The 144,179-nt window shown below is 39.8% G+C and overlaps 6 protein-coding genes and 1 long non-coding RNA gene across 12 annotated transcripts; 4 read left to right on the forward strand and 3 right to left on the reverse strand.

Moving 5' to 3' along the window:
• Positions 1-26,781: 26,781 nt before the first annotated feature.
• On the reverse strand, positions 26,782-39,200 carry LOC135617515 (uncharacterized). The gene is made up of 3 exons (XR_010488773.1): positions 39,051-39,200; positions 29,301-29,663; positions 26,782-27,204 (listed from the first exon to the last, which is right to left on the reverse strand). It is a non-coding gene; the product is annotated as an uncharacterized LOC135617515 (long non-coding RNA).
• Positions 39,201-40,844: 1,644 nt separating this feature from the next.
• LOC135617516 (uncharacterized) lies at positions 40,845-83,700 on the forward strand. Of its 3 annotated transcripts, none has more exons than XM_065117837.1 (18): positions 40,845-41,043; positions 41,256-41,412; positions 44,127-44,268; positions 48,775-48,926; positions 63,269-63,352; positions 63,433-63,495; positions 70,036-70,167; positions 70,259-70,486; positions 71,574-71,690; positions 72,176-72,225; positions 73,164-73,326; positions 73,404-73,526; positions 76,577-76,705; positions 76,779-76,877; positions 80,354-80,443; positions 80,562-80,646; positions 83,140-83,270; positions 83,367-83,700. In XM_065117837.1, the coding sequence occupies exons 2-18, from the start codon at positions 41,296-41,298 to the stop codon at positions 83,493-83,495; spliced, it is 2,034 nt and encodes a 677-aa protein (XP_064973909.1). In that variant the 5' UTR covers positions 40,845-41,043; positions 41,256-41,295; the 3' UTR covers positions 83,496-83,700. The 3 variants fall into 3 exon arrangements, with proteins under 3 accessions (XP_064973909.1, XP_064973910.1, XP_064973911.1); XM_065117838.1 differs by having other exon boundaries at positions 40,903-41,043; positions 83,452-83,700; XM_065117839.1 differs by lacking the exons at positions 76,577-76,705; positions 76,779-76,877; positions 80,354-80,443; ... (1 more) ...; positions 83,140-83,270; positions 83,367-83,700 and adding an exon at positions 75,411-75,532 and having other exon boundaries at positions 40,903-41,043.
• A 1,406-nt stretch (positions 83,701-85,106) lies between these two features.
• On the forward strand, positions 85,107-88,828 carry LOC135617517 (heparanase-like protein 3). The gene is made up of 9 exons (XM_065117840.1): positions 85,107-85,706; positions 86,586-86,622; positions 86,757-86,940; positions 87,033-87,181; positions 87,320-87,553; positions 87,648-87,837; positions 87,927-88,052; positions 88,122-88,221; positions 88,299-88,828. Exons 1-9 carry the CDS (start codon positions 85,455-85,457, stop codon positions 88,674-88,676), a joined length of 1,650 nt encoding a protein of 549 aa, XP_064973912.1. The 5' UTR covers positions 85,107-85,454; the 3' UTR covers positions 88,677-88,828.
• On the reverse strand, positions 88,702-96,423 carry LOC135584220 (uncharacterized). 4 transcript variants are annotated; one of them, XM_065117844.1, is made up of 6 exons: positions 96,093-96,421; positions 95,866-95,990; positions 95,692-95,788; positions 95,496-95,605; positions 93,954-94,028; positions 88,702-88,740 (listed from the first exon to the last, which is right to left on the reverse strand). In XM_065117844.1, exons 1-6 carry the CDS (start codon positions 96,160-96,162, stop codon positions 88,717-88,719), a joined length of 501 nt encoding a protein of 166 aa, XP_064973916.1. In that variant the 5' UTR covers positions 96,163-96,421; the 3' UTR covers positions 88,702-88,716. The 4 variants fall into 4 exon arrangements, with proteins under 4 accessions (XP_064973916.1, XP_064973915.1, XP_064973913.1 ...); XM_065117843.1 differs by lacking the exon at positions 88,702-88,740 and adding an exon at positions 89,042-89,334 and having other exon boundaries at positions 96,093-96,420; XM_065117841.1 differs by lacking the exon at positions 88,702-88,740 and adding an exon at positions 89,596-90,347 and having other exon boundaries at positions 96,093-96,423.
• An 11,177-nt stretch (positions 96,424-107,600) lies between these two features.
• On the forward strand, positions 107,601-112,143 carry LOC103992116 (protein NUCLEAR FUSION DEFECTIVE 4). The gene is made up of 3 exons (XM_009411707.3): positions 107,601-108,034; positions 110,440-111,341; positions 111,424-112,143. Exons 1-3 carry the CDS (start codon positions 107,711-107,713, stop codon positions 111,908-111,910), a joined length of 1,713 nt encoding a protein of 570 aa, XP_009409982.2. The 5' UTR covers positions 107,601-107,710; the 3' UTR covers positions 111,911-112,143.
• Positions 112,144-112,843: 700 nt separating this feature from the next.
• LOC103992117 (protein SRC2-like) lies at positions 112,844-114,253 on the forward strand. The gene has a single exon (XM_009411709.3). It carries the CDS (start codon positions 113,006-113,008, stop codon positions 113,954-113,956), a length of 951 nt encoding a protein of 316 aa, XP_009409984.2. The 5' UTR covers positions 112,844-113,005; the 3' UTR covers positions 113,957-114,253.
• A 3,078-nt stretch (positions 114,254-117,331) lies between these two features.
• Positions 117,332-118,805, reverse strand: LOC103992118 (mediator of RNA polymerase II transcription subunit 4). Its single transcript, XM_009411711.3, has one exon. The coding sequence runs from the start codon at positions 118,771-118,773 to the stop codon at positions 117,508-117,510; it is 1,266 nt and encodes a 421-aa protein (XP_009409986.2). The 5' UTR covers positions 118,774-118,805; the 3' UTR covers positions 117,332-117,507.
• Positions 118,806-144,179: the final 25,374 nt, after the last annotated feature.

The following is a 144,179-nucleotide window of genomic DNA, read 5'->3' on the forward strand; positions in this document are numbered from 1 at the left end:
ATTGTCTGGATCCTGGGCCTCTGCCCCTACCAGCACAATCTCCGCTGCGCACCGCTTCCTTCATAGCAACTCGAATGGTAACACTGTGGCATATTCTTCAAGAGTACCCGCCTCTGCGTCCTCTTGCCCCGTGCTAAGGCCTTCTGAACCCAACTTCGCCTCCGCAAATTGAGTCGCCTTAGTTCCTCCATCAAATGCTTCTCCGAGATAAGGTGCATGTGCCCCGAAGCTCCCTTCGTCTTTGGCACCATGTAAGATGAGTCCACTCCGACAGAATGAATGGCCCATGGAACAACATGATCCTGCTCTTGCCTCTACAAGAGTTCATGTCCTTGACCTCTGTCCAAGGAAAGCACTGTGCCTCTGCTCCATGTTCCAACTTCTATGCTGGCCCCCTTCATGCGGCTTGGTTATTTCGCCAAGTTACACCCAAGTTGCTCCGCTCCTCGTTTTTGCATTGAGTCGATGGTGGCCCTCGCACCCACCATTCCACGGGTCAGCCCTCCCTTGAGTCCGATCTCCACATCGACTCCAAGTGTGCCTTCATTTAAGTTGCTTTAGGTCGCTCCCCCACTTGATCTCGCAATGCGTCCACCAATGCATTCTCTCGAGTGAGATCATGCGACAACTCCTCGCCGCTTGCTCAGTCCATCGAGCTTCGTGGAGTTGTTGTTTGTTGAGGTACTCCTCAACATGTGAGGTCCGTCTCACATGATTCTCCCTTTGGAGAGCCGGGACTTATCCCTCCTGGATAACTGTCCCATTGGAGCAACATCTCTCTTCGTTTCGGAGACCACCATCCCCTTGGACTACTCCGATCTGTTGAACAAACTGTGCAATGTTCTGCCTCCTGCAAACGCACTTGCTAGATTGCGATTCCACGTTAATACAGACCCCGTTGCACCACTCAGGGCCTAGCAACATGCTGAACTCGCTGCACACTTCAGCCTCCTACGGACGTATCCTTCGCTTGCCGAAGAGAAAGTTTTAATGCTCCATGGCGCCGAGTCTCGGTCGCCTTGGGATGGCCACGAACATTCCATCGTCCGCATACAAGCCCATGCATGAGTACCAAATTCTTCGAGTTAGCAATTCCCCTCACCTCTGTGAGCTTTGCATAACTCTTTTGGTCGTTGAGCAACTCATTCCACCTTGGATGGTCTCATTCTTGTCAAGCGCTTCGCTTGCCTAGAGCACCATCAAGTATAGTTGTCAACGTTGAGCCGTAGCTCAAACTCAGCCATCCCAACCTTTGTGCGCTCCACATTCTTCCAAGCTTGCCTGTTCTCGTGGTGCCTCTTGCGCGAAGGGTTGGCCATTCCTCTGAATGCCAATCTCATATGCCCGCTCCTCTAAGCGACTCCTTTTCCCTACATCTCCATGCCCGTTTTCCCCCAAACGGTCGCGCGTGTGCTGACTGCCCTCAACGCAGTCCCGCTAGGTCCCCCACGTTTGCATGCTAAGTGTTTCTATGAGTGCTTGTCCCGCTCTGATACCATATGACACGGACTTAGCTGATTTTGCCTAAGTCGTGCGGCACCCTTGCGTGTCCGTCCGCAAAGGTCAGCCTCCCCGAAGCCTCCCATTGTCCCTTAGGACCACCAAAAGAGAGAACGGGCAAGAGAGAACGCCTCAATCGGGATCCACAAGCAAACATCTCCGAAAAACACTTCATAGACAATGCAAATTACAAACAGACTTTACAAGCTCTGAATAGTGGCACAACAAAGGGTAAGATGGTCCATTACAGACCGAAAAGCTCTCGCACGTGTCCACATGACACAACATTTATTTACAAGCCTAAAGAGGCCACCAACCCAACTAAAATGGGACTATTAAGCCTTCGGCCGCCCCTTTACATTCTGTACAGGGCATGAACATGCCAACAGACACGGACAGATATAAGCATTACATCAAACACCTTGTTTAGAAGTTTGTCCGTGACAGCTTGTTGATAGTTGTTGATAATTGTTTCTTCATGCCGCAGGGCGTCTTCGGGCTCCTAACTGGCTTCAGTTCGGGGAAGCTTTCGCCACTTCACCAAGTACTCGATCTGCTCAGCTCCATTATGTCACGGCCTTAGCTGGAATTGCCTAAGGCGTGAGGCACCCTTGCGGCCAAAGACGCGAACTTAGCTTACGTTGCCTAAGTCGCGAGTCACCCTTGCGGCAAAGACGCGAACTTAGCTTGCGTTGCCTAAGTCGCGCTTCGCCCTTGCGATATTGCTCCGCAAGGATCAGCCCACTTGTAACCTCTCGTAGGTCCCAAAGGACCTGTAAAAGAGAAAGTTGATTAGTTCGAAAGAACGAGCAACGGACAAGTCTCGAAGTCTCGCGAAAAGGGGAAGCTTTACAAGCAATTCAGCGAGCACCTTGCGTGCACAAGAGAAAAGAGGGAGAGGGGGAAAACAAGGGCTTTAGAAGGTTGAACGAATAGCTGCAAGCCCACAAATAGCCACTCACCTGGTCCCGGGCGCTACAACAAGTTCCCGTAAAGGCCACGTGCGAACTTGCGAAAGAGAGTTCAACGCCCGGTATATATCTGAAGCCCCATCCAGCTCTGTGCCACCCGGGGGGTTCAAAGGGGTTGAGATGGCTGACGTTTTGGTGAGCGGAGGCAGATTCCAGAAATCAGCCCGTGGCACGCGAAAACGGAGCTGTTTTGGGCTATTTTGGGGCTGTTTTGCTCGGTTCGGTGAGCGGTCGCTTTGTAACGCTGTAGCTTGTTCGAACTTATATTTTTACAAGCAAAATGACCCAAAACCAAGAGAAAACATGCTGTCAAGTAACTGTACATGTAGGTGTGAGCGACAAACGGTTCGTTGAACGGAGTTGTTGTGAGTGCGCGATGACCGTTCGTGACATTCTCCCCCACTTAAACTGTTGACGCCCTCGTCGATGCTTGTTGGTAGTTGTTAATGATTTCTTCTTCATGTCACAGGGCATCTTCAGGCTCCCAACTGGCTTCAGTTCGAGGAAGCTTTCGCCACTTCACCAAGTACTCTGTCTGCTCAGCACCGTTGTGTAGCTTTATCTTGCGGTCCGCCAGAATGGTTTCAACTCGCTTCTCGTAGGAGGCTGTGATGGGAGGTAGCCGAGTTGGAACACTTCGGGAAGCATCTTGCGGATCCGAGTGGTAGGCTTTTAGGTTGCTGGCGTGAAGGACGTTGTGAATTTTGAACCACGCCGGCAGCTGCAACTTGTAAGAGACGTTACCTACCCTGCTGATAATTGGGAAGGGCCCTTCATACTTGCGCACCAATCCTTTGTGGACTTTGTTCTTAAAGAATTAGAGTGATGCTGGTTGGAGCTTTACCAACACCAAATCGTCAACTTTGAACTCTTGCGGTCGCCTTCCCAAGTCTACCCACTTCTTCATCCTTTTTGCCGCCTTCTCCAAGTAAGCCCGCGCAATATCTGCATTTCGATGCCACTCCTTTGCGAAATGGTAGGCTGACGGACTACTCCCAGTATACTCAATGGCCATGGTGTGTGGAGTCGACGGTTGTTGTCCAGTTATGATCTCGAAGGGGCTCTTGTTGGATGCAGAGCTCCGTTGCAAGTTGTAGGAGAATTGGGCAATGTCCAACAGCTTCACCCAATCTCGTTGGTTGGCACTCACGTAGTGCCGATGATATTGCTCCAGGAGCGAGTTTATCCTTTTAGTCTGGCCATCCGTCTGGAGGTGGAGGCTTATAGAGAAGTATAACTTTGACCCCAACAATTTGAATAGCTCGGTCCAAAATCGTCCCAGGAACCGAGCGTCTCGATCACTAATGATATTGTGCGGGACTCCCCAATACTTCACCACATCCTTCATCATCAGCTTGGCCGCCTCCTCTGTTGAACAGTGTAGGGGAGCAGCAATGAAAGTTGCATACTTTGAAAACCGATCGACCACCACGAGTATCGATCCAAGTCCCCCTATAAGTGGCAAGCTGGATATGAAATCCAAGGAAATGCTCTCCCACGGCCTTTCTGGTACGGGCAACGGCTCCAAAAGTCCCACCGACTTCCGTTGCTCCACCTTGTCTTGTTGGTAAGTAAGGCAAGTTCGAACATATTCCTCCACATCAGTCCCCATCTTCGACCAGTAGAAGGCCCTCTCCACGAGAGCCAACGTTCTGTGAATGCCTGGGTGTCCAGCCCAAAGGGAATCGTGACACTCTTTTAAGAGTTCACGCCTCAAATTGTCCACTCGGGGAACATAAACCCTATTCCCTTTTGTGTAAACGAGTCCCTCCTGGACCCAAAATCGTCGTGCCTTGCCTTCTTTGATGAGCTGCATCAGGATAACTGCCTGGGGGTCATATACAGTCCATCCCTGATTCTAGAAAGGAAGTTGGAGTGCAACTGACTTGCTTGACCTCCGCCCTCCAATTGGGCGGCATTCACACGCTCCACCTTCCGACTTAATGCATCGGCCACGACATTTGCCTTCCCAGGCTTATACTTCATTACCATATTAAATTCAACCAGGAAGTCCTGCCAACGCGCCTGCTTTGGGGAGAGCTTCTTCTGAGTTTGGAAATAGCTCAGAGCGATATTGTCCATCCTCAGCACAAATCGCGATCCAAGGAGATAGTGTCGCCAAACTCGTAGACAGTGGATCACTACTATCATCTCCTTCTCATGCACTGGATACCGCCGCTCGGTCTCGTTGAGTTTGCGGCACTCGTAGGCCACCGGATGACCCTCCTGCATGAGTACTCCCCCAATAGCAAAGTTCGAAGCATCTATATGGACTTCAAAAGGCTCCCCATAGTCTAGCAATTTGAGCACTGGTTCTTCCATAACAGCAGCCTTCAGATCTTGGAATGTTATTTCACATTTGTCAGACCACTTCCAAGGCTGCTCCTTCTTTAGCAACTCCGTCAGTGGGGTTGCACGCTTTGAATATCCCGCTATGAAGTGTCGATAATAATTGACGAAACCAAGGAAGGATCTCAACTCTGGCACCTTCTTTGGAGTTCGCCATTCCACAACCGCTTGCACCTTCGACTTATCCATCTGAATGGAGCCATCACCGATTCGATGTCCCAAGAATAATATCTCAGTTTGAGCAAAGTAGCATTTCTCCCTTTTCACGAATAAAGTGTTCTCCCTGAGAACCTTGAAAATCGTCCGAAGGTGCTTGACGTGCTCCTCGAGCGTTTGACTGTAGACGACGATATCGTCCAAGTAGACGACCACGAACTTATCTAAATACTCCTTGAATAGCTGATTCATGAGAGTACAGAATGTAGTCGGAGCGTTGGTGAAGCCGAAAGGCATCACCAAGAACTCAAACGCTCCATACCTGGTCACACAGGTAGTCTTCGCTTCGTCGCCTTCAGCAATGCGCACCTGCCAATACCCCGACCGAAGGTCGAGTTTTGAGAAATACTTAGCTTTGCCCAATTGGTCGAACAAGTCCGCAATGAGCGGGATGGGATACTTATTCTTCACTGTCACTTTGTTGAGGGCTTGGTAGTCGACGCATAATCGGAGGCTCCAATCTTGTTTCTTCTGGAAGAGAACTGGAGCTCCGAAAGGTGCTTTAGAGCTGCAGATGAGACCACCGCTTAGCAGTTCACCTAACTGCTTCCTGAGTTCTGCCAACTCTGGCGGGGGCATACGGTAGGGTGGTCTCGTTGGAGGCTTCACTCCTGGCTCCAGCTCGATGCTGTGATCCACGCCTCTGCGTGGTGGAAGAGTCTTCGACAACTCGGGTGGCATAACATCCTTGAACTCTTTCAGGACGTTCGCCACCACAGTAGGTTCTTGAATGGCCTTCTCGTTGAGTGGCTCTAGCTTCATAGCAGCCACGAATGTCAATTCGCCTTTTCGCACCCCGTTCTTCAGTTGTAATGTCGATATGTGTTGGGGCTCCTTGGTTCCTCTCCGAGAGACGGGAACCACGCAGGGGTCATCGCCTCCCATCATACATAGGGAGTTCAAGAACGGCATCGGCACCAACTTCGCCGCGTGCATAAACTCCATTCCAAGAATCACTTGGAAGTCATCTAGTGGCATGGCCATCATGTTGGTGTTCCCGCTCCATGTCCCGATTTTGATGGGAACTCCCTTCGCCAACCCGGAGATTCGCCTGGCCTCCGAGTTCACCGCCTTCATTCGGCTTGGGCTCTTCTCCAAGATCAACCCAAGTCGCTGTGCTTCTCGATCGGCTATGAAGTTGTGGGTAGCGCCCGTGTCTACCGTTGCACGGGTCGTTTGGCCATTTAGCTTGATGTCCACATACATCAGCTCACTACTTCCTGCTTTTTGTAACTTTATCTTTATGTTCTCCCCCACTTGACCCCGCATAGCATTCAACAAACGCATTGCTCCCATTCGGGGTCCTTGCGACTCCTCATCGCTGCTGGATTCAGAACTGCTCGAACTAAGAGCAACAGCTTTGCCCTTGTCTGATCGGGGGGGTGGATGGAAGCCGTCAAAGCATTGAGTGCCTGTTTTTGTGGGCACTCCCTCACCATGTGCGGTCCTCCGCACAAGAAACATCCTCCAGGTTTTGAGGCCTTGCCTTTCGGGTTCGGCCCTTTGTGGGAACTCTTCTTCTTTTGCTCGCCCCCGAGCTCCTTCCCTCGAGAATGTTTTGGAGGGTGATTACCTGAAGATTGTTTCCTTCTTGCTGGGTCTTCAGAGGAAACAAAGTCGGTGAGCCTTTCTACAGTAGCAATTGCTCCGACCACATCGGTAACATTCCTTCGATTTAGCTCTTGTTGAGCCCATGGTTTTAAACCATCGAGGAAGCTAAACAACGTGTCCTTCTCGGATATGTCCTGTATGTCCAGCATTAGTGCAGAAAATTGTTTCACATAGTCTCGGATGGTGGTACTCTGGCGGAGTTGTCTCAACTTCCTTCTTGCGACGAACTTTGTGTTCTCCGGTATGAACTGAGTTCTCAACTCCCGCTTCAAGTCCTCCCATGTGTCGACTCGACACCGACCTTGTTGGATCTCCTCCCAACGGGTTCGCCACCAAAGTTTCGCATCTCCGTTCAGATACATTGTTGCTATAGAAACTTTGGTATCTTCAGAATCGGGTCTCGTAGCTCAGAAGTATTGTTCCATGTCAAACAGAAAGTTCTCGAGCTCTTTGGCATCTCTAGCCCCTCCATATCCATGAGGCTCAGGTGCTCTCAAATTTTATGGCGGTGCAACGCGGGTGTTGCTTCCTCCCGCATTTTGTGTTCTTGTGAGCATGGCCACCTTTGCAGTGAGTTCCGCCACAACATCCTGTAAGTGTTGCATGGAGTCTTTGGTGTCATCAGACAGTCGGTCGACTAGGGCCTCGACCTTGTCGATCCTGAACTCTGCTTCCTCTTGCGAGCTTCTACCCCAACAAGCCTTTGTTGGCCATGGTAGAGTTCCTCCATGCTCGCTTCAAGAACATCCAGGCTGGTTTCCGCCGTCGTGAGTCTCTCCTTGTGACTCTTTTTCCCAGTTAGCGCTCCAGATTGTGCTTCCTCCGCTCGCGGAGAGTAGCCAACTTCTCGCTCATCATGTTCGCTGCTGCGCTCCTCATGAGCGGCTCCAACAGCATGAGAGCGAGTGTGCACATGCAGCCCACCTGCGGCTGCTTGGGGCAAGGGTCCGGCTTGCCCCGTTTTGCTTGATTCGCCACGATGCTTTGCCATGGCGAAGTTGTGAAGTTCGTTCACTGCTCGCTCGAAGTGCTTGCCCGCTCTGATACCACAATGTCACGGTCTTAGCTGGAATTGCCTAAGGCATGAGGCACCCTTGCGGCCAAAGACGCGAACTTAGCTTACGTTGCCTAAGTCGCGAGTCACCCTTGCAGCAAAGACGCGAACTTAGCTTGCGTTGCCTAAGTCGTGCTTCGCCTTTGCGATATTGCTCCGTAAGGATCAGCCCACTTGTAACCTCTCGTAGGTCCCGAAGGACCTGTAAAAGAGAAAGTTGATTAGTTCGAAAGAACGAGCAAAGGACAAGTCCCGAAGTCTCGCGAAAAGGGGAAGCTTTACAAGCAATTCAGCGAGCACCTTGCGTGCACAAGAGAAAAGAGGGAGAGGGGGAAAATAAGGGCTTTAGAAGGTTGAACAAACAGTTGCAAGCCCACAAACAACCGCTCACCTAGTCCCGGGCGCGACAACAAGTTCCCGTAAAGGCCACGTGCGAACTTGCGAAAGAGAGTTCAATGCTCGGTATATATCCGAAGCCCCATCCAGCCCTGTGCCACCCGGGGGGTTCAAAGGGGCTGAGATGGCTGACGTTTTGGTGAGCGGAGGCAGATTCCAGAAATCAGCCCGCGGCACGCGAAAACGGAGCTGTTTTGGGCTGTTTTGGGGCTGTTTTGCTCGGTTCGGTGAGCAGTCGCTTTGTAACGCTGCAGCTTGTTTGAACTTGCATTTTTACAAGCAAAATGACTCAAAACCAAGAGAAAACATGCTGTCAAGTAGCTGTACATGTAGGTATGAGCGACGAACGGTTCATTGAACGGAGTTGTTGCGAGTGCACGACGACCGTTCGTGACAATTGGGTAGCACTATAGCACGGTCCGTCCGGTAGCAGGCGGTTCGTATACCAGTATACCGTCGGACCGGTACGTACCGCCCGTACCGGACGGTATCATTCGAAATTGTATACCATACTTTTATTAAAGATCAAATTCTAATTTGATTGAATTCACCATTTCCTCTGAATGTGGCCATATTTCTCTGCTGTGCAGATGGACCGCACCATCCCCACCTCTGATTTGTGAGATTTCACAATCTCTAATATTTTCGAGTTCATTCCTGACGATAAGGTGACCGGAAGCAACATAAGGGTCACAGATGTTTGCTAGTTTTTAGCTCTCTATGTAGAGGTTATCAATATAAAGGTCCATAAGTGATATAGAGCTTACCACCATGTATCTTTTTTTTTTTTCTATCTTCTACTTGCTTTTTTGGCAAAGCCTCTTTCTTTGCTTTTTTTTTTTTTTTCATCGTCTTCTAGTTTATTGAAAAAGAACTTCAGCTGCCTTAATTTAAGGCTTGATGAACTTAATATGCAAATTATTTATTTGTATTGTACTGTTTATTAGTCTAGGACTCTTGATAGCTGTTTTTTAAATATAATGCTAATAAAAATTATCAGAAATCAGGGCCTAGTAAATATCATATAAAACCATTAAAGTTATCAAGTGGGACAACTGTTAAGGTGATAAGAAAAGTGTACAATGACTAGGGGCTTAATAAGCTCTGCAATCTTGCTGGACACTACACATTAGCCATGATAGTCTGATTAGCATATTATATAAACTTTAGATCATTAGACAAAATTAGAAGGCCATGATATGCTAAATCAGTAACATAATATTCTATTTAGCTAATATGCTTGGAGTAGTTTCTGAACCTTTTGTTTCAACTTTGCATGCGCTCTTGATTTGGAGTTTATAAGGTACATTTGCCTTCTTAACTGTAACTTATCACCATAGGGGCATATTTTTTTATGTAAACTATATACTTAAAAATTATTCTGAAAAATTTATGGAGGCAAAGAGGATTTCTTGGACCTTTTAGGAAAGATATTTGAATGCTCTTGCGATCCACAAAAAGGCTTCTGGTCGTGCATGCACATAAAAACAAATAAAGCTAGACCAAATGATATTAACACCTACATAAAGTTAAAGCTATATATATATATATATATATATATATATATATAATTCTGCTGTTTGCTGCAATAGGTGATGTGCAGCATTAATGATAACATCAAAGAAAAAATTCTTTAGAATGAAATTTTCAAAAAAGTGGACCTTCCAATATATGCAAATAGGATCACACGGACAAAGAAGCTTCAGCACAAGTGAAGGTGAAGGCTCGTTTCTGTATCTTTGCAACTACCCTTGAGGATTGATGAGATTAATCAGGAAATTTACCCAAGTCCCATATCGACCCCAATTGTATATATACTGTCTTTCTATAAAGTAATCATTTTTCTTAGATTTTTTATTTTCATTACCATTGATAAAATTTAGGAGTTGAAATGAGATGAGGTATCTAGTAATGGCATATTCTAGTAGGTAATTACTGCCCGGATATGTTCAAATAAACAGTAGAGGATTGTATACGTGTGTCTTATATTTGATTTTGCTTCTTTTCCTAGCAAATAATACGGTTTAATTGTTCTTGGTAATTCCAGCTATGAAGGTTTTGCATTAGTTTCATAATTATATTTTACTTTATTAAAATTATCAAGCTTTGTCATTACATCAAACAAATATTTAATTCCACTAGATTCTAAATGAGTTCCTAGGAGAATGCGATGAGAATAACTTTTGGACGAGTCTCTTATTGTTCGACACAAATAAAGACCAATCATTACATAGAGTAATGCGAGTCATCCAAAATATATTTGAAGATTTAGTTGCATTGTAGATGCAAATATATTCTTTATCACATTCTCCTTGGAACTCATTTAGAACCCAGTGGTATCAAATATTTGTCCGATGTAATGACAAAACCTGATAGTTCTAATCAAGAAAAATATAATTGTGAAACTAATGCAAAACCTTCCAGAATTACCAAGGATAATCAAATCATGTATGATTTGCCGGAAAAAAAAACAGAATTAAATATAATATACACCTCTGCGATCCTTCACTATTCTTTATTTGAATCTATCTGCCAGTAATTAAACCTACCTCATCTCATTTTAACTCCTAAATTTTCTCAATAGCATCGAAAATAAAGAAAACCTAAGAAAAATAATTATTTTATAAAAAGATAGTATATATACAATTGGGGCCAATATAGGACTTAGGTAAATTTTCTTGAATTGTACTGAAGCTTCTTTGCCGGTGTGATCCTATCTGCATACATTGGAAGGTTCATTATTTTGGCAATTTCATTCCGGAGAACTTCTTCTGTGATGTTATCATTAATGCTACACATGTTAGGAAAATCTATTATAGTAGAATAATTTTTTTCTCGTGTATCAAAATGGATTCCTCATCAAAATACCAACTTGTTACCAAAAGCAAATATTAACTAGAGCAGCATAAACAGTAGAATAATAAATCAATCACAAAGTGAGATACCGAATTTTTTATGTGAAAAACCCAATATGAAAAAACCTATGGGATCGTAGTCCACTTCAAACTTCGACTACCACCAATAATGTTAATATGTTTACAATAAGTCTTCTCCAAAATAATCAAAGGATCACAATAACATCAAGAACATATATCTTGGCTCAACAATAACATATCATCGTCACCATAGATAGATTTCATGAAAGGAAAATTTTAGGTCTCACTAAGTGAGTATAGCAGAAAAGCACCTTAGAGAGGATAAACTATAGATCGATACCGTTAAGATTATAGAGCTTATTGTAAGGATTCTTACATAAAATTTAAGCCAAAACTAATGAAGCTTAGCCACTTAATCATCTAGCAAAAGCCTCAAAATCTTAACTTTCTCTCTCCTTTTCTCTCTGTATTCCTTTTCTCAGTGCCGCCACTGTTTACTGCATGCACATGTTCGTTTCCCTCCTTACATCGGGCACGCCACTTTTTTTTTTTTTTAAATACATCAGATTTGGGCTCAATGCCCAAATCAATCGATCTAAGCTCACCTATAGGCTGGACCCAACAATTCTCCCCCTCCAGCTCATATGGTGGGTTGTACTAAGCTTGCTCTTCGCCTACATGCTTCAAGCTTCTCCTTAGGCAAAGGCTCTGTCAACATGTCTAATTAATTCTCATTGATAACATATTTTCCAAGTGTAATTCTTTTATCTCAAGCATATTACTAATCTAGTAATATCTTACATCAATATACTTGGATTTAGAATGGTATGTTGAATTCTTAGAGAAGTGAATGACACTCTGACTATCACAATAAACAGTATATCCTTTATGTTTTAAGCCCAATTCTTATAAAAACTTTTTCATCTATAAAGCTTCCTTGTATGCTTTAGTAATTGCTATATATTCTGCTTCTGTAGTTGATAGAGCAACACAGTTCTGCAACGTAGAATGCTAAAAAATTGCTCCCCTTATAAACGTTATCAAGAACTCCAAAGTGGACTTCCTGAATTAATATCACCTGCCATGTCTACATCTTTGTACCCCTATAGCACAGGTTCACCACTTCCAAAATATAAACACAACCTGGTAGTACCTCTTAGATATTTTAATATCTATTTCACTGCTGCTTAATGTTCCTTACTAGGATTAGAGAGAAATCGGTTGACTACTCCAATTGCATGAGCTTTATCTAGCCTAGTACAAACCATAGTATACATCAAACTGCCTACTACAGATGAATAAAGCATTCTAGATATTTCTTCTTTTTCTTTCTTACTTGTAGGACATTGTTTTGAACTAAGCTTGAAATAACCTGCAAGTGGAGAACAAACTGCTTTGGCTTTACTCATATTGAATCTTTCAAGAATCTTTTCAATATAGGTCTCCTGAGATAGCTAAATCTTTCCTTTCTTTCTATCACAAAGAATCTTCATGCCAAGTATTTGTTTTGTCGATCCTAAGTCTTTTATGATAAAATACTTAACTCTTTTTTAAGCTTCTCTATTTTACTAGTATCATGGCTAATAATCAGCATATAATTAGGAGAATGATAAAATCATCATCTAAAAAATTCTTTGTAAACACATAATGATCAAATATAATTTTATTGTACCCTTGGCTCACCATAAAGGAATTAAACTTCTTGTACCACTGTCTGGGTGCTTGTTTGAGTCCATATAAGTTTTTCCTAAGATTGCATACTAGATTTTCTTTTCCCTTGACTTTGAAACCTTCTGGTTGCTCCATGTAAATTTCTTCTTCTAAGTCATCATGAAGAAATATAGTTTTCACATTAAGTTGTTCAACTTCTATATTCAAGCGGGCAGCCAAACTAAGAACAACTCGGATAGAGGATATTTTCACCACAGGAGAAAATATTACTTTAAAGTCAATACCTTTCTTCTGATTGAATATTTTCACAACTAATCGTGCCTTATATCTTTGTTGTGAGCGATTATTTTTAGTCTTCAATTTGTAAACCTATTTATTTTTAGAGCTTTCTTCCCTTTAAGCAGCTTTACCAAATCATAAGTATGGTTTTCAAGCAAGAATCTCATCTCTTCTTGCATGGTCTTAGCCCACTCATTCTTGTACTCATATAGAATAGCTTCTTGGTAAGTTTTTGGCTCTCCCCCATTAGTAAGCATAATATACTCATGTGAAGAATATCTAGTAAATGGTTGTCACTCTCTTATGGATCTTCTCAATGGAATCTCAGCTGGTGATAGAGGTGCTTGTTCAATTGGTTCAACATCATCAACTGTAGGAGCATCATCATTGATATTCTCACCACAATCTTCTTATTTATCTCCCCCATAATCATCATTAACTATAAGTGGAGGGATTAGACCCAAATTTCAAAGAATATAAATAGAGGTTTTTGGCTTCTCAATATTGTTGCCATCATCAAATAATTGGTCTTCAAGAAATACAACATCTTTACTTCTAATAATCTTCTTGTTCAACGGATCTCATAATTTGTACCCAAACTCTTCATGACTATACCCCAAGAAAATACATACTTTTGCTTTATTATCAAGCTTGGACCTCTCATTTTTGGAAATATGAACAAATGCTTTACACCCAAAGACTCTTAAGTGATCATAAGATATATCTTTTCCTTTCCATACTCTTTCTGAAATATCATATTTCAGATAAACTGATGGAACAAGATTTATCAAGTCAACTGTAGTTCTCATAGCTTTCCCCCAAAATGACTTAGGTAACTTGGCATGAGAAAGCATACATCTAATCCTTTCTTCAATTGTTCTGTTCATCCTTTTTGTCACGCCGTTTTGCTGAGAAGTTTTAGGAACTGTTTTCTCAAACCTGATACCATAGAACCTACAATAATTCTTAAAGGGACCCCTGTACTTGCCACTATTATCTGCTCGAATACGCTTTGGCTTTCTACCAGTTTCTCTTTCAATATTGACATGAAACTTTTTGAAAATATCGAGTACCTAGTCTTTAGATTTTAAAGCAAAAGCTCAAACTTTTCTAGAATGGTAATCAATGAAAGTAACAAAATAAAGAGCACCTTCAAGAGTTCTAGTTTGTATAGTACAGATGTCAGTGTGAATCAAATCAATAATATTTAATCTTCTAGATAGAGGATAAGTATGAAAGGAAACTCTATATGTTTTTTCAACTAAGCAATAATTACAAGATTTAAGAGATGTATCTTGCAACTCCGGTAAGAACTGTTTTTAGCAAGAGTTTGAAGTCTCTTCTTACTGAAATGACCAAGTCTCTTATGCCAAATATCTATGCTTTCACCCTTTTGAATTGCATTAATCTCTCCTTTGTGTAGCTTAGCTTTTATGACAGAGAAAAAATTTAGCTTTTCCCTCTCGCTACAATTAGAGAACCTTTCGTGAGCTTCAATTTGTTTTTATCAAAATCGTGTGTAAATCCCTCATCATCAAATTTGCCCGTAGGTATCAAGTTAAGACGAACATTTAGAATATGTCGAACATCATTGAATATCAATTTGCTCATAGTACTAGTCTCTAAGCAAATATCTCCAATACCCACAATCTTAGATGTACCACTGTTTCTCATTCTAATATTGCCAAAATCACTAATAGTGCAAGATCTAAAAAAATTATCATAAGAAGTAACATGAAATAAAGTATCAGAGTCAATTACTCAATTATTGTCCTGAGCTACAAGACTAACACATCTGTCATTACAAACAATAATGATATCACATTCAGCAGCAACTGTATTGGTCTCTTTCTCATTTTTGTTCCTTTCATTCTGTTCTTACTTCCAAAACCAACATTATTTCTTCATGTGACCTAGCCTGTTGTAGTGAAAACACTTGATATCTCTTCTAGACTTGGAGCTTCCTCTATAACCATATGGATTTCTATTATAACTTCTGTCACCTCTTTCTTGTTTTTCAATAACAAGTGCATCGAAAGAAGATTCTCTCTGTTCTTTCCTTCTGGTATCTTCATTTAGCAAATTATCTTTAACCATATCTATAGTTAGAGTCCCCTCTGGCGTGGAGGTATAAATTGTTACCATATACGTTTCGTAACTTTCTGGTAAAGAACTTAGAAGTAACAATCCTTGTATCTCATCATCTATATTTATTTTTATAGCAACCAGCTTGTTTGTAAGACTCTGAAACAGGCTTATAAGCTCAATAATATTATCAACATCTTTATACTTCAAATTGATAAGTCTTCTGAAGAGAGAAATTCTATTTCCCACTGTCTTTTTAGCAAAGAGATTTTCGAACCTTTGCCAAATAATATCAACTATAGTGCCATCAGAAATATGCTCATGCAAAATTATATACATTTATCTTCTAATATATGCAATAGTTTTTCTATATTGAATCTCTCATTCCTCAACTTCCATAAGAGAAGGTTTTTCTTTAACTTTGATGTGCTTATACAAATCTTTGCAATAGAGCAAATCTTCCATCATATGCCTTCAAGTAAATAATTTGATGAGTTCAATTTAATCATATCGTCTGACTCTTCCATTTCAATTATACAAGAAAAACTAGCACCAAATAACCTAGAGCTCTGATACCAATTGTTGGAAAAAACTATTATAGCTGAATAATTCTTTTCCCTCTTTGTGTATCAAAATGAGTTTTTCATCAAAATACTAACTTGTTACCAAAAGCAAATATTAACCAGAGCAGTATAAACAATAAATCAATCACAAAGTAAGACACCGAATTTTTTACATAAAATACTCAATGCGGAAAAAACCATAGGACCGTAGTCCATTTCAAACTTCTACTATCACTAATAATGATAATAGGTTTACAATAAGTCTTCTCTAGAATAATCAGAGGATCACAATAACTTCAAGAATATATATTTTAGCTCAATAATAACATATCATCATCACCATAGATGGATTTCATGAAAGAAAAATTTTAGGTCTTACCAAATGGGTATAGCAGAAAAATACCTTAAAGAGGATAAACTGCAGATCGGTACTGTTAAGATTATAGAGCTTGTTGTAAAGATTCTTCGTATAAAATTTGAACCAAAACCGATGAATTTTAGCCGCTTGATCATAAAAGAGGATTTGATGTCAAAAGAATATCCTACGAATGCTTTTCTTGATCTACACAGGGGTGCTTGGTTAGAGAGACCTACGATCAAGGTTTAGTAGAGATAACTTAGTGCTCCAACTCCAAAAGCTACCTATCAGTCAGTCAATCCATTCATTCCATTCCGTCTTAGCGAGCGGCACGAGATAAGATATGAGAGAATGGGTTATGGTTATAAAGATGAGAAAGACGTTGTTGAAAGCAAATATTGATTCAAGGTTCACCTTGTTTTAGCAAAAACCTCAAAATCTTAACTTTCTCTCTCCTTTTCTCTATCTGTTCCTTTCTTAGCGCCGCCACTGTTAGCTGCCCTACTCACTCGTGCATGCTACTTTCTTTTTCTTTTTCTTTTTTTCTAAATACATCATATTTGGGCTCAATGCCCAAATTAATCAGTCCAAACCTACCTATTGCTTGGACCCAACAGCACATCACCTGTTGCAGCAGACAGTAGAATTTTATTTTTATATATAATATAATATTTAGCTTTCTATAAGTGTTAATATCATTTGGTATAGCTTTATCTCATTTTACGTGCATGCACGATCAGGAGTCTTCTTTGGATCCCAAGAGCATTCAACGATCTTTCCTGAAAGGCTCGGAAGTCCTCTTTGCCTATATAAGTTTCAAGAATGATTTTTAAGTGTACAACTTTAAAAACAAAATGCCTGTATAAGTTACTGTATAAGTTACAGGTAAGAAGGCAAACGTACGAGTGCACACAAAGTTGAAAAAAAAGCCTCAGTCATAAACTAATCCGAGCATGTTAGCTAAACTGAATATTATGTTACTGATTTAGCACACTATGGCTTTCTAATTTTATCTAATTATCTAAAATTTAAATACAATATGCTAATCAGACTCTATCATAACTAATGTTGCTGTGTTCAGCTACATCGCAGAGTTTATTGAGCACCTATTCATTGTACACTTTTCTCGTTACCCTAACAGTTGTCTCACTTGATAACTTTAATGGCTTTATGTGATATTTACCATACCCTAATTTCAGATCATTTTTATTAGCATTATATGCAAAAAAAAGCTACTTAGACTTATACACAAGGCTGTCCCACCCTATGAAAAAGGCTTTAATGATATTTAGGAATATGCCTAGGTAGATAGGTAATGTGGATGCAGTCTATTTAGTCTGTCCATGTAGTCAATTATGGAGCATTAGCTTAGATACTTCAAGCAGCACCCAAGACAAAAAGATAATGCGTGAAGTTTTCGACGATGTGAGATTTGTAAAAAGTCAGTGTATTTATGCTTACTCCAAGCAGACAAGCTATTTCTAAGATAGATGTGAGATTTATGCTTATACTCGAAGTCAGTGTATTGACACTGATGAAATTCTTCACAACATGCACAATGCCAATCGGTAAAAGGTGCATGCCCATGTATGACCATAACACAGCATATTCTATGCCGTTTGATCAAAAGACACCACGCAAATGGACGAAATCCCACTCCATTGGGACTTTCTGAACCCAAATTCCACTGGGAATCCTACTACCCCAAAAACCATTCAGTTACTAAATAAAAATAACCACGATAAAAGAAGGAACCTATGACTGGGAGCTGAGATGTGATATAGTGCAACGACACTCTATGTTACTGTCATGCGTACAGACCAATGTAAACCTCGAAAGACCACCTGTCACCCCCACTGAATTTTTGGTTTGATGGACATGGTCTACTACACAAGCAAATGTCATATGTGTGAACTGTCATTGCAGGATAGAAGGCCAACACCTACACCAACATGGGTAGGAAATGTTCTGCAGTCTGCACACTGTCCCATTCTTTGACTGATGATCAAGAGGAATTGAAATAGCATCGATTTCTCTTTTGTTTTATACTGAACTATGCAGCTGAGGGAAAACAATTAACTCACCCATTACCACCATCTAGAAGTCAACAGGAGGTATTTCTTCTTTTTTTTTTTTTTTTTTGTGCATTTACTAGCTAGTTTAGGACATAGTAAAATTTCTGTTGCAAGTCAGTTATTCATGGACCAAATAATTCTATGTTCAACCCAATTCAGACAACTTTCATATTGAATGTCTACTCAAAATGGCAAACATGGTCTCCTTGTTTGTGAAAATAACAATAGGCATGGATGCCATAGTGGAAAGAGACTCAGGAACTGTCATCGACATAGTAGTCTTAAAGTCAGGTTAAAGTCCACAAGAAAAAGGTCCACTATATTGTATAAGACTCCCCATTATTGTAAGATGTGGATAACTAGTAGAAAAGAGTTGCTTGCTGACTTATAAAGAGCATATTAAGTCTAACAAAGAAGTTCATGCCCCTCATCCATTTAGAATCAGAAGTACATTCAAGAAATGCTGAACTGCCAGTAAAATTAGGAAACAAACATTATTAAGCAGCAAGAGTGGAAAAATTTGAACTAGTAAAAATACAAATCTATTGTCTTAGCACATACCAAAATCTTCCCAAAATATAAGATAAATAATCAAAGTCATCACCTGCAAATGAAACACATGTCCAGTTCCTTTTGTCCTTGCTCAAAAAGGAGAAGCAACCGGCGGTTCTCACTGTCAATCTGCAAAAATCAGACAAAATATCTAACCAAGTAAACTTATAAATAAATAATCTAAAAAGTAACCAATAGTATGCTAAGCAGACAAAAATAAGTAAAAAAGAGACCATTAATTATGTAACTATTATTAATTTTAAAAATCTAAATTTATTAGTAGAAAATATTTCATTTAGATGTTATACTCACATGACATGTACCTTGTTATTATTATTTTTTGATTATATTGAGTTTTGATTGACGACGAATAGTTATCATTTGGATAATAAAGGTAAACTAATCTGATCAAGAACCAGACGGGGTGACGGTCTTGTTCTACCTTATCTTGGGCTCGGGTCGAACAAACCGATATCATGCATTTTAGCAACAAAATTTGGGCTTTGCACAGTCGTGTTGTCAGCAAGCGAGCAGCCGGAGGGCAAAGCGGCCAATCGACTAAGATCCTGCATTGCTCCATCATGTAGATTGGTTTGGCTGCAATGAGACAGGTGTGCCAATCAACCTTATGGGTATCTTTAATTTTCCTTCTTTCATTGCTTCCTTTCTGCTTGTTTTTCCCCTTCTTGCCGATGCACTTTTGTTCGATTTGTTTGTTTCTCTGTTGCCTTTCTTGTTGTTTAGTGGGTTTGTTGTGCTTGTCATCGCAAATTAACTGTTCCGTTAGCAGAATGATTTTGCTCTGTTATCAATCTGTTAGTTAAGTTCTCATTCTTGATAGGTGGTAACCCAGAACGGTGGATGTTTTATGATCTATTTCAGTGGCTTTAAATCTGTCGCCATTCCCTGAAGAAGATGAGCAACCTTTGGAGGAACATTTTGAGGGTGGAATCATACATGATGAAATCATGGAGTTTGCTGTTGCCACGATGCGTCGAGTATGTACCTTTCCTCTTTACTTCTATTGTGTCGTGTAGCTTCTTACTTGTTGCCAATTATTATGATTGTTGTAGTTGATTGTGATGTTCTGTCTTTGTTTCATTGTTGATGGTAGAATTGTTCTATTTGGTAGGGGTGATTGTTAGTTATCTTCTTTCCTTTGCTCATTGCCTAATTATATTGATATACATGCAAATTATATTGATTAGTTCAGTTCACAATCAAAGTCCAAATTGTATTGTTTTTTTTCTGGTGTAAAGCAGATGTTTTCTGTTGTCCTGCACATCAGTCTATTTTCGAACTTTTGAACTTGTAGGAAGTGCCTTTTCTTACTCAAGCTGGTTTGTCATTGAGTTTGGAAATTAGATTTCAGATTTAAGGTTTTTATTTTGTTGTTTTTAGTTTTTCTCAGCTAACTTATCTGTAGACCCAGTTAGTCAGTGTGGCAGTTGATATTATCTTAACATTTCATGTATCATTACAAGATTCTATTTTTTATGTTTCAGTTATGAATGTACAAGGATAGGTACCTAACATAGAATGATAAAAAAAAAGGAGACAAGGAATAAGGAATTTGAGATGGCACTCATCTATGCTGGCTCTAAAACTTCACACTTATCCATCATTTATGTGGTTGTTGGCTTTTGTCTAAAATTTTAACCTACTTTAGATCTTTGCATGTGGTGGGTGTGGATATGGGTATGTGGTCTCAACTTGAAGGTGTTGCAAGGTTTAAAAGGATAAGAGCAGGAAGTGTGAACAAAATGTGTTTATATGTGTCGATGCGTATCTTTATATGTGTGCATGTTGTTATCTTTCTTTAAACACAAAACAGTTGTACTTCCTTAGGAGAAGAAGATCTAAAATGAGAACTAGTCTTTGATTGTATATTTTTCTTCACTTCATGAAAAAAATATTAATAAAGTAGAAAGCTTTTAATCTTGATATTTGAATTTTCTATAAGAGAGAAAGCCGGTATAATGCTTAACATACGAAATATGGTTCAGGGTAGAGAGATTATAATTTAAAGTAGGATCCATAGCCATAAATATAAGGATTTCTATGAAACATTTGAGTTTATGCATGGTTCATGCTATTAAGCTCTAGATCTAACTTACTATACATTCTTTTCGTTTTGCTTTATCCCTTTGCATTTTTGGGTCATAATTTTGGGTAAATATCTCTATTGACATTCATTTTAATATCAACTAAACTTGGTAAATTTGTTCTGACATTCAAAACAACGCTGCCAATGCCCTTAATCGAGTTTCTACAATCCTATCGATAAGGAATATCAAGGTCATAAGATTTGAGCAATTAAAAAAAATATATATTCAATGTCCAGACTTTAGTCACATCCATCAAGAAGTCTGACTTCATTCTTAGGGATGGTTACCTTTTTTAATCCATTAGATTGTTTGTTCCTCATCCTCCCTTCGAGACTTCCATGTTTGGGAAATTCACACGGGTGGATCAGTAGGTCACATAGTCTAAGACAAGACCATTGCATTAACCGATGATAGGTTTTATTGGTCTTCCTGAGGGCGAGATATTGCTCGTGTTGCAGTGTCGCACTTGTCAAATTGGCAAAACTTGTAGGCACAATACTAACGTATATGCTACATTATTCATTCCACACTCCTTATGACAAGATAGGATTTTATATATTGTCCTTGGCTTCTCAAAACAGTCCATCGCCATGACTCTATTCCAATTGTTGTTGATTGATTTTCAAAAATGATCTACTTTATCATATGTAACAAGACGAACGATGCCTTATACATTGCTAAATTGTACTTTAAAGAAGTAGTTAAATTACATGGTTTATCTTTAACCACGGTTTCCGATAGACATGTGAAATTTGTTAGTTACTTTTGAAAAACATTTTAGAAACGAATATGACATTGAACTTCTCTTTAGCCCTTCACCCCTTAGAGAGATGATCAAACTAAGGTTGTTAACCATTCTTTGGAAAATCTTCTTAGATGTTTAGTTGGGAAGAAATTGAGAAACTAGGACTTAACCTTACCTAGAAGAGTTTGTATACAATGACTTAATCAACTGTTTAACCGAAAAAAGCTCATTTGAAGTTGTCCTTGGTTATACTCCTCATACACACATTGACTTTGCACCCCTTCTACTTGACTATCATGACCCAGATGCAATCCACTCCTTCCCTTAATATACTCCTGATTTACATGCTGAAATCTGACATAAAATTGCCTTAAACAATGAAAGTTACGAACTTGCTGCTAATGCATATCATAGAAGTCAAGAGTTTCAAGTTAGTAATTATGTCTTAGTTCGCGTTTGCCCTAAGAGATTCCCCAAAAACTCATTTAAGACATTGCATGCTCGAGCTATTCCTTTTCTCAGTATCCAAAAATTTGGATCTAATGCATTTATGCTCGATTTTCAATATGGAGGATTGAACTTCATATCATGATACTTTTGAGCCTTCTTTGTCCACGAGTATTCATGCACGTGACAAATCTCCCAAAGCACTTATTCTCCCACAACATAGGGATGATATAAAGGCCATTGTTGATGACTATTTTATTACGTCGACTACTAGCATCACTCAATACTTTTTATTCAAGTGGCGTGATATGACTTTGCACTAGACTTATTGAACTAGTATCTTGCATATCACTATCCAGGATCGAGTTTTTTTCTATTGGAGAAGAATAATGAAGAACCATATAGTTTATAAAAGGACTTTAGGAGAGTTTATTCTAGGCCATGAAATCAGCAAAAAGGTCTTTAATTAGTTGGCCTAGAAACTCTAAGAGTTGTGTGAAAAATTAAAAAGTCTTTTACTCTTTCTAGGTGATAACCTTGGGACTCCATTTTTGTATAAAGTGCACTCTTTTTTTTTTCAATGCTATAATAAATTATCTTCAAGTTGTTTAGCTATCTTAGAAGTCACATTTTGAGCTTCTAAAGTGCGTACAAGTTTCCTATGAGGTTACTCTTAGGAATCATTACCTATATTGATTGTAGTAAGGCCCCTAAACCCTTGCAGATAGTGAGGCTTGTGAATGGATCAAATACTTTATATTTGAATGAAAAAGTTACATCTTCTCTGCTCTTATAGTCTCTCACTCCTCTCTTGCTATCATGCTCCCTTATTTTCTCCCTACTTCTCTCTACTATGTTCTACACTATCCACATTTCTGGAATAGTTGACATGATTCATATTTTGTGGGACATTATGTTTCGAAGTGTCACTGACGTGAGCTAGTCTGCAATAAAGATGACCATTGTAACACCCCGCAGGTTTTAAAAGTGGAAGAGGTAAATAAAAATAACTAATGAAAAACATTCACACTGCACGCAGGTGACAGTATATCTTTACACAATCAAGCATGATATGACACGTAAAACACAAATATAACAAATGTAAATAAAGAAATGCAAATTATTATAACTGGTCCATAATGTGTAGATTATATGCAACAGACACAAGCTTGGAAGAGTTCGGAATATTATATCAAAGTAGATCCAGGCTATTGCTTCTTGGCTCTGCCTAAATTAATGTGCCGATTATGCATCAATTTGATTGCTCATTAATAAATTTGTGTGTGAACCAAAACAAAATAGGCAAATTAACATAGTTAATGCATGAAATGTTTGGTTTTGCCTAAGCAAGAATGATAATTATGCAAAGGTGTGTAGGCTAGAACCATGCAGATCTGGTGTAGATTTAGACTGCATCTACGTGATTTGATCTAGATCTACAAAGATTCGGCCAAGTTGTAGATATTGGCTAGAATTATGCAAAGAGAGTCTATTTTACGAACTATCATATATCTACTTGTTCATGCATAAATAAGTCTAATTTTGATAAGAGATGTAATTGCATGAAATAAATATTAATAACAACTTACCGTAATTGGAGAGAAAAATCTTCTTTCCCTGTGGAAGTTTTGAATGAGTGGGAGTTTTAAACTACGTGGTAGGCCCACCAACTGGTACAAAGGCAGTACCGACTAAATATCAGACTGTAAGCTTAATTCAAGTTGGTGCTGCAAGGTAAACACCATTCCACATAAATTTCTGGTTGGGCTGGCAGGCAATACATATCAGTCGGATTGGTGTTTAGGTTCTTGCTATAGTAGAATCCTTTGTATTGCCAAATCCTTTGTACTGAATGGTGCAGTAGAATTCCTAGTGGAATTTGGTTCAGAAAGTCCCAATGTAGTGAGATTTTGTCTTTTGATCAAATGGCATAGAATATGCTGTGTTCTGGTAATACACGGGCATGCACCTGTTACCAACTGCCATTGTGCATTCTGTGAAGAATTTCATCAGTGTAATAATGCATAATTCTAGTGATGTAAATCATTGATAAGTTTAAATGCTCCATTTTCAGTAAGATGCCAGTTAGAAGTATAATTGTATAGTAATTCATATTTATGTGGTACGGCATATTTCCAGAGTCCTACAAACTTGTGCTACCATTTTATACTACTTAGTTAAATAGTGATATAGAGCTTACCACCATGTATCTTTTTTTATCATCTTCTACTTGCTTTATTGGCAATGCCTCTTTCTTTGCAATTTTTTTGTTTTTCATTGTCTTCTAGGTTTATTGGAAAAGGATTTCATTTGCCTTAATTTAAGGCTTGGTGAACTTAATATGCAATTTGTTTATTTGTATTGTACTGTTGATGCCGTTGCTCCTTAGCAATCTATGTTGACCATCATAATTTATCTTAGAAATAGCTTGTCTGCTCGGGGAAAACTTCATTGGTGAAAACTTCATGCATTATCATTTTGTCTTCGGTGCTGTTTGAAGTATCTAGGCTAATGTGAATTGACTACATAGTCAGACTAAATAGACTGTATCCGTGTCACATATCTACCTAGACATATTCCTAAATATCGTTAAAGCCTTTTCACAAGGTAGTTGTTTTCTAAATATAATACTTGTAAAAATTATCAAAAATTTGGGCCCAATAAATATCACATAAAGCCGTTAAATTTATCCAAGTGGAATAACTGTTAGGGTGACGAAAAAAATATACAACTGAATAGATGCTCAATAAGCTCTGCGATGTAGCTGCGCACATTAGCCATGATAGAGTCTGATTAGTATATTGTATTTAAAATTTATATCAAATAGACAAAATTAGAAGGCCATAATGTGCTAAAATCAGCAACATAATATTCCATTTAGCTAATATGCTTGGATTAGTTTCTGGAGAAGCTTTTGTTTCAACTTTGCATGCACTCTTGATTTGGAAGGTACATTTGCCTTCTTAATTGTAACTTATCATTTTGTTGGCACTTTTTTTTTCTTAATCTGTAAACTTAAAAATCATTCTGAAAACTTGTGTAGGCGAAAATGAATTCCCAAGCCTTTCATAAAAGATAGTTGAATGCTCTTGGGATCCTGATCCACAAGAAGACTCCTGGTCGCGCATGCACATAAAATTAGATAAAGCTATACCAAATGATATTAACACTTATAGAAAGCTAAATATTATATTATATATATATATATATATATATATATATAATTCTGTTGTTGGCTGCAATAGGTGATGTACAGCATTAATGATAACATCACATAAGAAGTTCTCCGGAATGAAATTTTCAAAACAGTGGAGCTTCCAATGTATGCAGATAGGATCACAGGGGCAAAGAAGTTTCAGCACAAGTGAAGGTGAAAATTGGTTTCTGTAATTTTGCAGCTACCCATGACGATTGACAAGATTAATGAAGAAAATTTACCCAGTCCTATACCCACCCCAATTGTATATATACTGTCTTCCTATAAAGTAATATTTTTTCTTAGGTTTTCTTTATTTTCATTGCCATCGAGAAAATTTAGGAGTTAAAATGAGATGAGAGGTATCTAGTAATGGCATAAGCCATTAGGTTTAATTACCGTCCAGATATGTTCAAATAAACAGCAGTGGAGGGAGGAACGTAGAAGCGTGTCTTATATTTGATTCTGCTTTCTTTTCTTGGTAAATCATACATTGTTTGATTGTCGTTGGTAATATTGACTATGAAGGTTTTGTATTGGCTTCATAATTATATTTTACTTGATTAAAATTGTTTGGTTTTACCATTACATCAAAATGTTTAATTCTATTGGGTGGGTTCTAAATGAATTCTTGTGATGAGAATATACAGTGCAGCTAAATCTTCAAGTATGTTTTTGGATGATCCTTATTACTTACAGAATCGGTCTTTATTTGTGTCAAACAATAAGAGGCTCCCATTCCTTTTTTTTTCTCTCGATATATGATGATTCACCGGACATCATCTACCCACTATTATAGGTGGTTTATTCTCTTGTGGATGGTAAGAGAGAACATACGAACAAGAAAAACCCAAATGATAGATAGCCCCTGCATTCCCGGCTAAAGATCTCTACCTCGGAAGAAAGCACAGAGAAAAAACATGATATGAACAATAACTATGCTTTGCATGCAACATTTTCCTTGCAATGTTGAATGCCAACTTAGCAGTACTGGGTAGCTTTCTCATGTCAAACCAATCACCAATTCCCTTTCTCAACTCACAAGCTACTACTTACTACATAAAAGCCAAAATTAATCCGAATACTACTACCAAATAAATGCAAGAAAGGTGGTATTTCTTTTTGTCCCTTTTATTCATAAAGGTGTGTAGTAGTAATTGGAGACGTACCTATCCATATGATCTTCCATCACCAACCTATGTTAACCTTGTTGGATCTGCAATTAGCATCAAGCAATTCCTGCTAATTAATCAGGAGCCATACAGTAGTATCATCACATCATCATGATCACCTGATTCATACAAATCTGGAACTGAAGTTCTTCATATGGTAATCTTTTGTCGAAGAAGAGTCGAACGTTGTCGCGTGATACTAGAATAATAATTACGTTAATTAACGATTTTCATAACCTAAGACTAGTGGTCAAACTCATTCTTTCCCTGCAAAAAGCATTGCAGTATTCGATACCACAATGCCGCGCATCTATCTATATGGGGATGTCCGCCTCCATCGCCCCCCTCTTGCATTAAACTACAGTCAAAAGGCTCCCATCACGCCCCCATTGCCACCAAACACTCCACCTTCCTCTCTCTCTCTCTCTCTCTCTCTCTCTCTCTCTCTCTTAATCCTTATTAGCAGTAAGGTGCATCATGATCCGTATGGGTTCAATTTTAATGAACCATCCATTCATCCAGTTGATTATACTTTTGCTACAATAAATACAACTTAGAAAGGAGAATTAATCCACTCATATCATGAATTTAAAGTACTTAAAATAGAGAATTAAAACAAAAAAAATCTCGAGCGATAATCGCTCAGAAGTTCTGGCACCAGAAATATGAACAGATCACAACAAAACGCTTGTTGTTGGTTCTTTATTTTTTCTCCTCTCACCAATCCTAACAACACCCTTCTTTGCTAAGGGCAGGAGTTGATTCTGACAAAGATGAAGTTGGACGATAAAGTTGTTGATTTTATGATGGTTCTGTGTTGTAGAATTCTATCATAAGTTGGTTGAAAGTAGAGTAATCCTTACTTGTTGATCTCAGTTGTTGTTGGAGAAGGATCATCGAGGCTTTCTTCCCTTTCTCATCTTCTTCTTATACTGCTTGCTCTTGGCCAAAAAGTTGTCTTAGATTAGATAGCCAAGAAGCTGACACGATATGAACACAATGAAATTTTAAAAAAATTAGGATACATGCATGCCAAGTACACATGTGAAAGAAAAGATCATGAGAGAAATACTTACTAAGTTATATGATGTGCAAATGCAATTGATCGATAAAGGCAATGCATTATAACAATCTAGTGACAATGTAAACTATCATCCACTTTCACCCATCTAAACCCCTTGGTTAAAAGTTTTAGTGACTAGAAAAGATACACTTGTCACTAAATTATGGATTTTAGTGATGACTTATTTTTGTGACTAATGCATTTAAATTATGTTATTAAAAATAAATAAATTGATGAAATAATATATGCAACAATATTTGGTGATTAATGATTCTATCACTAAATGCCATGATAAAAAAGTTTCAATCATCACTCAGACTTTAGTGGCAAGAGTTTTAGTGACAACTACTTGGACACTAACACAAATTAAGATGAAAATAATGTTAGTAACAAACTGTCAACAAAAGTAACATTATTATCCTCTCAATATTTTTTTTTTGACAATCTATCAATTTTAATAATTTTAAAATTATACTAAAATTTCAATTTAAAAAAATCCACATCATTTTGTCCAAAAGTCAATATTAGACTTAGTACAACCACAAAATCTACATCATATCATAAAAAAAAAACTACATCATCTTTGCATCCTACATGAAAGATATAAAAATGAAATTTTACATCTTCATTCTTCAGCACATTCTTCTATGTTCTTTTTTTATCCTACATGTGGTCACAATTACACAATTATATAAAAACAAATCATTAGATTGACAATAGATAATATAAAATAGGATGCGAGCATTAGGCTGATAATAAAAAAATATAAAATAGGATGCCCAAGAATGAAAGTGATACACAACCTCCAAGATAAACACAATGGAACAAAAATAGACCGTGAGTTAAGTAACTTTGTGAGTTATAACCTACAAATAAGTCGAATCTATCTATATAAAATCAGAGTGGTATTACAGCTACAACTAAGACCCCGAAAGCGGGATCAAATATAGTATATGTTGTACAAAAAATTCATGTATCAAGAAACAAAATATGACCGTACCATTTACAGCTGCAATGCAACTGAAACAGCATAGAGTTGAAAATTATCTTTCTAATTGCAACAGAAACAAATAAAACTTGCATCATTTCCAGTTGCTGCTGCACCAGTCTTGAAATGAAATATTTGATTCATGTAACAGGAGAAAGATTTCCCATTCCTGACATTTTAAAAGTGAACAGTTATGGATCTTATTAAACTGCCTTCAATTGAGACCCTAAAGAAAGTGCCGAGGGTGATAACTAATTCCTGAATCTCCCTTAAGAGAGGTGAGTATTATTTGTATAATGGGGTCAGCTAAATGTCTTAGTTGCAGTGGCTTCTATTTGGGCCTCAGCTGCTACTAGAAAAGCTATTTCTTTTCTTTCAACCATTCCCTGTTTAGAAAACAATGAAGAAGTAACTTTAGTTTCATGACAGAAAAACTATATTACACTTAAGGAGAAATTGCAATGGAACTATCTAAGAGGCAAGACTTTTCCCTGAAAGACACCAACAAAGAAGTGAAGGAAAGATATACATGTACCAGGGCATTGAAGACAAGGGTCCAGATGTGAGAATAAACAAACTTTTGCTAGAGATAGAAAAATAGATATCACTCATAAGAAATTACTTTAAGAGAAAGATTTGTCGATGCTCTAAGTTTATCCCACTAGCATGTTGATAAGAGACTTCCATGTTTCTAATTTAAAATCCACAGTGTCAGCTGAAAGTAATTAAAAGTTAACCTAGACATCGTATAAAAATAGTCAAAAAGTGGCATGTTCTAGCATGATTTAACACAAATCTTGCTGTCTAACTGAACATTTAATGCTTGATAAAAAATTAAGAACGAAAGAAAATTAAATTGTCGACATGAGTTCCTTTTTCATTTTTTGGACTTTCCAACTTTTAAATTTTGTTAATTACTCATACGTGTGCTGATAGAAGAGCTCCTTCTCCTAAATAAGACTTTTTTTATAAACTTCTATGCCAACTAGAACTCTATGGAAGTGATTTATAATATTGTCAATTACCTTCCCAGGGTTGATTAGGCTGGCAGGAGGAGAGTCCCATGGGATGGCATCCACAACTCTTCCTTGTAAATATAGATGAATTGCCCAAAAGCTAAAGCTTGTTCATTAAGCTCAAGTCATTGTCATCTTTAGATAATGAAACATATGTGGAATGTGAATGATCAGAGATCTTTATGAAGAAACCATGGTCTGGCTAAAGCTCTGAGCCAGACAAAGCAGGCACAATGTTGATTACTTGAAGAAGCACTGACCAGTATTCTCTACATATTTTTATGTCAGTAGTTAAGTTCTTCAGAACCTCTATTAGTACCCCTGGAGTAAGAGATGTCATGTTCCTCCTCCCCTTCTAAGCATAAGATATGTCTGAAGCGACAACAACTGAGCACAGATCAGATAACCACATGAAACACATACTAAACAATATCAAGGAAATAAAAGTGAAAAATCATTTTTCAATTTAGAAAAATTTTAAACAATTATTTATTAAAAGGAAAAAAGAAAATGTTTTGTATAGGAAATTAATAGGAAGAAATAACTTGCATATAACTAGTTGCATTACACATCAATATGTAGTTAGAGCACTCCACATAAAATGCAAGAGTTTGCTTTTTTTTTAAATAATAATAATTAGAGCTTTATGATCCATTGTCAGACTTGCATCAGCCTTCCGAATATAATAAGTTCCAAACCAAAACAAATGTAAACAATCAAGGAATTTTGTTAAGGCCTACTGGATAAAGCATCAGGTTATGAATCATCAAGCACTACTTACAATTAAACACCATAGGATAAAAATATGTGCTGCACTTATTCTCCACACAGCAAAGTATTACTCCTCAAATACCAATTTTTAAGTCATCAAACACCAGTTACAAATCTGTCACAAGCACATCAAGGATCAACTTTTTGTGCTCACTGAACCACTTCCATCACAATGCTTCACTGTGCTTTGCTTTGAGGCAGTTGTCTATTATGGTTCCTCCTCTTTATATCATAGTGTACAAACTAAATCCATAAAAGATGAGCATCAGATTGATCAAGGCTATTTTAATACTGTACAGTTATATAAAGCTGGAAAGCATGGACAGGATGGTTTGCGTAGTGTATCGTGTCCAACATGTATTTTAATACTGTACAAATATATACAACTGGGAAGCACAAACATGATGGTAATACTGTACAAATATATACAACTGGGAAGCACAAACATGATGGTTTGGGTGGCATATTGTGTTCGACACGTGTAATGTACCGTGTCCAATAAGTTATCATGGACTTAGCTGAAATTGCCTAAGTCGTGAGGCACCTTTACGGTAAAGTCACGGATTTAGCTGGAGTTGCCTAAGTTATGAAGCACTATTGCGCCAACTTTTCGGACTTATGTGAGATTGTCTAAGCCATTAAGCACCGAGGTCCCATAGAACCTGTAAAAGGAGCAAGTTGATTAGCTCGAAAGCGAGCGATGGACAAGTCCTGACATCTCGCGAAAAGGGCAGCTTTACAAGCAATTCAGCAAACACTTGATGTACAAGAGAGAAAAGAGAGGAAGAAGAAAACAAGGACTTTAGAACGTAAAAGGAATAGTAGCAAGTCCACAAACGACTACTCATCGGGTATCAAGCATGATGGCAGGATCCTGTCAACTTAATATGCGAACTTGTGAAAACTGATCAACACCCGACACTACCCTAAAGCCCCATCCACCCCTGTGCCACCCAAGGGGTTCTGGGGGTCTGAGATGGTTGACGTTTCACACCGCACCATGGTTTGTAGAAAATAAGTCGCAACATGCAAAAACACAGCTATTTTGGGGCAGTTTTGCCTGGCATGATGAGCGATCGCACTATAGCATTGCGAACTATTCTTGCTTACTTTTTCCAAACAAAAACACATAAAACCAACGCAAAACTTACTGCTAAGCATCTATATAAGCACGCAAAAGCGACAAACGACTCGTTCAACGAAGATGTTACGGGTGCGCAACAAACGTTCGTGATATTCTCCCCCACATAAACTGTCAACACCCTCGTCGACACTTACTGGTAGGCTTTAATGATTGCTTCTTCGTGTCTTAGGGCATCTTTAGGCTCTCAACTGGTTTCTGTTCGAGGAAGCTTTCGCCACTTTACCAAGTATTCGGTTGCTTCGCTTTGTTAGGTAGCTTTGTCTTGCGATTCGCTAAAATGGTTTCAACTCGCATCTCCTAGGAGGCTCTGTTAGTTAGAACACTTCGGGAAGCATCTTGCGGATCTGAGTAGTAGGCTTTCAAGTTACTTACGAGGAAGACATTATGAATTTTAAGCCATGTTAACAGCTACAACTTGTAGGAGACATTGCCTACCCTGTTGATAATTAGGAAGGGTCCTTCATACTTGCACACTAATCTCTTGTATACTTTATGTCGAAAGAATTGGAGCGATGCTAGTTGGAGCTTCACCAACACTAAGTCAACAACTTTAAACTCCTATGGCCTTCTCAAGTCTGCCCACTTCTTTATCTTTTTGGTCACCTTCTCCAAGTAAGCTCGTGCAATATCTGCATTTCGGTGTCATTCCTTTGTAAAGTGATATGCTGACGAGCTACTTCCAGTAGAATCAATCGCCAAGGTGTGAGGAGTTGACGACAGTTGTCCCATAATGATCTCGAATGGGCTTTTGTTAGATGTAGAGCTCCGCTGCAAATTGTAGGAGAATTGGACTATGTCCAACTACTTTACACAATCTCTTTGGTTAGAACTCACGTAGTGCTGAAGATATTGCTCAATGAGCAAATTTAATTTTTCAATTTGACCATCCGTTTGGGGGTGGAGGCTTGTGTAGAAGTATAACTTGGACCATAGCAATTTGAATAGCTCGATCCAGAATTATCCAAAGAATCATGCATCTCGAACACTGATGATATTATGCGAAACTCCCTGATACTTCACCATATTCTTCATCATCAACTTGGCCGCCTCCTCTGCTGAACAGTGTAGGGGTGCAGCAATGAATGTTGCATACTTTGAAAACTGATTGACCACTACGAGTATCGATCTGAGTCTCTCTACTATCGACAAACTTAATATGAAGTCCAAGGAAATGCTCTCCCATGACCTTTTTGGTACAGGAAACGGCTCCAAAAATCTCACCAGCTTTCGCTACTCTATCTTATCTTGTTGGTAAGTAGGGCATGTTCGAAACTTCGAACATATTCCTTCACATCAGTCCCCATCTTTGGCCAATAAAAGACCCTCTCTACAAGAGCCAACGTTCGATGAATGCTCGAATGTTCAGCCCGAAGGAAATTGTGACACACTATCAAGAGTTCACGCCTCAAATTATCCGTTTGAGGAACATAAACTCTATTCCCTTTGGTGTAGATGAAACCCTCCTAGACCCAAAATCTTCGTATCTTTCCCTCTTTGATTATTTGCATTAAGGTTACTGCTTGAGGATCACTGCATAGTCCGTCTCTAATCTTCGAAAGGAAGTTGGAGTGCAAATGACTTGCTTGGCCTCCGCCTTCCAATTGCATGGCATTCACTAACTCCACTTTCCAGCTCAATGCATCGGCCATGACATTTGCTCTTCCGGGCTTATACTCCATTGCCATATCAAACTCAACTAGGAAGTCCTGCCATCGTGCTTGCTTTAGGGAGAGTTTCTTTTGAGTTTTGAAATAAATACAACGTTGTTCGTCCTTAGCATAAATCGTAATCTGAGAAGGTAGTGCCGCCAAACTCATAGACAGTGGACCACCGTTGTCATCTCCTTCTCGTGCACTGGATATTGCCACTCGGTCTCATTGAGCTTACAACTCTCGTAGGCCACCGGGTGACACTCTTGCATGAGTACTCCACCAATAGTTAAGTATAAAGCATCTGTATGGACTTCGAAGGGCTTCCTATAGTCCGACAATATGAGTACTGGTTCTTCCAACACAGCAACCTTTAATTCTTGGAATGCAGCTTCGCAATTATTAGTCCATCGCCAAGGCTGCTTCCTCTTCAGCAACTCCATTAGTAGAGCTACGCACTTCAAATACCAACTATGAAGCACCAATAATAGTTGACGAAATCGAGGAAGGATCTCAGCTCCAGTACCTTCTTTGGGGTTCGCAATTTCGCCATAGATTGCACCTTTGATTTGTCCATTCGAATGGAACTGTCACTGATTTGGTGCCCCAAGAATAAAATCTCCGTCTAACAAAGTAGCACTTCTCCCTTTTCACAAACAAAATATTCTCCCTAAGAACCTTGAAAATTGTTCGAAAGTGCTCAACATGCTTTTCAAGTGTTTGGCTGTAAACAACGATATCGTCTAAGTAGATGACCACAAATTTGTCCAACTACTCCTTGAAAAGTTGGTTCATGAGAGTGCAGAATATGGTCGGAGCATTGGTTAAGCCGAAAGGCATTACCAAGAACTCGAATGCTCTATACCCGATCACATAGGTAGTCTTCGCTTCGTCGCCTTCAGCGATGCGCACCTGCCATACCACGACCGAATGTCAAGTTTAGAGAAATATTTTGCTTGGCCCAGTTGGTCGAACAAGTTCGTGATGAGCGAGATGAGATACTTGTTCTTCACCGTCACATTATTTAGGGCTCGATATTCAACGCATAATCGGAGGTTCCCATCTTGTTTCTTTTGGAAGAGGATTGGAGCTCCATATGCTTCGGAACTGTAGATGAGACCACCGCTTAACAGTTCATTTAACTGCTTTTTGAGCTTTGTAAATCTGGAGGGGCCATGCAGTATGATAGTCTCGTTGGAGGCTTCACTCCCAGCTCCAACTTGATGTGATGATCCACACCTTTGCCTGGCGGTAGAGCTTTTGGCAACTTAGGTGACATGACATCTGTAAACTCTTTCAAAACGTTTGCCTCCACAGTAAGTTCATAAATGGTCTCCCCGTCAATTGACTCCAACTTTACAACGGTCACAAAAGTTAATTCACCTTTTCGTACCCCCTTCTTCAATTGTAAGATTGATATCCATTGTGGATCCTTAATTCTTCCTTGAGAAACATGAACCACATAGGGGTCATCACCTCCCAGTAGGCATAAGGAGTTTAGAAATAACATTGGCACCGATTTTGTCACATACATGAACTCCATTTCGAGAATCACTTGGAAGTCGTCCAGTGGCACCATCATCATGTTTTTGCTTTTGCTCCATGTCGCGATCTTGATGGGCACTGCCTTTGCCAACCCGAATATCCACTTAGCCTCCAAGTTCACTGCCTACATCCGACTTGGGTTCTTCTCCAAGTTTAGCCCAAGTCGCCTTACTTCTCGATCGGCGATGAAATTGTGGGTAGCGCCCATGTCCACCATTGCATGGGTTGTTCAGCCATTTAGCTTGATGTCCACATACATCAGCTCATTGCTCCCTGCCTTCTGTGGCTTCGTCTTCATGTTCTCCCCCACTTGATCCTGCAACATATTCAACAAACGCATTACTCCCATCCAAGGTTCTTGCGACTCCTCATCATTATTGTTGGATTTTGAACTACTCGAACTAAGACTGACGGCCTTGCCCTTGTCTCATTTGGGGGAATGGATTGAAGCTGTTAAAGCATTAAATGCTTGTTTTTGTGGGCACTCCCTCACCATGTGCGATCCTCCACACAAGAAGCATTCGTCAAGTTTGGGGGCTTTGCTTTTTGAGCTTGGTCCTTTGTGGGAACTCTTTTTCTTTTGTTTTTTCCCTGAACTCATTCCTTCGAGAATATTTAGGTGGGTGATTTCCTGAAGATTGTTACTTCCTCCCCAAGTTCTCCGAGGAAACAAAGTCAGGGAGCCTTTCTATTGTCCCTCGAGAATATTTAGGTGGGCGATCATATCGGTGACATTCATTCGATGCAGTTCCTATTGTGCCCACAGCTTCAAGCCATCGAGGAAGCTGAATAGCTTATCCTTCTCGGACATGTCCTGTATGTCTAACATCAATGCAGAAAATTGCTTCATATAGTCCCGAATGGAAGTATTTAGGTGGTGTTATCTCAGCTTCCTTCTTGCGATGAACTTCGTGTTCTCGAGTAGGAACCGGGTTCTCAACTCCCGCTTTAAGTCCTCCCATATGTCCATTCAACACTGACCTTGTTGGATCTCTTCCCAGCGTATTTGCCACCAAAGTTTTGCTTCTCATTTCGATACATGATTGCTATTGAAATTTTGGTATATTCAGAATCGGGCCTCGTAGCTCGGAAGTTTATTTTATGTCAAACAGGAAATTTTCGAGCTCTTTAGCATCCCTGGCACCCCCTAAGTAATGCGGCTCGGGTACCCTCAAGTTTTGTGGTGGAGTAACACGGGTGTTGTTCCCTCTCACATTAAGAGCCCTTATGAGCAATATCACCCTGGACGTGAGTTCCACCACGACTTCATGCAGAGGTTACACGGAGTCTTCGGTGTCTTCTGTTAGTCGATCGACTAGGGACTCAACCTAGTCGATCCGAGATTCAGCTTCTTTTTATGAGCTCTCTACCCCAAGAAGCCTTCGTTGGCCTTAGTAGAGTTCCTCCAAGTTCGCTTCAAGAACATCAAGGTGAGTTTCCACAGCTGCAAGTCTCCCCTTATGGCTTCTTTTCCCGGTTGGCGCTCCAAATTGTGCCTCCTCTGCTCGTGGAGAATAGCCAACTTCTTACTCGTCTTATTCGCTATCGCACTTCTCCTGAGCGGCTCCAATAGCATGAGAGCGAGTTTGCACTTGCATCCCACCTAAGCTGCTTGGGGCAATGGTCCGGTTTGCCCCATCTTGCTTGATTCGCCATGATGCTTCGTTATGGTGAGATTATGAAACTTTTTTGCTGTATGCTCGAGTTGCTTATCCACTCTGATACCACAATGTCACAGACTTAACTGAAATTGCCTAAGTTGTGAGGCACTCTTGCGGCAAAGTCATGGACTTAGTTGGAGTTGCCTAAGTCGTAAAACACCTTTGCATCAACTTCTCGGACTTAGCTGGGATTGCCTAAGTCATGAAGTGCCCTTGCGTTATTCGCCCGCAAAGGGTTAGCCTAGTTGCAACCTTGCTCAGGTCCCGTAGGACCTGTAAAAAGAGCAAGTTGATTAGTTCGAAAGCAAGCGACGGACAAGTCCCGACACCTCACGAAGAGGTAGCTCTATAAGCAATTCAACAAACACTTGGTGTGCAAGAGAAAAAAGAGAGGAAGGAGAAAACACAGACTTTAAAATACAAAATGAACAATCCAAAGTCCACAAACGACTACTCATAAGGTGTCAGGCATGTTGGCAAGTTCCCATCAACTTAACATGCGAACTTATGAAAACCAATCAATGCCCAACATTACTCCGAAGCCCCATCCACCCTTGTGCCACTCGGGGGATTCCAGGCAGGGTCTGCCGTACCGAACCATACCGCTCGGTACGGGCGGTACGTACCGGTCCGAGTGTACTGTAGCACTGTAGCAATGCTACAGTACTCGGCACACCTGGGTGTACCGCTCGGTATACCGTACCCGCGAAGCCTCTACCCCCGGCCGAAGTGCCTCGCAAACCACCACCACCACCCACCGGCCGTAGCTGCTCCGACTCCTAAGCAAACTAGAGATTTCACAACAAAGCAAACCCTTCTTCCTTGATGAAGCAAAGCCCTCGACCTTGAGCGCCCCACTTGCAACCCAACGATCATTGTGCGTTCTTAGGCTATCCAGCTCGAGCACCCCTCTGCCGTCATGTGCTATCATCATGCTATCGAGCCCTTCACCTAGAGTGCCCTACTTGCGACCTAGCAACCATCGCGCGCTTTCAGGCGCCCGCCCCGATTGCCCCTCTACTACTGCATGCCATTGAGCCCTTTGCCCCGAGTGCCTCACCTACATCCACCATTACCCAGCAGCCATCATGCAACAACTTCCATGGTGTCCGACGAATAATCTTCCTCAACGGCATCCAACAAAGCTTCTTCCTCAATGCATCGCAAGGTAAATTACTAACTTTGTTTAGATTTTATACCACTTTAAAACACCTATTTTGATTATTAACATACTATTAACCTTTTTTATTTTTTATTTTGTAGTTTTTTTAATCTGGGTTTTTTTACTACTTATTAAATTGTTAACCTATTTTATTTTATTTTATTTTTCAAATCTAACTTACTAAATTGTTAACATATTGTATCTTTTTATTTTTGTTAATCTGGTTTTTGTACTTCTTCTGATTAAATTGTTAAAATATAACAATTTGAGTAAACTGCAAAATGTGTGTGTGTGTGTATATATATATATATACACACATGTGTCCTCATTATGTCCGTATCATGTTTTTTTTTTTAAATGATATGTCGCCATGTCCATGTGCGTGCTTCGTATGTACAGATTTCTCACTCTTTTCCTATTGTATTATTTTATGTTCTATTCACCAAAGTCAACTAGTTTTGTTCCACAGATCTACAACTGAAAGAAAAATCATATTGATTTTCATTATGAAACAAATGGCCTTGATATATTTTTTGGGTCAAGCCTTCTGTTTTTCTTTTTTAAAGAAATGAAACCAAATAATTTAAGTCTCAAAACCTTGTCCTAAAGTTACAAAAGTGAGTTCGTTTTGCACCTATCAATATCTTTCGGTACTATTTAGACTAGTTCACAGAGACATCAAGCTAGAGCATAAATTTTGAAAGGCGTACCATTCTCCTATCATAATAATGTCTAAGATTGAAAATGGTCCATAGAGAATATTCAGCAGCTTTATACTTGGTACAGGAATGTACCACTGTTACAGATGTAAATATTTCATTTGGTAGATCTGGATGCAAACTCTTTTCCTTATTTGTGGGTGAATCATGATGGCCAATCGAACATCTGAACATACATTCAATTTCAACAGCCTTGATGTTGGTATCATATACAATTGGAAGAAAGTAGTGCTTTTCTGGGTCAAAGAAAATACTATCACAACTTCCCGAAAAAGTTGTTTGTGAAAAGGCACTTCACTGCACCGGGGAGAAGAAAAAAAAAAAAGCAGAGACATACACTACCACCTGAGTTTGAAATCCAACTGCAATAATGCATTTAGTCAAACATTTGGAGGGTGATCTGCAACCACAGATAATTGTTGAGAACCAAACATTGTTAAACCAAATATAGACCATTCAAGGTCTGACTCTCTTCTTTTCTTAATCCTTCTCTGCCCCGTTTGAGATTTATCTTAATAAACCATGTAGGTCATCCTGCCGACCATATAACCAAAATAAATGATAAATGGTTGCCAAAATGAGCATTTAGTGCCCTCATGAACAATCGGTGAAATGCTTAGACACTAAATCAAAGAAGCTAAGAAACAGCAAAGAGAATTCACGGCAAGGAGCATTTGAGCTTAAAAACACATTATAGCTTTACACGATTCACGTCAAACATAATTATCAAAACACGAAGATGCATAATTAAGAAGCAAAACAGAACCAAATAAGAATAACATCAACAGCCACTTGCGGAAGATAATAAAACAACCCATTGGTTCTGAATTGAATGCAGACATCTTTCCAATAAGGAGATTAATCCATCGACAAATCAACAGAAGCAAAATAACTAATCTGATCGTGAAGCAAATAAATTACTGCAAATTCCTGCACAACAACGCATGCATGGGCCACTACAACACATTAATAAGTTTTCTTCAGAAATCGCTTTAATACTGCATGTCTTGAGAGGGAAAACATAGTAAATAGCAAACAGGGCAATCACAATATATTAAACCGTCCAATTGTGAAAGGGCGAAGAGGGAACAGATGGAGAGAGGAGTACCATCGAAGGGGAGATGATGCTTGTCGGTCGTCGATTGCCAACATCAGCCATTGTCGATTGCCGATCACCAATCATCAACCACCGTCGATTACATTTCTTAGGAGAGAGTCGCTCGCCTTCGAATGTTCCCTCGTGAGATTTGATTCCTGCGTTAGGGTATTAGACCCAAGAACGAATCGTTAATAATTATATATTTAATATATAATTGTATATTTAATTATATATAATTTTAATATATAATTTATAATATATATTTAAATAAATCATAATCCACAAAATTTATATCTAATTATATTTTTAAATAAATAAATAATTCACTGAAAAATTAGTAACAACTCTTTTTAGTCGTAAATTTAAATATTTATAATAATATTTGTATAACTAATGGGATGTTTTGAAGCTACCACGTAGGATGATCGAGATGTACGGATATCAAGGGTGATTCTTAACTGATGAATTGGAGTTTATTTGGAATAAGCCACGTATATTTACAGATACCACTAATACGACGTCGAGCCATAGTTAACTGAGATGTTGTTTCCTTGTACTATAATTATTAATGTTTTCTACCTCATATAACAAATATTATGATGTCATATCATAAATTTAAGCTTAACGTTTCGACTAATAATATCATGTATGATCAAATGAATCAAATCAACGAAAAAAATCTATGCGTGAATGAAATTAGATGTAGTTCGTTACGTAGAACTATTACTGGACTATGACTGATGGGATTCATCGTTACGGATCAATTTGCTCGATAGATCATAATAATTTAACTTGTCATCTGAGTTTTTTTTTTTCACTTTATTTGATTAAATTAGACACTGACTGCATGCATTGGCACCGTATCTGATCGATTGCGTTGAGGTTTTGGATTTTATTTATTATTTTAGGTGCATATGAAGAATGTTTTGGTTTTTTATTATCATAAATAGCATTATTCAAGCATTATATGTGAGATAATGTTTTGTTCGATCAAGACAAAATATTTTTAACGGTGGTCCGTTTTCATATTTGTGCATAAAAAAAAAAGATATTCATGCTCTTTGGATTAGACGTTTCACCTAATTAGTGTTTTTTTTTTTTTATGTTTACGGTTATAAAAAATATACTTTTAGAATGAAATATGATCTTTTACCCAAACGCATTGATAGGCTTGTTAGGAATTGTTCGTTCATTTTGGGCGATAGGTATATCCGTACGATTTTATTCTTTTAAAACATGTGAATTCAAAAAATATTTTTGAAGATAAAAGAGACATAATGAACTTATAAGTCATTGATTTTCATACTTCTCAACTAATGTGGGACTAAATGATCTTATCACTATATTAAGAATCAAATTATGTAAGAAAAGTTTGATTATCGTATAAAACTTGTGTCATCGGCATGCTTGATATATTTGTTTGAGACTCGAGTCAATATTTATTTATATTAGATTGAAAAAAAAATAGTTTTGAAAGTTTCGACTTAAATGGTACTGCACCACCATTCATTATATAACACTTATCAATTTTAAAGGTTTAAATTGATTAGTAGAAAATATTTCACTATGCTCATGAGACATGCTTATTTGGTATATTATTATTATTTTATTATACTAAGTTTGATTGACCGTAAGTAATTATCATTTCGATAATAAACGTAACACATTCTTATACTTCGATTCATTGCGGGCCAGACCGGAACGGGCGACGGTCGTATTCGAACCTATATTGGGCCCGGGCCGATTTGGTTGGGGAGTTCGTTTTACTCATCTTTTAATGCCCGAACGAACCGGTATCGGGCCTTTTAGCGACAAAATTAGGGCTTTTCACGGTCGTCGTGTCTTCGGGCTCAGCGAGCGAGCGAGCGAGCGACCGGAGGGCAAAGCGTCTGATCGACCAAATTCTGCGATTGCTCGGTCCTGTAGATTCTTTTGCCTGCAAGGAGACAGGTGCTCCGATCGACCCACCCAGCCGGATTCTCCGTCGTCAGCTGCCTAACGGGTGTCTTTAACTTTCCTTCTTTCGTTGCTTCCTCTTTCTTGCTTCCTTTCTGCATGTTTTTCCTCTTCTTGCCGATGGGCTTTTGTTCAATTCGTTTGTTTCTCTGCTGCCTTTCTTGTTGTTTAGTGGGTTTTCTGTGCATGTCATCGCAAATTAACTGTTCCGTTAGCAGAATGATTTGCTCTGTTTAGCGAAGCTTTCATTCTTGATAGGCGATAACCCAGAAAGGTGGATGTTTTATGGTCTATTTCTATGGATTTAAATGCGTCGCCGTTGCCTGAAGAAGATGAGCAACCTTTTGAGGAACATTTTGAGGGTGAAATCATACATGAAGAAATCGTGGAGTCTGCCGTTGCCACAATGCGTCGGGTATGTACCTTTCCTCTTTACTTATATTGCGTCATGTAGCTTCTTACTTGCTGCCAATTATTATGATTGTTGTAGTTGATTGTGATGTTCTGTCTTTGTTCCTTTGTTGATGGTAGAATTGTTCTATTTTGGCAGGGGCGATTGTTAATTATCTTCTTTCCTTTGCTAATTGCCTAATTATACATATATACATGCAAATTATATTGTGTAGTTCAGTTCACAATCAAAGTCCAAATTGTATTGTTTTTTTTTCTGGTGTAAAGGAGATGTTTTCTGTTGTAATGCATATCTGTCTTTTTTCAAACTCTTTTAAACTTGTGGGAAGAGCCTTTTCTTACTCTAGCTGGTTTGTCATTGAGTTTGAAAATTAGATTTCAGATTTAAGTTTTTTTTCAAAGTTTTTCTCAGCTAACTTATCTGTAGATCCTGTTAGTATGGCAGTAGTTAGATTTGAGTTATTCTAAGAACTTTAGTTTTTGTAAACTAACTTATTTGTAGCTCCTGTTAGCCAGTGTGACAGTTGATATTATCTTAATATTTTATGTATCATTACAATATTTCTAACTTTTATGTATCAGTTAGGAATGTACAATGGTGGAATGTACAAGGATAGATACCTATCATGGAACAATAAAAAAAGGAGGCAAGGAATGAGGAATTTGAGAGGACACTCATCTATGCTGGCTCTAAAACTTCACACTTATCCATCGTTTATAGGGTTGTTGGCTTTTGTATAAAATTCCAACCTACTCTAGATTCTTTGCTTGCAGTGGCTGTGGATATGGGTATGTGGTCTCAGCTTGAAGATGTTGCAAGGTTTGAAAGGATAAGAGCAGGAGGTGTTTGCAAAATGTGTTTATATGTGTATATACATATCTTTATATGTGTGTATGTTATTTTCTTTTATTAGATGCAAAAGAGTTGTATTTCCTTAGGAGAAGAAGATCCAAAATGGGAAGTAATCTTTGATTGTATATTTTTGTTCATTTCATCAGCAAATATTGGTAAAGTAGAAAACTATAATCTTGATATTTAAATGTTCTGTTAGGGAGAAAGCCGGTATAATGCTTAACATACTAAATTTGGTTCAGGGTAGACAGATTATAATTTTAAATAGGCTCCATGGTTGTGAATATAAGGATTTCTATGAAGCATTTGGTTTTATGCATGGTTCGTGCTACTAAGCTCTATATCTAACTTACTATATTTTCTTATCGTTTTGCTTTATCTGTTTGCAATTGTTGGTCATTATTTTGGGTAAATATTCATGTTGGCATTCATTTTAAAGAAAACCCTCTCCTGTATTCTCAAGTCTCAACCGACCTCGCTCTTCCATTTTAATATTCACAAAAATATGAATAATATTTTATAATCTTTGAACTACTGATAAAAGCCCGTAACTTGACTTCAAAAGTTATCTTCCTTCATAAAAGGATAGAAAGTCAAGCAAAAAAAGAAAAAAGAGAGAAAAGGGCTAGTTTGGTAAGTGTTAAAGCCCGTCTAACATAATGCTGAATAAAGGCTTTTATATAAGCCACAAGAGTCTTCCTGTTAATGAATGGTTGTGTTCTTTTCTGAAGTTTGGATAATAGCTGTAGAATATCAGAATATCATATATGTGGTTTCTGTTTTCCTTAAAGGATGGTTCAAGGAAAGGTTCATGGGTTTTTTTCCTTAAGGGAGCTTCTGGTTGTAAAGCTGAATTTTTTTTAAACTATTTTCTAGATTTTTAGGAAAAAAAGTTCTTTATTTTCCAGATATTTTCTCCAGAAAATGAAAATAAAACTTTGCCTAAACCTGTTTTCTGCAATTTTTTTGTGGTCTCTTAAATAAAAGGAACTTTTGCTTGAATTCCAGACACTGAAAAGGAAAAGGGAAAAAGATTCCAATTCCTTTTCCTGAAGTCCTAAACAATCGAATTGGTTTTATGGAAGAGAAGTTCCAGTGGAATACTTTTCTCTATCCTTTTCTTTGCATCTAATTGAGCAATATGAGACTTGCCAAGCTTGATTAATTAGCAATAGGTCAAAGAAAGTTCTTTTAGTTGTAGTAAATAAAATAGTACACAAGATAACAGGAGAAAGAAGGAAAAAGAGGCTAAACTATAATAGTTGTTAGTATCTAACAGAAGCCACCATGCTAATGTTGTTGCAAAAATGTATTTTATGTGAGTAGTGTTACATGGATTCCCTTGTTGGTTTCTAGCATGTTTGTTGAACTGTTATGTAGACAATGCAGGACATACTTTTAGACTAGATGAGTATCCATGTGTAGGTTCAGTGTTCACTATGCTGTCATAGATATTTAACCTTAGTTTGCTACAATTTATTGAACGTCTAATATAATTTTCCAGCTGTAAGACCACTTTTTTGGTTGGGCTTACTGAAGATCTAACCTTTTAACTTAAAAGTGTCTTAAGCATAGTTTTTTTTCTTGCTTGCTTTGCCTAAGAACACTCTCTGGTGTCCTTTTGTACATATTGCTTTAATAAGTGCCTGAGCAGACAATTTAGTTTTAGGCAGGGTGGTGTAGGTCCTCTAGGATATATAAGTCTTTGGTGGTTCGACTTGATTTCTCATGGGTACACCTATTTATAGTTTTCTATGTGTCAAATTGGTTGGGTGCCTCCAGCTTTTGGCAGACTTGTTTCACAATTATCTGCTTGAAGGTTATAAAATTTTAATATGCTGATCTTATATTCTCTTACTGAACAGGAGCGTGAAGAAAGACGCCAGAAGTTGAAAAGAGAAAACCGAGAGGATGGACTGAATCGATATTCCCAATCAGTGAGAAATGATTATGTCACTCAGAGTAGAAACACCAGACGCTACGGAAGAGTGAAGGAGCCCCCTCAAGGTATCCTTTTATCCTTGTAGAAATTCTGTTTATATTTTGGCAGTGCTTTTGCTGTTCTTTGAGTTATCTACTCATAACTAGGAATAAATATGGAAATAAAATATGACCAAGATGAGAAAGTTAATTTTGTATTGGGAGCAAGATATGAGTTCAATTTTTAATAAAACAAAAAAAAGTTTAATGAGACTGAAATCTTAATTAAGCCAAGGCATGAATCTATTGCCAAAGGAAAGGTTGATTGAAGTACCTAGATAAATTAATTATGTATTTATAAAGTCTTGGATGTGGAATCTGAAATCTTGTGTGAGAAACATGTGGCTAAATTTAGTTTGAATCATTCTTCCTATGTAAAATTCAGTTGAGAAAATAAAGTTTATGAATTATGACAATGTTTTGGTCATTCTGATACAAAAATATTATGACCATTCACCATAGCATGATGTTTTCTAAAATTCTTTCTTTATGTCAGAACTAATCAGATGGTTAAATAGATAAAATTGTAATTGTTTTTGGAACAATATTTTTATGTTATTATTAGGATGTTCATTGTGTTCTTTTCAGCAACACACAAATTGCAAAAGAATTTTCTATTGAACCACTTTTATACATAATCTTTTTTAATCATATCATTTTAATTAGCTTGCTACCTGTGCATAGACGTGAATAGCAGAGTTCTAGGTGGTCTGTTTTACACATTGTCTTTACAAAATCACAACATAGATAAGAAGACCACATCAACTATTATATGTACAAAATCGATTAGCTTCAGAATTTGGTCTAAAAGTATGTTGTGAGCTTTATTTTTTAGATTCTTAACTAGCTGATCTTTGGAAATGTAGGAGACAATTACACATATTTACAAAATCACATAATAAGCAATGCCACGATGACTATTGTCATTAGAAAGTAATTTGAAGTTTCACTTTAGAGTTGAGGTCTAATAGTACATTATTTTTCTTACTTTTTTTTAGAGTCGGGTTTTTAAGTTAGGGGAAGCACCCCAGGAAGTTAGGATATGGCATAGCCAGTATGCTTGACTTAAGAGTCTAGATGTCATACTGCTTAAACGTTGTATTATAGGCATGTGCACGTTGTTCCTAGCTTGTTCCACTTTAATTGTTATTGAACAAAAAAAGTCGTGATGAACTCTTACTAAAAGTTGTTTCGGTCCAAGCAGAGTACCATTTCTTTTTATATCTATGGAGTTTTGAGAAGTTCAAACATCTTAGAGCTAACTATAGAGGTAAGCATTTGTCAAATGAATCACTCTATTAGTCAGTTGATGAAAAGGTGTTGGGGAGCTTGGCTGTGATGACGCAGATCGAACTTGACCAAGACAATGACCAGGAACAAAATATATTTGTCAAGGCAAGGGTGTGTTGTATGTTTGTCAAGGCAAGTGTATGTTGGTCATAACGGGGCTGCACGAAGGCCTTGTCAAGAGGGCTGCATAGTAGCCATTTCTACTGACAACAGAGCTGGCTTTGTCTTAATCAGGACAACAACTGGACTTATTTGGGAAGTTTGAGAAGGTTATGAACCTGAGTCAGGAGTCCTTTATGGGGTATGAAACAAAGGAAATCTGATCATATAGTAGCACCTAACTTGATTAGGGAACAAAGCAAATATCCTTTTGGAAGCTGTGCTTTTTAGGACTATAAGAAGACCCAAAGAGGAAGGGACAATTAAGTCATGTGGAGACTAGCTCTTTGGGTCAAAGCAAGCGGCTGCTAGCCCCCATTTTTACCCATGAGGATTATCTGAATGCTTAGTTCTGTTATAAGGGACCACTGATCCTTCTTCCCTTAACATTAGTATTGGGGTTTTGTTTAGGTGGATGAACAGGGAGGATAGCAACTTTTTGGCTAAGAAAATCCTAGAAATTGATGCATTAACATAGTTTTAGTAAAGGTTTTCAATTTCGGGTACTGGACCCATGCCTGTCAATGCCCCAACCAGAAGGTTCTAGTTGGTATCAGCATATACACACATGGTAGGCCAATATGTACCATGATACCAAGAAGAGGGAAGACTAAGAGGAAGAGAAGAAGGAAAAAAAGATGAGGAAGCGAGGCAACAGCGGCGGCATCACTTGGCGGAGTGATGGCGGCGGATAGTGGAGGAAAGGGGCCACCGTAGGTGACAGTGGGGCTGGGAGGCTGTAGAAAGATTAGCCAAATAGTCGTTTATCTATGACAACCTCTAATGCTCATGGTTGGATGTTTATTTTACTATTTCAACAGAGAAGCTAGTTTAGTTTAGTTGGTTTTATAATAAGTATCTCTTCAAGGCGCTACACTTTCACTTGAAAAGGAGTAGCTCCCTTAGGAGTCCTATTCATAACATGGACCCAATTGCTATACTGATAGATATGACCAATATTTTTGTATATGGATCTTTATTGCTCCTTGGTTTGTAGGATCCATGGATTAATTGTAGCGTAACCTTCTATGCAATGGAATACATGAAGGTTTGTATTATGGTGCATTATGGTGTCATGTGTGCTGGTAGGTAGGCGGCCTGAACATGTGACGAATTGTTGGGGGAGGGAGAGGAGGGGAGGAAAAAGGATGAGGAAGCATAGGAAGAAGATGGAGGAAGAATAAGAGGAGGTGGAAGAAGAAAAGGAAGCAGTAGTAGGCATACCGTGCGGGCGATGGAGGATGCGAACATGGGCATAGAGTAGAACACATGAGATAACTTAAGGTTTTAATTTAGATTTTATTTTTTATTTTTAAAATTTTAAAAGGGCTAGGCTTACTGATCGGTCCAGGCCTGTTATGAGACCTGAATCAGATGGTAAGCCCAGTTCACAATCTTTACTGTTCATTTTACTGGGCTTAATGCTCGGCAATCCATGTATGACACATGAATTGCCTGAAATTGAGCTGATCCATGTGCCGGTCGGCATTTGGACTAGTAAATATTGGCAGTACCATACCGAATTGGGTGAAATCTCATTCCTTGAAATAGGTCACATTCCAATGAAAGAAATATTCTGATGAAGTCCCATAAGTATCCTGTTGCTTCTTTGTCCAGCCTTCTATACACTTCTGCCTCACCTCTCTAAATTCCTGGTTATGGAGATGAGCAATTGTTCGTGGCTCTATAATTGATTATCTGGATGTGATATCAAACTCTCTTCCTTATCAATGCAGCAATCCTGCAGCAAGACTAGCACCTGTCATAGCCAAAGTCCATGACATCTCCCTTATTTTTGATGGTTTTCTTTAAGAGGTTAATAAGTACTTGGTCTGCTCTCTTAATGTTGCAAAGGTGATAGTTGTAGCTAGCAATATTCGTGGACATAACTATAGGTTTTCTTTGTCTTTCCTCTTCCTCTGCTTCTCGTTCCTCTCCAGTGGTATACCAACTAAAACAACCATCGACCTCCTCCAATCCTCCCCTCATCTTTTCTTCTTTATTATTTTTAGTTTGTGCTATAATTGGCCAATGTCAAACTAATTTAGACCATTATTTGATAATAAGGCTGAAGCTTGACTGAATTCAGATCAGGATTATACAAAATTGATATAGATCATGCATATTGTCTCAGATTCACTGATGTCATGAACTATGATCACTAGCTTAATTTAGAGAACAGCATGGAACTCTTACCTCCAGCAACTTGTCTAATTAATTCCTGCTTTGTTCTATTGTAACTTGTGTTTTAGTCGGCTGATGTATTTGAACAAAAATCTTGTACTTTAGTTGGAAACCATTTTCTTTTGTTAGCCATATTTTCCTGCAGAATTTTCATCTTCATCTTGTATTACATAAATGATGCATGATTTGTAGTCATCTTACATCAGAAGTGGTATGCTTCCACCATCAGATTGATAATTGATAATCAATTTGTTCATATTTCCTCATTACCTAGGCAATAGGTGGGTCAAATTTAAACTCATTTGTTTTTGGGTCATTTATTACAAAAAATTAATTCCTTTTACTGGTTTAACTGGATATTTTTGGATTGATTTGATTCTAGGTTTAGGCCTAATGATGAGCCAAATAGCTTAAACTCATAAATAATGCAAAAACAAGCTGCATTTACGAAACCATTTGTTTCATTTTAGCAATATAACCTAAATGCAATTTTAATTAAATTTGTTTCATGGATGTTGAGTTGACATGGTTGCTCTATTATGAGTTTTCGTTTCATTTTTAAATTGGGAATTTCATATCCAAGATTGTGACTTCCTCTGTATTCTAGTTTAACATCCATGGGGAAGTTAATAGTTGGATATATCAGTTCATTACTTGTGGGAGGTAATAAGATGTAAATTGATATTAGTGACGTCTTTTTGTAAGTTACTAAATTCTGATTCCCAGTTTTTCTAGCAATTATCATAATTAATATCTGTAAGGCATTCATCACTACTCTTTTTCTTTGCATTAATTGTATGACATTATTTGTTCAGGTATATTGGAAAAGTTATATTTGTCTATGCTCCCAATAACTATTTTTTTTGGGTGGATTTGCATCTTTCGTTCTTGATATCGTAGGTTGGTTGGACTGCCCTTCATATGGCCAGTGCATAGGTAACATCATTCCTTCTAAAGTTCCTCTGGATGAGACGTATAATGACTCTGTGCTACCTGGCAAAAGATATTCTTCTAAACAAGTGATCAATAAACAAAGAAGACAAGGACGAGAAGTAAGTGTTATGTTTTGGCTGGGATACTGTTTCTAACTTCATTATTCATTACATGTAGCTTATGCTAATTTACATGGAAGTGTATAAGTCCTGTCATTCTGTCATCGATAATTTTTATAGGTTCCTTTGGCATTATGGTTTACTTTTAATGATAACTTGTTAACAGTTAAAAAAGTAGTATTTGGTTGTTTTAGTATTTTTTTATTGTCTTAATAATAATTTAAGGAGCCATGATTGCCATAATCACTCTAACCCTTCCTCTTCCCATCATAATTAGTAGTCCAATCTTATAAATATTATTTATTGAAATGGGACATTCCTGTTCTAATTCATGAATAGCAAGCAATAACTGAATGCTAATGGTGTCCATTTTCTTGGTGGCTATGTAGCAATCATTTAAGTTCTACGTATCTTGTTAATAGGGCTTGCAAATTATGTTTGATCAATTATCATTGTTGAGTAATAAACATTTTAACGATTCTTATCCAATTTTGGATTCTAGAATTCAGTGTCCATTTATCATGTCAGTGTTATGGTCCTATTTTAATATTTTTATTACTTTTGCTTACTATTGTTCTCTCTTTTGTCATTTTTCTTATTTTCGTTGATCTTTGAGAGCAGTGGACAATGACAATGGCCAACTAACCAAAGGTGATTGACTTTTATAGTATTGATTTTGTTAACTCCAAGGTTGGTTGTTCGATGAACAAAGGGAAGAACACCCCGACTCGATTTGAACGTGACAATGGGCAAACATGCATTGTCCTGGGAAGTTGAGGATGGTCGGAGAGGAAGCTGGAATCTGCATGTTGCTTGATCTCTCGACGTGCCACTTGAGACCCTACAAAAGATTGAGATCAGGGGTAGCCTGATTCAATCCCTCCGATGCGTAAGTCACTTGTGTTTGAGGTCTAGTGAAAGTAGGAGCGCAGAAGAGAGAGAAAGGAATGAGAGAGAGCCTCTAGATCCTTGTGGTTGGCGGTGGTTTAAGTGGTTAAAGGCAATTGCAGGGGTGGTGCAACCGTCAGTTGAGATGGTAACTGAGGTGGAGTAGTACCCCCACTTTGTAGCCCAACCATCTAGCAAGGTGGCATGACTCAACCAACTGCCAAGGTGGCATAATTTCCACTGACATGACTCAATCACCTGCCAAGGTGGTGTAACCGTCAAGCCAAGATGTCTCAACTGCCCCCTATGCGGTAATTGTTCTGCAGAGGTTGCAGCCCTCATTGTTGGGGTGGAGGTGTTCATGTGTTAGTTTTGAAATGGTTCATTTTGTCCTCTATCACATTCCATGAAGCAGCTGTGCAAATCTGTATATTTTTTGTTTTACCATATTTGTTATAATGAGCAGCCACACAAGCAGAGATGAATGTTTTCATAGATGAATTAACCTAGGATTGAAATTTCATACCGTACCGGAGTTTCGAGCTTTGCTTGGTATGGGCATACTGAGCGGTATGCTATGGCGTACCAAACGGTATGCTTAAAAAAAATTAAATTAATTTTAATATTGAATAATATTAAATATATAAAAGCACAGAAATTTAAAAAATAATATTAAATATATTATATTTAAACGATATTAAATATATAAAAAATATATAACTTAGCAGCCCCACCCGAACCTTAGGCGAATAGCTATGGCGTCGAGGGATGGTAGCGGGCACCGCAGCGAAGGAGCGGAAGAAGAATCTTCTTCCGTGTCGAGGGAACGATGGCAACGGGCACCGAAGAGCTGCGGTGTCGTGGGATGGCAGCGGCCGTCACAGCGAAGGAACGAAAGAAGAAGAATCTTCTTCGATGTCGAGGGAATGATGGCAGCAGGTGTCGAAGAGCTACGACATCGAGGGAGCGATGGCAATGGGTGCTACAGCGATGAAGAAGAACAAGAAGGAGGCGGAGGAGGAGGAGGCGACGCCGTGTCACGAACGGTCGTCGCGCACCCGCAACAACTCCGTTCAACGAACCGTTCGTCGCTCACCCCCGCATGTACAGCTGCTTGACAGCATGTTTTCTTATGGTTTTGGGTCATTTTGCTTGTAAATATGTAAGTTTGAACAAGCTGCAGCGTTGCAAAGCGACCGTTCACCAAACCGAGCAAAACAGCCCCAAAACAGCCCAAAACGGCTCCGTTTTCGCGTGCCGCGGGAGGTGAGCGGAGTGCTGCCTCCGCTCACCAAAATGTCAGCCAGCTCAGACCCCAGGAACCCCCCGGGTGGCACATGGCTGGATGGGGCTTCGGTTATATACCGGGCGTTGAACACTCTTTCGCAAGTTCGCACGTGACCTTTACGGGAACTTGGTGTTGCGTCCGGGACCAGGTGAGCGGCTGTTTGTGGGCTTGCAGCTGTTCGTTCATCCTTGAAAGCCTTGTTTTTCTCCCTCTCCCTCTTTTCTCTTGTGCACACAAGGTGTTCGACGATTTGCTTGTAAAGCTTCCCTTTTCGCGAGACTTCGGGACTTGTCCGTTGCTCGTTCTTTCGATCTAACTTTCTTTCTCTTTTACAGGTCCTTCGGGACCTGCGAGAGGTTACAAAGTGGCTGATCCTTGCGGAGCAAGATCGCAAGGGCAAAGCGCGACTTAGGCAACGCAAGCTAAGTTCGCGTCTTTGCAACGAGGGTGACCCGCGACTTAGGCCACGCAAGCTAAGTTCGCGTCTTTGGCCGCAAGGGTGCCTCACGCCTTAGGCAATTCCAGCTAAGGTCGTGACATTGTGGTATCAGAGCGGGCAAGCTCTTCGATCGAACAGCGAACGAACTTCGCAATTTCGCCATGGCAAAGCATCGTGGCGAATCAAGCAAGACGGGGCAAGCCGGAACCTTGCCCCAAGCAGCCGCAGGTGGGCTGCATGTGCACACTCGCTCTCATGCTGTTGGAGCCGCTCACGAGGATCGCGGCAGCGAACAGGATGAGCGAGAAGTTGGCAACTCTCCGCGAGCGGAGGAAGCGCAATCTGGTGCGCTAACTGGAAAAAAGAGTCATAAGGAGAGACTCATGACGGCGGAAACCCGCCTAGATGTTCTGGAAGCGAGCATGGAGGAACTCTACCATGGCCAACAAAGACTTGTTGGGGTAGAGAGCTCGCAAGAGGAAGCGGAGTCCAGGATCGACAAGGTCGAGGCCCTAGTCGACCGACTGTCCGATGACACCAAGGACTCCGTGCAGCACTTACAAGATGTGGCGGAACTCACGGCGAAGGTGGCTATGCTCACAAGAACGCTAAATGCGGGAGGAGGCAACACCCGCGTTGCACCGCCACAAAACTTGAGGGCACCTGAGCCCCATGGATACGGAGGGGCCAGAGATGCCAAGGAGCTCGAGAACTTTCTGTTCGACATGGAGCAATACTTCCGAGCTACGAGGCCCGATTCTGAAGATACCAAAGTTTCAATAGCAACAATGTATCTGAACGGAGATGCGAAACTTTGGTGGCGAACTCGTTGGGAAGAGATCCAACAAGGTCGGTGTCGAGTCGACACATGGGAGGACTTGAAGCGGGAGTTGAGAACTCAGTTCCTACCGGAGAACACAGAGTTCGTCGCAAGAAGGAAGTTGAGACAACTCCGCCAAAGTACTACCATCCGAGACTATGTGAAGCAGTTTTCTGCACTAATGCTGGACATACAGGACATGTCCGAGAAGGACAAGTTGTTCAGCTTCCTTGATGGTTTGAAACCATGGGCTCAACAGGAGCTGAATCGAAGGAATGTTACCGACGTGGTCGGGGCAATTGCAGCTGCAGAAAGGCTCACCGACTTCGTTTCCTCTGAAGACCCAGCGAGAAGGAAACAATCTTCAAGCAATCGCCCTCCAAAACATTCTCGAGGGAAGGAGCTCGGGGGCGAACAAAAGAAGAAGAGCTCCCACAAAGGGCCGAACCCGAAAGGCAAGGCCTCAAAACCGGGAGGATGCTTCTTGTGCGGAGGACCACACATGGTAAGGGAGTGCCCATAAAAACAGGCACTCAATGCGTTGACGGCTTCCATCCACCCTCCCCGATCGGACAAGGGCAAAGCTGTTGCCCTTAGCTCAAGCAGTTCAGAATCCAGCAGCGACGATGAGGAGTCGCAAGGACCCCGAATGGGAGCAATGCGTCTGTTGAACGCTATGCGGGGTCAAGTGGGGGAGAACATGAAGATGAAGGCACAAAAAGCAGGAAGCAGCGAGCTAATGTATGTGGACATTAAGCTGAATGGCCAAACAACCCGTGCAATGGTGGACACGGGCGCTACCCACAACTTCATAGCCGATCGTGAAGCACAGCGACTTGGGTTGACCTTGGAGAAGAGCCCAAGCCGAATGAAAGCAGTGAACTCGGAGGCCAGGCGAATCTCCGGGTTGGCGAAGGGAGTTCCCATCAGAATCGGGACTTGGAGCGGAAACACCAACATGATGGCCGTGCCACTAGACGACTTCCAAGTGATTCTTGGAATGGAGTTTATGCACGCGGCGAAGTTGGTGCCGATGCCATTCTTGAATTCCCTATGTATGATGGGAGGCGATGATCCCTGCGTGGTTCCCATCTCTCGGAGAGGAACCAAGGAGCCCCAACACATCTCGGCATTACAATTGAAGAAAGGGGTGCGAAAAGGCGAGTTGACATTCGTGGCTGCTATGAAGCTAGAGCCACTCAACGAGGAGGCCATTCAAGAACCTGCCGTGGTGGCGAATGTCCTAAAAGAGTTCAAAGATGTTATGCCACCCGAGTTGCCGAAGACTCTCCCTCCACGCAGAGGCGTGGATCACAGTATCGAGCTGGAGCCAGGAGTGAAGCCTCCAGCAAGACCACCCTACCGCATGCCTCCACCAGAGTTGGCCGAACTCAGGAAGCAGTTAGGTGAACTGCTAAGCGGTGGTCTCATCCGCAGCTCAAAAGCACCTTTCGGAGCTCCAGTTCTCTTCCAGAAGAAACAAGATGGGAGCCTCCGATTATGCGTCGACTATCGAGCCCTCAACAAAGTAACGGTGAAGAACAAGTATCCCATCCCGCTCATCGCGGACTTGTTCGACCAACTGGGCAAGGCCAAGTATTTCTCAAAACTCGACCTTCGGTCGGGGTATTGGCAGGTGCGCATTGCTGAAGGCGACGAAGCGAAGACTACCTGTGTGACCAGGTATGGAGCGTTTGAGTTCTTGGTGATGCCTTTCGGCTTAACCAACGCTCCGGCCACATTCTGTACTCTCATGAACCAACTATTCAAGGAGTATTTGGATAAGTTCGTGGTCGTCTACTTGGACGATATCGTCGTCTACAGCCAAACGCTCGAGGAGCACGTCAAGCACCTTCGGACGATTTTCAAGGTTCTCAGGGAGAACACTTTGTTCGTAAAAAGGGAGAAATGCTACTTTGCTCAAACTGAGATCCTATTCTTAGGGCATCGAATCGGTGATGGCTCCATTCGGATGGACAAGTCGAAGGTGCAAGCAGTTGCGGAATGGCGAACTCCAAAGAAGGTGCCAGAGTTGAGATCCTTCCTTGGATTCGCCAACTACTATCGACGCTTCATTTCAGGATATTCGAAGCGGGCAACCCCACTGACGGAGTTGCTGAAGGAGCAGCCTTGGAAGTGGTCTGACAAATGTGAGATAGCATTCCAAGATCTGAAGGCTGCTGTTCTGGAAGAACCAGTGCTCAAATTGCCAAACTATGGAGAGCCCTTTGAAGTCCATACCGATGCTTCGGACTTTGCTATTGGTGGAGTACTCATGCAAGAAGGTCATCCGGTGGCCTACGAGAGCCGCAAACTCAACGAGACCGAGAGGCGGTATCCAGTGCATGAGAAGGAGATGACAGCGGTGATCCACTGCCTACGAGTTTGGCGACACTACCTCCTCGGGTCGCGATTTGTGCTGAGGACAGACAACATCGCCCTGAGTTATTTCCAAACTCAGAAGAAGCTCTCCCCAAAGCAAGCACGGTGGCAGGACTTCCTGGCTGAATTTGATATGGCAATGGAATATAAGCCCGGGAAGGCGAATGTCGTGGCCGATGCGCTGAGTCGGAAGGTGGAGTGCGTGAATGCTGCACAACTGGAGGGCAGAGGCCAAACAAGTCAGTTACATTCCAACTTCCTTTCTCGAATCAGAGATGGACTGTATAGTGATCCCCAGGCAGTTATCCTGATGCAGCTCATCAAAGAAGGCAAGGCACGACGATTTTGGGTCCAGGAGGGACTTGTTTACACAAAAGGGAATAGAGTTTATGTTCCCCGAGTGGACAATTTAAGGCGTGAACTCTTGAAAGAGTGTCACGATTCCCTTTGGGCTGGACATCTCGGCATTCACAGAACATTGGCTCTCGTGGAGAGGGCCTTCTACTGGCCAAAGATGGGGATTGATGTGGAGGAGTATGTTCGAACATGCCTTACTTGCCAACAAGACAAGGTGGAGCAACGGAAGCCGGTGGGACTTTTGGAGCCGTTGCCTGTACCAGAAAGGCCATGGGAGAGCATTTCCTTAGACTTCATATCTAGCTTGCCGCCTGTAGGGGGACTTGGATCGATACTTGTGGTGGTCGATCGGTTTTCAAAGTATGCAACTTTCATTGCTGCTCCCCTACACTGTTCAGCTGAAGAGGCGGCCAGACTGATGATGAAGGGTGTAGTGAAGTATTGGGGAGTCCCACACAATATTGTTAGTGATCGAGACGCTCGGTTCCTGGGACGATTCTGGACCGAGCTATTCAAGTTGTTGGGGTCAAAGTTATACTTCTCTACAAGCCTCCACCCCCAGACGGATGGTCAAACTGAAAGAATAAATTCGCTCTTAGAGCAGTATCTCCGGCACTACGTGAGTGCCAATCAACGAGATTGGGTGAAGCTGTTGGACATCGCCCAATTCTCCTACAACTTGCAACGGAGCTCTGCATCCAACAAGAGCCCCTTCGAAATTATCACAGGACAACAACCGTCGACTCCGCACACTATGGCAATTGGTTATACTGGGAGTAGTCCATCAGCCTACCATTTCGCAAAGGAGTGGCATCGAAATGCCGATATTGCGCGGGCTTACTTGGAGAAGGCGGCAAAACGGATGAAGAAGTGGGCAGACTTGGGAAGGCGACCACAAGAGTTCAAAGTTGGCGATTTGGTGTTGGTAAAGCTCCAACCAGCATCACTCCAATTCTTCAGGAAAAGAGTCCACAAAGGATTGGTGCGTAAGTATGAAGGGCCCTTCCCAATTATCAGCAGAGTAGGCAATGTTTCTTACAAGTTGCAGCTGCCGGCGTGGTTCAAAATTCACAACGTTCTTCACGCCAGCAACCTGAAGGCCTACCATTCGGATCCGCAAGATGCTTCTCGAAGTTTTCCAACTCGGCTACCTCCCATCACAGCCTCCTACGAGAAGCGAGTGGAAACCATTCTGGCGGATCGCAAGATAAAGCTACCCAACGGAGCGGAGCAGACAGAGTACTTGGTGAAGTGGCGAAAGCTTCCCCGAACTGAAGCCAGTTAGGAGCCTGAAGACGCCCTGCGATATGAAGAAGAAGTCATCAACAACTACCAACAAGCGTCGACGAGGGCGTCGACAGTTTAAGTGGGGGAGAATGTCACGAACGGTCGTCGCGCACCCGCAACAACTCCGTTCAACGAACCGTTCGTCGCTCACCCCCGCATGTACAGCTGCTTGACAGCATGTTTTCTTATGGTTTTGGGTCATTTTGCTTGTAAATATGTAAGTTTGAACAAGCTGCAGCGTTGCAAAGCGACCGTTCACCAAACCGAGCAAAACAGCCCCAAAACAGCCCAAAACGGCTCCGTTTTCGCGTGCCGCGGGAGGTGAGCGGAGTGCTGCCTCCGCTCACCAAAATGTCAGCCAGCTCAGACCCCAGGAACCCCCCGGGTGGCACATGGCTGGATGGGGCTTCGGTTATATACCGGGCGTTGAACACTCTTTCGCAAGTTCGCACGTGACCTTTACGGGAACTTGGTGTTGCGTCCGGGACCAGGTGAGCGGCTGTTTGTGGGCTTGCAGCTGTTCGTTCATCCTTGAAAGCCTTGTTTTTCTCCCTCTCCCTCTTTTCTCTTGTGCACACAAGGTGTTCGACGATTTGCTTGTAAAGCTTCCCTTTTCGCGAGACTTCGGGACTTGTCCGTTGCTCGTTCTTTCGATCTAACTTTCTTTCTCTTTTACAGGTCCTTCGGGACCTGCGAGAGGTTACAAAGTGGCTGATCCTTGCGGAGCAAGATCGCAAGGGCAAAGCGCGACTTAGGCAACGCAAGCTAAGTTCGCGTCTTTGCAACGAGGGTGACCCGCGACTTAGGCCACGTAAGCTAAGTTCGCGTCTTTGGCCGCAAGGGTGCCTCACGTCTTAGGCAATTCCAGCTAAGGTCGTGACAGCCGGGTACTATTTCTGGAAGTTTCTCCCTCTTTCTCTCCCTTTTTCAAATGCCTCTTCCTCGCCTCGCTGCAACCGGGCTGATACTGCCTGGTTGTAGGCGGTCTGCGTGTTGGTCACTTGGCGGACCAGTATGTACCGCTCTGTCACGGACTTAGCTGGTTTTGCCTAAGTCGTGCGGCACCCTTGCGTGTCCGTCCGCAAAGGTCAGCCTCCCCGAAACCTCCCATGGTCCCTTAGGACTTACAAAAGAGAAAACGAGTTAGAAAAAGCACCTCACTCGGGATCCACAAGCAAACATATCAGGAAACACTTCATAGACAATGCAAATTACAAACAGACTTTACAAGCTCTGAATGGTTGCACAACAAAGGGTCAAAATGGTCCACTACAGACCGAATATCTCTCACTGGTGTCCACATGACGCAACCTTTATTTACAAGCCTAAGATGGCCACCAAACCCAACTAAAATAGGGTTGTTAAGCCTTCGACCGTTCCTCTACATGCTGTGTAAAGCATGAACAAACATAAAGACACGGATATACATAAGTATTACATTAAACATCCTGTTTAGAACTTTGTCCGTGACATTCTCCCCCACTTATTCCTTCGACGTCCTCGTCGAAGCCTTTGCCGACATTGCAACTCCTCGCCTTTGCTAAGTCTTCAATCTTCTGCTCCAACTGCAATGCGCCTCTTGGCTCCCAATTGCTCTTCGGTGCTGTTGTTGAGTAGTTGAACTTTTGATCCACTATGCTGTTTCAACTCACCAATGACTTTGACTCTAGTGTGAGGTTGGCTGAGTTGTGTTAATCTTTGTTGATTCCTACAGATCCTCCAGATGAAGGAAAAGACCATTCTTACTATGCGCTAGTCTCTTAAATGCCTCATGCTGCTTGAATTGGGTGGATGCTTGTTGGAGCTTTAACGAGCATCGCCTCGCAAACTTTCAAAGTTTTGGGTCCTTCCTCCACAAAATGTCCATCAACTCTTTTTTCATTTAGTTGTCACTTTCAAGTAGATTCGCACCACTTCCGTTTTCGATTGACATTCTGTTGGGAAATGAAGCGGATAATCTACTCTCAATAGCACTGATCACCATTGGTGAGGATTTGACAACTATTGTCTTCTATTATCTTCGAAGGGTCTTTGAACTTGTGCAACGCTCCTCTACTGGATATATAAGAGAATTGGGGTTCTCGGTTTCGCCCATTCTCTTAAGAGTTGAGAAGGTAATGGTTACTTGACTTCGTCCATCTCCTCAAGGGTTGTACTCCATGCATCGAGCTGGTTACTAACCTTCGTCTGCTCTTTGCTCACACTTCTGAAGCACTCGAAGTGTTTGCACTCCTTGCATTGAGTTAGCTACTGTGATTCACCTTCTCAATGTCATCGAATTTTTGGAATGTAGGAAGTTTTCACCCCAACTTGGAGTAATTCTCTAATAGATTTGGTCGCCTATGGGATTGTACCGTCTTCTCCATCAACCCTGCCGCCTACTCCACTGAGTAGCAAAGGTACAACACAACGTACTGCCTGCTTCATTCCTTGGTCGTGCACTCTTGCATGACTCGAAGTCCCTCACTTTCGGGTATCTTGATGAAAAGCTCGTTGACACCGGTCTTACGAAGTTCCTTGGCCTCTGCCCTTTAGCCTTGTCTTGGTACTTGGAGTTTGCCTCTGCATGCCCCACTTCCTTGGCCCCTTTCACGATCAATGACTTTCACGGAAGTCTCGCCTTTACGGTACCATGGCGTTGCCATGCCCATGGCCCTACTATCCGTCGCCTCGTATCTGCATCCCTTTCCTTCACGATCAGTAGATATGTCTCTGTGGCACTCCTCCGAGTCCACCTCCATTCTAACTGATGCTTGATTTTAGATAGCTAAGTCCCTATGGACTCATCGTCGCTTCCTCGCCCCTTTCGACCCCCTGCTTCAACACCTCTGTATTCTCCAAGCAGATCCCTTTGGTGGATGGAAAGACAGACTGCAACTTCCATGCATGGCCTCTGCCATCACGTTGTAGGGTTTGCACCGATTCTGTTCTCCTTAGCTTCCTTGGTAGCAACGTTCGCTTATTCGACCTTGTCCTCTGACTTGCCAGGCTCCCTTAAGCGAATATAGGCTCTGGAGCAGTCCAACTCTCCAGCTGCTTCGATCATACCTCTGCATGATCAAGTCCCTCCTATGGGACTCACTAGTACTTGCATTCGAACTTTTCCCTCGGTGGTGCACAACTCCCATATGCTGATGACCAAGGCTTTCATCCGATGCCAAATTCGATGCATGCACGGAAGACCCGCCTCTGCGGTACCATGGCCTTCACTCCTTGAATCCATAACCCTTCTTGCCGTCGTGTTGTTCACCGAAGTGGAGCTCCCAATAGCTCTCGATCATACCTCCGTATGATATAGTCCCTCACGGGACTATGTCGTATCTATCGTATTGCCACGAATTGTTCTACCACGATCCACTGCACCATGTCGCCTCCTGGTGACATCTCTATTGCATTCTGATCCTTGTGGGATGAACTCGAATTGTGATCCCTCAATGTGTGGCCTTTGCCAATACATCGCATGGTCTCTTCCACCTTCGATTTTGTTCGCTCCTTTTGAAATCGACCTTCATCCACCCGCTCTTGGGTCACACCTAGATGAATCACCGCTCTAGGACAGTCCGTTGCCTAGTAGCTCCCGAAGTCCACCGACTTCGCTGCAATTAGTGCACCATTGTCTGGATCCTGGGCCTCTGCCCCTACCAGCATAATCTCCGCTGTGCATCGCTTCCTTCATGGCAACTTGAATGGCAACATTATGGCATATTCTTCAAGAGCACTCGCCTTCGCGTCCTCTTGCCCCGTGCCAAGGCCTTTTGAACCCAACTTCGCCTCCGTAAGTTGAATTGCCTTAGTTCCTCCATCAAATGCTTCTCCGAGATAAGATGCATATGCCCATAAGCCCCCTTCGTCTTTGGCACCATGCAAGATGAGTCCGCTCCATCAGAATGAAGGACCCATGGAACAACATGATCCTGCTCTTGCCTCTGCAAGAGTTCATGTCCTTGACCTCTGTCTAAGGAAAGCTCTGTGCCTCCGCTCCATGTTCTATCTTCTATGCCGGCTCCCTTCATGCGGTTTGGGTACTTCGCCAAGTTACACCCAAGTTGCTTTGCTCCTCGTTTTTGCATTGATTTGATGGTGGCCGCCTATCATTCCACGGGTCAGCCCTCCCTTGAGTTTGATCTCCATATCGACTCCAAGTGTGCCTTCATTTGTGTTGCTTTGGGTCGCTCCCCCACTTGATCTCGTAATGCATCCACCAATGCATTCTCTCAAGCGAGATCATGCGATGACTCCTTGCCACTCGCTCGGTCCATTGAGCTTCGTGGAGTTGTTGTTTTTTAGGTACTCCTCAACATGTGCGGTTTGTTGCATATAATTCTTCCTCTGGAGAACCGTGACCTATCCCTCCTGGATATCTGTGCCGTTGGAGCAATATCTCTCTTCGCTTCTTTCTCTCTGAATGTTTCGGAGACTACCATCCCCTTGGACTACTCCGATTTGCTGAACAAACTATGCATTGTTCTGCCTCCTACAAACGCACTTGCTAGATTGCGACTCCACGTCAATACAGCCCTCGCTGCACTACTCAAGGCCTAGCAACATGCTGAACTCGCTGCACACTTCAGCCTCCTACGGACGTATCCTTCCCATGTCGAAGAGAAAGTTTCAATGCTCCATGGCGTCGAGTTTCAGTCGCCTTGAGATGGTTGCGAACATTCCATCGTCCGCATACAAGCCCTTGCATGAGTATCAAATTTTAGCATTTCCCCTCACCTCTGTGAGCTTTGCACAACTCTTTCGGTCACTAAGCAACTCATTCCACCTTGCATGGTCTCATCCTTTACCAAGCGCCTCACTTGCCTTGAGCACCATCAAGTGTAGTTGTCAACGTCAAGTCGTAGCTCGAACTCAGCCATCCCAACCTTTGTGTGCTACGCATTCTTCCAAGCTTGCTTGTTCTCGTGGTGCCTCTTGCGCGAAGGGTTGGTCATTCCTCTGAATGCCAATCTCAAATGCCCACTCCTCCGAGCGATTCCCTTTCCCTACATCTCCATGCCCGTTTTCCCCCAAACGTTCGTGCGTGTGCTGATTGCCTTCAACACAACCCCGTTAGGTTCCTCACATTTGCATGCTAAGTATTTCTACGAGTGCTTGTCCCGCTCTGATACTATAATGTTATGGACTTAGCTGGTTTTGCCTAAGTCGTGCGGCACCCTTACGTGTCCGTCCGCAGAGGTTAGCCTCTCCGAAACCTCCCATGGTCCCTTAGGACCTACAAAAAAGAAAACAGGTTAGAGAAAACGCCTCACTCGGGATCCACAAGCAAACATTTCAGGAGACACTTCATAGACAATGCAAATTACAAACAGATTTTACAAGCTCTAAACGGTTGGACAACAAAGGGTCAAAATGGTCCATTACAGATCGAATATCTCTCACTGGTGTCCACATGACACAACCTTTATTTACAAGCCTAAGAAGGCCATCAAACCCAACTAAAATAGGGCTGTTAAGCCTTCGACCGTTCCTCTACATGCTGTGCAAAGCATAAACAAACAGAAAGACACAGACATACATAAGTATTACATTAAACATCCTGTTTAGAACTTTGTCCGTGACAGCCCGGTACGAGTGGTATCATTTGGTATTCAAACCTTGGAATTAACTGAAGAACATCATCAACTGAAAGATCAATCTTTAGCTGTTCCAGCTTTATGAGCTGCAGGGATGTTATTGGATGATGTTACAGTTTCCTAATATTTTCCTTTGATGGTTCCTGATCTAATTCAAACACATGGGAAAGGGTGTGGGATGAAGAAATCAACCAGATTTTCTTTTAGTGGTGAGCTGACAGCATGGCATTAGTGGATTCATCTTTTCCATTGATGGATGCTGGTCTAACTCAAACACATGGGAAAGAGTTGAGGATGAGGAAAGCAACCAATGCCTTAGACTGTTGGTCTTAACTTTTGTGTAGAATTGTGTGAGTATTGAGATTTGGTTGTCCATCTGAGTTGGAGACCTAGTGTTTAATGAAAGTGTTGCGTTGGCGTTAAATGGATGCCCATATAATGCTTTATCAGTAAGGCCTGCTGGATTGGGTTGCTTGTTCGTGTTACATGAGTTTTGTGTTGTTAAATAGATTAGCTATGGGGCCCTTATTATTTCTCTGTTATTGAGTTTCCAGCCTCTACTTCATATATTTTTTTTGTTCCACCTTTTCGCTTTCCTGTTATTTATTTCTGAAACAACTTTTGTTTATTGTCTTTGTTGTGACTTTCTCAGTTCTGGAGGTGGGAAATTAATCACTCCCCCTCCTTGAGCATCCTTTTTTTTCTTTTTGCAAACTTCGAGGACTTGTATCGTTACCTACGACTTCAGCAGAAATATTGGATGAGATCCTTCTTATATGACTGCCAATTTTGTCATTTACAGTTTTCAGTGTCCTTTTTCGATGATTATAATACTTCATCCTGTTACTCTGTTTAAAGCCTTAAATAGCTCTTTCGTCAGATCTGGATTCTATGTTCTTGTAGTGCTATTTTCAGAGAACTGTTGTGAACCGTTTAAATGTTGCTTGAGAATGAGCTTCCAGTTGCTTATTTTAAGGGAATATTATATGTTTGTTTGCTAGGAATCTAAAATTCTTTTGAGACTATAACATCTGTCTTATAACCTTATTGATTATCTTCATCTACTGCTGATTACTATCCCGATTTCAATTTTGTTTTGTTTAAGTTTGATACATAGTTGGGTACTCCACAACCTAGAACTCGCATTCTCTTATATGCACTCGGGTGGCGTTAGGTTGTCCACATATTTGGGATACTGTTGAGAGCTGGATTTTATGGTTGAATTCCATTTTGAATTCAACTTGGTAAGTTAGTTACATGGTCTAGTTTTACTATAATATTCTCATAAGTTCTTTTCTGCAGCTTGGCTTGGTCATTGATTTGACAAATACAAATCGTTACTACTCACCATTAGAATGGACGAAGCTAGGTATTAAGTATGTCAAGGTAAGAAATTCATCTTTTTATAGAGCTTTTTTTTCTTTGTAATTGTTAGATTGAGGTACTTAAATCATTTCCTGGTACAGATTGCATGCAAGGGGCGAGATTCTGTACCAGATAATGAGTCTGTGAATTTGTTTGTTCATGAGGTAAGTTCTTTTAGTGCCTTTTAATTATTTGTAATCCTACATAACTCTCAATATTGTTGGGCATACTGATTTATACAATGTGGTGCTGAATTTGTCTCAAATGGACCCCACAACTATGTTTATCTTTTTATTCTTGACAAGAATTTATAGTTTTCTTGGGTATCTTAGTTTGAGTATCACTCAAGGATTACAATTTCAAATAATACTGCCCGTATCGGGTGGGACGTATCGGTTCGTCAGCTGACCGGTAGACGGACTGCCCGTTACTGGATGGAATATATATATATATATATATATATATATATATATATATATATATATATATATAAACGAGACGACATCGCCGAGGTTGCATCGCCTCGGTGATGTCGCCCCGCGTGGGAGAAGGAAAAGGCGATATCGTTGAGGCGACGCGACGTTGCCTTTTATAAATAAATAAATAAATAAATAAATAAATAAATAAATATATATATATATATATATATATATATATATATATATATATATATATATATATATATATATATATATATATGCCGAGCGGTATACCGAACGGTATATAGTATCGTACCATACCAAGCGAATGTCGAAACTTCGGTACGGTACGAAATTTCAATCCTTGGTATCACTATCATGCACATGATTTATCTTCATTTTTGTTTTGGTTGGTTGGAGATAAAATAACCAACTGATCATCAAGATACAATTCTTTATGATCTTAACCCTTTGATTAATTGGATAAAATAATCTGTTGATTGTCAACATGTATGTGCTTGTGCTGAGATGAGAATGTTGAGATGGATGAGTGGAGTTATTCTTGGGTATTGATGGTATTCTTGGGTATCTTGGTTTGAGTATCACTATCATGCACATGATTTATTTTCATTTTTGTTTTGTTTGGTTGGAGATAAAATAACCAACCGATCAACAAGATACAATTCTTTATGATATTAACCCTTTGATTAATTAGATAAAATAATCTATTGATTGTCAACATGCATGTACTTGTGCTGAGATGCGAATGTTGAGATGGATGTGTGGAGTTACTAGGAAAGACAAGAAAAAAATATTTTTATTCGTGAACAACTAGGTATCACTTTAATAGAGGATAAATCATTTAAGGTGGTATAAACATATGCTTAGGAGATCTTTAGATGTAGTAGTCGGAAGAGTTGAAATGATTAATATTAATGGTTTGGGGAAAGATAGAGGAAAACCTAAAAATACTTTAATAGAAACTATGTATAAAGATTTAAGTACTTTAAACCAAGGCTTGCAATACCGAATGATACTGCCCGTACCGGGCGGTATGTACCGATTCATCAGCAGACCGTTACACGAACCATCCGCTACCGAGTGGTACTGTCGATTGAGGCCGTTATTGTCGACAGTGACCGAGGGAGAAGAAAGAGGGAGAAGGTGAAAGAAGACGTAGAAGGGGAAGAAAGAAATAGGAAAAAAAAAAGGGGAACCTGAGATCGATGCCGCTCTCCTCGTCTACGGCGACTTCTCATCCGCGCGCTGGGAGAAGAGTATTGGCATTGCAGGGCGAAGAGAGGCGATGCCTCATCGAAATTTTTTTTTTTTTGGCGACGTCACCCGAGAAGAGATACGACGTCGCTTTTTTTTTTTTCTACGACAATGCCTCGGCGATGTCGCAAATTTTTCTTTTTTTTCTGTGACGTCGCAAATATATTTTTTTTTTCTGCGTCGTTGCTTGAGAAGAGAGGCGACGTCGCCCCGCGTGGGGAGAAGAAAGGTATACCGAGCGGCGTGGTATGTAGTACCGAATGGTATCGCCCGGTACGGGCGGTACGTACCGATCCGACGACATATCGGTATGCGGATCGCTCGGTACCGCTACAGTGCTACACTATTACACTGTGGCAGTGCTGCAGTGTTACAGTGCTATACTATAGTGGTGCTACAGTACTACAGTGCTCGATACACCGGTACTGTATCGTACCGAGTCAACCTCGAAACACCGGTACGGCACGGTATTGCATACCTTGTCGAGCGGTATACCGAAATATACTGCTCGGTATACAGTACCGTACTATACCGAGCAAATTTCAAAATTTCGGTACGGTATGAAATTTCAATCCTTGCTTTAAACTTAATTAAACGTATGACTTTTTACATATGTTAAAGGCGGTAAAAGATTCATGTTGCCAACCCCAAATGATTGGGACTTACGGTTTTGTTATTGTATCGTCAACATTCAATTGTTGATAATTGTAACTTCATATAATAAAAATTTGCTATCTTGTATCGAGTAGGATAACATTTAGGTTTCTACTTGTGATATATTCATTTTCACCAACATAATATTAAATACGGCATAGACATACACAGACGAGCAGAAAATTTTGCTTGTTCATGCATGCTATGAGTGTGAACTATCTAGTATATAGCACAATAATGCAGCATGAGAGAAAAATTGTGTAAGCAGAGGAGAAGCGGTATCATGTGGCAGAGAGGGGGGGGTGTGGACAGGCGGGAAATGACGATGGTGGGGAGGAGGTGATCATGTAGCAGGATAGAGGAGAAACAGAATAGCAGCAGAAGAGGGAGAAAGAGAAAATAAAAAAAAAAAGATGAAAGTGGTTATGATGGATACAAGTATCGGGTGGTCAAGTGCTAGCCCGTTGTGGTAGGTTTAATGGTTGGAGCTTTGTCTCAAACTAGATGGTGAAATTGCCTGGTCTGCTTACCAGTTAGCCTTCAGAACTGTAAAATCTAATCTTTATCAACTAGTGTGGCTAAAGTTTGAATCCATGCTTATTAATATACTTCAGATAGTTGGTTCAGTTTTGGATGTTAGTAAGTTTCAAGGCTTAGATAACATGATTCCCAAAGTTTAAGTCCATTACCTAATTTTTACAAAAAGGTTAAATATAAACCTACTACAGTATCTCATTGAAGGAACCACTGAACTTTTGATTATGCCATTGTGTCATTTCATTACCTCTGAATTTTCATTTCAGTGTAGATCTTTTTTCTCTTTTTTTTTGGAGGACATTGATAGGCAATAGCTTATCCAGTTCATTTTCATTTAGATAATGCATAATTAGAAAAGCATTAGAAAAACAAACACAAACTTTGGGAAGCCCTGAAGACCATCAAATAAAAGAAGAAAAAACAAAGGTAATTTTTCATTTAGACTTACAATCTATGGACAAAAGTTTGGAAATCTATTTAGTCTGCTTTTAAGGCACATTAATATTTTAATTGTTAAATCTCTTCCAAGTACTCTTTAACAGATATCCAGGGTCAGTGTCCTGATTTCTGAAGATCTTTATGTTTGATGTCTGGCATGCCAAAGAGGCAAATCCTTCCAAGATTGTTCTGAAATTTGTTGGAACATTTACAGAATGCTGACTTCCTAATGAGTATTTAAGCCACAAGGGAGAATGAGAGATCCCAGAGTGACAATAAAAAAATTCTAGACATTCAATCCCTGCTTTCACCCGGATAAAAGATGATTACTGCTCTGTGTATAGAGAGCAATGACATCCGGTAGAATTAGAAAGCCAACCATTTCTCACTAACAAATCAACTCTATGGATACTTCCTCTCAAAGTAAGCCACATAAAAAACACTTTAGTATTTAGAGGACAAATTTTTTTAGATGAAACAAATGTGTTTTAGATAATCATGCCATGGTGGCAAAGGGTGTAACCAAAAATAAAACGAAAATTAGATGGATAAAACAGAGAAAGAATTATCAGGAGTATTCACCATAACTGTCAGGAAGAATGAATAGTAGTTGAAACCTTAGAAGAAATATGTATGAGAGAATTGATCAAATGCCTGGGCCCAGATAGAAGATTCTGTATGCAAAGGCTAGGGTCCCCATTTTGAAGAGCCTGAGCTACAGAAACATTTGTAAAATGTCAGGGAATTCTAAAAATACAGGAGAGAATAAAAGGACCAATGATCTTTCTAAATACTTACGGTATGTCCATTACACAGGGTATAAGAGAAAAGCACTTGAATATGGAGCTTAACCACAAGAATAACTTTCCCAACATGAGAAAAGTTGACAGAATTATTTCAGAAATTAATTACTCTCGTAAGCTATTTACTGTGTGCAATCATTCCAAGTAAGGTTCCTGCAATTGAATAACCTGCACCACCCTTCATGATGGTAACTTTAAAATCTTGAGACAGAATTCCCATCTCAACTTGTTCTTTTCCTTTGTAAACTGAAAACTAGGTAACTGGACACCTGTCCTTTTTAGCAATCTTTGTTCTGCACCAGACAAAAGATGGCAGGATTGTATCTATGTTTTTAATTAGTCAATCAAGCAAAAAAATACTTTGAGATAATACTGAATTAGAAAGAGTTTTGATAAGAATGTACTTTTCCAACTTTCCAGCATAGTTTAAAATTTTTTCGTATCAGAGGCTCCCAATCTAATCGGAGTATAAAGCCCTGGTCTTGCAGGTAGCCCAAGGTAGAGGAGGGTGATATTAGAAAGCTGACAGTTCATCATTCCTGCTAAAGTAATTGCATTATTTCCATCACCACCCAAAAGGATAGCTCTTGGTTTGGAGAAGTTTACAGAGAGCCTGGATGTTAAAGAATAATTTTAAAAATCACAATAGAATCCTTCTTTGCGTTACAGAATGAGGCCTGTAATGAGAAAGAATAATTGCAAAGGCAGCAGCAGATGCCCCAAATAAGGGGCATTTCCGAGTCCTAATAATTAAGCCAACTTCAGTCTTTGAGACTACCATTGCAAAGGGTCGATAGCCATAACAAACAGTAAGGGAGAAACATGTTCTCTGTGCCCTAATTAGTCAATCAAGACAAAAGGATGCAGGATTGCATCTAGTTTTTTAGTTAGTCAATCAAGCAAGTAAATACTGACATGTAATGAATTGGGAAATGAGATATGCTGAATGAAAAAGAATTTTGATAAGGATGTACTTTCCCAACTGTCCATCATAGTTTAAAACTTTTTTATTCGAGGCTCTCAATCTATCGGAGTGAAGTCCCTGGTTTTACAGGTAGCCCAAGGTGGGGGAGGGGGATATCAGAAAGCTGACATTTCATTGTTCCTTCTAAAGTAAATGCATCATTTCTATCACCACTCAAAAAGTTGGCTCTTGTTTGGAGCAGTTATTAGAAGGCCCAGACAACAATTCAAAGTGGTAAAGGATGATTTTAAGAATCAATAGTATCTTCCATTTATCAGAATAACGGTCTATCATTTGCAAGTTGCAAAGACAGTAGCAGATGTCCCAATTGAGGTGCATTTCCCAGTCCTATAATTAAGCCAACCTCAGCTTTTTAGGTTACCATCACAAGGGTCCATAGCCAAAACAAACTGTTAGGGAGAAAGATGATCTTTCTGCCTTACAACTCTTTTAGGAGATGATTGCTTTCCTTCTGGTCTATTTGTCAAATGTCCTGTCAGTTGTGTTAAAACTTTCTCAGAATCCAGCTTCAAAATGAGGCCATTGAACTTGTGTTTGACTTCATAATGAATAGGTTCATGATATGTCAATGGAGGATTCCGAACCTTCGATGAACACATATCAAGAAGAGATTGAATTCGAAATGACCTTTGTGAGCAACACAAAGTTTGGAATTGGTCAAAAGTTTAGCCAAGACATTTAAAGGTTCATCGGCTTGAAATCTTTGATATGAACTCTTTCATCCATTTTAAAAGGTTTATGGATGGCTGATACTATCTAGGTAACATTTTTCATGATGGAAGTCTAGAAAGTTTTTCACCTGTCAGAGTTACGGAGGTCCTAGAATATATTATATAAAGCTATAATGAAGGTTATTGGATCAGCAGCTTTATTCCAAGCATGAGAAAACAATAGTCAAGTGATTTAGCATGTGTCATGCATATAGTTCTATCCATTGATACTTTTATGATCATCGGTGAAGAATAGATTTGTATAAAAACCTCTAAAGGCAAGTTTGATGTAGTCCAATTATCTGATGATTCATCCTTAAATATTTATTTGCAGAGTAAAGGTTTTTCCTTTCTTCATTTGCCGATGCTTAGAAAATATTTCGTTGTTTTCATCTCCTTCATCCACCAAGCTTGGTATACCAGTGGTTTTACTAGCTAATTCTTTATGAGCAGCTTTAGGCTTAATTCACTCAAAATGAATCTTTTCGGATTAAGAACAAATCTTTTTTTTAGAGCACACATTTAACAAATTTGAAGCTTTTATGGCTCATGGTGTCAGTGAAAGGATGGCCAAGTGAAAGTTAGATGAAGTTTCTTTTGGGTTAGACTAGGAAGCTTTGGGGAGAACTGAATTTCCTGAATTAAATTCTTTCTGATTATGTGTATTTTTGTTGAGCTTCAACTACAAATTATGAGCTACAGAAGGTATATCTTTTAAAAAAAGGCATACAGGTGAAACTTGTCAGTTATGATGTTTATTGTGATAGTCCTATGACTGCCCTTGGTGGCATTATGCATAGATTGTTAGGTTATGGTTTGGGATTATGTCTATTCGTTGGCGATTTGGGATTCATAATTTACCCGATCTTATTTCTGATATCAGGTTTTACAGTTCCTATCCCGTCAAAGGCACTCAAAAAAGTATATTCTTGTTCATTGCACTCATGGACACAACCGTACAGGATTTATGATCATCCATTACCTCATGCGGACACAGCCAATGCATGTCGCTGAAGTATGCAATGTTGTTATGTTGTAGCTCACAGTTTGGTTATTCATAGACCTATGAAACTTTTTATTGTTTGTTTTGTTTTCTTATTGAACAGGCATTGCAAATTTTTTCTCAAGCACGTCCCCCAGGAATATATAAGCAGGATTACATCGAAGCACTTTATATGTTTTATCACGAGAGTCCTGAGAACATTGTTTGCCCTTCCACTCCAGAATGGAAAAGATCTTCTGATCTTGATCTAAATGGTGAAGCTGCACAAGATGATGATGATGATGACGAGGGTGATACTGCAGCTCGGTTGCCTGTGCAAGTTTCACTAAGTGCAAGTTTCTTTCTTTTCTTTTTCTTCTTTCCTTTCTATGATACTGTTAGCTCTTCAAAATTTTGTATGTCTGCCTGTAAAGTAGCATTATTCGCTGATCTATTCTGAACCATGCTATATGATGAATGGTATCGTCCAAAAGGATATTTTGGGTATCAATGCATAATGTTTCTATCTTCTTTCTGTTCCTCTTGTTCTCTTAGTCCTTTCTGGTCAGTTTTGCTTTTCAAAATGAGTAACATGATTATACATATGCATTATATTGGTGATCTACATTATTGTGTAAATCAAATTTTGAATTATAAAGTATTTCCTTTTCTGCTTTGTATGAGGCAAGGTTTCGGTTTCGGTCCAAGTACATACTGGTGTATCAACACATGATATGCTGGCATACCAGTCAGCACGATGAGAAGAGGGAAGAATGAGGAGTCATATGGAGGAGAAAATATGATGATGCAGCTGGCCGACAAGGCGACGGAGCAGTGGCAGTGGTGGCGAGGCAGTGGGGAGGAGGAATAAGAGATTTGAAGTAGGGAAGAGCCATATCAAGAGAAACAAAGGGTGAGAGTTAGGAGCATGGGAGGAAAAAAAAGAACAAGAAAAGGAACAACTGCCAAAAGCTGTAAAAATAAAAAAAAAGTGGATATGGGCACCGGGTGGTAGGTTTACCACTTGGTACCCTCCATTGCAATCATAAAACCAGACGGTGAGCCTGGTATGGTAGGGTTACTGGGCAGCTGTCTGGTCCGTGTCCCATTCTGTGGTTGATCTGGTAAATACCAGTTGGTATGGATTGGTCCTACCAGTTTTCATATTGATGATATTATGTTCTTTCATGTTTTCTATTGAATTTATCTTGATTGTTTTTACAAAGTTAAGCCTCTTTTAGTTTTGCAAATACACTCGATTGAATCTAAAATTAAATGAATTTCCTTTATGAGATTGGTGCTTGCTCAGATTCTTTGTTTATGATAAGCATTCGTATTTATCCCACTAAATTGATGCAGTTTCACATTCAGTGGCATTTATTGGTCGCTGTGATTGACTTAGAAAATTGCCTAATTTTGCAATTGTGTCCTTTTTTCAGGAGCATACTGACAGCAAGATTTTGACAAATGATGATATTCTGGGTGATGCAATACCAATTGACCAGCAAGATGCCATGCGTCATCTCTGTTATCAAATGCTTGATTTAACAGCTACAGTATGAAATCTTTAGACTTTCCTGTGATTTCTTGTAAACTGTTGTTGTTGTTTTAATCATGTTGTATACATTAAATGTCCACTAAACAATATTGCATGAGTTGTAGAAAGTAGCTGCAGTTAGACTCGAAGTTGGGTCAATAGGTTTATCTGTCTTGTACCGTTTCAGCAATATCACAAATTATGTCTCAGTTTCTTCTCAAGTTCAGTATATTTTTTCTTCTATACTGGTGTTATTTTCGAAGCAAGAACATGTAGCTTGGCAAACTTTGTTTGGACTTTATTTTCAGGACACAGTTGATTAGATTAAAACTACAATAACCTTTTACAGCTTATACACTATGTGGGATGGACCATTTTTTTTCAAATTAGTGATTTACAACATTATGCAAAAAAGATATATATGTTATTGGACTATGATTAAAACCCTTATTCACTGCATTTTCTAATTAATTATCTTATTAGATCACAATTTTTCCATTGTAGGGAAGAGGAAGTGCACAATTTCCTGGTTCGCATCCTGTTTCTCTCAACAGGTTTACATATATTCTTTAGTACCCTTTGTATTCATTTAATTGAAAAATTATCAGGTATTTTTTTTGTTCAAAATTATGAACTTTAGCGTCCTATTGTTCATGGCATAAAATGTAAGATTTAGAAGTGATCAGAAGTTACATTTTAATTAAGCATTGTTTTGGTTTCAGATTTATAAAGCTTATGCTGCATTGTTGTTGATTGTAGTTTCTGGCATGGTTTGCAGTACCGGTCCGTACCGCCCGGTACAGGCGGTATGTACCGGTCTGACAGACTTTCGGTACGCGGACCATACGTTACCGTTCCGACACTGTAGTAGCATTGTAGCACTGCAGCACTGCTACAGTGCTCGGCACGCCTGAATATACCGCTCGGTACACCTGGGTGTACCGAGCGGTATACTGTACCATACCGGTACCGAGCCCAGGTCGAAACTCCGGTACGGTACGGTATTGCGAACCTTGGTTTCTGGTTTATATGTATTGGAGATGACCAGGTGGTTATAAATGTATGGATGATGTGACTTAGTACTGTCTTAAATTGTTTATGGATAATTGGACTCTCAACTCGTAAGTACTGAAGAAACTTTTAGAAATGAAAATTTTGATCTTAGATAATAAAATTGACTGTATGATTCCCCAACTTGGTTTCCCTCTATGAGTTTTCTCTGCATTTGTCAAAAATTTTTAATCTTGTGAACAGCATGTAAGATGCTTCATGATGAAGTCTGTGTTCATGTACATGCTCAAGTACCTCGCCCATGAAAGTGCTGGATAGATGGCTTAAGGATCAAATATGTTGTAATACACATTGCACAACTCTGCTGACACAGGGCAAGCAGACGTTGTGATATTCATTTTGTCTTACATTTTTATTTATTAAGATTCATATTTGCTTAAAATAAGAGATTGATTTTTAGACTGTATAACATGACATGCAGGGATAATCTGCAACTACTAAGACAACGGTATTACTATGCTACATGGAAAGCTGATGGAACCCGGTATATGATGTTTATTACCAATACTGGCTGTTACTTAATTGATCGAAACTTTTGCTTTCGGAGGGTTCAAATGCGGTTTCCTCTGAAAAACCCTGCTGAGGTAAATTCATGTGGGTTTCTCACAAACACAATTTGAACTATTATATTTGATCTAACCTGCTTGTTTTTTCATGCAAGGGTTTCCATAGCGGGACATTGATTGATGGCGAAATGATTATTGACAAAATCCCAGATGCAGGGCTGAAGAGAAGATATTTAGCATATGATTTGGTTGCATTAAATCATCACTCTGTTATAAAGGTAGGGTCTCATTCTGTATATTATATGTGCCTCATTGAATTTTTGATAGAATTAATTAGTGGGTTGCTTACACATAATACACCTATTGTGCTGTCCTGTTTGGCTATATTTTGCTGCTGGAGTATTAGGATAATTGTTATGATGGTCTACATTTCTAGAGTAGTTAGCATGATTCCTATTTTGTGCATCATGTGGGTCACTGGTTCGAGCTAATTTGCACTAAAGGTGGCACTATATCTTTACATAACAAGCATGACAAGGCATGCTAAACACAAATATGCCAAATTAGAAAATGAAATGCTAATTATTATTAACTATTTATTTACCACATAACTGGGCCATAATGTGTAGATTATATGCAACATTCACAAGCTTGGAAGAGTTCAAAATATTATATCAAAGTAGATCCAAGCTATTGCTTCTGGGCTCAGCCTAAATTAATATGCCAATTATGCCTCAATTTGATTGCTCATTAGTAATTGTATAAACTAACTCAAAATTGGCAAATTAACTTAGTTAATGCATGAACTGTTCGGTTTTGCCCAAGCAAGACTGGTAATCATGCAAAGGCATGTAAGCAACGAAGATTTATGTAGATCTGGGCTAGAACCATGCAGATCAGGTGTTGGTTTAGACTGCATTTATGTAGATTTTATCTAGATCTACAAAGATTTGGCCAAGTTGTAGATATTGGCTAGAATCAAGCAAAGGAATCCTATCTTACAAGTGGTTGATCACACATAAATCAGTCCTTGATGAGAGAGGTAATGCATGAAACAAATATTAAAACTAAAATTCTGGTTAACAACTTACCTTAATTGGAGAGAAAAATCTTCTTTCTCAGTTTCCAAAGCTTATAACTGGAGGGATGAATGAAGTGAAGAGAATATGGCTGTGAGCTTCAACTGGGTATCTTTGGCTTAAGTTTCAGCTAAGATCCCCCTTGAATGAGTGGGAGTTTTGAACTAGGTGGTAGGCCCACCACCGGGTACAAAGGCAGCACCGAGTAGATATCAGGCTGTAAAGCTTAATACAAGTTGGTGCTGCACAGTAAACCCTGTTCCACAAATTTCTGTTTGAGCTGGCGGGCAGTACGTATTTAGGCTCTTGCTAATAGATATTCTATGTAATAAATAGTAGAATCCTTTGTATTGCCCAATCAGGATGGGCATGGATTGGGTTGACTTAGACTAGTTGGTGCTGGTTTTTTGTTGGGATCTAGTGGGGTCTCGAATCAACTCTAACCATCCATGTTGGTTTTGATTGAGATTTCCTAACCTAAATTAACCCTAAATCTGAAAAAGTAGACCAAACAACCTGTCCAGTTGTTGGTCATGCCACATATGTTCAGGTTGAACACAAGCTAAGGTGCAGTCCTAATGAACACAGTAAAGTTTATTGTGCATCAGCTAGTATTTCTTGTTTTTAGTACATTTGTCTCGCCTAACTTTACAAAGTCCTTGATGCTTTTGATGGCAACTCCACCCCACACTCCCAGCTACCTCCATCCCCAAAAAATGGATAGACAAAATTAGAAAAAAGGATGCAAAAAAGTTCTAGTTAAAAATGAATTTTCCTATGCCTTACCAGTAACGACTGCATGATAATATTTTGGAGTTCATGTCCCCTTTGTTAGTGCATATATCTTCCAAATCTTTGCCTACAATATATATATATATATATATATATATATATCTTGTATTCCCTATCTTCAAACCAGCCTTAAGGTCACTTCTTTTGAGCTTCTCTTCAATATGAATTGGGCCATTCTACTCTTTCTTATAATTTCTTTTGGTACATTATTACCTATTAAGTTAATTCTTCTATTGATGCTCCCAGCTGAACTTTCATCCTGTTTATGTCATCTCTTAATCTTTTTTGTAGAAAAAAGAATGGCTAGGAAAGGAGCCATCTGAATCTCTTTAGCCAATCAATTCATCACTAAGGTGTTATAATCAAGATCAGAGTTACAGGAATGCTTGAATCTGAATGTAATTAGAGATATTGGGATATGACCAGGGCAAGTATCTGCTAAAGATAATTCTGCTTAAGAGTAGGATACAATGACTCTCATTAAGCAGATAACAGGAATCTAACCAGCTTAGCTAATGTGGGTGTTTCTCTCATCTTACTCGAAGTTGATTTTTTATTACTTATTGGAAGATCAAATTCTAATAATTTGGTTGAATTTGCCCTTTCTTCTGGATGTGGCTATATTTCTCTGCTGTGCAGATGGACTGCACTATCCCCCGCCTCTGATTTGTGGGACATTTGACTACCTCTAATATTTTCAAGTTTATTCCTGAAGATAGAGTGATCAAAAGCAACATCGTGGTCACAGATGCTTGCTAGCGTTTAGCTCTGTGTATACATTGAATCTTTCTTTACCTCATTTAAGATAATCTAAAATGATTCTAGCAATAAAATAATAAAATGTTTCCTGTTTCTGCTGTTATTACACACTGTTGACATATTGGCTTGCTTTTCTTTGTAGCTTAAACGCCCTTTATACTTCATTTTTTGTTAAAAAAGGGGCTAAACCCAGGGCATGAGGCTTTCATCATTGCATGGGTCTGGCTAGGATTGATTTTGAATTAGCGAGAGAGAGATTGTCCTTGGTGAATGTGTGCATTTTATTACCTTTCCAGATGTATAAAATATTTTGATATTTCTTTCTTTTTTGTTAGCTTTCTGTGTTTAACCAAGTCTGATCAACTAAATTGCATCTGGCTTTTGTTGCTTGTGGATATTATCTAGGTTGTTTTCTTCACATTTTTATCCTTTGTGTTTCCAACCCTATATTTTATTCTATGTGGTAATTCAGAAATTTCTGTCTTAACTTTTTGATTTATATACTGAACTTTTTCACATTCAATTATACAATATTTTCTGTTGAAATAAGTTAAATTTCTGTAAGTGACAAACATATTATTTTATCCTTTCAGTTAGTTTTCATGTATTTCAATTTTCTATCTCCTGTTTCTTTTATAATAAAGGTGTGGCGTGCATTAATTCATCATGTCATCTTACCTCTTTTTTTGTTGATGCAGTTGCCCTTTTCTGAAAGGTGGAAACTGCTTGAGGAAGAAGTAGTTCGACCACGGAACAATGAAAGAAAACAATTTGAATTTGAGAGCAAAGGGCACCCTGTTTATAGATATGACATGGAGCCATTTTCAGTATGTAATTGAAAGAACACATCAGTTTGGTATTCTGACGTGCAACATGTATTAATATCCTAGTTTTAAACAGGTTCGCAGGAAGGACTTTTGGTTTCTATCAACTGTTGCTAAACTCTTAAAGGAATTTATTCCAAGGCTTTCACATGAAGCTGATGGCCTTATATTTCAGGTACTTGGTTGTCTTTAGTAGAATTTGTATATTTGCTCTGCAATATCATGATGGTAATTTAGACTATGCTTTCATTTCTAGTGCAATTTGATTCAAGGATCGTCATTGGATTTGGGAATATATTTCCAAATAGTGGTTTATACTTTCACATGTTTCTGATATGGGTTTGTTTAACTTTTTTAATTATTGAATTTCAGATAATACCCAATGATATCAGGAGATACAGGTAGGTGTACCGTTGAGTATAATAATGCTACCGTACCGGTCTGATAGGTTTCCAAAATTAATATCAGACTGAGATTTAAATTCTTGATGTTCAATGCCATGTCATGTCAACCACTTGGGTCATCAGCAGCTGTATGGTTTTCATAATATGTTACATGGACAGACGTCTATTCCTTTTTCTGGTCTGTTGGCAATTTATGTACCATGCTGCAAATAGCCACAGATCAGCAAGAAATCTTTGATTAAAAAAAGAATTATGAGGCAAGACTACTTGTTTTAAAGGAAGTTAAAAAAAAAAAAAGAAAGTTCATCATCTAAATACTGTTGCTTGTAAGGGTCTAGAAGTTGATCATATCCTTTTATATTTTTTTGTTCATAATTTGTGGGTCTGCATTTCTTCTAAGTGTGATTTACAAGAATTATTTTAGTACAATTATTGTCATAACTTTAGGTTACTTTTACAAATTAGTCATCGTTTGTTGGACATTAAGATGGAAATATATTTCTACAATCTCATGTCATTTTGTCATGACCTGTTGGCTTGCATGCTTTCAGCAAGTAATACATTCTATTGAAATGACAATTAAAATAACAGTTAAGCATCTCCAAGTAAGAGATTGAACTTCTCAAATTGTACTTGTATAGTTGAATGTCTGAAAGACTGCTATTTCTTGAGCTCACTAAGTTCTAATGGTGAGTTTGTTGGCACATTGTCTTCATGCAAACATTTGGTAGCAGTTGGCTTTTAGTTTAATTATGAGAATGATTAGCAGAAACTGCAAAAGGAGAGCAAATATAAGAATTGATATACCTGCTTATTTGCTATTATTCATGCTTTCTTTTTTAGTAATGTGGTACTAAATTGGTGACTATTTCTCCATATGTTTTAATTAGGATGGAGCTAATTTAGCAGTACATTATGAATTTTGGCAATCTAGACATCTCCTAATGCATGTGTTCCCCATTGCAAATGAGAAACTGCAACCTCCTAGGGCTGTTATATAGTGTTGGTGCTTCTAAGGCTGGTGAACATTTGGAAGCCAGATGTCTTTTGTTAATTGAAGCAGGCTTGCAAGGCATTGAAATTATGTTGTTTCTAATCATTATTTCAAACACATCATTGTTGATAAATATTGTGAAACCCTAAGAAATTAAAAGGTCTTGTAATTACTAGATGAACCTTCTACTATGTATATAGTAGATAGCCCATATTTTAGATCATCAACTGGCTGTTCTATAGATTTCAGTTTCAGGAATGTTCTACTCTGACACAATGTTTCAACTTTAAGCTTAAAAAGACATTTGAAATCAACTTGTATTCTTGGGACAAGTTTCTGGAACTTCTTGATACTTGCTTCATCTAACACAATGCCAGTGAGTGATTGTATACTGCTAAGTTTTGTTCTCATCTTAAGTGAAGCATAGCTACTGTGAATGTAAACTCACATAAAGCTATGCAACAAGAAATAAATGTAGATTTATTTTGAGTTGATGATTAAAATTACTGAGGTTTGGTAAAATGAAGTTCTTATGCCTGCAAATCTCTTGTTTTGTGTTTTTTAATTACAACATTATGGTGAATCCATACTTTTATTACTTCTATGAAAATAAACTTCTAGATATAGGCATCTCTGTTCTTGAATGGATATTGTTTGAACACTGCCTTATTTCCATTTAATTTCCGCACCAACATTTCCATTTTATAGTATGTCCAATCCTTGCAACCTGGAGGCATTAACAGGATGCCAATATTTGGATGCCTTTTGACTGTTTTCTTGGTCCATATCAATATATGTATCAGTGATTGCAAAAGGCGCTCGGGCGCTCGCCTAGGCGCTCGGGCGAGGCGAGGCGAGGCCTGAGCGCCTCGCTAATGTCCCAGGCGGCGCGCTTCAAACAGGCGCCGCCTGGGCGCTCGCCCGAGCCCAGGCGCTGGGCGCTTCGGGCGAGCGCCTGGGTAAACCAAGGCGACCGAACCAGAATTTTAGGTCTGGTTCGGTCCTGGTTCGGTTGTTAGTTGGTTCAATCGAACCAACTAAACCGATATAACCCCAACCCTAACCCTAACCCAACACTAACCTGTTGCCGCTGCCGCTCTCGATCGTGATCGCGATCTCGTCGCTCGCTGCCGCTGCTCCCGCTGACGCTGCTCATCGCTGTCGCTGCTCGCGCCTCCCGCGAGCCTTCCCGTTGCTCGCGCCTCCCGCGAGCCTTCCCGCTGCTCGCGCCTCCCGCAAGCCCTCTCGCTGCTCGCGTCTCCTGCGAGCCTTCCCGCTGCTCGTGCCTCCCTCGAGCCCTCCCGCGAGCCTTCCCTCTGCTCGCGACTCCCGTTGCTCGCGCCTCCCGCGAGCCCTCCCAGTTGCCGCGAGCCCTCCCTCTGCTCGCGACTCCCGCGAGCCCTCCCGCTACTCGCGCCTCCCGCTCCCGCTCCCTTTCCTTTTCCCCCCGCCGCTCGCCGCTGCCGACGCTGTTTCCTTTCTCCGTCAAGCTCAGACTGCTCAGTATACTCTTAAATCTTAATATTAAGTTTATTTGAATTTTGAAATGATTAATTTTCATTAATAGATTAATAATATATTATTTTGATTTTAATGTTATTAATTTTGTGATTTTGTATCTTAGATTTTTTTAATTTAATAGCATATTTTTATTTTAAATTTTAAATAATTATATTTATTAATTATATTATATATTTTTATATTTTAGCGCCTCGCTTCGCTCGGGCGAGCGCCTAGCGCCACGGGCGTTTTTGGACCTTGGCGCCTTTTGGTGCCTAGCACTTTTTAAATCACTGATATGTATGAAACTCCACTCTTATTTCACACCTAAAAACAGAATAGATTTAATTATTGAAGAATATTTGATCTAAGAATTGAAGATGAAATAAAATGAATTGATCTAAAAAATGATGTCCTCAGTGATCATCTGTGCACTTAAACCAGCAGTGATGTCAATCTGTAGGTCTGGTCATGGTTAAATAGCTGGTTTGGTTAGATTCTGTCAAAATGGGTCAAAGAGATAAATCACATGGCTGAACTGTTACTATCAAAGAGAAAGCAAGAAGTAGGGTTTGAAAGCTCCTTTGTATAACAACAGTACACAAATGATAGATTTATTCAGATTTGTACATCTGAGTCCCTTATGCTAATCATTAACACAATTGATTTGAAGTGTTAGGATAATCTAATGTAGTGCATTTAAGTTCAGTTGTAGAATAAATTATATATTGATTTCTTTCTTTTCAATTTCAGGGATGGGATGATCCATATATACCACGTACACATGAGGGTCTCCTAAAATGGAAATATCCATCAATGAACTCAGTTGACTTTCTATTTGAGGTTTTCACATGACTTTTGCTTTGTTCTTTTCATTTTTTTTGTCTGCTCAGCATGCTATTGATTAGTTTTTAGATTATTTATCTATAACTTGGTTGGATATTTTGTCTGATTTTTGCAGATTGGCAGTGAGAACCGCCAGTTGCTTTTCCTTTTTGAGAGAGGAAAAAAGAAACTCATGGATGGGGCACGTGTTTCGTTTGCAGGTGATGAATTTGGTTATTTATCTTATATTTTGGGAAAATTTTGGTATGTGCTAAGACAATACATTTATATTTACTAGTTCATGTTCTTCCTTTCTTGCTGCTTAATAAGGTTTGTTTCCTAGTATTATTGGCATTTCAGCATTTCTTGAATGTACTTTTGATACTTAATGGATGAGTGGCATGAGCTTCTTTGTTTGACTTAATATGCTCTTTATATTGGAGCAAGCAACTTTTTTCTACTAGTTATTCATGTTGGAGAGTATACCCTGGTGCATGATTCGGTTGTCTCCTGTTGGCATGGCTGTCATGGTTTTGATTGTAAAAATAGTTATGCACGTTACAATTATGGGAATGTTACACAATATATTGGCCCTTTTTCTTAGTGACTGATATATCTGAGAAAGAACCTGACTTTAAGATTATCAAAGTTGATGACAGTGCATGAGGCCCTTTCCACTATGATATCGATGGTGGTTTTACCTATTGTTATTTCCACAAGCAGGGAGACCATGTTCACCATTATGAGAAAGCATTCAATACAGAAGTTGTCTGAATTTGGTTGAATATAGAATTATTTGGTCCATAAATAACTGACTTTCAATGCAAAAATTACTATTTCCAAAACCACCTAGTAAATTGCACAAAATTAAAGAAAAAAAATCAAGAAATGCCTCTTGTTGACTTCTAGATGGTGGTTATATGTGAGATAATTGTTATCTTTCAGCTGCATAGTTCAGTATAAAAGGTAAAAGAAATCAATGCTATTTCGATTCGTGTTGATTATCGATCAAAGAATGTGACAGTGTGCAGACTGCAGAATATTTTCAAACCATGTTGGTGTAGGTGTTGGCCTTCTATTCTGCAGTGACAATTGACATGAATGACAATGCTTGTGCAGTAGATTGAGATCTCAACCATGTCCATCAAACCAGAAATTTAGTAGGTGTTGATGGGTGGTCTTTTAGGTTTGCACTGGTCTATACACATGACAGCAAGATTGAGTGTTGTTGCACTATATCACACATCTGAGTTCCCAGTCATAGGTTCCTTCTTTTATCGTGGTTATTTTTATTTGGTAACTGATTGGTTTTTGGGGCAGTGGAATTCCCTGTGGAATTTGGTTTGGAAAGTCTCAGTGGAGTGGGACTTCATCCATTTATGAGGTGTCTTTTGATCAAATGGCATAGAATATGCTGTGTTCTGGTCATGCATGGGCATGCACCTTTTACTGACTGGCATTATGTATGTTGTTAAGAATTCCATAAGTGTCACTATCCATAAGTTCAAAGGCTCCATTTTCGGTATGATGTCAGCTAGAAGCATAATTGTATGGTAATTCACGTTTATCTGGTAAGGGGTATAATCAGCAATTTGACAACATAATTTAATTGTGATATCAAGGGAATCTAATAAAAGAGATCTTTCTTATAGGATGAAGATGGACCAGATATTGACATATTCAAATTCATATCCAGAGTTCTACAAACTGGAAGGACTCATTTTATACATACTGCTTCCCAATGGAACAGAACACGGACTGCCCAATTTTGGGTGGTCCATAAGTGATATAGAGCTTACCATCCAGTATTTCTTTTTTTGTTTTGTTTTGTTATCTTCGACTTGCTTTATTGTCTATTTGTTCTTTCTTTGCACTTCTTTTTCATCATCTTCTGGCTTTAATGGAAAAGGATTTTTGTTGCCTTAAAAAAGGCTTGGTGAACTTAATATGCAAGTTGTTTATTTTTATTGTACTGTTTCATGGGAGAGGGCCAGGCTTGATGTCACTATAAGTTTGCTCCTTAGCAGCCTATGTTGACCAGGATTTGTCTTATAAATTTGCTTGTCCGCTTGGAGTAAGCGAATATACATGGACTTTTTCCAAACCTCATATTGGCGAGAACTTTATGCATTATCCTTTTGTCTTGGGTATTGCTTCTAAGTATCTAGGCTAATGCTCTAGAACTGACTACACAAGACAGATTATATAGAGTGCCTACGAGTTACCTATCTCCCTAGGCATATTCCTAAATGTTGATTCCCAGGCATATCATTGAAGCCTTTTCACAAGGTGGTGCAGCCCTACGTATTAGTCTAGGCAACTGTTTTTGAAATATAATGCTTATGGAGAATTATCAGAAATCAGGGCCTGGTAAATATCACATTAAGCCATTAAAGTTATCAAGCGGGGCAACTGTTAAAGAGTGACAAGAATAGTGTACAATGAATAAGTACTCGATGAGCTCTGCAAATGTGTATGTGCTCTTAATATACATTCAGTTAAGTTGGACACTGAACATTCAGCATAGCTGCACGTTAGCCATGATAGAGTCTGTTTAGCATATTGTATTTAAACTAATGCACATGCTTGCATTAGTTTCTGGCTGTAGTTTTTGTTTTAACTTTGCCTGCACTATTGATTTGGACTTTATAAGGTACATTTTCCTTCTTAGCTGTAAATTGTATGCTTAAAACTCATTCTTAAAACTTGTATAGGCGAAGAGGACATCGCAAGCCTTTCAGGAAAGATCGTCGAATGCTCCTGGGATGCACAAGAAGGCTGCTGGTCATGCATGCGCATAAGAACAGATAAAGCTACACCAAATGATATCAACACTTACAGAAAGGTAAGTATATATATATATATATATATATATATGTTTGTCAGAGGTTGCATTCCTTATCAGTGCATATCTATCTAATTCTGCTGTTTGCCGCAACAGGTGATGCGCAGCATTAATGATAACATTACAGAAGAAGTTCTCTTGAATGAAATTTCCGAAATTGTGCATCTCCCAATGTATGCAGATAGGATCGCACGGGCACAGCAGCTTCAGCACAGGCAAAGGTGAAACCGGTTTCTGTACCTTAGCAGCTACCCTCGAGGATTGGAGACATTAATCAGAAAAAATTACCCAATTCTCATCATTGGCTTGCTGTTCACTGGCTTGTGTAATTAGTAGTGGGCAGTTTGGTTATTGCTGACAGCTCAAGTGCTATACCAGCCCCCATTGTATATATACTTACTGTCTTCGTGTAAAGTAATCATTTTTCTTATGTTTTCTTTTTTTTTTTTGTATTTTCATTGCCAGTTGAGGAAATTTAGAAGTTAAAAGGAGATGAGGTATCTAGTAATGGCGGACCCTTTTATGTTTAATTACTACCCAGATATATTCAAATAAACAACAGTGAAGGATTGCAGAGGTCTCTTATATTTGATTCTGCCTTTTTTTATTCCCAGCAAATCATATCTGAATGTACTTGGTAATTCTGGATTCCAAGGGTTTGTTTGCATTGGCTTAACAATTATATTTTACTTGATTAAAACTGTCAGATTTTGTCATGACATCCAATAATTTTTAATTCCATTTGATTCTAAATGAGTTCTCAGGAGAATGGAAGGGAAAGAACACTTACATCTATCTACAGGTGCATTTGAATCTTCAACCACATTACTCTTTGATCGATCTTTATTAGATTACCATTCGCTAAACTTCCATGTCCCCACTACCTCACCTTAGGTGGTGTTGAGTGCACACATAAACAAGAAAAACCTAGAAGTTAGATGTATTCCCCACGCCAAGTCCTGCATTCCCGGCTAAAGTTCTTTGCCTCGAAAGACAGCAGCATATATAGAAAAACTATTAAGAACGTGTCCTTGATGAAGAGGGGGACGCTAACTATAGCTTTGCTTGCATGCAACCTATACTCGTTAACTCTCTCCTGTCAAACCAATCACCAACTTCCCTTTCTCAACCCGCAAGCTTCGGCTACATGAAAGCCAAACGTAATCTCCGAATACAAAGTACCGAATGGAAGAAAGGTGGCATTTATTTGCCCATTTTATTAGGAGGAACCAACCCACTTGCATAAAGGCGTGCAATAATTGGAGACATACCTATCCATGTGATCTTTTCCATCGCCGCCATACGTAAGTTAGTTAACCTTGTTGGATCTACTACCATTATCATCAAGCAATTCCTTGTAATTAATTACTCAGGAGCCACACACACAATCATCACATCACCATGATCGTCAACCTATTACTTGTAATCAACCATTGAGCCACACACAATCATCACACCACCATGATCGTCAAGCAATTAACACCATGGTCACCTGATTCATACAAACCTGGAACTGCGAGTTCTTAAGGTGGTAATCTCATCCAGAAGAAGATTTGAACGTTGTCGCATGACACTAATAAAAATAATAGACCTTAGTTAATGATTTCAAAACCTTAAGACCGGCGGTCAAACTCATTATTTCCATGCAGCAATCGATACCGTAATGCCGCATCTATCTATATGGGGATGTCGGCCTCCTCTTGCATTAATTAAGCTACAGTCAAAAAAGCTCTCATCCCGCCCCCGATGCCACCAAACCAACACTCCACCTTCTCCTCACATGCTCCCCACCTCTCTCTCTCTCTCTCTCTTTCTTTCTCTCGCAATTCCTGCACTGTCTTTGTTACTGGTAAAATGGCAGCTTAACCAGTGGTAGGATAACCGCCCACCGTCGGCATTTGTGTGTGGAGACAGTGGTCCATAAAGGAGTCGCGTCACCTCAGGTGCATGCAAGAAAAGGAAACCAAAAGTTACCTTTCCCTCTCTCGTCCCCTTCTGCTAAAAGAGATTCCAAGCTTAATTTTCTCCACCAAACCAAACCAAACCGAAGCCCTCATTCAATTCCTTCCCCCCTTTCCCTTCTCCAGAATGATGCGCTGCTTATATAGTCCGGCGATCTCCTCTGCCTCCCTCCATTTGGGCCGCTAGCCTTTTGCTTTGCTTTTGTTTCTTGCCAAGGGAGAAATGGGCGGTGGCCTTCTTTCCCAGCTCCTCGGGTTCTTCTTCTGGGGGTTTCTGTGGCTCGCGGGGCCGGTCGCGGTGTATTCCGGCGGACCGGGCACGTCTGGTGCCGACGCAGTGGCTGTGGTCGTGGACGGCACCGCCGCCATTGCGGTGACGGACGGGGATTTTGTCTGTGCTACGCTGGATTGGTGGCCGCCGGAGAAATGTGATTACGGGACATGTAGTTGGGGTTTGGCTTCCTTGCTCAATCTGGTGAGTTGTGTTGTGTTGTGTTGGTGGTAGTGCTAATGTGGCTTGCTTTTCTTGTTGGTTCTCGATTAGCATTACAAAATCTGGAGCGTGTGCAGATTCTTTTGGGCGTGATGATGAAACAAATCGGAGTTTGAGGGTACTGTTTGATTGAGGAGATGGAATCGATGAGGCAATTCCTCGTGGGTTTGAGAGAATGGAAAGCCATGAGATCTATCTGTCGTGTAGGTTTTAGTTAGGGATTTGGTGCCAAAGAACGCCTCATTCATGATTTCCATAAGTTCTTGGAATTTAGTTTGGTAGGTTGGAACTTCTGCAGCATGCTATGCTAATTAAGTCATGCATGTTGCAGCAAGATATTGATGTTTTGATAGAGCACTCACACTAACCTTGTGATTGTGATGCATATTTAAAGTGGTATGTTATCATTCAGAATGTTTGCTGTTGATTCTAAGGATAGGTTTCTCGATGAAGTATCTCGGAAGGTGGAACATTGCTTTTCACATGTCATCATTATATGGACTATTATAAGTATCGTATCTCCATCCAAATTAATCAGCTAGAAATAATAGTAATGAAATCGTAAGTCCCAAGTATTTGGGGTTGGTTATATGGATCTCTTGAGATCTATAAAGAATCATATGTTTACTTAAGTCTAGAGTATTTAAATTTTTATTTATAGTTTCTATTGTAGTCTTTTTAGGAATCAATTACGGGATTCTTTATAAGAAAATGATCTGAGCAATGGGATTATGATATGCATATTTGGTGGTTTTATATGTTTCTTTAGATACTTGTCTATTCTTTTGAGTTAATACATTAAACTTGAATAATTTTAAACATCGTGATTGACACAGGTGTTTCATCTTTTCCTTCATGCAGAATCTTTCCAACCCCATCTTGCTGAATGCTGTCAAAGGTGGGGAAGTAATACACATGCGGAAAAACAGCTGCCTGTTCTTATTGTCTCAGTTCTTGAAGATTAATATTCTGAAATATTTTTTTTTTAATTTTTTTCTGTTTGTCTCCTTGTTCTCGGTATTGTTTTTTCAGCATTTTCTCCTCTGAAGCTTCGTCTTGGGGGTTCCTTGCAAGATAAGATCATATATGGCACAGGAGATCCGAAACAATCATGTACACAATTTATCAAGAGCACTTCTGAGATGTTTGGTTTCACTCAAGGTTGCTTACCAATGTCAAGATGGGATGAACTCAATGAGTTCTTCCAAAAGGCCGGGTATTGAATTTTCTACTTCCATGAATTGAGTGCATATCTTAGTAATTGAGTTACCGAGAAATTTCATGTTGCATATCCTGTGTATGCTCCAGGGCTGTCATTATCTTTGGTCTGAATGCTCTCAATGGAAGAGTTCCTTTGAGTGATGGTTCTCTAGGAGGACCCTGGAACTACAGCAACGCTGCTGCTCTTATCCGATACACAGTCAACAAGGGTTACACCATCCATGGCTGGGAACTCGGTAAGCCTACCTTAATAATTCCTGAATACTTTGGGAACTTGTTAACCAATTGCAAAGGCTATACAAACAGGCTCTTTTTTCTGTGTTGGCCAAAAAAAAATTTTGCTGCAAAATTGAATGTTCCTCTGTGTGCCTCAGGAAATGAACTAAGTGGATCAGGAGTTGGAGCTAGAATTGGAGCAGATCAGTATGCTGCAGATGTGATCAACCTCAGATCAATCATCAATGAGATTTACCAAGGGTTACAGGATAAGCCATTGGTGTTAGCACCAGGGGGATTCTTGGATACCAATTGGTTCACCGAGATCATCAGCAAGACGAAACCCAACTCCTTGGATGTGATTACTCACCACATCTATAATCTTGGTCCAGGTATGACTTTTACTGCTACAGGCTCAGCAATATATTCTCTCTCTCTCTCTCTCTCTCTCTGGTAGACAAGTTAAAGACTTTTGACAAATTGTAGGTGTTGACCAGCACTTGACTGAGAAAATTATTGATCCCTCTTATCTGGATGGTGAAGCCGGTACATTCCGGGATCTACAGAGGATTCTTAGCAGTGCAGGAACTAGTACCATTGCTTGGGTGGGTGAAGCAGGAGGGGCATACAACAGTGGTCACCATCTGGTGACGGATTCCTTTGTTTTCAGCTTCTGGTGAGCCCAATGGTACCACCTCCTCTGAATTATTGGAAGTCTTGTAAGAATCATTTGAGGACATTATAATTGCCTTTCGGAGCTGGTAGGTACTTGGATCAGCTCGGCATGTCGTCAACGTACGACACCAAGACTTATTGCAGGCAATCGTTGATCGGTGGAAACTATGGCCTGCTCAACACCACCACCTTCCATCCGAATCCTGACTATTACAGGCGAGCCATCCACTTCTTTCTGTTGTGGCTTTACAGCTAAGTGTACTGAAAACTCCCCTCTACCTGCAGTGCTCTCCTGTGGCATCGGTTGATGGGGAGACGCGTCTTGTCGACAAATATAACCGGGACGAACAAGATAAGGGCATACGCACATTGTGCCAGAGAATCTGTAAGTAGATTTACATTGGTGCCAGGACCGATTCCTCGCCTTGCGTTGTTGACACAGTCTCCTCGTGATATTGGCAGCCTGGGATTACGCTACTGTTGATCAATCTCAGTGGCAACAACAGCACCACTCCGGTTTTTGTCACCACTCAAACTGTTTACTCAGCGGCTCTGAAGCAGCATCACCGTTACGGGGCTCACAGAACAAGATTCAACCACATTCCAAGGCTGGGGAAGACGAGTGAGTTCACCAGGGAAGAGTACCACCTAACAGCCAAGGATGGGGACATCCATAGCCAGACCGTGCTGCTGAATGGCAACATCTTAGCTGTGGACTCCAGTGGGAATATTCCAAAGCTGGAACCTGTTAAAGTCGAAGCAACACAGCCCATCACAGTTGCCCCATTTTCCATTGTCTTTGCACACATTCCTTATTTTTATGCGCCGGCATGTAGGTAGTGTGATGTAGTATTGCTCGATGTGTAGGGTGGAGGGTGGACTACGAAGTAGTCCGCTCTTGTGGCTGCAAGGCAGAGAGAGGGATTGTGATTCTTTTCCGAGCATCTTTATTAGACAATAATTGAATGAAGGAAAAATGACTTATGATGCAATGGTGAGACCAACTGTTAATAGCAATCTTAGCTCTTCATTAGTTGTCCTTGCACACGCGCAATGATTAAACAGCAAAAAACATACTCCAGAAGTATGCTAGCCAACAAAGAGACAAAGTTCAATGTTAAGAGCACTAGAGCACTTTCGGCGAAAAGGACAAAAAAGAAAAGGGTAAATAAAAGTGAGTTTGACTGATGAATCGTCCAATCCTATGATAGAAACAAATTATATCACTTGTGTTATTATAGGCTGGTCTGGGCAAAGTCCTGCTCTACAACTGTGGGAAAAACCCAACTATAAAGATAACAAAATAGTTCAACAATTTACTGCTTTATCTTATTTTCTAATACATTTGATATTGCATGTCCAGGAACATAAAGAAGTAATTGCTTTTTTATTGTAATGTTTTATAAGTATGACGAGCCAATCCACTGAAACGTTGCTATACAATGACTTAATCAACAGGTACCTCAACCTCCATTGTCAAACCAGGTTTACAAAGAACCTGTAACACAAATACCTTAAGTTAGAAGATGAAAACACCAACACGCCCAGATAATTACTTGCATCATTCCAAAATGATAACCTCTTGGAATTAATTATTTCTGTGCTAGGAGGAGAAATATGATTGCCTGTATGACAAACCTCTTGGAAAAGTATAACTTCCTATGCAAAATGGAATAAAGTTATTTCCAATTTTCCATTTTCTAATGATATTTAAGAACAAGTCAAAGTTATGTTTTACATCAACAGATAAAAGAGTAAACAGATCTAGCACATATTCGTTAGCTAACACTAAATAGACATCTAATAGTATTACATTATGAAACAGAATTCTATAATGATTGAAAATCAAAGGTGACACATTCAGATTGAAGGTTTTAACTTAAAGAATGAACTAAATTTCCAAATGCCTAAATATGAAATTGGCCATCATGCATATGGCATTGTCATCAAGAAAGTGGAAGCCAGCCGTTGCTGCACCAGAAATATCTGACTTGCAAGTCAGCTTATTCACACTTTCCCTGTTTGATAAATTGATGATGAATATACAAGAGATATTATTCTTCTTTTGCAGGTATTCCATCATCATAAAATACTAAAAGAACAGAATTTTCTTCCCCACCCATTTTTAAGCTTAAACACCAAAAATCACTTCTCTTCCCAATATTCTTTTAATACACTTATAATGTGAAAAAACAGACCACTTAATCCTTTAACCTTGCATTGCTTTCAACCGGGGGACATGGAGACAGCAAGCAACCTTTACCTTGACATTTCAATTCCTTCCAAATGTAAAACATGCCTTTGGCCTTATATGGTTCCAAAAGTAAAACCTCCAACAAGATTTGTCGAGTCAAGAGCTTAGAGGAGTTCGATATTGTGGGTATCTTACTTCTTAGCACTCAACCTCGTATCCCAAACCTTGTTAACAACATAGGGTTGGGTTAGTGGAGTAACCCCAAGTCTTCTTAGTGCTCCATGGAAGATGACAAAATTTATACATTTGGATGCAACCTACAGCAAGAGCTAGTTGGAATTATATGTTATGCAATTGCCGAGCAATCCTTAAGATCCCTTCCAAAGAATCTGGAAGACAATAACACCATCTATGGCGAGTAAAGGGTATAATTGAAATATCATAAGTTACATCATGAAGATTAGAGGTAAAAGGTAATTCAAACTTTTCACTTATAATCTTTATTCAAACTTCTGTTCTTAGTCCAGAAGAAAAGCAACATGTGGTTGGATGGACACATAAGCGATTCCTACCTTTCATATTTTTACCATATACATCAGTTCAACAAGATTTTCAACCTAATGTCTAACTGCAATCACAGCTTCAAGTAAAGTCTCACTATGAGAGCCAGCAGCCTGCAGCAGCGAAAAAGTATAGCATTGAATTGATCATCACTCTAATATATTGGATATATACAATTGGTTACAAGATGTTTTGATGAATGGCAGTCAAATATTCAGAATTCTTGGCTTTTGACAACTAATGATAACAAGCCACATCCTCTACGGCAAGGGCATGGAATAGCATTATTAGTTTACAAATCTTATAGTTGTACCAAAGATACACTTAGTGAAGCTTCCCTCTCAAAAATATATTTGAACTATCATTTAATATTACATACAATTTACGTTTCAAATATCCCTTTTTCTTTCCTTAATACTTAAAAGGTGTATTCATAAGATCAAACCTTCAGTTAGTAGCTTCTAATACCTGACATACTTATCCCAAAAATATTCTTTGTGTTCCACACCATACAAAAGTATAGGCTACTATGTAATCATGGTGGATACATGTTAGGAACAATATAGCAAAGATTAATCTGACCTACAGCCTGATATATGATACATGAGTTGTACCTGATGACCAGGTTCAGTATTATTTATCATAATCCTGGATACAATATTTGTGTTTGGATTACGGCTGCACCCATGTTATAGTTTGTGGGAAATATGCTTCACACGATGCTGGATTCATATCAAATATGCAGGATCAGATCATATCAAATATCAAATATGCAGGATCAGGATCATAATCCTGGATACAATATTTGTGTTTGGATTACGGCTGCACCCATGTTATAGTTTGTGGGAAATATGCTTCACACGATGCTGGATTCATATCAAATATGCAGGATCAGATCATATCAAATATCAAATATGCAGGATCAGGATCATAATCCTGGATACAATATTTGTGTTTGGATTACGGCTGCACCCATGTTCTAGTTTGTGGGAAATATGCTTCACACGATGAGCTGGATTCATATCAAATATGCAGGATCAGGTCATATTTTGGCAGCAAGCAACATAATCATATATGGACCTGATGCATACCAAGAAAATAATCCTAAGTATCTGATTTTTTTTTTTTTTACTTTTTTGATGACAAGGGGTGAAGGCATGTTTTGATCCCAGGACTGATCAAATCTCTACCTGTTAAACTAACTAGCACCAACCCATGTATCTGATTCATTTTGATTATACATAACAACTATGGATTAGGACATGTTGCTATAGACATAATGACAACTTAATTTCCATTATGATTCATTTAGGTCTACTCTTGCTCTACCAAACTTTACTATCATATGGATTTGGACTGTGTTCAATCTAACTTGAATCTAAGTACACCCATGAGTTAAAAGCCACATAAGTTCAAATTTGACAATTTATACTGAGCCAGGCTTGTCCAAAACTCCATATCAAGGATTATTTTCTACCATGCAACATCCCTACCATTTGTGATACACTAAAAATATTTAGCAACTATCTGATTCATAATAAGTGGCATATTAGCCCATTTGGTGTAGGACATGCTTAAATCAAAAGGACCAAAACAATAATTAAACCAAAGCAATTCCATTAATTTATATATAATGATATATTTGATTGAAGTTTTTTCTTCTAATTATATTTATCATCAATTATATTTTTTTATAATTTTTATAAGATGAGTTTTACCTTCTAATTTATATATGAATCAATTCCATTAATTTGGCTCAAGTGCATGCCTGGTGCCTTAAGCATTGGAATATATATAACAAAAGCTATGGCATGGGCACTTTGAGAAAACTAAATATTATAACTACAAAAGATATGTCAGACATTTGGATATGCTAGGCAAGTAAAAATAATAAATTTCCAAGGAAATTGTGTCACGCATGTATAAGTGCTAAGCCCATACAATATATGGGTCTTTGGAATTCTGGAAAAGTTATGTCATACAGATACAAATGTAAGGTCCATACAAATTATGGTTTCCAGCAAACTCATTAAAATTGATGGTAGAAATCTCATAAAAAATTCATCCCTTATAGAAGAATAGTCAATGATCAATATGAAGTTTAGTAGGATGTAATTTTGCACAAGACTAGATGAACAAGTCATGATCTTAGTATGCTATATGTGCTAACAAGTACATCCATAGTAAACTTCCTCATATGGAACTCACCATCTGCCAATTGTGCATTACACTCTTTTATAAACAAAATGTTCCCTCATCTTTAGAAGATGATACTGAATTTACATTAGATAAACATATATAAAGATTATAATATGACTCCTAAGCACTTCAACATTCACTCATCCAAACACAAAATTAACAAAAAAAAGTCAGTGATTTCAATAGGCACTCGGGCGCTCGCCTAGGTGCTCGGGCGAGGCGAGGCCCGAGCGCCTCGCTTCATGTCCAAGCGCCTCGCTTCCAAGAGGCACCGCCTGGGCGCTCACCCGAGCCTAGGCGTCGGGCACTTCGGGCAAGCGCCTGGGTTAAACTAGGTGACTGAACCAGATTTTTAGGTTTGGTTGGTCTCTGGTGCTTTAGTTGGTTCAATCAAACCAACTAAATCACCGATATCAGGCTCCATCTTGCGATTTCCCTGACTTCCCCAACCCTAACACATGATTTTGCCGTCGTGCTTTCTTCTCCGTTGTCGCTGCCACTGCCATTGTCGTTGCTCGCCGCTACTGTCGCTACTCCCCGCTGCCACAATCGCTGCTCGCCACTCCCGCTATCGCTCCCACTCCCGTTGTCGCTCGCCGCTCCCGCTCGAGCTATGATTGTCGCTTACTACCACTGCCGTTGCCTGAGCAGCCTCGGTCTTCTCACACTCTTCTCACTATACTGTTAACAGTATATTAATAGTATACTGCTAACTGTATACTAATAATAGTATTTTTATTTACTATATTAATATTATATTATTTTGATTTTAATACTATTAATTTTTATTTATTTAATAGTATTTTTATTTAAAAAATAAAAAATATACTATTATGATTTATTTATTTATTATGATTTTGTACCCGATTTTTAATTTAATAGCATATTTTTTTTTATTTAAATAATTATATATATTAATTATATTATATATTTTTATATTTTAGCATCTCGCTTCGCTCGGGCGAGCGCTTGGACGAGCACCTAGCGCCTTGGTCGTTTTTTGACCTTAGTGCCTTTTGGCACCTAGCACTTTTTAAATCACAGAAAAAAATATAAGCCTAATGTTTAAGGAAAATCATTGCTTTCAGCCATATCAAGTAACAAAGAAAATCCAAAAAGCAACAGTTCATTTGTTGATAAATACATGAGAATAAAATCAATACCTTCATAAAGTCTTCCAACAAAAGTGGCGAGTCTCTTGAGTAACCAGCTTCCTTCAAAACCTGGCTTAAGACTATCTGCAAGAAGTTAAATGGGAGTACAACAACTCAGATAGTTCTATGTACACTATCACAAAGATGCACTTCTGCAACAATGTTTGTCAGAAAGTAAATCAATATTACAATTCAAGGACAGCTTTCCCTTGACTATATTTTCTTACCAATGTTTGGTTAAGTTCACTCAGCTGAAAAACTGTAAGTAAACAACTCTCACTTTGAATTCAGTTTTGAGATTAGAATAACTATCAGAAGCAACTGAAACAACATACAAAGGAATGTAATAAATACTTATATAGTAATATTAGCATCCATATTCAAAATGTAATACACCATGTGCTAAAAAACCTTCATATTGTAATATTAGCATTTATATTCATAACGTAATACAAAGGAATGTAATACATGCATAAGTTTGAAAAAGTTCATCATGAATATATCAAGATCAACCATTTTAGACGGTGAAGAGATATCCGAGAACAATTTGTACACCTAGATAGTAAATCTTCGATATGAGGTGAACAGTACAGGCAGGGCCACTATTTTAATTACTGTCCTTTGAAGAGAGGATCAACATGAACATAGTTACATATATTTACCAAATGCAAAATGATCTTTTAACATCAAGGAAAAAAGTCAATGGAAACCTTCATATTCCATTGGACCAAATGCGTATGCATGTGCTCCTATCGATTTGCGATGTCAATCTCTCTACGATGTTAATTGATATGGATAACAAATAGTTCATGAAACTTGATGCAAAATAAGGTTGGCACAGCAATCCAAATGATGCATTGTATCAATTTTTAGGCTTAATATTGCTATGGTGCTAGTTTCGGACCCTAATTCCTATATGATGTACAAGAAGCTGTGCATGAGCAACATGCAACTATGTGAGACATGTCCCATGTTCGAGGCCTAGCTCACTCCAACAAGGTCCATCAAAGATTGGTACTCCTTTAGAATCAAAGATGGGAGTCTAGGGATTCCTATCAAACTAAGGGAAGGAGCCTCCAACACCTCCCAAGATGTGGATAGGGGTAGAGATCCACCCCTTCATTGCATGGAGGCCTGGATGGTTCAGTCATCAAATCCACAATAACCAGCCCAGAGAGGAAAGGGAAAGAGCAGCAGCAACAGGAATACCAGTTCACTTTTGGGAGGGTTGTTAGTTTATAGCCTATTTCTATGTAATAAAAAGAGGTTATATATCAATTTACTACTTAGTTAGATCAGGATTTTGCACACTAGTAGCCCTAAAAATAGACATGCTTATAAACATCTAGGCACATGCTTGGATTACTGTTTTTCTTAATGCATATATTGCAAGGTTGGGATCCCTTTCATCAATCATCTGCTTGCAACTTCCTGTAGGGTTGATTGACAAAAGGATCTCATGAACATCAAATTAAACAACATAATAGGACGGCAGCACTACAAAATCACAAAATAGGGGAACTAATGACGAAATCTTTAAATGGATCTAACCTCTCTCTGCTCCTCGGACATGAACGACCCCGTCAAGTCACCAAGCACCTCCATCAAGTCCTTGAATGTAACTCTCCCCTTACCATCAACGTCATACACCTTAAAGATCACTGCAGACATCAAAATGCAACAAAAACCACTGAATTCAATGACATGCAGTCCCCCGACACAACAATTTAAGGCGACGATTACTTACATTCGATCTTCTGCGGGACGGTGGCTAGCGGGCTGAAGGCCGACAGGAAGGCGACGAACACCTTGAAGTTCAACCCATCGACCATCTTGAGCAGCCTCTGCATAAACAACGACAAACTTATATAGAACACGTAGACCAACAAACCAAAGGCGGATTGCGGAGGCAGAAGCGAACTTGAGAGAGGGGGTTGAGGGAGAACTCGGGGATAGAGAGGAACTCATCAGAGGAGATGAAGCCCTTGGCGCTGCGATCAAGCTGGCAGAAGCGATTGTATAGGGCAACGATCTCCTGCTGCGAGACTGGCACACAAGCAAGAACAACAAACAATCGATCAAATTCTTGGTCTCATTGCTAACGTTTGTTGGCAAAATAGGTCGAAGAGCAGAGGGAGTGGAGGATACAGAGGTAGTGGCAGTGCTCTTGGACTTCCTCGATGTCGTACTGGGTGAGCATGGAAGAGGCGTTCCCCATTTGTTTCAGGATTCACCTCCTCCCCTCTCTCTCTCTCTCTCTCTCGCGGTCGGTGCGGCGAGCGAAACGGAATAGCGGGTTTAAAAGGGGACGTGAAGGTAGGAAGAGAGGAGACGAGGAGAGGGATCGTTGGAGCCGATCACGATGGCAATCAATCAAGGGAACACCTCGATGGAACCGTCCGTCGAAATCACAAGGCGGCCAGGGGATACGGTGAAGACGGATGATGTGTGGTTTAGGGTTAACCAGAGCTAAGCTAAGCAGTTGGTTAGTGCATTGGTTTTACCTACATTGAGATCCTACTGAAAGAATAATAATATAATAAAAGGGTATTTCGAGACCGATCGTCCAACATTCTTTATGAACCCGCGGAACAGCCCCTCTCTTCTCAGATATGTCGTCGGGCCCACTGCTTCGTCCGTTACCTGCTTTATATATTGAGTGTCGAAAGGTGGGTAAGGTTTGTTGGGCGATCGCCTGTTTCATGATTTGTCCATATCTCGACCTATCTATTCTGGTTGCACATCTCGTTGTGTATCACATAATTCCTTGAACACATAGTTCCTTTATCAATCTTCGTTGATCGAAGGCTTTCATAAGCTGTAGATAGTTTATTGAATGGAGTCCCTTTCCGTCGACAAATCTCCCGCCTGCCCAAAAACACAATCACATCAATGAGTTCTCAGCTAAAAACCAAGACCCCCAATTTGGGATTGCTCCCCACTCGAATTCACCTTATGTCATCCTCGTGCAGGCTTAACCCAACTGACAGTGATTTGAAGAAAATTCTGACTTGAAAATTGTTTCATTGCTGACTTTTCAGACTGGCAAAAAAATTATATCTCCCATTATGCTAAATTCAAAAAAACTAAAACTGGACTCCAAATTTATTTTCATATAAATTAAAAACACTCTTGCTAAATGAACACTGAAAAAAGAAAAAAAGAAAAAAAAAAAAAAAAACTCCAACGAGTCCAAATCTTGTCCACAAGTAGAAATAATACCAATATTAGCTAAAATAAATATTCAGTAGTAGTGGATAATATGTGGAGAAGTAATTTTCACTGAAAATATAAAACTCTAGGAGGAGCAAGGATTTTTTAAATTTTTAAAGTTTTTTTAATTTAAAACAACAAAGTAAATTTTATACGTATGTCGATTTGAAAAATCTAACTAGCCTTTAGAATCAGGCTTCTATATTTTTTTTATCCTCATCGGGGATAAAAATAAAACATAAAATCAACAAATTGAGGAGGTACAACAAGTTTATATTCCAACTACCATTAATTATATAGTAATGGGATTTACAAAAATCAGCTTAAATATCAAAATACTAGTTATCAAACATTATACTTATATACTCCCCAATATCAATTAGTTGAAAAAAATCATATACTTCAAGTAAATTTTTAGTTAGATGAATGTTATGCACCCCTAAATCTCTTAAATTGTTTGGAAAAGTAACTGTCTCAACACTTTCCTACTAAAGAAAATTTCTGATAATTCTTTTAATTCTATAAAAGATAATATAAGGCTAGGATCAATAGATTATAAATCGGAGGTAAAACAGAATTAATAAAAGTGATATGGACTGCCGTATGTTGTCTTCCAACCACTTAACTTTGATGATGTCTCAAAGGCAGATATAAAGTGAAATAAACTTTTGTATATGAATAAATATTAGTATACTATAATAAAGCGGAATTAAATAGAATCATAATAAAATATAATACCAAGATATACATAGAAACCTCCTCCAATGTGAAGGATAAAAATCACGGGGTAAATTAGAGATAATCCACTATAAAAATAATGAATATACAAATCTCAATCTCTTGCTTAAAACCCTAGCAACAATCCCAAGAGAATAACTGGGATACAAGGATCACGTCACTATACACAAAATTTTAAATTCTTCCTAAGTAATCATAGTAAGAATCTACTATAGATTTGATCTAACATGAGATGAGAACACTATTAGATGATTGAGAACAGTCGCTCTACGTTGTCCTTATTTACTTCCCTTTCTTTTTTTCTTGAATTTCTATCTTTTTCTTCTCCTTTTTGCTACTACCAAAATATGCCCTGCTGCCCTCGTTGTTATCATTTTATGCTTATTTTCATTATCACTACACCCCCTCTTAATATAAATTAGGGTTAAATTAAGAGGGAGTGAGCTATGGGCTGAATGTGGGCTGTCAGCCCAACAACACAAACATTCTAGAATGAGCAATCAAGGTCCCATGTATTTAAATGAAAACTTATCTTCTTTAATTTTAGGATAGTGGTAAGTATCCTACCTCCTGCTAATGTGTTTAGGGAAAAATATTTTAATTTTTAATAGATTTAATCTCTAGTTAGTTAGCCCCTCATATACCTTAAAAACATCTAAGACAACCTGACACGAGCATACCTTAAAATTGTATGGGTTTGACAACACCATGCATGGTATACGGTCTCTAAGATATTAGATGGATGAGAGACTATAGATATATGGTAACTGAGGATAGATATATCCAATGGATTGGATTCCCCTGTATCATTTGGGGACTACAACATAGTGGTCTAGTACGTCCACAATCGATGAGTCGAGTGAATTATTATGGAGATAATAATTCATTGAGCCAAAAGGAGTTCTGAAATATATGACTCATGACCAGCTCGATATTAGGCCTAAAGGGTCAAACATAGGCATTGCGATGAGTAGAGATTCAAATATGAGATATCCATCGGAGACCCTATCTTGTTGAATATCCAATAAGCCCATGAATTATTGGATCCTATAGGTGAGATCCAATAAGAGCCCATGAGAGATTATTGGATAGATCCACTAATCTAAGAAGTTTGGATGGAGATCCAATACCCAATAGAGGAGGATTCATTATAGTTAAGTTGACAAGGGACCTTTATAAATAGGAGAGAACTAATGGTTTATAGGCTAGAGCCTTTTGGTTTGCCTCACCTATTCTCCTCCTTAAAGTAGGCTTGGAGTTTTGAGGAGCGTCATCGTAGTCTTACTATGTAGATCATTGCTAGAGAGGATGATACTTAACCTCATTCACCCTTTCTTAGAGATCTACATGGATCCCTAGGTAACACAATCTATCTTATACGCAGTTTTAAGTTTCATGGATTTTTATGCATCAATCTTCGCATGACGATGAACATATATTTGGGAATTTGAGGATTTTATTTTTCTATTCTTCTGCTGCGCATGTGTCGTCGCCCCCAAGATTTTCCAACAGTACGTCCGTAGTTGATGAGTCGAGTGAATTATTATAGAGATAATAATATATTGAGCCAGAATGAGTTCTGATAGGTATGACTCACGTTCAGCTTAATATTGAGCTTAGAGGGTCACACACATATGGTAAGTGTTGCAACAATTAGAGGTTCAGATATAAAATATCCGTTGGAGCTCCTATCTTATTGGATATTCAATAAGCCTATGACTTATTGGATCCTATGGAGGAGATCCAATAAAAATTAATTAGAGATTATTGGGTAGAGATCTACTAATCTAAAAGATTTAGGTAGTTGGATGAATATCTAATATTCAATAGGACAAGATCAATTAAGATAAGATAATAAGGGACCTCTATAAATATAAGGAAACCAAAGGGTCATAAGCTAGACCTCATTTTGGCTGTCACATCCTATTCTCCTTTCTTCATCTCCTCCTTAGCTAGTAGCCCCTATTTAGGGCATATGGATAGCAAGAAGAGTCGACCCCTTCTTGATCATATGGTGTACGTGGAAAAGAGGATTTTATAACGATTTGAGGAGTGTCTTCACAGCCCCTACCATATGGATCATCGCTAGAGAGGAGGACAATTGACCTCCATCCTCTCCCACAGATCTACAGGTTTTCAGGGATATATGATCTCTCTCGATAACACATCTTTCTTATGTGTAGTTTTCAGTTTTGTGAGTTTTCGTGTCCTAATCTTCGTATTGTGATGAAACGTTTTTTTCCTACAAAAAATTCTAAGATTTTATTTACTATTCTTTTATTGCACATATAATGTTGTCTTAGATTTTCTAACACTCTCTTCGCAATGGCTTTGTACTTTTTCTTTAATCGATTGATGCTAGCATGATGGTCAAGCTGAGTCGAACCCAACTCCTTGGATAGTGCCTCGCAGATAAAGGTTGGGACTACCGAGGTAGTCATCGTGCTTGAATATGAGTCATGCCCCAGTTTTTTCAAAGAATACAGGTATATATATATATATATATATATATATATATATATATATATATATATATATATATATATATATATATATATATATATGCAAAAAGGGCTAATATAATGAAATTATAGAAAATTAAATAGGGAAGTGGTGAATGCTAATCATAAGTGTCATGCAAGCCAATGAGAATATATAGTGATGTCCATGGATCTGTGTAATGGGAATCGGATTATGATGAGATCATGATAATATGATCGATTTACCTTTAAACATATACCTTAAATAATTCTGATCATAGATTACTCGAGAGGGACATTGAAATAATCGGACAGACTTATGTATTGTATATCTGTCCATATAATTGAAGCAAATGGTCTCATAGCTACTCATGTGGGGATACTAGGGATACAATGCAGGTGATCATTAGAGAATGAATTCTTTGATTGATTTGCTTACGGAATGTTGGATAGTTAATGATACCTTATAATCAAATAGTGATTTCGTCGTTCTAATAATGTACTTAGTCCTTAGATTTGAGAAACCAAGGATGTCCTGTATGAGTACTCCACTCATTGATATCGAACTTATAGATTTTGAAGTTTCAAATCTAGTACAACCGGTCATTATGAGTGGTTGCTAATCCTACGAGGGCTATTGAGTATTGATAGAGGATCATCTGCTCTTGGTATCATGAGAGGAATATTTTATGTTCTTGCTCAGACAAATCCTTGGCTAAGGTCATTCTGATTGAAAAAGAAAGAGTTCTCGGGGAGAATCTAATTAGAGTGAGACTTGAGGAGAAATTGTATAGGTCTGACAGCACTATGTTCGGTATACGATCTTTGGTATATTAGATGGATGAGGGACTATAGGTACATAGTAACTGATGATAGATAGGTCCAAAAGATTGGATTTCTCTATATCATTTGAGGACTACGGTGTAGTGGCCCAGTACGTTCGTAGTCGATGAGTCGAGTGAATTATTATGAAGATAATAATTCACTAAGCCAGAATGAGTTCTGATAGGAATGACTCATAGCTAGCTGGATATTAGGCCTAGAGGGTCATACACATATGTTAGGCATTGCGACAAGTAGAGGTTCGGATATAAGATATATGTCGGAGCCCCTATCTTATTAAATATCCAATAAGCCCTTGAATTATTGGATTCATGGATGCCACATCTTATTCTCCTCTCCCCTTATCCTCCTTAAATAGCAGGTATGAAGATTTGGACAGTGATTTAAATCACTACTAAAGATGGGGGCACTTGAAATCCTTTATCCAATCCCACATATCTATAGGAATTTAGGGATATACGATCTCCCTAAGTAAAGCACTATCTCAGATTTAATTTTTTTATGGATTTTTACACACTAATGTTCGTACAAAAATGAAAACCTTTTTGAAAATTTTGGGATTTTTATTTTATGTTCTTTTATTGTGTATGTTATGTCACCCCTAGATTTTCCCAATAGTGAAAAGTTTTGGTCATACCTCAAGAAGCCAAACCGAGATCCACATTAATCAGTCATTCCTCATCTATCTTCTAAATGGCCTCGAATAAGGAGAGTATGTCCCTCAATTGAAGCACATGGTCCCCCTTCTCGTCCAATAGTAGGAGAGGAGTATTATCAATAGAGTGTGCCGACCAAATAAGGTTAAACCCCCAATCCTAGCCCAGACTTACAAAAAAGAAATGATCCTTCTAACCTTTATTATTTGAGGGAGCACCACCAACTTTAAAGCCTCTCTTGAGCGACCAAGTTATAAATGTTTTTCTCTTTACATAATCGAAAGTAAGCTATAAAAGGCTTATGGGTTGAGAAGATATTGGCACAATTATACTTTTTGATGAAAACTATTAGATAGTGCCAAGAGCTAGGCACTATTTGAGATAACGATATGCTCCACCATTCAAGGCAAGACACTATCACTAGGTGGAGTCCCACCTCAAGGGCGTCACAAGACAAACACAAAGATCCGAGCACTAGACCATATATATACTGGCTAAGACAAGGAGCTTGTAGCTTGAACTCGATCGAGATATAATATTTGACTCATAAGCGCTCTAAGAGTGGAGCGCTTACTATCAAGTCGTAGTCATTCAAACCGTTTATCGACTTTAAATCCTAAAGAACCCTAAGGTCTATGAGAGTTAACCCCCCTTGATGAGGGAGAGGACGACACCTGTTTTGCCCTTAAATTATTGGAAGACAAGGTATGGACCTCAACCAACTAGCAGTCGGTGGATTGGAAAGAACTTGTGTGAGAGGGGAGAGATATTTAGACTTGAGGTACAAAAGTTGGATAGTGGATGACCTAAGGACTGACTAGTCATTTGGAACTAGTGTCGCGAAAGAAGTTTCCAAAATGTCAGGGCTCGAGCAGTGGAATAAGCATGCATTAAACAAACTAAGGAGTTTTATAAATAGGGGATGACCTCTCTCTCCTCCCACGATTGGCATGTGTCCTTTCGAGACCATATCGAATGGACACTCCCCCACTACTAAGGCCTCAATCAAGGAAGATATAAGGAAATCTTTCTTTCTGCCACACTGCTAAGGTGTTAATTGAGGAAGATATAAGGAAATCTCTCTCTCTCTCTCTCTCTCTCTCTCTCTCTCCTTCGCTACTAAGGTGCTATCGAGGAGGATGTGAAGAAGATACGTTCTCTCTCCTCCCACTATAGATGTTAATCGGGGAAAGTAAACACTCCTCTCCTATGATGGAGTCACCCTTTGCAATTAAGTCAAGTGTCCCCTTAGGACAACTCCAAAGAGACACATGAGTTGAGAAGATCTGACTCATACCAAAAGATTTGCTATTGCGGAGGCATAAGGCAAAATGCGCTTGAGATATATGAGTTGGGAAGACTCGACCCATGTGAAGAGAAATTTGTTATGACGGATGATCATGCCAAGTGGTGCTTAAGGCGCATGAGTCAAGAAAAATCTAACTCGCACCAAACGAAATTTGTTATAGCAAAGGCACGAGGTGAAACGCGCCCAAGACGCATGAGTCGGAAAGACCCAACTCATGTAAAAAGAAACCTACTATGATGGAGGATCGGGCCAAATGGTGCCTAAGGTGCATGAGTTGAGAAAAATCTTATCTGCACTAAGTGAAATCTACCACGACGGATGTGAAAGGCCTAATATGCTCGAGACACCTAATTCGAAAAAACTCAACCCGTAGGATGAGATCTCGAATGCTCCCATGTTGTAAAAATCAAATGACTCACTTGGAACCCAAGAGCCCCAAAGCATGCATTCGAGAGGAGGACAAATGATAGGAAATATATAATCAAACTAGCCACTACCCATCACATAAGGCCTATGGAAAAAAAAAGCCCAAACGACCTAATAGTTGGTTTCACGTATGGATAGGAGTCTAAGAGACAATTTGGGTCAGTTATCGAACTACCTCCACTGCAAAATATTCCCAAGAGTCTAGGGGTATCTCGAGTCGATTACCAAACTTCCTCCCCTCTAAAATATTTATAGGAATATTCTTATGAGTCTAAGGAAAAGCTTAAGAGAGTTATTATAACATCCCTCATTTTTTTAAAATTTTGTAAGGACTTATTTGTAATATATGGACCTAAATGTAAATATTAGAAATATGATATGATTATGAAAGATTCATATTAAGTTTAAAAAAAAGAAAAATGATGGACATGTGTCACTAGCTAACCTAATGTTGGTGTCACCTATTTTTGTTCTAAGGATGACACATAGGCTTCTTTCATGTATGCTTGTCACCTTGTCATCCTTGTATTAACCAAACCTAAGTAATTAGATAAGAGATTAAAGAAAAAATTAACAAAAGAGGGATACTTGTTGTAGCTAATATGGGTTTGAGAGGAGAAGAGAAGAAGAATTAAAGTAGAAGAAGGAGAAGAAGCTTTGCTTTGCTTGAGGTTTTACATCAATTCCCCATATTTGGGAATCAAAATTTTCCAAAGCAAGTGTTCTAACCCCTTCCTACAGAAATCTTGATCTCTGATTTTATCTTAATTCTGAAAACTTTGGAAGATTTTGGCTTTATACTTGATATTTCTATCGTTTGGGAATAAAATTATGAATCTAGAATTTTTTAAGATTTGACCTTTCTTTGTTCTAGCCATAACTTTCTTCATAGATTCTTGATTTTAGAAAATCTAAATTTATCCAAAAATAAACTCATAGATCTTTCTTTTAATACTAAGATCGATAAATTTAGAGTCTATTTATCTACTGAAACTATTATTTCAATTGACCCTATGAAATCTATAAAATAGTGAATGTCGGTTTTGACCTTTTAGTACTCTCTTATAACTTTCTGTTGAAAACTCTGACTTATATGAAATATAATTTATTGAAAACTAGACTCATAAACCTTTCTTAACATATCTAATTTGAATAATTTGGAGTATAAATTCCTATTAAATCATCTATTCCAATCAACTCTATGAATTATATAAAATAGAGATAATATTCTCTGTCATTTAGTTACTAAATTATTTATAACTCGTTGTTGGAGACTCCTATTCATACAAGACATAATTTATCTAAAACTAGATTAATACATCTTTTGAATGAATCTTATTTTGTATAGATTAGAGTATAATTAATTATCCAAATAATTTATGCAATGTGCCTCTCAAATTTTATTAGAATCGATTATTTGTATATATGAATATGTTATGAAAAATTCATGTTTGTACCGTAATGTTTCGTATAGGCACATGCATTTTGTTGTTCTGCATGTGTTTATGATATGTCCTAATTTATTATTCATAATATCCTTTTGTACTCTAATATTTGTAGAATAAATGTGAACTTTTATCAAAAATAGTAAAAGGAGTTATGCTCAGAGCCCACGATGCTTTGTCGACCCCCTATGACTTCACTCAAACGTGAGTGGATGGAGCTCCCAGACATGAGAGACTTATGTTTGGTGGTCATTCAAAAATGGATGGACCATATTATGTTATGATCACATTTCACCATCTGTGTTTGATATGATATCCAAAGCTTTGTTTATATGCTTCTATATGTGCTTTGGATAAGAATGAAATGTATGCAACGTCATATACGATGTTTAAGTTTTTGTTTCGTATTTGTCCTTTGATATGTTCTAAAATATTTTATTTATTATTAATATGCTCTAAAACATTACATACACCCTTGATATGTTCTAAAATGATTCATATGCCGCTCCAAAATATTTCATATGTCATTGATATGCTCCGAAACATTTCATACGTTATTGATATGTTCTGAAATATTTCATTTGTTATTGATATACTTCGAAACATTTCATATGTCATTAATATATTCCAAAATATTTCATTTGTTATTGATATACTCTGAAATATTTCATACGTCCTTAATATGCTCCGAAATACTTCATATTCCATTGATATGCTCTGTAACATTTCATATGTCATCGATATGCACTGAAATACTTCCTATGCCATTGATATATTCCGAAATATTTCATCCGCCATTGATATGCTCTGAAATACTTCATATACCATTAATATGTTCCGAAGCATTTCATCTGCCATTGATATATTCCGAAATATTTCATCCGCCATTGATATGCTCTGAAATACTTCATATACCATTAATATGTTTCGAAGTATTTCATCCACCATTGATATATTCCGAAATGTTTCATTCGCCATTGATATGCTCTAAAATACTTCATATGTCATTGATATGTTTCGTAATATTTCATACATCATTGATATATTCTAAAATATTTCATTTGTTATTGATATGCTCTGAAACATTTCATACATTCTTGATATGTTTCGAAATGCTTCATATGTTATTAATATGCTCCGTAACATTTCATACCCCATTGATATGCTCCAAAATGCTTCCTATGCCATTGATATACTCCGAAATACTTCATATACCATTGATATATTCCGAAACATTTCATATGCTATTGATATGTTTCGAAATATTTCATCTGTCATTGATATGATCCCAAATATTTCTTATGTCATTGATATGTTCCGAAACATTTCATACGCCATTGATATGCCTTGAAATTCTCCTTACATCAATGATTTGCTCCAACTAATCTTTACTCAAATGTTATGAACAAAACATGCTTCAAGTGAGATGACATTGTAATTATGCATTTATTAAGTGGCTATCTATAAACTCTTGTATCCCTACCTTATATTTGGTACCTTATTTGTTTGAAATTATCCTCTTTCACCATAGATATGTTAATTGCTTGCTGAGCTCTATATGCTCACCCCGTTACTATATAAATTTTTTAGGATAATTTATTGCTCGCTAGAATGTTTATATTAGGCTGAGGCAATGGAAAGCTAGAAGACTTTGGGCAAAACTTTAGTGGATGATATGTTTTTATTATATAAGTACACTTACTGTCTAATGAAATATTAATGGTATATCTAAACTATGAGTTTTGTAAAAGTTTAAAAGATCTCTCATGTTAGGATTTTAGAGTGTTAAGTTAATTTGTGTAATGACATGAACATGTGGTAAATATTAGTTTTTGTGATTGTATAGAATCCTACACTTGTGGATTTATAAGGTGGTTCTTGTCTTGGTGAGTTGGTTTCAAATTTTATTATTCATCAAGTGATGTAGTATTCGAGGGGGGCATGATAGTTACGAACTACCTTCCCCATGGAATATTCATAGGAATATTCTCGAGAGTCCAAAGGATAACTTTGGATGATTACGAACTACCTCTCTTATGGAATATTTACATGAATATTCTTAAGAGTCAAGGGGGTAATTCGGGTCGATTATAAACCGCCTTCCTTATAAAATTTATATGAGATATTTCATCGCCTTAAGATCAAGTATAAAAATGCACCGTCAACTCTCGATGGGAGACTAAGGGCTAAATATGTATATTAAGCTTAAGCATTAGAACTAAACTCAAGAAGCTTCTCTCAATTTTAATATTTGTATAGGTAATCACTTAAAGGAAAAATATCTTTTTACTTTGGATGATCGTATACATATGTATATGAACCACGCTCACAACAATATCAACGATATTTTTTTAATAAAATATAATATTATTTCATTTAAAGTTAGTTAAGCTCAAATTGTGGGTTTGACCAAATAAAAATGAGCCACATCAACTCCAGAGGCGGATGCGTAAACCGTTCGTAACATCGTACGTTGATGCAATACGGCAGTGACGCTACCAGTGGGTCCCGTTCCGGACGCAAGGTTCGAGTCTCCTCGAGTCATCTGCAGCATTCGCGTCTTTTCATCGTCACTCCGTCGTGAAAGGGACGCACGGGCAGAGAAAGCCACAATAAAAGTAGAAGGAAGCGGAGTGCGAAGGCGATTGCCGGGAAGATGCAAGAACTGAAGGCCGGGAGGCGGCCGCCGTGGGTGGGGCTGGCGGCGGCGGTATGGGTGCTGGTGGCAGCGGGCAACGCCTACACCTTCCCCCTCTACTCACCCTCCTTAAAATCCGTGCTGGGGTACAACCAGCAGCAGCTTACCATGCTCGGCGTCGCCAACGACATCGGCGAGAACTTCGGGCTGATCGCTGGCTTCGCCAGCAGCCGTTTCCGGCCGTGGCTTGTGCTGTTTGCTGGCGCCGCCTGCTGCTTCCTCGGCTTCGGTGTCCTCTGGCTCACCGTCACCCAGACCGTCACCGGATTGCCGTTTTGGACGGTGAGTCCATTTTCTCCTCTGCTACGTGTCGCATTTCTTGTTCATTACTTTGCTTCGGTATAATATGTTTGCGAAGCTTCTACTTTGTGCTTCTGATCTCAGAAGGAGATGAAATCTGCACGCCCTTCTTTGCCCAAGTTATATTGGTTTCAGATCATTTTGAAGTCTTAGATTAATGCTTCACAAGGCTGATAGTGATTCTTTGGGCGAAGAATTGCTTCAGCTAACGCACATCAATTATATTTCATTTGCCTTTTTTGTATGTGAAAGTTGTTGTGGGAGAAATATATTAGGGCATCAGACCAAAGGTTGCTTGTGCCTAAAGAAAGCAGATATCGAGGTGATTTCGCTGAGATAAAGCTGCTTCTGGAGCGTCTGCTGTGAACGTTTACGGAAAGGGTTTGCCAAACTTTGCTTGCGGTGCGTTCCACGTTTGTCGCGTAAATGCTTGCTGTCTTCCTAATTTAGGGATTTCCTGTACCTCTGTTGAGCATCAAGCATTCAAACGTGTCCTTGCATCAAGGAAGGACATAGGCTATAAGTTTATGTTGCCATTATTGCTCTAGGATGTTGCCAGGCAAGTCTCTTTCGATTTGAACATGAACATATTAGCTGGGGCAATTTTAGGAATAATCAAGAATTTTAGGAGCCAATATAATCCTAGAGAGATGTCGGGCTCTTGGTCGGACAAAATTTTGATTGTTGATGGTAAGGTCTTTAAATCTAATTTCATCTTCATCATTTACTCCACATAGACACAAAAAAAAAAGTTGGAATAAATCTTCTCTCTCTTTTTTTTTTTTTTTTTTTGGGTTGGAAAGAGTAAAAGAAAAGAAAATTAAGGTAAAGGTATTATTCCTCTCAACTATTGAAGTATGTTAGTACTAGCAGTGGGGCCCATATGTGTTGGGCCCATGATTTCACGAGAAAAATGTTGAGAGGGAATTCTACGTACCTAAACAGCATGTTTTCTGTGAGTGGGCCATATAATGAAGGTGTCAGTACTCATTACAAGGCATTTTGGCCCATATAATTTCCTGCTGTCTCTGCTCAGCAAGCCCTTAGAATGATGGTGATTTTTTTGTTTTTTACAATTGGATATTATATTCATCAAGGGAAATGCTATAGGCTAACCTCTCATGAACTATATGGTTCTCTCTGATACTTTATCTGTGACGTCCACCTGCGGCAATCATGGAAGTCATTGGGACAACTTATGATAATTGTTGGTGAACTGCATTAATTATATGGACCGTGGTCATGTACTTGATGAATTTCTTTTTGTGACAAAGATGGTTATGTGGGATGTGTACTTGATATGCACTTTATCTTAGATTTTGAATGATACTTGTAGGTGGATGCCATTAGTTATATTTGGTTCACCTTTATGTAATTGGCAAAATATTTTTATTTCACAAAGTACTGTATTTTAGATAAACTATGTTTATAATAAGAAATTATCCTAGGGATGATTTTATGTGTACAATCGGAGAATTGTCCCACATCTTGAGCACAAGAATTCACTAATAATTTTCTTCACTTGCATGTCTTTGCTACTAGCAATAGTTTGTGTAGGGCATAGAGTTTAGGATTGAGGGCAGAGATATTATCAATTGCATGTTTGCCTACTTGGACATTTTTATTAATTTTGTGGGAATATAATGTACAAGAGGAACCCAATTATCTACTTTGAAGAGTAAAACTTGGAGAAAGTGTTCCCCGCCCTATGAAATTACGATCTGTGTCATAAAGGATTTAATGCAAGATATACTTTGTTAATATGATCGATTATTTCAGGATGTAAATACACATTTTTAATCTTCATTACAGCATCAAAAATTATCTTTTCGAACTAGTATTGGTTATGGCTTTTGTTGGTATCTTGTTTAATAGTTGCAGAGTTGCATTTGATGCCTTAACTTAGTATATGTCTCTCTATATGTACTTTAAGTAAGAAACAAAGATTTTACCATTCAATTAGGAGAGAAACCATTATATGTCAATTCTCAATATTCCAGCAATATGGAAATAATCATTTTTCGTTCAAAATTATATCCCAACGTGAAACATTTGACCAACAACAATTCATGAAAAAGTACTGTTACTTCCATTCTTATTCAAAAATTTTTAGGAACTGTTTATTTCCTTATCATCATCTATTGACCATTGAAAGATAGATGATGCTATTGTTTTCACTTGTGTTACATTACATATGCATCTTTCCAATCACTTCTATTATTATCCAAATAATCTATGTTGTTGAACTTGAAGTTGATAATCCCCTCTATTACAGTGATCAATTATTGAATACATTGTTTATAAATGCATTGTCATTATTTTTTTTTATTTTCTGCCCAAAAGTTAGTCTTCACTTTTTGTTTTGACACTTCTCATCTTTTTCTCAGTTGTGGATTGCTTTATGTATTGGTACTAATAGCAGTGCATGGTTGGTCACGGGGGTGCTGGTAACCAACATGCGGAACTTCCCTCTTAGTAGAGGCACTGTTTCTGGCATTCTCAAAGGTTATGTCGGTCTTAGTTTATCAGTATTCACTGCATTGTACACTGGCATGCTTCATAGTTCATCGACAAATTTGTTGCTGTTTCTAGCCATTGGCCTGCCAGCTATATGCCTTGCAATGATGTGCACTGTTCGGCCTTGCACACCATCCCTAGAAGAAAACACATCAGAACGTGGTCGCTTCCTGTTTATTCAAATTTCCAGCGTACTTCTTGGTCTTTACCTTCTCTCGTTTACAATCGCGAATAGTTATGTCTCACTGGGTGACGGCATTACCTGTTTGTTTTTTGGTATCATGGTGCTCTTCCTTCTAGCTCCCCTTGCCATCCCACTTAAGATGACCTTTTTTCCAGCTAATAATGAACAGACTGTTGCAAAAATCCCCTCTAGTGGTTCTTTAGACGATTTGTCCACCGGAGGTCAAGATAAAACAGAACCTTTGATTGTTACATCGTCAGCAAATAACCTGGGGAATGTGCAGGAGTCTGATGATGTTTCTGATGTGGAGATGCTCTTAGCTGTTGGGGAAGGAGCAGTTAAGAAGAAGAGGAGACCCAAGAGGGGAGATGATTTTGAATTACACGAAGCGTTGATCAAAGCTGACTTCTGGCTCCTATTCATGGCCTTCTTTATTGGAGCTGGCTCAGGTGTCACAGTTCTGAATAACTTGGCACAGATTGGGATTGCAGTTGGAGTTGATGACCCAACCATCTTATTGTGCCTTTTCAGTTTTGGCAATTTTCTTGGTCGTCTCGGTGGAGGTGCTGTTTCCGAGTATTTTGTCAGGTGATGCCTTTGTTTTCTCGATCTCTATTACTTGAGGAGAGTAATGTGGGTATTAAGTTGATGGGTTTTGTTCTTGTTGCAGGACAAGAATGCTTCCTCGACCAATTTGGATGACATGCACACAAATAATCATGATTTTAGCATATCTTCTCTATGCTTTGGGGCTGAGTAGTACTCTAAATGCATCAACTGCAATGCTTGGCATCTGCTATGGGGTCCAAACTTCTGTCATGGTTCCAACGGTGTCCGAGCTGTTTGGTTTGAAGCATTTCGGAACTCTCTTCAACTTTATGTTGTTAGGGAATCCTCTCGGTGCGTTCTTGTTCTCAGGTCTTCTTGCAGGGTCCTTGTATGACAAAGAAGCCGCAAAGCAGCACCCTCCCTTCCTGGATCATTCAAGCACTTCTTGCTTGGGGCCAAGCTGCTTTAGGGTCACATTCTTGACTCTTGCCGGGGTGTGTAGCCTGGGAACTTTGTTGAGCATGATTTTGACAAGGAGAATTAGACCAGTGTATCAAATGCTGTATGCAGGTGGGTCATTTAGGCAGCCTCCAACTTCTATACACTGATAGCAGTTGATCTCCGATGCGGCGGCGGCGATGTGGTCTGTTTCGGCCCCTTCTTCTCTCTAAAATGTCTGTCTTATTTATCAATGTGCAGTTGTCAAGCGCATTTATATGTTTCTCGAGAAATGTTTTTATCACTATTTTCTTTACAGTTTCACAGTAATTTTTTTTTTTGTGGGTTTGTTAAGAATTGCAGTCCTGAAAATAATAATATCATCATTAGAGCTTAATATAAATATATTGGACTCTTTATAAGATTATTGGTTATCCAATCAAAACATTTATCATGTTATTATATAAGATCATGTGTTTGAGATTTATATTTATGCTTGTTTACTATGTCTAGTATTTAATTAAAAATATTCATTTAGATTTGCACCATTTATTTGATCCAACTTGTATATGAGATAATAGAGATACACGACAACAATCTAGCATCACAAGCTTTTAAATCATCAAATCTCTTTTCTATATTAAAAATAAAATTTCTATTATGTGAAATAAAAAAAATATAAGAGAGTTTCTTTATTGCGAAGACGACCAAAATAAATCAGATAAATACAGTAACTTGTAGATTAATAGTATATATATCCAAGACTCTATTTACATCCACACAAATCTATTAAACAAATCCCAAAAGCACTTAATTGCATATTAAATTCATAAGATATACATGACATACACTGGTCAAATCCAAAACAAAAAATAACATATTGCTCTTTTGAATAAGGACCTAAGGAGTGACGAGTCGGATGACGCAATGTGGAGAATAGAAACGGTCACGATTGGTTGACCAAATGATGTCCGACATTTAAACCAAGCCGACAGTGACTCGGCTACTCTCCAAACTGAAATCAACCGGTCAATCCAATGTCAATACAACCGAGTCATTTCTCCAAACCACGTATGGACCCGATTCCTCTCCCCACGCGTAATTTCAATTGTTCCTCGTGAACAACTTGATCTGACCGTCTCCTCCCCAGTCCAGTTATGGAAGCCACCACGTCTTGCCCTCCTCCTCCCAACTATTAATATCGACAGCCCCTCTTCTCGGGCCCTAAACCAAGAAAGAGGAAGAGGAGGAGGAGGACGACGACGATGGCGGTTGTTGATCAGATCGAATTGAAGGCCATCTCGTGTAAGGGCGTGAAGTCCTTCAACCTCTTCCAGAAGACTTGCCTCTCGGCCGCCGTCTTCTTGTCGTCCGCCGATGCCGACCGCCCCCGTCGCACCCAGCGCCTGCAGACCACCGTCGACAGAGACGGCGGCGAGAACCCCGAGTGGGACCAGCCCATGCGGTTCGACCGCGACGGTGACGACCTCGTCCTCGAGTTCGAGCTCAAGGACCACGGTGGCCTCCTCCCCGGCGACAAGATCGTCGGCCGGGCCAGCGTTCCCGTCGCGGACCTCGCCGCGGAGCGGCTCCCCGGGGCCTTCCGCCGCGTCAGCTACCAGCTGCTCGCCCCCGACGGCAAGCCAAATGGCATTCTCTCCTTCGCGTATCGGATCGACGGCCGGGGCGCTGATATCGCTCCGCCGCCGCCGGATTTCTTGCCCACCGCCGCGGTGTTAGGTTATATGCCGCCGCATGATCCCCCGGCCATACCGCCGCCGTTAGTTTATTGCCCGCCGCCCGGGTCAAATTCCATGTATCCTCCACCTGTTCCCACAGCCACGGCCCCGGTGTTGAGCTATACCGCGCCGCCGGGATCTAGTCCCATGTATCCTCCGTTGCCGCTGGAACCGGCATGGTCGATGCATCCGCCTCCACCACCGTCAGAATCGATTTGGTCGCCCTGTCCTCCGCCGCCTTCCGGAGCGAATTGGTCTTTGTATCCACCAGCTCCGCCGCGACCGGAACCGAATCGGCTGCTGTATCATCCGGCAGCAGAACCGGCGATCTCGTACTCTGCACGGTCACCGCTGGAGGCGCCAACGTATCCGCCGCCTCCGGGCCCGGCGGCGACTGGTTACGCGGATTGTGACCAGCGGCACGTTGCGTATGGGTGGATGACGGACGGTTGGCATCCGGGGGCGTATGGTCGCTAGAAGCTTCCTCTAGCGATTGCTTCGTTCGCTGCATGGGGCCGGGAACACTTCTCCAGAAACTTCTTTGGAATGTCTACGCCACTGCGATTTTTTCCCAATCAAAATTCAATGTTTTTGGGTGTTTATTCTTATAAAGTTAAGCTTGCATATCTATAAATTCTTGTGAGATGCAATGTCTTTGTAATGAGACATTGAATTGGTAATGATATTAAGATCCCTATAAATTATGACAGTGAGATACTAAGGGCATCTTAGTTGCTTTGGTGAAGTGAAATCAATAAAATTGATTATATATAACATCTTCTAACAAAATAAAAATGATAACAAACCATATTTACCGCAAACACATATTTACCATACAGTTTATATGAACTCTGAGCATCCTTGTTTTTTCTTGTCAAATCAAAAATATTACAGTGTCCATGCAAATCTTTTTGTCACCTAACATATTATGACCATATCATATGTTTTTCGTAACGAAGAAAAAAAGGCACATGAGGTGCATGATTCCAGTAATTGTGATTAATTCATCCATAAAATAGTTGGCTATCATGTGCATTCATAATCACTTCTACATATTTCTATCAATCCACCACAACTGAAAAAATACAACCTAGAGGCTACCGAATGGAGCATTCTTTTGATCACTTATGACAGTAGATAAGCTCCAAAGATAAGAAACAGAAAAGAAAGATCGAACACAATGTTAACAATAATACTCTCCCCATGAATGGTAACAATGCTCTCCTGTAAGTGATTTCATCACATTGGGTTGGTCCAAGTACCAACGACTTGAAAAGGAAACCTTATATGGCTATATGTTCCTACCCATTTAACTTTCAGAATGGTCCAGCAGGTTTCAAGAATTAAAAGTTGTGGCTTAAATCCATTTCATATTGCTGAATAATATGTAAACCATAGATAGGTGGAAACAAATATAAAAAATGCATGTTGCAGATAGCATGAGTCCAAACAAGAGTATGTAAAATCAAATTCCATTTTGACATCATCATGAACATAAAGACTATGATCCAGTGGCAAATCATATAAATAATCCATATAATATTTTATCAAGCATATGAAAGTTAAAACAGATCCCAGTTGAATCTTGGGAGAAGGTCAGGTATGGGTAAGGTAGAGTTCAGATATGAGCAAAGACACTACCATCATGCTGACCTAACTCCACTCCAAGGAAAGAACATCTTTGATCCCTTTACACTTTTACAAGAGTCAGGACCTTGACAGGGTCTATTCTCATCTTTTATCACCACCAACATGCAAGAACCTACCCTTAAGGATCTTTATAGTTTAACTATTAAATGTTACACCAAACATGTAAGAAGGTAAACTCCAAATAGCTTAAAAGCCTCAAGTTCAAAAAGCCTTCAATAAATCCTAATGATGACTACCAGTAGATACAGCATAACAAAACACAACCTAAAAGCACTTGGGTGAAAACAGAATAATATGCATTTCCTCAGATAATTGTATAAACTAGAAGACCAATTGCCACAATAGACCTCTATCAATGCATGGTAGTAGATACCTACAACTCATGCCAATAAGGCCCTAGCATGTAAAATATAAACTGGTACACTAGCACCAACACTTTATGCCCTCCTTTGGTTCAGTCACCAGTATAAGATCTTGCATCGTTGCTGGTAACATTGCAGCCCATCATTTAACGTTCATTTAGTGGGAACCTAGTTTCCAATCAGATGCGGTACAAAATACTCTTTTACTTCATTTCAGTAAACAAGTGAAAGAACATTTGCACAAGAATCTACCCGCTACCCTCTTTTACTACATTTCAGTAAACAAGTGAAAGAACATTTGCACAAGAATCTACCCCCTGGTAGCGCTCGAAAATTAGATGCATTATAATTTTTGCAAAGCACAATATTAATGAAAAATCAAGAGATTCATTAATATCAACATGAACTCTAATTCACATATGTCAACCGTTCTTGAAAAGCACAATAACAAATCATAAGTTGCTTATGCTGGTAAAATTTCCTCCGTAACCAATAAAAATAAACACAAAGCTAGAATTGGGCTCAATCTAACTGTTATAAATGAATCTACCCTGAATGCTGCAGCGGTCAGTACTGATCCAAAAGTAGGTGCATCATAAATGGCATGAAAAATCAAGAGATTCACTAATATCAAAATGGAATCTGATTCACATATGTCAAACATTCTTGCAAAACACAATAACAATCAGAAGTTGCTTATACTAATAAAATTTCCCCTGTAATCAATAATGATAAAATCAAAGCTAGAATAGGGCTCAGTCTGATTGTTACTTGGAAACAATTAGTGTTAGTAAATAAATTTTCATTTGTAATCTATTCCAAGCTGGGTGAAAATGTACAATTTCACATATTACTTCTTAACATTAATTAATAACTCTCTTGCAGTATAAAGAAGCATCTTTAATTAATGAAATGCTGAATCTCTTTTTTGCTTGTGTTCAAATTGCATTCAACTAAAGAAGTCTAATAATACATTTTGTCCATCTTTGTAATGTATCCAAGGATATTTTAGATGTCTTGCACCCTGTCTCAGCTACAAAGAATTTAGAATCCGAGAGATGAAGGATTCCTCTATCGTCATGAACGAAATTTTGTGAGGGTCACAACATAGACACTAGATAAAAGCATACCCTATGCGTTATACTAGCCATCAGGAAGATCAAAATACTATTGAGCATTACTATTGATTAGATGCTTTGACCACTAGAATGGATCATCAATTGCATGAACCATACCAATTCCAGTTCAAATTCAGTGGAATCTCTTACTCTTAATTGTGCATTAGTTCCTACTGGGTGCAAGTCTTCCAAAATTGACGATATTTGCAAATTTGTAAGAAAAGATCATTTCTATAACTAGATGCAAGCAGATAAAAAAGAGACAAGTATGAAACCATGACAGCATGAGTTCAAAATATTAACAGAATCAGATTCTAAAAGTTCCCAACTCTTTGTTCATGTACCGGAGGAATTAGTGGAAAGTTCTGTACCAATTGCTAAAAGGTTTTGCCAACTTCCCTCTAGATGAATTTTTTGTCTAAAAGAATATTGAGCCCAACTATACAATATATTAGAAAAACAACTTTTGATGGCTTCATCTTATTAAGTTGGTGTCATAATTAACTCCCAGCCCTTGTTAATATAAAAGCCTGGCTTCACCCTTGGCACAACCTACCAATGTTCCTCCCAAAAAATTATCAGAAGCGAGGATATAACAAAACGTAGCTATGGTACTCAAAATTTTCTTGTCCAAGTTTTGTATACCAGAGCAAAAAAGATTTTGCAGCATTGACAATCCTTCAAATTAAAAGATGAACATAACTTGATAAAGTTACCAATAATGAAAAAAAGGTTCTTCAATACCGAAGAAGGAATTTGGCACATTAAGTTACTACAGATTTAAGCCCAAAAAACATGTGAAAGAAAAATACAAAAAGCATGAAGTTCCAGAGGCAGATGGCAGCTGAAATCCCTAACCCATGAGAACAAGCAAAACATGAAGTTTTACCACAAATTTTCAGTCCTCATCTTCCTCTGAGCTTCCCACTTCACTGCTATAGTCACTACTATAATCATCCTGATCCGGATTGATATCAAGCTGCACATACTTGACCTGTATTGCCTCTGGTGCCTTTGGCTGTCCCACCAGCACTCCAGGAACACCAGGCATCTGTTGTTCATCCCCTTTATTACCAACCATAACTCCATCCAATGGCAATGTAACTGGATCCCCAGGCTTCCATCCAGGAGGAACAGGCGGGAGTTCACTTGGTAACTCCACCGGCATTCCCTTCCTCCATCCGGGTGGCACTGCAATAGGCAGCAAAGGTGGCAGCATTGCCACGGGCACATCCTCCCTTGGTGGAGTTGGCTGCAATAGGATCTCCGTGACAGCATCAGCTGCCGCCCTCTCCTTCGCCTCCGGTGCTGCCTTCTTCGGCAGCCCGACATCAAGGTCAGCAAAGTGATACAGCTGTGATGCCCGCATCTCATTATCCTGCGGTGCTGGTGGCAGGGCCCCACGGAGCGGGGCGAGCCCTGCCCCATGTTCCGGCGGGGCGAAGGTAGTATAGCTAATCCGGTGGGCGTAGGACAAGATCTCCTCCAAATCCAATGAAGAGTGGAGAGACATGGAGTAATTGGATTCGCTATCTTGTTCAATTCTGGGGCGCTTGGGATCACGGCGGTAGTTGGAGTAGTCGTCGATGAGGTGGTCGAGGACCTGCTCGGCTTCTCGGATCTTCTTGGTGAAGGAGAGGAGAGCGGAGTCTTTAGCGCGGATCTCGCGGGCGACCTTGACTCGGGCGTCCTGGAGATCGAGGATCTCCTGGAGCTCGGCGACGGCCTCGAAGAGCTGGGTCTGCAGAGTGGTAAAGAGGGAGATGAGATCCTTGGTGGAGGCAGGGACGGGAGCAGCGGTGGCGGTGGCGGTGGCGGCGGCGGCGGAAGAGTTGAGCTCTTTGGAGAAGTTGGGGGGGTTGCCACGGTAGGAGGCGAGCCAGACGGAGCGGTTGGGGGAGAGGTCGAAGAGCTTGGAGGCGAGAGCAGCCATCTGGGGGAGGATGGCCTGGGCACGGGGGAGCGGGGGGAGGAGGGAGAGTAGGGCGGAGGAGGTGGCGGCGGTGTACTGACCGGCAGCCGAGGAGGAGGATGGCGGGGAAGGTTTAGGGTTAGGGTTAGGAGTAGGGTTTGGGATGGGGTTGGGGGGGAGGGAGGGGGATGTGGCGGTGATGCCGAGTCTGGCCGGAGATGGTGGGATCGGGCTCGCGTGGCTCTGCATCATCTTGTTCCCCCCCCTTTCTTGATCGGCGAGGAGACGGGGACGACCGTATAAAGCAGAGCGATTTCCACCTGAGTCGATTGAACCGGGTTCAGTACGATTAATTAATACGTCCGTAAGGCTAATGTCAACAATGTTTCGATCGAACCGGGTTCGGGATTCGCTCAAGATTCTACCACCTTCTGCAACATAGGCGTGCAGTGAGATCTATTGGATCATTCTAATGTTGCTTGCTTTTTCAATTTATGGAAGAAAGGGACGACACTTAAATGTTTTCATAATTCTAGGAGTTTACTATTTATAATATTTTATTAATTATAATTCCTCTAATTTTGATTTTGATTTTGATTTTTTCTTTTTCTCTTCCTCGCGTCCCTGCGATCGCTGCCTCCACACCATGCTGCTACAACGCTCGCAGCACTCTCTACCGCCGCTCCTCGGTAGTCCATTACATTATTATATATGATCTAATATTATATATATTATTAATATAATATTATGTATTATATATAATAGTCCATTACATTATTATATATGATATAATAATATATAATAGTCCATTACATTATTATATATAATATCAAAATCAATGTTAGATTTTAAAATGTTAAACATTAGATTGATCCGTTGAATCCGTCAGCATGAGTCAAACCAAGACTTAGAATCGTTGATGGACTAAAGAAAATAATTCCAATTATCGGTAGGGTGTTTCTAAAACAATCAAAGGAATTTACTATGAACCTCTAAATCCACTCGGCTTTCTATTTGTGTTCATTTGACCATTCGTTCGATACTCGATCTGAATAGAAAACATATTCCAAAGTAATATTCGTAAAGAAATATTTACTATAAGGGACGCACCCATCGGACGAAGAGTCCCGATTCAATCATCACAAGGGCCGGATAGAGTATGAATTCTACGATGTTTGTTCATAATAATCGGATCATTAAAGCAAATCCAAGCTTTGAGTTCTCCGATGATTATCTCTATAAGTTTAACAACCATAAAAGTTCAACATTTTGTTTATGCTAATGAAGGTTGGCCACTTGCTACAGGCAAATTATCCGACCATCATTCAAGCCAAATATTGATATTGATAGAAAAATCATTACCAATTAACTTAAGAAAACTACTATTAAAATATGTTACGAATGACTCGGCACTGAGAGGGAAGGGGGTGAATTAGTGCAGCAGATAAAAGTATCGATTTAAAAAACTTCATACGATAAAAATCGATTTCGACGAAAACTGTTTCGAAGAGATGTTAACTTGAAGGCATTTTCGTAAGGTAGTGAAAGCAGTAGGTAAGTTAATTAGTTTATAATAAAAATAAATTGCTTAAATATAAATACAAACCATTTTATAGTGGTTCGGTGGTTATGACCTATATCCACTCTACCGATTCATCTTCCGTCGAAACCATCGGCATTCACTAATAATCTTCTTTCAATGAGCGAAAGATCAAATACCCTTTTGCAATCCTCTTCACTCCTCTCTAAAACTATACTAACGATTAGAGTTTTAGAGGAGTTCTCATGAGATTACAACAGAGTTTTTCTATTTTTTTTTCACTCAATTCTTGTGTGTATTAACTAGGGATAAGAAGGGTATTTAAAGACCTCAAGTGGATTCAAACTTGGAGCCTAAAAATATCAACCTGGGTTTCCCGAGTTCTAACAGTACCACCGCTTGTGCTAGGCAGTACTTGTAAGCATAAAAAATCTGTAATTATGCTATATCAAAAAATACGAAAATAACTTTTATGCTAGGATTGGAATCAAATGCATAGATCTAATTATTACGATGTGTACCTTTCGATGCCATCTGTTCAGAGATCCATCTGCTAAGCACCGTCTTTGATCCAAACACCGTCTTTAATCCAAGATTGCTAACGTATCGTGTACTCAGCCCTTAAAGGTCCTGTCTTTTTATAGGCGAGAGCAGAGGGTCTACGATAAGATCTTAGGAGATTTTCTCCTATTAAGGTTATCTCTTAAGGAATCGTTCCGTAAGTGGACTTCTATTCTATTAGCAAAAATATTTCAACGGAACCCAATTAGTTATATTATACATCTTATCCAATTATAAAAGGACCACAAAATCTAACATTCTCTCACTTGGCCCATTAATTGATAAGATATAAAAGAGATATTCAAAATCAAAATAAATAAAATAAAATTTATTTAAAAAATAATTTTACCTAATTGGATTCCAAAGAATTTTTGAAAAGTATTTTATACATAGCCATGTTTTAAAATAAGCTAATAAGTCCAATAAACATAATAATACTATATTAAGTCCAACTATCAATGCGAGTTATAGCGGTTGTATTTCATCAATGTCATACTCCCTTCTATATACCACAACATTGTTAGTCTTTCCTAATATAGTCCATAATGAGCCTTGTAATTTATCTTGTCAAGACAATCCTGTAATTACATTCAACCATAATATGCATAAACATAAATGTAAACAGGATAGCAGAAACAAATAATTTTAATTAAGCAAGAAGAATATCAATAATAGCATCCACATAAACATGCATTACAATATCCTTTATGACTTGCTCATAAGCCACATTCTAAGAACATGTTCTTTGAATATTTTATACTGTAAGGCTTTTGTCAATGGATCAGCAATCATCATAGTGGTGCTCAAGTTCTCAATTGACACTTGCTGTTTCTAGACTCTTTCTCTAACCACCAAGTACTTTATCTCAATGTACTTGGAACCACTAGAGTACTTGCCATTCTTAGAGAAGAAAATTGCTGCAGTATTATCACAAAATATCTTCAGCGGCCTAGTAATTGAGTCGACCACACCAAGTCCCGAGATGAAATTTTGTAGCCATAAAGCTTGATTTGTGGCCTCAAAGCATACCACAAATTCAGCTTCCATTGTTGATGATGCAATAAGCGATTGCTTTACACTTTTCCAAGAAATTGCCCCACTAGTTAACATAAATACAAATCCTGAAGTGGACGTCCTATTGTCGAAGCAATTTGCAAAATCAGCATATGAATATCCTATCACTTCAAGCTGATCTGATCTCTTGTATGTGAGCATATAATCTTTCGTCCTATGCAGATATCTCATTACTTTCTTTGCAGCTTTCCAATGTTCCATTCCTAGGTTGCTTTGGTATCTTCCCAACATTGCAATTGCAAAACTGATATATGGTCTTGTACAGGTTTGAGCATATAATAGACTTCCAACAGCGCACCCATAAGGAATATTCTTCATTTGATTCTTTTCTAAGTCATTTATTGGGATTGATTTTGACTAAAATTTTCACCTGTAGTAATAGGTACATCATTGGCTAAGTAAAGCTGCATATTAAATCTTTCCAAGATACGATCAATATATCCTTTTTGAGATAATCCTAATAATCCTTGAGATCTATCCCTGAATATTTCAATACCAATAACATAGTGTCACGGACTTAGCTGGTTTTGCCTAAGTCGTGCGGCACCCATGCGTGTCCGTCTGCAAAGGTCAGCCTCTCCGAAGCCTCCTATTGTCCCTTAGGACCAACAAAGAGAGAACGGGTTAGAGAGAACGCCTCACTCGGGATCCACAAGCAAACATCTCCGAAAATACTTCATAGACAATGCAAATTACAAACAGACTTTACAAGCTCTGAACAATTGCACAACAAAGGGTAAAATGATCCATTACAGATCGAAAATCTCTCACACGTGTCCACATGACGCAACCTTTATTTACAAGGATAAAGCGGCCACCAACCTAACTAAAATGGGACTATTAAGCCTTCGACTGTCCCTCTACATGCTGTACAAAGTATGAACATACCAAAAGACACGGATATATATAAGTATTACGTCAAACATCCTGTTTAAAAGTTTGTCCATGACATTCTCCCCCACTTATTCCTTCGACGTCCTCGTCGAAGCCTTTGTGGACACTGCAACTCCTCGCATTTGCTGAGTCTTCAATCTTCTGCTCCAGTTGCAATACGCCTCTTGGCTCCCAACTGCACTCTGTTGCTGTTTTTGAGTAGTCGAACCTTTGATCCGCCATGCTGCTTCAACTCGCCAATGACTCTGACTCTAGTGTGGGGTTAACTAAGTTGTGTTGATCCCTGTTGGTTCCTGCATATCCTCCAGATGAAGGAAACGACTATCCTTACTACGCTAGTCTCTCAAATGCCTCATGCTGCTTGAATTGGGTGGATGCTTGTTGGAGCTTTAACGAGCATCGTCTCGCAAACTTATGAAGCTTTTGTTGGAAATTCTTAGGGGCGACATCACATTCGCATCGGAAGAACAATAAAATAAAATCCTCGATTCCCAAAGAGATGTTCGTCGTCGTGCGAAGATTGGTGCACAAAATCCGCGAAACTTAAAACTGCATATAGAGTAGGTTGTGTTACCTAGGGAGATCGTATATCCCTGTTTTCTTACAGATCCTTAGGAGAGGGTGAAGGAGGTCAAGCGTCCTCCTCTCTAGCGGTGATCCACACAGTAGGGTTGTGACTGTTAGTTTGGCAAGTCCCATAGTCCCACATCGGGAAAATTAGACTTGTTGTCTCGTCTTGGAACTATAAATAAGGGCCTGGGCTTTGAAGTCAGATGTACCACAGGCAGCACAAGAGGCACCACAAGAAAACCTGCTTACGGTTTGGGTTTTTCTTATTTAGTAAGCTGAAGGTGTTTTATGGCCTAGGAACATCTTCCTAAGGCATTTGTAAGTGTCCCTCTTTTATAGTAGTAATTTGCTCCTCTTTCGTTTGTGGATGTAGGTCAATTGACGAACCACATATATCTGGTGTTCTGGTGTTCTTGTCGCTTTTATTATTTCCGCTTTATTGTCTTTGTTGTATTGCCAAAATTATCCTTTGGTAAATTTCCTGGGGCTAGCTCTAACAAACTAGTATCAGAGCCTGGTTTTGGGATCTTTTGGCAACGATGACAATAACAAAGATTGTTGTCGAGAAATTCGACAGAAATGTCAACTTCGGCTTGTGGCAACTCAAGATGGAGGCCATTCTGGTTCAAGACGGAGTTGATTTGGTACTATAGGGAGCCGAGAGCATTTCAGATGATATGTCAAAAGAAGAGCTTGTGGGTATGGATAAGAAGGCCCGATCAAGCATCATTCAAAATCTCTTTGACGAGGTTTTATGGGAGGTAGCTACGGAGACTACGGCTAAGAGCATGTGGGACAAGCTTAAAGCCTTGTACATGAAGAGGATAGTGGAGAATCGTCTCTACTTGAAGCAGAGTCTGTATATGCTTCGGATGATTGAAGGTACATCTATACTCTCGCATCTTGATAAGTTTGATTCTTTGGTTATGGATTTGGAGAATATAGATGCAAAAATTGATGATGAGGATAAGGCTTTGTTACTCTTGTGTTCTCTTCCCCAATCTTTTAAACATTTCCGTGATACTTTGATTTATGGAAAAGAAACAGTTTCTTATCAAGAAATTAAATCTACACTGAAATCTAAGGAGCAGATAGACAGGAATATCACTGTGGAAAGTAGAGATAATCAGGCTGAGGGTCTGGTTGTTAGGGGGAGAATGGATAAAAGAGAATTTGACAGTAGTAGATCTAAATCTAGATCTAAATCCAGACATAGAAATTTGGAATGCAGATATTGTCATAAAATGGGGCACATTAAATCAGATTGCTTTAAATTGAAAAATAAATTAAAGCAAAAGGAAAATTTTGTTGAGAAAACTATTGAATCTGCTGAAGTTAGTGTAGCAACTGATGAGAATGTTGAAAATATTTTCTCTGCTATTGATGATAGGATGAGGTCTAAAAATGAATGGATTTTAGATTCGGGTTGTTCTTATCACATGTGTCCCAATAGGGATTTGTTTTCCACATATGAATCTTGCAATTATGGAATTGTTTTGATGGGCAATAATGCCGCATGTGATGTTGTTGGTAGAGACACAATCCAAATTAAAATGCATGATGGTATTGTGAGGACGCTCACTAATGTTAGACATGTTCCTGATTTGAAAAAGAATCTCATCTCTTTAGGCACCCTAGAGGTCCTTGGGTGTAAATACATAGCTGAAGGTGGAGTTATGAAAGTTTCTAGAAGTGCTCTTGTTGTTATGAAAGCTTGTAGGTCTGGTAGCTTGTATATTCTGCAGGGAACTACTGTCACAGGTTCGGTTGCAGTTTCGTCATCATCATTGTCTGATTCTGACATCACCAAATTATAGCATATGCGTTTGGGTCATATGAGCGAAAAAGGTTTGAGCATATTGAGCAAAAGGGGTCTACTTTGCGGACAGAGTACTGGGCCACTTGATTTTTGTGAACACTGCATTTTTGGAAAGCAGAAAAGAGTCAACTTCACTTCTCCGGCAGTTCACAAAACGAAAGGTACTCTTGACTATATTCATTCAGACCTTTGGGGTCCAGCTCATGTTCAATCTAAGGGTGGTGCCAGGTATATGTTGACTTTCATTGACGATTATTCCAGAAAAGTTTAGGTTTATTTTCTGAAGCATAAAAATGATGTTTTTCTAACATTTAAACAATGGAAAGCTTTGATTGAGAAACAAACAGGTAAACAGATTAAGCGGCTTCGAACAGATAATGACATGGAATTTTGTGAAGGTGATTTTGAAGAATTCTGCAAAAATGAAGGAATCGTTCGGCATCGCACTGTTAGGATGACACCTCAGCAAAATGGTGTGGCCGAACGTATGAACAGAATACTTTTGGAGAGAGCGAGGTGTATGATCTCAAATGCAGGGTTGACAAAGGACTTTTGGGCAGAGGCGATTAATATGGCCTGTTACGTTGTCAACCGCGCTCCTTCTGCAGCACTTAACTTTAAAACTCCGGAGAAAGTTTGGTCAGGTACTCCTGCTGATTATTCTGATTTAAAAATTTTTGGGTGTCCAGCATACATGCATGTAAATGAAAGAAAATTAGAGCCTCGAGCTAAAAAGTGCATTTTCCTTGGGTATGCTTCTGGGGTGAAAGGATACAGATTATGGTGTTCTGATCCCAAATCCCCAAAATTTATAATCAGTAGAGATGTTACTTTTGATGAATTGTTTATGTTATCTTCCAAAGAAGATTCTACTAGTTGTACAAATGATAGTGCGCAGAAGCAGGTGGAGCTTGAGATTAGTAGTTCAGATTCTTTTAAGTCGAACTCTTCTACTCAAAGAATGCCAGTAGGTGGTCCCGAGTCTACTGACGCAGATGATCCAAAGGAAGAGCAATATTCCATAGCCAAGGATAGACCGCGGAGAAATATTCGACCACCACAAAGATATGCAAATTTGGTTGCATATGTTTTGTCTGTTGCCGAAGAGACAAGTGAAGTTGGTGAGCCTACTTCCTACTCAGATGCAGTTTCTTGTGATAATTTCGCTAAGTGGTTGATTACGATGAATGAAGAAATTGAGTCTCTCCATCGGAATAGAACTTGGGATCTTGTGAAGCCGCCTTCGGGTAAGAAAATTGTTGGATGCAGATGGGACACCATTGTTGAGGGAAAGGTCCTTATTCAGAAAATTCATACGAAGGACAATCCAGTTGATATATTTACGAAGCCTCTTCCGGTTTACAAGTTCAAGCAGTGCTTGGACTTGGTTGGTGTTCATTGTTGGTGATTGCCCGTTGGGGCTTTTATGAAGAAGGTGGAGCAAGTTTTATTGGGACATGCCAAGGTGGAGATTTGTTAGTTTGGCAAGTCCCATAGTCCCACATCGGGAAAATTAGACTTGTTGTCTCGTCTTGGAACATAAATAAGGGCCTGGGCTTTGAAGTCAGATGTACCACAGGCAGCACAAGAGGCACCACAAGAAAACCTGCTTACGGTTTGGGTTTTTCTTGTTTAGTAAGCTGAAGGTGTTTTATGGCCTAGGAATATCTTCCTAAGGCATTTATAAGTGTCCCTCTTTTATAGTAGTAATTTGCTCCTCTTTCATTTGTGGATGTAGGTCAATTGACCGAACCACGTATATCTGGTGTTCTGGTGTTCTTATCGCTTTTATTCTTTCTGCTTTATTGTCTTTGTTGTGTTGCCAAAATTATCCTTTGGTAAATTTCCTGGGGCTAGCTCTAACAGCGACGACACTCCTCAAAACTCCAGGCCTGCTTTGAGGTGGAGAGGAAGAGGAGAATAGGAAAGGCAAGCAAAGGCTCTAGCCTATGAGGCTCTGAATCCCTCCTATTTATAGAGATCCCCTGTCAAACCCTAATGGGTCCTCCCCTAGTGGGTATTGGATCTGCATCCAATAAGACAAGGGCTCCGTCGGATATCTCATATCTGAACCTCTACTCATCGCAATGCCTACCATATGTGTGTGACCCTCTAGGCCCAATATCGAGCTGGCCGTGAGTCATACCTGTCAGAACTCCTTCTAACTCAGTGAATTATTATTTCTGTAATAATTCACTTGACTCATCGACTATGGAAGTACTAGGCCACTACGCCGTAGTCCCCAGACGATACAGGGGAATCCAATCTATTGGACCTATCTGTCCTCAGTTACCGTGTACCTATAGTCCCTCATCCATCTAATATCCCAGAGACCGTATATCGAGCAAGGTGTTGTCAGACCCATACGGTTTCTACTCGAGTCTCGCTCTAATCGGATTCTCCCGGAGAACTCTTTCTCTCTCAACCCGAATGACCCTAGCTAGGGATTTGTCTGAGCAAGAACACATGGGATATTCCTCTCATGATGCCGAGAGTGGATGATCCTCTATCGACACTTAATAGCCCTCGTAAGGTCGACTACCACTCCCAATGTCCAGTTGTACTAGATTTGGGATAGCCAAACCTATAAGTCTGGTATCAAAGAGTGGAGCACTCATACAGGACATCCTTGGTGTCTCAAGTCTAAGGATCAGATACACCACTAGGACTACGGAATCGCTGTCTGACAATAAGGCATCATCAACCATCCAGCATTCCGTAAGCGGATCAATCAGTGAACTCATTCTCCAATGAGCACCTGTACTGTATCCCTAGTGTCCCTACACGAGCAGCTATGAGACCAGCTGCATCCATCATATGGATGGGTATATAGCACACCAGTCTATCTGGTTATCACGATGTCCCTCTCGAGTAAACTATGACCGGGATTATTTAGGATATGTATTTAAAGGTGAATCGATCTCATTATCGTGATCTCATCACGATCCGATTCCCATTGCACAAATCCAAGGACATCACAATATATATATACACATATGCAATAGTTATAAAGTGATATACTCTAAAATATAATAAGCAAAAAGATTCTATATCAAGTCACACATGCTATCACTCACGTGATTGGCTTGTTGGGCACCTATGACTAGCAGCTTTGGGTCCTTCCTCTACAAAATTTGCTCATTGACTCATCTTTCACTTAGTTGTCATATCCAAGTAGGTTCGCATCACTTCCGCTTTCGATTGGCATTTCGTTGGGAAATGAAGCGGACAATCTACTCTCAGTAGCACTGATCACCGTTGGTGAGGATTTGACAACTATTGTCTTCTATTATATTCGAAGGGTCTTTGAACATATGCAGAGCTCCTCTGCTAGATGGATAAGAGAATTGGGGTACTCGGTTTCGCCCAATCTCTTAAGAGTTGAGAAGGCAAAGGTTACTTGATTTCGCCCACCTCCTCGAGGTTATACTCCATACATCGAGTTGGTTACTGGCCTTCGCCTGCTCTTTGCTCACACTTCTGAAGCACTTGAAGTGTTTGCACTCATTGCATTGAGTTAGTTACTGTAATTCACCTTCTCAATACCATCGAACTTCTGGAATGCAAGAAGTTTTCACCCCAACTTGGAGTGATTCTCTCATAGGTTTGGTCGCCTCTGGGATTGTACGGTCTTCTCCATCAACCCTGTCGCCTACTCCACTGAGTAGCAAAGGTACAACACCGCGTACTGCCTACTTCGTTCCTTGGTCATGCACTCTTGCCTGACCCGAAGTCCTTCACTTTCGGCTATCATGATGAGAAGCTCGTTGACACCGGTCTTACGAAGATTCTTAGCCTCTACCCTTTAGCCTTGTCTCGGTACTTGGAGTTTGCCTCTGCATGCTCCACCTCCTCGGCCCCTTTCACGACCAAGCGCTCTCCCTCCATGAGAGCAAGGGATTAATGACTTTTACGAAAGTCCCGCCTCTACGGTACCATGGCGCTACCATGCCCATGGCCCTACTATCTGTCACCTCGCATATGCATCCCTTTTCTTCATGATCAGTAGATATGTCTCCGTGGCACTCCTTTGAGTCCACCTCCATTCTAACTGATGCTTGATTTTGGGTAGCTAAGTCCCTCTGGACTCGTCGTCGCTTCCTCGCCCCTTCCGACCCCTTGCTTTAACACCTCTGTGTTCTCCAAGCAGCTCTCTTTGGTCGATGGAAAGACAGACTGTAACTCCCATGCATAGCCTCTGCCATCGCGTTATAGGGTTTGTACCAATTCTGTTCTCCTTAGCTTCCTTGGTAGCAACGTTCGCTTACTCGACCTTGTCCTCTGACATGCCGGGCTCCCTTAAGCGAATATGAGCTCTGGAGCAGTCCAACACTCCAGCTGCTTCGATTATACCTCTATATGATCAAGTCCCTCCCATGGGACTCACTGGTACTTGCATTCGAACTTTTCCCTTGGTGGAACATAGCCCCCATATGCTGATGACCAAGGCTTTCATCCGATGCAAAATTTGATGCACGCACGAAAGACCCGCCTCTGCGGTACCATGGCCTTCACTCCTTGAATCCATAGCCCTTCTTGTCGTCATGTTGTTCACCGAAGTGGAGCTTCCAGTAGCTCCCGATCATACCTCCGTATGATCTAGTCCCTCACGGGACTATGTCGTGTGTATCGCATTTACCACGAATTGTTCCACCACGATCCGCTGCACCATGTCGCCTTCTGGTGACATCTCCATTGCATTCTGATCCTTGTGGGATGAACTCAAATTGTGATCCCTCCATGTATGGCCTCTGCCAATACATCGCTGGGTCTCTTCCACCTTCGATTATGTTCGCTCCTTTGGCAATCGTCCTTCATCCACCCACTCTTGGGTCACACCTAGATGAAGCACAGCTCTAGGACAATCTGTCACCTAGTAGCTCCCGAAGTCCACCGACTTCGCTGTAATTAGTGCACCATTGTTTGGATCCTGGGCCTCTACCTCTACCAGCACAATCTCCGCTGCGCACTGCTTCTTTCATGGCAACTTGAATGGCAACACTGTGGCATATTCTTCAAGAGTACCTGCCTTTGCGTCCTCTTGCCCCGTGCTAAGGCCTTCTGAACCCAACTTCGCCTCCGCAAATTGAGTTGCCTTAGTTCCTCCATCAAATGCTCCTCCTAGGGTGCATGTGCCTAGAAGCTCCCTTCGTCTTTGGCACCATGCAAGATGAGTCCGCTCCATCAGAATGAATGACCCATGGAACAACATGATCCTGCTCTTGCCTCTGCAAGAGTTCATGTCCTTGACCTCTGTCCAGGGAAAGCACTATGCCTCAGCTCTATGTTCCATCTTCTATGCTGGCTCCCTTCATGTGGCTTGGGTACTTCACCAAGTTACACCCAAGTTGCTCCGCTCCTCATTTTTACATTGAGTTGATGGTGGTCCTCACGCCCACCATTCCACGGGTCAGCCCTCCCTTGAGTCCGATCTCCATATCGACTCCAAGTGTGCCTTCATTTGTGTTGCTTTAGGTCGCTCCCCCACTTGATCTCGCAATGCATCTACCAATGCATTCTCTCGAGCGAGATCATACGATGACTCCTCGCCGCTTGCTCATTCCATTGAGCTTCATGGAGTTGTTGTTTGTTGAGGTACTCCTCCTCAACTTGTGAGGTCCGTCCCACATGATTCTCCCTCTGGAGAGCAGGGACTTATCCCTCCTGGATAACTGTCCCGTTAGAGCAACATCTCTCTTCGTTTCGGAGACCACCATCCCCTTGAACTACTCTGATTTGCTAAATAAACTGTACATTGTTCTGCCTCCTACAAATGCACTTGTTAGATTGCGACTCCATGTTAATACAGCCCCCGCTGCACCACTCAAGGCCTAGTAACATGCTGAACTCGTTGCACACTTTAGCCTCCTACGGACGTACCCTTCACATGCCGAAGAGAAAGTTTTAATGCTCCATGGCATCGAGTTTCGATCGCCTTGGGATGGCCATGACATTCCATCGTCCGCATACAAGCCCATGCATGAGTACCAAATTCTTCGAGCTAGCAGTTCCCCACACCTCTATGAGCTTTGCATAACTCTTTTGGTCATTCAGCAACTCATTCCACCTTGTATGGTCTCATCCTTTACCAAGCGCCTCGCTTGCCTTGAGCACCATCAAGTATAGTTGTCAACGTTGAGCCATAGCTCAAACTCAGCCATCCCAACCTTTGTGCACTCTGCATTCTTCCAAGCTTGCCTGTTCTCGTGGTGTCTCTTGTGCGAAGGGTTGGCCATTCCTCTGAATGCCAATGTCAGATGCCCGCTCCTCCGAGCGACACCTTTTCCCTACATCTCTATGCTCGTTTTCCCCCAAACGGTCGCGCGTGTGCTGACTGCCCTCAACGCAGCCTCGCTAGGTCCCCCACGTTTGCATGATATGTGTTTCTATGAGTGCTTGTCCCGCTCTGATACCATCTGTCACGGACTTAGCTGGTTTTGCCTAAGTCATGCGGCACCCATGCGTGTCCGTCCGCAAAGGTCAGCCTCCCCGAAGCCTCCCATTGTCCCTTAGGACCAACAAAAGAGAGAACGGGTTAGAGAGAATGCCTCACTCAGGATCCACAAGCAAACATCTCCGAAAACACTTCATAGACAATACAAATTACAAACAGGCTTTACAAGCTCTGAACAGTTGCACAACAAAGGGTAAAATGGTCCATTATAGATCGAAAATCTCTCACACATGTCCACATGACACAACCTTTATTTACAAGCCTAAAGCTACCACCAACCTAACTAAAATGGGACTATTAAGCCTTCGATCGTCCCTCTACATGCTCTACAAAGTATGAACATACCAAAAGACATGGACATACATAAGTATTACGTCAAACATCCTGTTTAGAAGTTTGTCCATGACAATAGGCTACCTCATTCATATCAATCATCTTAAAGTTCTTATTGAGAAATATCTTGGTTTCGTGCAATAAATCAAGATCACTACTAGCAAGTAAAATATCATCCACATATAAAACCACTATAATAAACTTGCTCCCATTTACCTTCAGGTATATACACTAATCAACAGTGTCTTCCTTAAATCTGAAGGAAGTAATGGTATTATGAAATTTTATATACCATTGTTTGGAAGTTTGTTTAAGGCCATAAATGGATTCCTTAAGTTTACAAGCCCAACTTTCTTTTCCCTTTTCAATGAATCCTTCGTGTTGTTCCATATAGATTTCTTCATCCAGATTCCCATTCAGAAATATTATTTTCACATCCATATAATGCAACTCAAGATCATAATGAGCTACTAATGCTATGACAATTCTTAACGAGTCCTTTCTAGAAATTGGAGAAAAAGTCTCATTATAGTCGATGCATTCCTTTTGAGAAAAACCCTTAGCGACAAGTGGCTTTATATCATTCGATATTGCCCGTTAAGTCACATTTTGTCTTAAAGACACATTTACAACCGACTCTTTTATAATTATTGGGCAATTCAACGAGATCCCATACACCATTCTAGACCATTGATTTTAACTCTTCTTTCATTGCATCATATCATTTTTCAGAATCGTTACTTTCTATGGCTTATGAAAACGATAAGGGGTCTCTTTTTATTCCTATATCATAATCTGATTCTTGTAGATATACTACATAATCATCAGAAATGACATGTTTCCTTTTCCTTTGAGATCTTCTCAAATCTACCAATTGTTATTGTTCTACAAGATCATCAACGATGACATCAATACTATGTGAGAGTTCTTCAATGTTATTTTGTTGTTCACCTTCATCAATACTCTCATTGATTTGAGGAACAACAATCTCTTGAATAGGAGATGATATGGGAGAACTAACCTGAATCTCCTCAATATCAAAATTAATCCTTTAAGATTTTTCACTCCCACTAATTTTGCTATTTTCTAGGAATTTTGCATTACCAGATTCTACTATTCTCATACTATGATTAGGGCAATAAAATCTGTATCCCTTGGATTTTTCTGGATAACCAATAAAATATCCTGAAATAGTTCTTGAATCTAATTTCTTTTCATGTGGATTAAATACTCTTATCTCTACAGGACATCCTCAAATATGTAAATGTCTTAGACTAGGCTTCCTACTAGTCCATAACTCAAATGGAGTCGATGAAATTGATTTACTAGGAACCCTGTTCAAGATGTACATAGTTGTCCTAAGAGCTTCACCTCACATCGACTCAGGTATAGAAGAATAACTCATCATGCTCCTAACCATGTCCATCAGAGTACGATTTCATCTTTCAGTAACACCATTCTGCTACGACACACTTGGTAATTCATATTGAGCACAAATACCCCATTGTACTAGGAATCTAGCAAAAGGACCAATATTCTGACCAGATCCATCATATCTGCCATAAAATTCACCACCTATGTTAGATCTGACAATTTTAACTTTTCTATCTAATTGTCTCTCAACCTCATTTATGTATACTTTAAGAGTATCAACTGCTTGAGACTTTTTATGTATTAGATAAACATAACTATATCTGGATAGATCATCTATAAATGTGATGAAATATTTTTCTCCACTAAAACAAGGAATATGGAGTGGTCCGCAGATATCAGTATGAATAATCTCATGGAGTTCTTTACTATTTATGGTATTTTTCTTTATATGTTTAGTTTGGTTTCCCTTAATGCAATATATACAAACATCAAAATCAGTGAAGTCTAAATGTTTCAAAATATTATCCTTCACTAATCTTTCAATTCTTTTCTTGGAGATATGCCTCAATCGTCTATGCCACAATATAGAAGATCTTTCATTATTTAAACTACGTTTCAATCCAACACAATATTATCCTTCATTAATATCTTTGCAAACTCAAGATCCAAATTAATTTTGTACAAACTATCACACAGAATTCCAAAACCAACTTTTATTGAATCATAAAATATGTTAAGTTTGCCACTACCAAAAGAAAGACAATATCCTAACTCATCAATTCTAAAAAGAGAAATCAAATTTCTAGAAATTATAGGGACATAACATATGTCAACAAGATCCATCAAGTGACTCGTCTCTAAGCGTAGACGATAAGACTTTCGCTTTAAGACGATTTCCTATAATGATGAATCTTTTATGTTCTTTTGGTTTTTGAATTGAAAGAAATCCCTATATATTATTTGTAATATGAGTTGAAGTACCAGAATCAATCCACCAAGTGTTAGAAGGAACTTCTATAGTGTTTGATTCGAAACATACAAAGGTCGAGTTAATACCTTTTTTTTCGAACCAAGTCTTGCATTTAATGCAGTCCTTCTTCATGTGCTCTTTCTTACTACAAAAGAAGCACTTTACAGTAAAGGCTTTCTTTTTATTAGTTTGTTTAACATTTCTAGACCCAACAATTTTCTTTGATTGACAATGCTTCAATTTTCTTTTCTTATTACCAGCTCCTTGAGTAGTAGCCATGACATTATATGAACTTTCCTGCCTTAATTTCAATTCTTCCTGAACACACATGCTCGTCAACTCATTCAAGTTCTACTTATCCTTATTTGTATTGTAGTGAATCTTGAATGGGCCAAATTAAGAAGGAAGAGAATTGAGAATAAATTGTATGAGGAAATACTCATCAACATTCATGCCTAATGTTTTAAGTTTTGTAGCTTTGTCAGTCATGTTGAGGATGTGATCCTGAATTCCTTGAGTACCATCATACTGAGCCGTAGTTAGTTCTTTCATTAATGTGCCAGCCAATGACTTATCAGCAGATTTAAATCTGTCTTCAATAACCTTTAAATATTCCTTTATGCTAGTTGCAATCGGTAATGAAGTCTTTATATTATTTACAATTGTTATTCTTATAAATATTAAACTAAGCCTATCAGATATTTCTCAAGCCTTTATTTTATTAACTTGTTCTATAGTACTTTCATCATAGGCTTTTTAACAAGTAATACTAAATCAAGATCTAATACACCCAGTGTGAATTGCACATACTCTAACCATTCTGAATAATTTGACCCAGATAATACAGGGACACTAGATGCATAAGAATGTATATGCGGAAGTACCACTGCAAAAAATATAGAACAACATTAATGCTTTGAGTTTGTCCAAAATTGATGAACTATTGATATCATATATATTACACCTTTGGGTGAAATATTGACATATCTAGTGTTTACTCAAGAATATTTATGGATGACTAATACCATCCTTATGGAATAGTATTATTACCTTTGGGTATACAACCCTAAACTGCAAGGATATCCAAAATAGTATTATCCTATCCCATCATATAATTATTTGAATTAGATTCTCCTTTGGGATTATCTAAATCTCCTAATTATATGTGTCATTATTAATATTATTTTCTTAATATCATTTAGGACTAATTCCTTAATATTATTGTATAAGTCATTAGTCCAGGTTACTTTGGTGGCTACAAGACTAATGCAATAATATAAAATAAAATATAAAATGTCTTATAAATGATAAAACTTTTATTGTAATTCATATCATAAAAGTCTATCATCTCAAGCCACTTTGGTAGCTACTAATCAGATAAAACTTAGGGAGATAAATTACAAATAATATTCATCAATTTCTTTAATTTTTACTAAGTAGTTCAATAATAAAATAATCATAATAATTATTGAATGTTAATGCTAAGTAGTTCAATAATAAATAATTATTATTATTATTATTAAATATTAATACTAAGTAGTTTAATAATAAATAATAATTATTATTATTAGATATTAATGCTAAGTAGTTCAATAATAAATAATAACTATAATAATTATTGAATATTAATCAGTAAGAAAACTCATAAGATAATTATGATAACATATAAATCATGCCTTCATGTGAAAGGTAAACTTTTTTTCATAATTTCAAATATATACATGTAAATAAGTAAATAAAATTGCAAGAACAATAATTAGATTTTTTATTTTATTTACCACGTGTATAATCAATAATTCATATGAGAAAACTATAAAGTAAACCATAATTTATTTTTTTAATCAAAATTAAATCCAATCAAATAATCAAAAATATAATCATGATTAAAATTAATCATAATTATAATAAATCATATTTATTAATTTTATAATTAAGAATATAAACTAAATTTCTCAATTTTTGATAAAACCATAAATATTTAAAAGGATATAAATCGGATATCTGTGAATGGTAGAATTGTAATTTGATAGAAATTAGATCTGAGGGTAAAATCATAAATATATTGACAGCACATAAACTAAAATTATAAAATTTGTAAATGGTAAAACTGTAATTTTATAAAACTTTAGACTCGAGGGTAAAACCATAATTATGCCAAAAACCTAATCTGCCTTCACCGTCGTCGTCGCCTGCGAGTGCGGCGCTGCCGCTGCTGCCTACGGCGCGGCTGCCGCCTGTGCGCGGTTGTCGCCTGTGCGTGCGACTGCCACATGTGTGAGGCCTACCCGCACGCACAGCCGCCGCCGGGGCTCTCTGCCTGCGTGCGGTCGCCGCATGGACGGGTTCCACCCGCGTTCGGCCGGTCATCGCATGGGCACTATGATGCCTGCGTACGGTGGCTGCATGTGCTGCAGTGCGCACGTTGCCCAGCGTAGCTGCAGATTTGCAGCAAGGTCGACGATGACCATTGCTACTTAGCAATTCTTGGAGGATAAAGGTAATTTATGCATCGTAAACAAATTAACAGATCTAATGTATTTGATTTCAAAAACCTAGGCTCTGATACCAATTGTAAGCATAAAAAATCTGTAATTATACTATATCAAAAAATACGAAAATAACTTTTATTTTAGAATTGGAATCAAATGCATAGATCTAATTATTACGATGCGTACATTTCGATGTCATTTATTCAGAGATCCCGTTTGATCTGCTAAGCACCGTCTTTGATCCAAACACCGTCTTTAATCCAAGATTACTGCAAGCACCATCTTTAATCCAAGATTACTGCAAGCACCGTCTTTAATCTAAGATTGCTGTAGAATATGCAAGGAGTAGATCATTTCTCCTCTCTTCCTATCCTTTCATAGGACTCACTAAGATTGATGGTTATTCGGGAGAGGGTTTGGGGAGAGAGTTGAGGAGAAAACTATTATCCCTCAATGGAGACAGAGAGGTGCGTCGGTACATGTGTACTGTTGGGAAATATGGGGGCGACATCACATACGCAGCGAAAGAACAAAGAAAACAAAATCTCCTATTCCCAAAGAGATGTTCGTCGTCGTGCAAAGATTGGTGTGCAAAATCCGTGAAACTTAAAACTGCATATAGAGTAGATTATGTTACCTAGGGAGATCGAATATCCCTGTTTCCTTACAGATTGTTAGGAGAGGGTGAAGGAGGTCAAGCGTCCTCCTATCTAATGGTGATCCACACAGTAGGGCTGTGATGACACTCTTCAAAACTCTAGGCCTGCTCTAAGGTGGAGAGGGGGAGGAGAATAGGAGAGGCAAGCGAAGACTCTTGCCTATGAAGCTTTGAATCCCTCCTATTTATAGAGGTCCCCTGTCAAAACCTAATGGATCCTCTCCAAGTGGGTATTGGATCTGCATCCAATTACCCAAGCCTTTTAGATTAGTGAATCTCTATCCAATAATCTCTCATGGGCTCTTATTGGATCTCATCAATGGGATCTAATAATTTAGGAGCTTATTGGATATCCAATAAGATAGGAGCTCCAACGGATATCTCATATTCGAATCTCTACTTGTCGCAATGCCTACCATAAGTGTGTGACCCTCTAGGCCCAATATCGAGCTGCCCGTGAGTCATACTTATTAGAACTCCTTCTAACTTAGTGAATTATTATCTCTGTAATAATTCACTTGACTCATCGACTACGGACGTACTAGGCCACTACGCCGTAGTCCCCAGACAATACAAGGGAATCCAATCCATTGGACCTGTCTATCCTCAATTACCATGTACCTATAATCCCTCATCCATCTAATATCCCAGAGACCGTATATCGAGTATGGTGCTGTCAGACCTATACGGTTTCTACTCGAGTCTCGCTCTAATCGGATTCTCTCGGAGAACTCTTTCTCTCTCAACCCGAATGACCCTGGCCAGGGATTTGTCTGAGCAAGAACACATAGGATACTCCTCTCATGACGCCGAGAGTGGATGATCCTCTATCGATACTCAATAGCCCTCGTAAGATCGACTACCACTCCCAATGACCATTTGTATTAGATTTGGGATATCCAAACCTATAAGTCTAGTATCAAAGAGTGGAGCACTCATACAGGACATCCTTAGTGTCTCAAGTCTAAGGACCAAATACACCACTAGGACTATGGAATCGTTGTCTGACAATAAGGCATCATCAACCATCCAACATTCCAAAAGCGGATCAATAAGTGAACTCATTCTCCAATGAGCACTTGTACTGTATCCCTAGTATCCCCACACGAGCAGCTATGAGACCAACTGCATCCATCATATGGATGTGTATACAACACACCAGTCTGTCTGGTTATCACGATATCCCTCTCGAGTAACCTATGACCGAGATTATTTAGGATTTGTGTTTAAAGGTAAATCGGTCTCATTATTGTGATGTCATCACGATCCAATTCCCATTGCACGAATCCAGGAACATCACAATATACAGATACATATATGCAATAATCAATATAAAGTGATAAATGCCAAAATATAATAAACAAAAAGATTTCATGTCAAGTCACACATGTCATCACTCATGTGATTAGCTTGCTGGGCACCTATGACTAGCATGTACGTGCTAACGTGCCGTGTACTCAGCCCCTAGAGGTCCTGACTTTTTATAAGCGAGAGTAAAGGGTCTACGATAAGATCTTAGGAGATTTCCTCCCATCAAGGTTATCTCCTAAGGAATCGTTCTATAAGTGGACTTCTATTCTATTGACAAAAATATTTCAACGGAACCCAATTAGTTATATTATACATCTTATCCAATTATAAAAGGGCCACAAAATCTAATAGTACCATCACCTGTAGCACTGACATTAGGCGGTACCACTACCAAGACTGGTGGTACCATCGTTTGATAGCCTCGGAGACTAAGTCTGGGAGGTACCATTGCCTAATAGAGTCTCGAAGATTGTACCACGACGGTGCCACCTCTTGGGTCATTATTTGGGCCTTTTACTTGGCCTAATACAATCCATACATGGGCCCAACTAGCCCCTAATTGGGTTGGCTCAATTTCAATTTCAATTATTTCATAACTACGAATTCTAAGGCATATACTAAGTAAATCCAGTCTGGTTAGTCTTGGTTTTTTTGGGCGAGCTTCCGAGGATCTTCCGGTGAACTTCCGACGATCTCTCGGTAATGTTCCAATGAGACTCTCGGCAAGCTCCTAGACTTCACGATGATCTTCTTGGCGAGTTCCGACTAGCTTCTTCGGCAAGCTCCTGAACTTCTCGGTCAATTCTAGTAGAACTTCCGACGAACTGTCACAGACAAACTTCTAAACAAGATGTTTGATGTAACGCTTATGTATGTCCGTGTCTTTTGGCATGTTCATGCCTTGTACAGCATGTAGAGGGGCGGCCGAAGGCTTAATAGTCTCATTTTAGTTGGGTTGGTGGCCTCTTTGGGCTTGTAAATAAAAGTTATGTCATGTGGACACGTGCGAGAGATTCTCGGTCTGTAATGGATCATTTTACCCTTTGTTGTGCAACTGTTCAGAGCTTGTAAAGTCTATTTGTAATTTGCATTGTCTATGAAGTGTTTTTCAGATATGTTTGCTTATGGATCCCGATTGAGGCGTTCTCTCTAACCCGTTCTCTCTCTTTCTTGGGTCCCAAGGGACATGGGAGACTTCGGGGAGGCTGACATTTGCAGACGGACACGCAAGGGTGCTGCACGACTTAGGCAAAACCAACTAAGTCCGTGACAGATGGTATCAGAGCGGGACAAGCACTTATAGAAACACTTAGCATGCAAACGTGGGGGACCTAGCGGGGATTGCGTTGAGGGCAGTCAGCACACGCGTGACCGTTTGGGGGAAAACGGGAATGGAGATGTAGGGAAAAGGAGTCGCTCAGAGGAGCGGGCATCTGACATTGGCATTCAAAGGAATGGCCAACCCTTCGCGCAAGAGGCACCATGAGAACAGGCAAGCTTGGAAGAATGCGGAGCGCATAAAGGTTGAGATGGTTGAGTTTGAGCTACGGCTCAACGTTGACAACTATACTTGATGGTGCTCAAGGCAAGTGAGACGCTTGGTAAAGGATGAGACCATGCAAGGTGGAATGAGTTGCTCAGCGATCGAAAGAGTTGTGCAAAGCTCACAGAGGTGAGGGGAATTGCTAACTTAAAGAATTCGGTACTCATGCATGGGCTTGTATGCGGATGATGGAATGTTCGCGGCCATCCCAAGGCGACCGAAACTCGGCGCCATGGAGCATTGAAACTTTCTCTTCGGTATGTGAAGGATACGTCCGTAAGAGGCTGAAGTGTACAATGAGTTCAGCATGTTGCTAGGCCTTGAGTGGTGCAGCGGGGGCTGTATTGACATGGAGTCACAATCTAGCAAGTGCGTTTACAGGTGGCAGAACAATGCATAGTTTGGTCAGCAGATCGGAGTAGTCCAAGGGGATGGTGGTCTCCGAAACGAAGAGAGATGTTGCTCCAATGGGATAGTTATCTAGGAGGGATAAGTCCCGGCTCTCCAGAGGGAGAATCATGTGCGACGGACCGCACATATTGAGGAGTACCTCAACAAACAACAACTCCACGAAGCTCAATGGACCGAGCAAGCGACGAGGAGTCGTCGCATGATCTCGCTCGAGAGAATGCATTGGTGGATGCATTGCGAGATCAAGTGGGGGAGCGACCCAAAGCAACTTAAATAAAGGCACACTTGGAGTCGATATGGAGATCGGACTCAAGGGAGGGCTGACCCGTGGAATGGTGGGCGTGAGGGCCACCATCGACTCAATGCAAAAACGAGGAGCGGAGCAACTTGGGTGTAACTTAGCGAAGTACCCAAGCCGCATGAAGGGAGCCATCATAGAAGTTGGAACATGGAGCAGAGGCGCAGTGCTTTCCCTAGACAGAGGTCAAGGACATGAACTCTTGCAGAGGCAAGAGTAGGATCATGTTGTTCCATGAGTCATTCATTCTATCAGAGAGGACTCATCTTGCATGGTGCCAAAGATGAAGGGAGCTTCTGGGCACATGCACCTTATCTCGGAGGAGCATTTGATGGAGGAACTAAGGCGACTCAATTTGCAGGGGCGAAGTTGGGTTCAGAAGGCCTTAGCACGGGGCAAGAGGACTCAGAGGTGGGTACTCTTGAAGAATATGCCACAGTGTTGCCATTCAAGTTGCCATGAAGGAAGCAGTGCACAACGGAGATTATGCTGGTAGGGGCAGAGGCCCAGGATCCAGACAATGGTGCACAAATTACAGTGAAGTCAGTGGACTTTGGGAGCTACTAGGCGACGGACTGTCCTAGAGCGGTGCTTCATCTAAGTGTGACACAAGAGTGGGTGGATGAAGGTCGATTGCCAAAGGAGCGAACAAAATCGAAGGTGGAAGAGACCCTACGATGTATTGGTAGAGGCCACACATGGAGGGTTTACAATTCGAGTTTATTCTACAAGGATCAGAATGCAATGGAGATGTCACCAGGAGGCGACATGGTGCAGCGGATCGTGGTGGAACAGTTCGTGGCAATGCGATACACACGACATAGTCCCGTGAGGGACTAGATCATACGGAGGTATGATCGGGAGCTACTGGAAGCTCCACTTTGGTGAACAACACGACGGCAAGAAGGGCTATGGATTCAAGGAGTGAAGGCCATGGTACCGCAGAGGCGGGTCTTCCGGGCGTGCATCGAATTTTGCATCGGATGAAAACCTTGGTCATCAGCATATGGGGGCTGTGTTCCACCAAGGGAAAAGTTTGAATGCAAGTACCAGTGAGTTCCATGGGAGGGACTTGATCATGCAGAGGTATGATCGAAGCAGTTGGAGAGTTGGACTGCTCTAAAGCTCATATTCGCTTAAGGGAGCCCGACAAGTCAGAGGACAAGGCCGAGTAAGCGAACGTTACTACCAAGGAAGCTAAGGAGAACAGAATCGGTGCAAACCCTACAACGTGATGGCAGAGGCCATGCATGGGAGTTGTAGTCTATCTTTCCATCGACCAAACGGACTGCTTGGAGAACACAGAGGTGTTGAAGCAGGGGGTCGAAAGGGGCGAGGAAGCGACGACGAGTCCAGAGAGACTTAGCTACCCAAAATCAAGTATCAGTTAGAATGGAGGTAGACTCAGAGGAGTGCCACGGAGACATATCTACTGATCATGAAGAAAAGGGATGCAGATGCGAGGCGACGGATAGTAGTACCATGGGCATGACAGCGCTATTGTACCGCAGAGGCGGGACTTCCGTGAAAGTCATTGATCCCTTGCTCTCATGGAGGGAGAGCGCTTGGTCATGAAAGGGGCCGAGGAGGTGGAGCATGCAGAGGCAATCTCCAAGTACCGAGACAAGGCTGAAGGGCAGAGGCCGAGGAACTTCGTAAGACCGGTGTCAATGAGCTTCTCATCAAGATAGCCGAAAGTGAAGGACTTCGGGTCATGCAAGAGTGCATAACCAAGGAACGAAGCAGGCAGTACGCGGTGCTGTACCTTCGCTACTCAGGGGAGTAGGCGATAGGGTTGATGGAGAAGATAGTACAATCCCAGAGGCGACCAAACCTATGAGAGAATTACTCCAAGTTGGGGTGAAAAACTTCCTACATTCCAGAAGTTCGATGGCATTGAGAAGGTGAATCACAGTAGCTAAATCAACGCAAGGAGTGCAAACACTTCAAGTGCTTCAGAAGTGTGAGCAAAGAGCAGGCGAAGGCCAGTAACCAGCTCGATGCATGGAGTACAATCTCGAGGAGACGGGCGAAGTCAAGTAACCTTTGCCTTCACAACTCTTAAGAGAATGGGCGAAACCGAGTACCCCAATTCTCTTATCTATCTAGTAGAGGAGCTCTGCATATGTTCAAAGACCCTTCGAAGAGAATGAAAGACAATAGTTGTCAAATCCTCACCAATAGTGATCAGTGCTACTGAGAGTAGATTGTCCGCTTCATTTCCCAACAAAATGCTAATCGAAAGCGGAAGTGATGCGAACCTACTTGGATGTGACAACTAAGTGAAAGAAGAGTCAATGAGCAAATTTTGTGGAGGAAGGACCCAAAACTTCAGAAGTTTATGAGACGATGCTCGTTAAAGCTCCAACAAACATCCACCCAATTCAAGCAGCATGAGGAATTTGAGAGACTGGCACAGTAAGGACGGTGTTTTCCTTTATCTGGGGGATCCGCAGGAATCAACAATGATCAACACAACTCAGCCAACCCCACACCAGAGTCAAAGTCATTGGTGAGTTGAAGCAGCATGGCGGATCAAAGGTTTGACTACTCAAAAACAGCAGCGGAAAGCAGCTAGGAGCCAAGAGGCGCATTGTAGCTGGAGCAGAAGATTGAAGACTCAGCAAAGGCGAGGAGTTGCAATGTCGGCAAAGGCTTCAACGAGGACGTCGAAGGAATAAGTGGGGGAGAATGTCGCGGACAAACTTCTAAACAAGATGTTTGATGTAATACTTATGTATGTCTGTGTCTTTTGGCATGTTCATGCATTGTACAGCATGTAGAGGGGCGGCCGAAGGCTTAATAGTCCCATTTTAGTTGGGTTGGTGGCCTCTTTAGGCTTGTAAATAAAAGTTGTGTCATGTGGACACGTGCGAGAGATTCTCGGTCTGTAATGGACCATTTTACCCTTTATTGTGCAACTGTTCAGAGCTTGTAAAATCTGTTTGTAATTTGCATTGTCTATGAAGTGTTTTTCAGAGATGTTTGCTTGTGGATCCCAATTGAGACGTTCTCTCTAACCCATTCTCTCTCTTTCTTGGATCCTAAGGGATATGAGAGACTTCGGGGAGGCTGACATTTACGGATGGACACGCAAGGGTGTCGCACGACTTAGACAAAACCAGCTAAGTCCGTGACAGAACGTCCAAACTTCCGACGAAATCTCATTCTTGACTTCGGAACTTTATTTTGCTTTATGTCTTGATCATTATCGTAGTTAATCCTGCACAAATAAAACCTACTTCGATCTGAACAATTATTATAAAGTTTGAATCAAATATTGTCCGGCATATCATTGGTTCATCAATGCTTCGTTTGATTCTTCGGTGCATCATCCTCTCTTGCGGCTTATTGCCCAA

Source organism: Musa acuminata, chromosome BXJ2-7 (assembly GCF_036884655.1).
Source record: "Musa acuminata AAA Group cultivar baxijiao chromosome BXJ2-7, Cavendish_Baxijiao_AAA, whole genome shotgun sequence".
Lineage (NCBI taxonomy): Eukaryota > Viridiplantae > Streptophyta > Magnoliopsida > Zingiberales > Musaceae > Musa > Musa acuminata.

Coding starts and splice junctions, on each gene's coding strand:
- LOC103992118 (XM_009411711.3), bottom strand. CDS start 118,773: ATGATGCAGAGCCACGCGAGCCCGATCCCACCATCTCCGGCCAGACTC.
- LOC135617517 (XM_065117840.1), top strand. CDS start 85,455: ATGGGCGGTGGCCTTCTTTCCCAGCTCCTCGGGTTCTTCTTCTGGGGG. Junction 86,623..86,756: donor CTTGCTGAATGCTGTCAAAG/GTGGGGAAGTAA, acceptor TTGTTTTTTCAG/CATTTTCTCCTCTGAAGCTT. Junction 88,053..88,121: donor CCGAATCCTGACTATTACAG/GCGAGCCATCCA, acceptor CTCTACCTGCAG/TGCTCTCCTGTGGCATCGGT.
- LOC103992117 (XM_009411709.3), top strand. CDS start 113,006: ATGGCGGTTGTTGATCAGATCGAATTGAAGGCCATCTCGTGTAAGGGC.
- LOC135617516 (XM_065117837.1), top strand. CDS start 41,296: ATGGATTTAAATGCGTCGCCGTTGCCTGAAGAAGATGAGCAACCTTTT. Junction 70,168..70,258: donor AGCCAATGCATGTCGCTGAA/GTATGCAATGTT, acceptor CTTATTGAACAG/GCATTGCAAATTTTTTCTCA. Junction 76,878..80,353: donor CTGATGGCCTTATATTTCAG/GTACTTGGTTGT, acceptor TTTCAATTTCAG/GGATGGGATGATCCATATAT.
- LOC135584220 (XM_065117841.1), bottom strand. CDS start 96,162: ATGGGGAACGCCTCTTCCATGCTCACCCAGTACGACATCGAGGAAGTC. Junction 95,991..96,092: donor AGAGCACTGCCACTACCTCT/GTATCCTCCACT, acceptor CTTGTGTGCCAG/TCTCGCAGCAGGAGATCGTT. Junction 90,348..93,953: donor TGTTGGAAGACTTTATGAAG/GTATTGATTTTA, acceptor CTCTTGCTGTAG/GTTGCATCCAAATGTATAAA.
- LOC103992116 (XM_009411707.3), top strand. CDS start 107,711: ATGCAAGAACTGAAGGCCGGGAGGCGGCCGCCGTGGGTGGGGCTGGCG. Junction 108,035..110,439: donor CCGGATTGCCGTTTTGGACG/GTGAGTCCATTT, acceptor TCTTTTTCTCAG/TTGTGGATTGCTTTATGTAT. Junction 111,342..111,423: donor GTTTCCGAGTATTTTGTCAG/GTGATGCCTTTG, acceptor TTCTTGTTGCAG/GACAAGAATGCTTCCTCGAC.